At 37.8% G+C, this 144,179-nt stretch overlaps 1 protein-coding gene across 1 annotated transcript; it reads left to right on the forward strand.

Annotated features, from left to right (window-relative positions):
- Positions 1 to 44,295: 44,295 nt before the first annotated feature.
- On the forward strand, positions 44,296 to 46,036 carry LOC149184709 (putative LRR receptor-like serine/threonine-protein kinase At3g47570). The gene is made up of 2 exons (XM_089418968.1): positions 44,296 to 45,358; positions 45,467 to 46,036. The coding sequence occupies exons 1-2, from the start codon at positions 44,467 to 44,469 to the stop codon at positions 45,925 to 45,927; spliced, it is 1,353 nt and encodes a 450-aa protein (XP_089275094.1). The 5' UTR covers positions 44,296 to 44,466; the 3' UTR covers positions 45,928 to 46,036.
- Positions 46,037 to 144,179: the final 98,143 nt, after the last annotated feature.

Consider the following 144,179-nt stretch of genomic DNA (forward strand, 5'->3'; position numbering starts at 1 on the left):
AAGGTTATAACAGACCCGAGGTCTTAATTGTCTGAACTTCATTTTATTGGCAAACCAAACATTCTCCCACAAACTTTTGAATATCAGATTTAACGTCATCCCAAAAAAAATCCTTTTTAACCCTATGATAAGTTTTTAAAAATCCTGAGTGCCCTCATAAGGGAGAAGTGTGCAATTCCAAGAGAATCTTTTGTTTGAGTTCGGAATTCTTACAAAGATATAAGTGATCTTTGTACCATAATGAATCATTTTTTCCAGCTAAATGTATCAGATGTACTGGGATCTTGCTGCAACTTTTGAATAAGTTACCACACCTCTTCATCATTATTCCATTCATCCCTTGCTTCAGTTATCCACTCAGGTTAGATAATAGAAATGGCACAAAGAATTGCTTCCACATCCTCATCCTTTCTTGAGAGTGCATCTACAACAACATTTTTCTTCCCTTTTTGTAGATGATTTCAAAGTCATAACACAACATATTTGTCACCCATTTTTTCTGCTCTTCTGAAGATAATATTTATTCCAAAAGTTATTTAAGGCTATCATGTTTGTTTTAAACTTGAAGTGTCTTCCCATTAGATAAGGCCACCATTGAATTAGTGCATGTAGTAATGCCAACATTTCCTTCTCATAAATAGGTTTGTGTAAATACTTCCCTTTGATTATATGACTTTCAAAAGCAACTAGTCTTCCTTCTTGCATTAAAACAACACCAATTTCATTTCCTAAGGAATCACATTCCACAATATATTTTTTTGTGAAGTATGGCGTAGCTAAGACTGGTGCTTGGAACATATTCTTTTTAACATGTTCAAAGGCCTTCATTTCTTCTGGAGTCCAAGAAAATGCATCTTTCTTCAATAATGATGTTAGAGGTGCCACTATTCTCCCATAATTCTTAACAAACTTGTGATAATACCCTGTCAACCTGAGAAATCCTCAAAGATTCTTTATGGTTGTGGGGATTTTCCATTCCTTAATGGATCTAATTTTGATAGGGTCTACCACATTCAAAAGATAGATATGAGGAATTTTGATGGAAAGGATCTGATAGCATTGATACTACAGATGGAGAAATATTTTGATCTACAGGATGTGAAACCCTCACAAAAGTTACATATTTCATCTATATATTTAGAACCAAATCAGTTTGTATGGTATAGATGGATTTTTTCTCGTAAACCACTTGTCACCTGGTCAATTTTTACGGAGGAAATGATAACACATTATGAAGATACAAAGAGAAACACCTTCTTTAGCCAATTGATAAATCTGAAACAAAAGGGTTCAATGGCGAGGCACATTGAAGACTTGCAAAAATTTAATATTAGGGTAACCGATATTCTAGAAGAGCATAGGGTTGATATATTCATATGGAATTTAAAAGATAACATCCAACATGAGGTTCACCTTTGGGAACCTGATTCATTGGAGAAGACATTCAGGGTGGCAAGAAAAATTGAAAGAAAAATTATGGCAACAAGGAAGTCTACCACTCACAACTATAAAGATGGAAGTGTTGTTGCTCCTAGTCTTCCACAACCTACTAGGTTGACACCAAAAAAATTGGAGGAAAAAAGAGAAAAAGGGCCTTGTTACAGTTGTGATAGAAAATACACTAAAGGTCATAAGTGTGTTGAGAAGAAATTATTCTACATAGATTGTGAAGAGGAGGAAGAAAAGGAACAAGAAACATCAAAAGAGGAGGATATACACTAGGAACCAACCCCAGAGAAAGAAGAAATTAATATGACCATATCTTGTAATGCATTGGTAGGAATTACCACTCCTCAAACTATCAAGATGGAAGGATATATCAAGAAGAAAATGGTAATAGTGTTGATTGATTCGGTTAGTACCCATAATTCAATTCATTGTAAGATAGCCAAGGAATTGAATTGCTTCTTATATCCAGCACCAAAGTGTTAAGTGATGGTTGCAAATGGAGGAACTATAAATTTCTTTGGAAAGTGCCATAATAATAAGCTAATCATGGGGTAATATGTATTGAATAGTCCAATGCTTTCCATTCCAATGGGTGGTGCTGATGTTGTACTAGGAGTCCAATGGTTACAATCATTGGGGACGATAACTTTCAATTTTCAAGAAATTTTCTTGAATATTTTTTGGGAAGGAAATAAAGGAGAAAAAAGAAGCCAAGTACAAAAAAAGACATGATATGCATCGTGTTGATCATCATTTCCATGTGGGAGATCAAGTTTGGTTATACATAAGCAACGAAAAACTACAAGGTGAAGGTAAAAATCTCAATCCAATCATATATGGTCCTTTCAAAATTAGACCCTATCAAAATTAGATCCATTAAGGAATGGAAAATCCCCACAAGAGATCAGCGGGAGCTGGCTTCCCTTGATCAGGAAAATAAAAATCGCAAACACATCCCAAGGTAAAGCCCTCAACAGGTAAGTTTTCCCTCTCCCTCTCCTTTCTTCTGTTTTAGTCTGTCCTTCTATTAATATCTAAGTAGATAACTTCCATTAATTACTTTTAATTATTAATAGAACCTTTAAGTAATATATTAATTATTATATTAATTAATTATAAATATTAGTTATTTATAATGGTTAATATGATTTAGTTAATATATTAAATAAAATTATATAGGAATTAATATATTTCCCTAGTTCTTATATAAAAATCAAAAATTAATATTTTAGCCTAATTTTGTTTTAGATGTAACCTTAATAGTTAGCGTTCTATTGATTGAATATATTAATTTCTATATATCTATTAATTAATATATTAATTATTATATTAATCAATTATAATCATTCATTATTTATAATGGTTAATATAAGTGAGTTTAATATATTATTTTAATTTATATAGAAACGAATATATTTTAGTTTAATAAGCTTATCTGAGTTTTTAGTTCTATCCCTAGTTTAATCTTAGGTTTGTACTATATATTAACTCCTCCAAAAATCTTAATAAATAATAATAAAATAATAATAATAAGTAATTTATTAAAGCAAAACAATATTAATTTATAAAATAATAAAAAAATAATAATAATTAATATTAGAGCCGACAGTGTGTTGTTCTCAAAAATTTAATTCTCATCACTATTTATTCCTTCTGAGTTTCTCTTCTTTTATCATCATTCTCATATCCTGATGATGGATCCCATTTGGGATTCGAAACGTTGGTATAAAAATGTTCAAACTGTGGATTCTCCGGTCACTGATTCAAAAAATCATAATTCATATTCATTTTCTCCTCATCATGATTTTCATAAATTACCTTATCACCACCTCGAAGCCTTTCTTGCAACAACTTTGTCAATCCTTCCATCTTGACATTCATCATTGCTTCCATGTCTGCTTTTAAACCATTCATGTCACATTTTATTTCTATTTTTAAACCATCCATACCACCTTTTAATCCATCCATGTCCCCTTTTAAGTCATCCATGTCATCTTTGGTTGCTCTTTGTGAGAGCGAAATTTATTGCACTTGATCCCGTAATCTTGATATATCATGCTGCAATTCTTCCTCTTCATGCATCATAGTAGATCTTTCTGAGGAATTAATGGGTGTAGAATTTTTTTTTTTGGAGGAATTTTAGAACCAAATACTTATATATATGCTTCAATATTCCCTTTGAATCACTTCAAACTAATTTTTCAAACAAAAGTTATGCAAAATTTAAATAATACACACCTTTTTCTTGCTTTTTAGGAGCTTGATATTGAAATTGTTGTATCTTTGTAATTTAGGATTTCCAAGGTCTAAAATTTGGCCTTGTGGTAGCCCTATGAATCTTCTTTCCAATGACATAATTCAAACCAATATTGGATTCTTCAATATATAATTATTCCAAATCTCCTACGATGACTTGATTATGGACTTGTTCAATAGAGAGAAGTTGTATCGGATGCCACGTGTCACTGTTTGAACCTTTGGACCTGAAATTGTTACATGACAAACTATAGTCCATTCAATGTCAGCCACTTTTTTACATAATTCAAATCTGATGCTTGAAATGAAAGTTAAGACGATTTTTCCCTAGGTCACCTGTTTGAGACTGAATTCTGGAGCTTGCAAAAACCCTAACTTATTCGGACCATACCTCATAAAATAGAGCGAACGAAGATATGAAATTTTGACACAAAGTTCACCAATATTTCATCTCCACGTGATCGTAATTTCATTGTCTGAAGCTTCGTAGAAAAAAAATTATAGTGAAAATTCCACGATGGCCTATTTGAAGCAGCAAAACCCTAGAATCCAAAGTCTCTGATACTAAATGTTATGCAACCAGCTAACAAAAATATAGATCAATGACTTAAAAAATATCCTCTTCAAGGGGGAAACCTCCTTTACATTACAAAAATGAATAACTCTTGGATGATTCAAATGATGAGACCTCCTTTGTATATATAGGAGTCTAAGGGGTCACAATATAATTAGAGCCTACATAACAATAATAATGTAAGGGCACAACAATAACAATATGGGGGCTACCTCAGCACAACAATAGCAATAAGGGGGTTACACTAGTATTATAAGGACCTAACATTCTTATCCTCCTGTCAATAATTAAGTCTTCCTGAAACTCATTTAAATATTCAAGAGAAAAATCTTCTATAGATGGAATTTGAACATTCTCTTCTTGATCATCAATGATAGGAGCCTCATACATTCTCAAGTTTTGCACATTCACAATAGAATAAGTTTGCATGTAAGGTGTAAAATCTAATTGGAAAGCATTGTTACCAATCTTCTCCAATATTTTGAAAGGACCATATATGATTGGATTGAGATTTTTACCTTCACCTTGTAGTTTTTCCTTGCTTATGTATAACCAAACTTGATCTCCCACTTGGAAATGATGATCAACACGATGCATATCATGTCTTTTTTTGTACTTGGCTTTGTTTTTCTCCTATTGTTCTTGTACCCTTTGATGCACTAGCTAAATTTGTTCAATGAAATTATTGGCTTTGTCCACGTCTATGTCCTGTCCATCTACTACAATATATTTACCAAAGATGAAATCCAAAAGAGAATTTGGAAAATAATCCAAACAAGATTCAAATGGAGATACTTGTGTAGATGAATTCTTGGCATGATTGTAGGCATGTTGGATGTAATGCAAATTCTCATCCCAAATTTTAGGATGCTTACCACAATATCCTAAAAGGAGATGCACTATTGTTATGTTTACTAATTTTGTCTGGATGTCAGTTTGTTGATGAAATGTTGTACTCTTCTTCAACTTTGTGTCCATGAGTTTCCATAAACTTGACCAAAACTTCCTAATAAATTGAGAATCTCGATAAAAAATAATTGTAGGTAAACCCAAAATTAATCCATACATTTTGGAAGAACATATTTGCGGTTTGTTTAGCTGTAACCTATTTCTTACATGGCATCAACACACAAATTTTGTTGAAATGATCAACTACAACATATAGATAAGCATGACCTTTCTTATACATTGGTAGTCCCCCAACAAAATCCATAGTAATACTTTCCCAAGGACAAGAAGGGATAGGAAGTGGAGTGTACAAAACCAATTTCCTATTGCTTGGCTTTCTAGTAGCACACATAGAACATCCTTTCACATATCTTGAGATAGTTTCATTCATGTGAGGCCAATAACAATGCCTTTGTATTTGGGAAACTATTTTTCCTACACCAAAGTGGCCAACAATAAGAGAAGTGTGGGGTTCCCTAATGCAATTGACTCTTTCACCCTGTGGAACACATAACTTTCCAAGATTATATAAAAATTTGTTATGAACATCATAATCCAACTCTTCAACATGATTTCCTTGACTCAAAGTTGCATAAACTTCTTTAAAATATTCATCTTGAGCATACTGTTCAATATAAATTTCATGCATGATTGAGTTATGCTTAAGAATAACATATGCATTAACAATAGGCCTTGATAACATATCTGCAACTTTGTTGTATATACCTTTCTTATACCTGATTACCAAATGAAACTATTGTAGGAATCCCATCCATCTGAAATGTCTAGCTTGTTGTAGCTTGGTTTGTGATTGTAAATATTGCAAAGGTTGATGGATAGTATTAATAATCATTTTTTTACCCATCAAATAATGCTTCCATTTCTTCATGCTTTGTACCAAAGCATAAAACTATTTATCATAAGCTAGATAGTTAATTACTGCATTGGTAAAGGTTTTAGAATGATAACATATTAGCTTACCATACTACATCAAAATTGCTCCCATAGCATATTCACTTGCATCGGTTTGAATTTCAAATGTCTGCTTAAGATTTGGAAGAGCTAGAAATGGTGTTGTACTGATTTTCTCTTTCAAAGTATCGAAGGATTTTTTCTACTTTCCTCCCACTGAAAGACCTACTTTACACTTGTAAAAGCATGTAATGTTGTTGCAATGAATGAGAAGTTAGCGATACATTTTCTCCAATATTGGGCTGCTCTCAAAAAGCTCCTAACTTATGTTACATTTTTGGGTTCATGCCAATTCACAACAACATCATCTTTTGAGGGATCAATCTTCAATTCACCCCCTCCTACAATATGACCCAAATTAACCAGAGAGGTTTTCCCAAATTCAGATTTAGACATCTTCAAATACAACTTTTCCTTTTTAAAGAGATCTAAAACTTGTTTCACATGCTTGACATGTTCTTCATGAGTCTTACTGAAAATAAGAATATGATCTAAGTAGACTATGAGAAAATTATCAATGAATGTTCGCAACACATCATTCATAACTCTCATGAATGTGGCAGGTGCATTGCAAAGCCAAAATGGCATAGCTAACCATTCAAACAAACCTGTTTTGTCTTGAAAGCAGCTTTCCAAATATCATCTTCAACAACCCTTATCTAATGATAATCGCTTCTCAAATATAACTTAGTAAAATAAACAACTTCCCTTAAATTATTTAGAAAATCATCAATGTGAGGAAGAGGATAGTGATTCTTTACCGTGATCTTGTTCAAATCTTGAAAATCCACACACATGCACCATGTACCATATTTCTTTAGAATCAAAACAATAAGAGACCCACAAGGAGATGTAGTAGGCCTGATGACCCCTTCGTCAAGCAACTCTTTAATTTTCTCCTTAATTTTGCATTCTCCAAAACTGAAATTCTAATATACATGCCAATATTTGGAAGTGGTGCATCCTGCTGCAAGTGAATCCCATGTTGGATTCTTGGTTTTAGAGGTAACCCCTCAGGTTCTTGAAACATCTTGTCATAAGTGTTAACAAACTCAACCAATTCATGCTTGAGTTTAGAATCACATCCTGTGAAAGCTTCAGATTCAACAATATCTTTAGCTTTAATCATTAACAACACAAAATTCTTATTAGCATTTACAAGCCTTTCCATTTGACTAGCACTAACAAGAGATAAGTTCATCTTCTTACAATGTGCTCTAACAATATACTCAACTCCATCTTTAAAAAGATGATATTTTTTCTCATGACGATAGGATATGGATTTTCATTCATACAAGTATGAACTCCCTAAAACAATCCTGCAAATATCAAGTGGTACAACATCAAGCTCTACCTCATCTACAAAATTAGCAGTGATGGAGAATTTAAGGTTACATTTTCTTGTCACTTGTAATTTGGCATCATCATATACCCAACCCAAAGTGTAAGGTTTTACATGAGGTGTAGTTTCTAAATTAAGTTTCTTGATAATTGCTTCATAGAGAAGATTGACTTGGGATCCACTATCAAATAATGTATCAACCTTTGTATGTTTTGTAATGATCCTAATATGGGAAAGCTCACATCTTTCTTTATCATTTTGGGATTCAATAGGCTTACTATAAGAACTAGCATTTCATTAGAAGCTATACCTTTCATTCCCATGTTGTGATTTTGGTTTCATCACCTGAATCAAATCCTAGATCTTGTTGAGTTGTAGCAACAATCTTTTATTTTCCCTTGTTATTGAACTTCTTTGGTCTAAATTCTCGATGTAATTTCCAATAGTGGTCTTCATCATGGCCATCTTTTGAACAATGTTTACATGTAAGTTTCTCTCCCTCTTTCTTGACAGTAACATTCTTTTTCCTTTGCCTTTAAACTTCTCCTTTCATTTGTATCCAGATTTAAAAGGTTTCTTGTTAGTCTTTTGAGGAATATTCTTGCCTCTTGATTCTAAATGATTTTCCTAAACACATACTTCATCTAGATTAGTGGGATTAAACATACGTATAGTATGTCTCAAATACCTAGGTAATCCACCTATATATTTAAGGAGAGTATCTTGTGAACTCAAATCAACACCCAAGATTAAATATCTTCTTCTAAATTATTGTGTGTAACTTTGGACACTTTGACCTTTAGCTTGTCTAAATTTTTTCCAATCCATAATTTTTTTTTTCATGTAAGCTAATGGATAAAATTGTCTTCTTAATGCAACTATAAAATCATTCCAAGAAGAGATAATTTTACTTTTCTTCAAATCTTCCTGAGTTTTGGCCTCCCACCAAATGAGAGCTGCACCTTCCAAGCGAAGAGAAGAAAGCCAGATATTTGTGACATCATCATCAATATTTTGAATCCTACAATAGACTTCAATTTGACGAACCCAATTATCCAACTTTTTAGAATTTACTTCTCCATTGTACATAAGAAATTAAAACTTGACATCAAGCTTAATAAAAGGAGACTTAGCATGTCCTTTTGGAGATGGAGGAGGAGTAGGTCTATGGGGTGAAGGAGGTGAAGAAGGAGGTTAGGTTGGAGGTGTATATGGAGGTTAAGGAGGAGGTGGAGGTGGAGGCTTGCTCCTATCACCACCATTACCTTTTGGTTGATTAGAACTTTCTCCTTGCAACCTTGTTGTCCTCTCAGTGTACAACACTTTCACCACCTTAGTCATATCATATAAATCCTTTCTAAAATCTCTCTCATCCTCAGACATCAACTCTAGTCCTTGTCCTTCTTCAAGTTCCATGATTTGTGGAGTTTGTGGCCTCCTTCTACCAATTTGAGGGTTTGGCTCTTCAAGTACTCATTCTCCTCTTTTAAATTTAGACCTTGTAATCATTCAAGAAAAACACTTGCAAATTTTTTCAAAACCTTCACAAAAACCATGCTTTGATACAAAACTAATCTGAAATTAAAAATGAAGGTTTCATGTAAAGTTTTGCAAACTAGTTTATGTCTTTTAGGCAATGGATCGTGATTCCAAAAGAACAAACTATGTTAGATTTTGCATATTTTTAATAGTTAAAATGGATAATAACCAGCATCAAAACATAACAAATTGATGATGGAGTTCACCCCTCCTAGGATACATCTCTGAGTCCAGCTTCCAATGGTCTCCCTTTATATTATATGCACAAATGTTTAAATACATTAACATACAATTCTTAAATCACAAAAATAACATTGTCATTGCGTCCAAAATTCCCAAAAACCCCTATGTAGGCTATTCTTAGGCTCAAAAAGGCTGAAAAATTGCCAAGATATGCCTCCTTCTTCAAATAATCTACAAAACACTTTACAAAATTCATTCCCCTACAAATTTGGCAACAATCTAGCTCATTGGTGGGTTGGAAAGGCATAGATTTGGCAATTTGCATGTCTTGGGTTCGACCCACAAATTCTCTCGGTCATGTGGCTCCATATAGTCTAGGGTTAAGCGCAGGCGGGGTTCCATGTACCCACATCCCCTAACCATCCGCTGGTAGTTGCACATTTTCAACAAAACCATGGGTGAACACTCAACTGCAACGCCCTTCTCCTATGCCCCTGCCACATCTCTCACTCGTGGTCACCGTCGTTACACATAATCGTGGGTTGGGGCGTAGGCAGGGTGTCATACGCCCCGCCCTTCCAAAATCTCACCATCGATCATGGGGTTGTCATAAAACCTAGTGTTGGGTCAATTGGGAATTCCCACGGGCCTAACCCTCCTCCCAACTGCCAAACAATATGATAATAAATAAAAGCCCGCCACCTTTGTATAACAAGGAACACTAGTCATACAATGGTAGAGCGGTTTGTTGGTTGGTGGGGGGTAAAAATTTTGAAACCTGAGGAGGTTTGGTCAGTCGACCTAACCAATTTTGGCCTCATCTGGAGTGCCATGTGGTGCCCTAGGATTGGGCCATGTGCCACTCCAGGATTTCCCATACCAAAACACCTTCAACCAATAAGAGCACACTAATTGTCCACGTACAATTGGGCCACATGTCCACTCCTGATTGGATCTGTACTTCTTGGTCATCTTGCTGATGTCAACAACACGTCAATGTACATAATTCCACATGGCATCTATAAACTGCCCAGTCAACCCTGTAAGTTAACTTTTTTACTCTTTTCGAAAAACTTCAGAATACGATAAATTCCTAATATGATTTCAGATTGATGCGATTCAAGCGTCCTTGGAATCAGAATGACGAGCTCTACAATTTGGCGTTGGTTTCAGGAGAATTTGAGCCCTTTCTTTTTTTATCATATTTGATCCCCTAGATCATTCAATTTCCTGAATGTCTTCATCCTCTTGGTCTATTACAATATTAGAAAATTCTCCAATCACCTCCATAAACCTTTTAATATTATCTTCATCCTCAAACACTTACCAATATTTTACATTTTCATGCACTAAGGGTCTATGCCTAACTTCCACTTCATACCTTAGCAGGGGATTTTGTGGGGGTTTGAAAGTGTTAACTAATGTCGCCAAGGAATATGCCATTCTATTTTTCTCCATAGGAAGAAATTGAATATTAAATGCTAAAAATAAATTATCAACTAGATCACGCACTTCGTTTCTATAAGATTTCATCCTAGGATGCTTGGTTTGGCATTGATTCTTAATCTGCTTCAGAATCAACTCAAAATCTCCAAAAGTTGTCAAACATTCAATTTTCAAATATCTAGCAGCTTGTAGGACCAACTCTAATGTATCATATTCAACAATGTTGTTTGTAGTGTCAAATTCTAACTTATATGAAAGAGGAATGAGGTTACCTTCAGGGGATTTCGACAATACTCCTATTCCATTTCCTTCCTTGGAATAGGCTCCATCAAAGTACAACTTCCACACACAACCAACTTTTATTTGTTATTGATTGGACTATGAGGGAATTTCCACTTGGGTATCCTCCATACCTTGATCATCCATTTCCAACAAAAAGAATGAAAGGTATTTTTCTTGGCCATACACTGGAGAGTTATTCAAATTATCTTCTCTGGTGATGGTTTTTACAAACCTAGATTCTTTGTACAACCTACGCTCTTCTCCACCAAATACTAGAATAATGGCATATGTAAGGTCTAGTTTGATAGACCCTCCAAGCTTCATTCCCTAGGATCTGGAGAGAGCATACCAAATCTTGCAGGAATGTCTGCAACCACAATATCCATTACCATGCTCTTCACAAGAATTTGAGCCAAATTGACTACCAGATCCTTGATCATCCTAAGGAATTTAACTCTTTTGGAATCAAAGGAATACAAGTCCTTATATGGTTTCGTTATTTTTAGGCCTAATTATTCCATAACGGTCAAAGGCATACTATTATGAGAGGCTCTTGAATCAAGCATGAAATTATGCAACAATAAATCATGGATCACTAAGGTAACATAGAATGGAGGCGTGGAGGGGTATTTCTCCTCCACATGGGGGAAAATATGACTACAGGACTTTGTTCTTTCAAATTTAGACTGTCATGTGATGAGGCAATATGATACACATCCATGAACTCAGAGACTTTTTTTTTATAACTAGGTTGTTTCAACAATTCCGCCAAGGGAATGGATATATTGACCTTCTCAAACTATTTATGTAAACTGAAAAAAAAAAGGGATTCCTATCCACCTTCACCAGCTCAATTGGCTCTTTGTTTTATTGATCAATTGGATTTCTTTACATTGGTATTTTCTTTGCATTTGCATATTCAAACTTGGAATTGGTGGGGTGGGAGGTTTCTCCTTTGGTTGTTGGATCAGGGTTGATAGGTTTTTTCCCTTTATCAGTTGGTTTTGAGGGGACAGGTTGGACAATTTCTTCACTTTTAGCTTGTGTCTGGGATCTTTTTTTGGATCTCAAACTGTATCTCCTATGCAATTGTTCTTGCATGACAAAAAACAGACTGATTATAATATGCATCTATCTCTTCTTCATCCAAAGGGATGCTATGACCATCCTCCTCTCCTCCTTGTGCTTCTAGTTCATTTTCTTCTTCTGAGAGAGTAGAGTATTGGTTCTCCTGAACCTCAATACCATATTCAATACTTTCTTTATGATCATCTTCTAAATACAGGGGAGGTTGTATTTTGTCTTATTGGTCCCTTCTTTCTCTTTTCAATAGTTGTAAAGGAGGTCTCCTATATTGGGGATTGAAGGTTCTGTTAGGGCCTTGATGGATTTGTCGAGGAGGTTTTTTTTTTTCCAACTCTAGCTTGATGATTTTATTTGAAAGGTTTCTAATCAACTTATTCATCTCATCTAACTTCTTCTCTTGGGCATCCCTTGCTTGGTCAAAGGATTTGACTTCTTATTTTCCCATTCTCCTATCACCATTTTCTCCCTTTCCTTTCCACTTCCCTGCAAATGCAAAGTTTGTTGACTTCTAGAGCATCAGTCTGGATCTGGTCTAGTGTGCGGGATTTCCTCTCTCTAAGGGTAAACCCGACATCTGACTCAAGGGCTCCAACAAACACCACCTTAGCTGCTATGTATGTAGGTTTAATCTCAGAAGCCAAGCTATTAGACAACTTATTAAATATTTTTATGAACTTTGCGACATCTTCATTGTGTCTTTTCTTTATTGCATTAAATTTGGTCAAGAAATACCCATGGTCTTTCTTCTCTCCCCATTTCTGCATAAAAGTGTTTTCCAATTCCTCCCAAGTGTTAATTGAGCTATTTGGTAAGGTCTTAAACCATTTTCTAGCCTCCCCATCTAAATATTGGACAAATAGCCTTAAGACTACATGCAAGTGCTTTACATTCAAGTTTTCTACAAATGCATAAAAGATCTCAATGTGTTTTTTGGTTGTGACATCATCTTCCCCAATGAATCTAGGAAGGAGCTTAAGATAGACTTGGGGCATTGCATTAAAAGGATTTTATAGATTGAGAGTAGCATATCTATCGAGCAATGTGCCTGGGACAACCATATTTTTCAAAGGAGGTTGAAAAAGATTTGTTGCAGGGCCTGGTTGAGAGGTTGGGTGAACCACATTGGAAAACATTTGGTGCAAAATAGCAGTGGGGGTTTGAGATCGACTAGTAAGGATAATATCTTTGACTTATTCAAATTATGGGAAGGTATGATATGCAAAAGGATCAGAACTAATAGAGGTTTATTCTGAATCAGGTTTCGAAAATTAAAAACTAGGTGGGGGAAAACGTTCTTCCAAAAACTCTAAAACTCTAGATGAGGTTTCAAGATATTTTATGTTGGATTTATGAGAGCTATAAGATGAGGCCTCTGGGGAAAAAACAACAGGCTCTAGATTTCTTGGGATTCTTTCTCTCCAAATTCTCCTTGAGACAATTCTTTATGGGTCGAAGACAAAAGGAATTTTCTTCTATGAGGTATCTAAATGGGTATGAGGCCTCCTAAAATCTAGGGTTATAATCTGAGGACCTTGCTAGGTGAGAAATCTCAACCCACACTTTCTTTACTCACCATACAAAAGAAATGTTCAAAAATCATACCCATGGAAATGTTGTAACAACCTTGGGTTAAAATTTCATATAATAAAGTTAATAAAGGAAAAATCACACCAAGGTCATGGGACACGTATTACAAGTTGAATGTTGCACAAAGCATCCTAGTGGGCATCACTTTTTCGTTATTATCGCTAAGGGAAATTGGAAAAGGCTTTGAAAAGGAAAAAAGGAAATATTGGCATTTTATTTATGAAAATAAAGGAAAATAGGAGAAAAGGAAAGTGAAAGGTCACATACTTGCATGAGAAGGAAATTGAAGAAAATAGAGGAATCAATGATAATGTTGGGTATGTGTTATATTCATTCCACGACTAGTCCCACGTGTCGTATGTTGCATCAGGCGCAGTGCCCTGGGATTTTTTTTTTTAATGTGAACCCAAGGATGGGGGGTAGACCCAAAGATGCTGGGAGGACCTACCCATGGTTTTTGTGCATAGGTTTTTCGCATGCTTTTTGGCATGATGGTTTTCTTCCCATGGTATTTTGTAGATCCGGTCAAGGGAACTACGATTATGTTCTAATATAGGGTTAATGGGTTGGGGTTTATGAATGCTTCAACATGTATATATATGTACTGTAACATTCAAAGGAATATAATGAAAAATCAATCTGGTAGTCCCGATTTTGGGATCCAAGGGAAAATCTATGTGTATATTTATTTTATGTTCTCTCCATTGTATATTTTTTGTTTTAAGAATTCGTTTGCAAGTAATTTTTGCACAGGGTTAAAACCTATAGATAAAAAAGCTTATGAGGATCAGTTCATACCTTTTGTGAGTTCAGTTTTGAAATTAGTTTATGAGAGGAGAAGAGCACCAAGAGCAGAAGGAAAGCAAGCAAGCAAAGGAAGGACAAGGAAAGAAAAGGAAGGAAAGGATCAAGAAGGAAAAGTTGGATCAAGTGGCTTCAGTGGGAATACTTGCAAGTAACAAGTTGCATGTATGATTTCCTAGTTGGTTTTTGCATGCATGGTATATGCATGTGTGTATTTGGTTATTTGTTGTCAATGGCATGGGTTTTGTTGGGTTTTGATAGTGGTTTTATCCTTGCCTTACCATATCCAGATAGTTGTGGTGTGATGGGATTCATTCTTGGTTGAGCTTTGGATTATCAAAATGTTTTGGATCCGGGTGAGGTGGTCTCAGGAAAATCCCAAAGGTAGGGGGTGGAGATGGTTTTCTCTAGAAATCCCTCAACTAGTGGGTGGAGATAGGAAAATTCCTCAAGGGATGGTGAAGGAATTCTAAGGCATCCAAGCTCAGTTTAGTTTTGTGATCTCAAGATCGATTTAGGTGAGATCACGGTAGTGTGAGGGTGAAGGTGGTTTAACCTCTGGATTCCCTTGTTTTTTTATGGATTGGTCTATCCCATGAGATCCCACATTCATGCTTGGAATATGGCATGGGGGTGATTGGCTGAAAGAAAGATTTGGTTCAACCCAATCTATGGTTGGGTGGTATGTGGAAGTCCCTGAATTGGTTGGACTTTGCATATGTAAATAAGAGCTAAGTTCCTCTTGTATTTCATGAGTAAATATACTTTTTATTATGTGGCTTTAATGATTGTTCTATTATTGTTATTTATTTGGTTAATGCTGGTTATAAGCATGGTTTTATGACAGAGCCAAATTATGGATCTTATCATGTTTGATTGATAAAGGAAGGGTTATTGAATGCATGACCTAATAGATGTTATTGCAACTATTGTGAGAGGGCATTAGTCCTCCTTGGTAAACCTCAAATAAGTTTCAAATATCTATGTTTAGATATGCATTCATGACCTATAGGTTGCATGTTCATCATGTGTTTGATAGAATGACTATCATGGCTAGGATGGGCTAGGGCGAGTCCCTAACCAAGTTTTGTGTTAAAATATTTGTAGGTGTGTCATACATAATTTTGGAAAGTCTCATCAAGTTCTGGGAAGTGGTCTGGTGACTAGCCTTGAAAAAATATTGTAGTCACTCCCTTGCAATATTATGCATGTGACTGGACGATTACAGTCAAATTCAGGCAGTGTTATGCCAATGGTGGGGGTGCAGATTAGTGAAAGAGTAAGCTAGCTCAGGGTTTGGGCACCTAGAGGGTTGGTTTAGCTCTTGAGGGTCCTATAGCACCTGAGGGAAGTCAATAAAGTCTTGGTTTGTTGACTCCATTTCCTTAAGGTGATCTAGGAGGTTGATTCATGTCATAGTAGCTCCTTATCTCATGTTTACCTCGACAGGCTGGTGAAAATGGGTAGATATGAGAGGTGGAATTACAGAGTGGTATCAGAGCACGGTTCAATACTTGGATTGGATGGGATAGATGCATGTTGTTATGCATGCATTATCATAGTTAAGGTTGTTGGGCATGAGTTCATTGTATGAAGTTTATTTCATTATGATGGTGTTGGTATGTTATGATGTTGATGTGTTGGCTGAGATAGAGAAGGAGATGCAGATCATCAGAGCGAGGTTACAACACTGGACCTCGGGGTAAGAGAAAATCGGCATACATGTTTGTATGTTGGGTATGCAGGTATGTTGGTTAATGGTTGTTATATTCCTAGTGGCTATATGCATGCATATCATCTATTGTTATTATGGTTATATATACATGATAGATGTTAGTTAATCAATGTGATCATATGCATGCACATCGGATAGTCATGAATGATAGTAACTTGTTTTTATATGCATTGTGGTCATATGCATGATGATTATGGTCATTGCACCTAAGATCTTGATGTTATATGTATCATGCTATATGGATTTCTCTTTGAAGATGGTTATGGTTATGATATTTAGGTATGAGTTGATATACTTGTGATATTGTGTCATACTAATCTAAAATAACTTGTGCAGATGTGGTAGCCTCCCCTAAGATACATTGAGGTATGAGTTTGATTATGTCGCCTATTTGGTTTAGCTAACATGTTATGTTTATAATTTGTTTGATTTTTTTATTAAGTGCATGATATGAACATGTGTCTATAAGATTGCATGACCGAATGATATTGTTTTAAGATGGTTGTACTAACTCAATATGTGTTGAGACAGTTGATATGTACTTGAGTGCGAGTAGGTGATGGTTTTAGTATTACGACTATGAATATGAGTTGATTCCAGATTATGACATGGATGTTAGTATTGGTAAAGGTTGATTTCAAATTAATAGATAGATGTCTTGATATTTGGAGCATGTGACTGACATGTATGAGCAGTTGCAGGGCAACACGCTTAGTACTAGCATGACAAGGTAATAGTTAATTTTTTTATATAAATATCAACTAGGTGATGTGATAATGCATAGTAAGACTCAATTGTAGCAAGGTAAAAAGTACAAGAAAGGAATTGGGTGAGAATTCCTTTGGATATGTTTGAAACCGTAATTCCAAATGAATGAGTGCATTGCATGAATACAAGAAGTCGTCTTAACCTTGATTTTGTTTGACATTATGAGGATATGTGTAACATTCCTGAACATGTATTTGGCATGTATAATAGTTGGTTTCCAATTATGGTTGGATTCATCAAGGAATTGAAGCCCCTTGAGAGATGATATATGTACATGTTCAGTTACAAGTCAACGTTCTTCACACAACAAGGTAAGGTAACTGGTATATTGTTATGTTTATTTATGCACTTACAATTATGTGTTTATGGAAGTATGATGCATGGGATTGCATGGTAGAAGAGGCTCCAATGAAATCTTAAAGAAGTCTTAGGTTGAGATTTCCCTTGGAAGAATTGGGAACCCATGGGGATTGATTCGGGGTGTTTGTTGGGAGTTTTGTGCTTTCGGTCTTTTGTGATTTGTTTGCGCCTGATTTGTAGTTTTGTTTATTTCTAGTGCATGGCCATGCCATTTTGTTTGTGGTGTCGTATTGTTATTGGTTTCCATGATTTGTCTTCTTATTTACTTTTTATTCTGCCTTTTGTGCTTGAGATCCTTGGGAATTGGTTTGGGAAAGAGGAAATTTAATGGAGCTCGGAGGGAGCTGAATGAAACCCAACATGTAATGTAAGACTTGGATGAAACTCGATGCATGAGTAAAGGGAAGTTGAAGGTAAGAATATGACAACTATTTGGATTGGATTGGGTCCATTAGGATATATGGACGGTGGTAGGATAGTCATGATAAAGGAAACAGGAAAGGTGAATTAAATGTATCAGAAGCATCATATGCCTTGGCTATGTTGGGGATTGTTTTTCTCAATGTTGTGCATGGTGTGCATGGACAAAGGGAGTTATCTTTACCTTGACCTTATGGTAACTGATAATTATGTTGTGATCATGATTATGCTGATGTCTATATATGTATAACATGTATGTATGTATGTCATTGTCTGACCGGGTCGTCAAGGATCATGTTTGTTTTATGTTGATGTTTATATGTATGTATGCAGTTGTCTAACAGGATCATCAAAGATCATTCTTGTGGAGGAATGATTTCTTATGTTGGTGAATGGCATGAAGAGGTTCCTAGTTTATGAGGAATCAAGTGGAAGAGTAGCCTAACAGATCTACAAGGTTAGTATCATGTGAATATGAATTGATATTATGTGATTATACTATGTCTATGTTTATGATATGGTAGGTAATGTTGAGGGATACATCAACTGAATGAAAGTAGTGTGATTTGTGACATGTTGGACAAGCATGGATAGTGGAAAGACATTAGAAGCTATGTTTCTTGGTAGAGACAGTGTAGCCTCCAACTGTTCAGTGCTATTGTTGTGTATATGTTATACATGTCGTACCTGTGGTGTTGCGAACATGTGGTATGGTGAGCGTGTTGCATATGTAGTAATGTGTACATATGGTATATATGGTCCTGTGTACATATAATGTTGTGTGCATCTTATACAAGTGGTGCTATGTACATATGGTGTTGTGTGCATGTTGTACATGTGGTGTTGTGTGCATTTGGTGTTTTGTACATGTTGTAAATGTGGCACTATGTGCATGTGTTGTCGTGTACATGTTGTGCAGATAGTATTGCGTACATTGGGTGATGTGTACACCTTGGGCAAGTGGTGTTGTGTACACGTTGTGCAGGTGGCACTATGTACATGTGGTATTGTGTACATGTTATACATGTTGTGTTGTGTATATTTGGTATGGTGCTACGGGTATTTCATAGTCGTTGTATCATGGTATGTGTATTCGTGGTATTGTACTATGTGTATGTATATGTATTGTGTTGTACACCGGGTGTAGGTGTATGTGTCGTGTTGTACGCGGGGTGTAGGTGTATGTGTGGCATTGTGCACTGGTTGTAGGTGTATGTGTTGTGTTGTACACTAGGTGTAGGTTTATGTGTCATGTTGTACACTAGGTGTAGGTGTATGTGTTGTGTTGTACAACAGGTGTTGGTGTATGTGTTGTGTTGTACATTGTGTATGTGTATGTGTTATACATTGTGATAAGATAGGGAGGTACAAGAATTTCTAGCCCTTATTGTTGATATTGAGGGTTGAGGCACTTTGGTCTCAAGATACCCTTGTTGTTGATATTGAGGGTTGCAGCGGTTTAGTCTCGAGATAGCCTTATTGCTATTGAGGGTTGAGGCGGTTTAGCCTTGGGATACCCTTGTTGCTATTGAGGGTTGAGGCGGTTTAGTCTCAGGATACCCTTGTTGATGATATCGAGGGAGGAAGTGGTTCAATTTTTGGATTCCCTTGTTGCTTAAAGAGAAGGCACTCGGTGCTTGCCAGGTTTGGCAACTGATTCAGTGTGTGTATAGAAATGATAAAGAAGAAAGGTAGAAGAAAAGGACTGATTAAAGGATAAGTATCCATATTTTATTTTATTTTTATTATGCATGTGATCTATGACTCTGATTTATGATGGTTGCATTTCGAGCTAACCGGATGTGATATGTTTATACATGATGATTTGGTCAAAGATCTGGTTTGACTTGTTGTGACAAAAAGTAAATGGAATTGCAAGTGTACCTTATTGATGGGCCACCAATGAGGTATGATTTGAATTAGTTTCAATTATTTTTAGTCTAATGGAAATTATGCGCTTGGTACAGGAAAGAAAGGTAATGCCCAGTTTGGGTGGTTGAAACTAACTACAAGGGTTAGCAGCAACAGAAAAAGGAATTGGAATAGGAAACAGTATGTTGGCAAAGAATTTAGGAGCAGGGCCATTGTGGGACACTAGTACCTAATAGTTCCCATTGATTTCCATGAGCATGTTATGACCGGTATGATGGTTTCAAGGCAGGGATATGCCTTGGTTTTTGGACCTTCTAATGCGAGGAGACCTTGCCAAGGGATGGATCACCCGGTATAGGGGATGTGAGGGAACTTGGAAGGTGAGTGACTGCAATGAAGGGGGTCATCGGATTTCCCAAGGGACTGTGTAGCACAGAAGGGAAGGCCAGGGGATGGATTTGTTTTGGCCAGTAGCATTGCCAGATGGAATCATATGCATATTGGGAGTGTGCCCTAGAACACTGAGCTAGTAATTGTTCACTGAGGGAATAGGTAGTGCAAGGATTCTAGCGCTAGAGATTGGATGCAGGTTTGACTTTGACAGTGGATTCTGGACTTCCTGGGAAGGAGGTGAATCCTGGTACTACTCTTGAGGGTGGAGGTGTGAGCCTCTAGATTCTCTTGTTGTGGATGCAGGCATCGTATCATTTTATTTGTTGGTTAGATAAAATGTGCATATGTATATATGTGTATATTATTGTAAATATTGTATCGAGCTAGATTTATAATGCTCCACAAACAGTATGGTTATTTTCTGGTTGAAGAAAATGTGCATAAGTATATGTGTTTGTTATTGTAAATATCGTACTGAGATGTGTTATAAAGCTCTAGTAAATGGTATGATTGTCATTTTTTCAGTAGGTTTATATTGTAAATATTGCATCGAGATGAGTTATAAAGTTCCATGGGTAGTATGTTTTGGTTTTCAGTGGTCTTGCTGGTTGTAGGTGTCATAGAACACCAAGGACAGTGTTCCCCTAAGGGGGAGGGGTCTGTAACAGCTCCAGGTCATGGGACAAGTATTCCAAGTTGAATATTGGGCAAAGCATCTTAGTGAGCATCACTTGTTGTTTATTATGGCTAAGGGAAATTGGAAAAGGCATTGGAAAAGGCTTTGAAAAGGAAAAAAGGAATTATTGGCATTTTATTTATGAAAATAAAGGAAATTAGGAGAAAAGGAAAGGTGAAAGGTCACATATTTCCATGAGAAGGAAATTGAAATAAAAATAGAGGAAATTGAAGAAAATAGAAGCCTTAATGATAAAAAGGCTTCTAAGGATCATTTCACAGCCTTTTGTCAGTTCAGTTTTCAAATTAGTATGATAGAGGAGAAGAGCACCAAGAGGAAAAGGAAGGACAATGAAAGCAAATGAAAGAAAGGATCAAGCAAGGAAAGGTTGGATCAAGCAGCTTCAACGGGAATACTTGCAAGTAACAGGTTGCATGTATGATTTCCTAGCTAGTTTCGGCATGCATGGTATATGCATGTGTGTATTTGGTTATTTTTTGTCAATTTCATGGGTTTTGTTGGGTTTCAACAGTAGTTTCAGCCTTTCCTTGCCATTTCTAGACAACCATGGTGTCAAGGGATTCATTCTTGGTTGAGATTTGGATTACTAGAAGGTTTTGGATCAGGGTGAGGTGGTCTCAAGAAAATCCCAAGGGTTGGAGGTGGAGATGGTTTTCTCCTGGAAGCCCTCAATAGGTGGGTGGAGACAGGAAAATTACTCAAGGGATGGTGAAGGAATTCTGAGGCATCCAATATTGGTTTGGTTTTTTGATCTCGAGACCGGTTTAGGTGAGATCACAGTAATGTGAGGGTGGAGGTGGTTTAACCTCTAGATTCCCTTGTTTGTTTATGGATTGGTTTATCCCATGAGATCCCATATTCATGCTTGGAATATGGCACAGGGGGTGATTGGCTGAAAGAAATATTTGGTTCAACACAATCTATGGTCAGGTGGTACGTGGAAGTCCCTAACTTGGTTGGCCTTTGCATATGGCAATAACAGCTAAGTTCCTCTTATATTTCATGAGTAAATGTACTTGTTATTATGTGGATTTAATGGTGGTTCTATTATTTGTATTTATCTGGTTATATGCTGGTTATAAGCATTATTTTATGACAAATCCAAGTTATGGCTCTTATCATGTTTGATTGATAAATGAAGGTTTATTGAATGCATGACCTAATAGATGTTATTGCAACTATTGTGAGAGGGCATTAGTCCTCCTTGGTAAAACTTTGATAAGTTTCAGATCTCTATGTTCAAATATGCATTTATGACCTATAGTTTGCATGTTCATAATGTGTTTGACAAAATGACTATCATGGCTAGGATAGGCTAGGGTGAGTCCCTGATCAAGTTTTGTGTTAAAATATTTTTCTATGTGTCATACATCATTATGGAAAGTCTCATCAAGTTCTAGGAAGTGGTCTGGTGACTAGCCTTGAAAACGTGTCTTAGATCTTGTAGCTGCTAGAACAGAACTGGTTAAAAAAGATTACAGTCGCTCCCTTGCAGGCTTATGCATGCCACTGGAGGATTACAATCGAATTTAGGCATCGTTATTCCAGAATATGGGGGTGTAGATCAGTGAAATAGCAAGTTAACTCAAGGTTTGTGAACCTAGAGGGATGGTTTAGCTCCTGGGGGTCCTGTAGCACCTGAGAGAAGTCAGTAAAGTCTTGGTTTGTCAACTCCATAGGAGGTTGAGTCATGTCATAGTAACTCCTCTTCTCATGTTTACCCCAATAGGATGGTGAAAGTGGGTAGATATGAGAGGTGGCATTACAAATATATTCTATTTTGTTCCCTGACAATGGCGACAAAATATTTTGATGCTCCTAGAGACAACCCCCAGGTTGAGGAGAAGGTCAGTGTCTAGGACATCTTAGAGTCTCTTGTAGATGAATCATTATTGCTCAAGAGTTGAAATATAAAATTATTTAAATCTGGTTCAGTAATCATACTCAGATACCAACCACATTAGATACATTGACAACATTTATTTCCAAAGAATTAAAGTTCATCCATGGTGGCCTACACATAGATAGTGAAGATTCTTTAGCTGTTGTAGTATAGGTGATGAAAGAGATGAAGAAAGAAATCTGGCGCAGAGGGCTAGAGATAGAATATTGTGCACTAAGCTTCAGCTGAATAATGTGTAGACAAAGGAAATGCAATTAGAAACCATGGAGTGCATTTTAAGGCTTTCAATATTACATCTACAGGTACCATTTTCCATAGCATGACATAGATAGATATGACATACAAGATTGATTTCCAACAGCTACAATTACATGATTCCTAAGAGGAAAGAAACGCATATGAAAATCATAGACAAAGATAGGAGCACATACTCCACATATCAATGCTTGGAATCACCAAAATCTTCTTCATTACTATTTCAGAACAACATACATATCATTAATCCTCAGAACCTGCAAAACTTGCAGAAAATTGCAGCCTCTAAAATAGAAAATCGAATGCCTACAAATGAGTTCCTCTTCCCTTTTATAGGAAGAGTCCTCGCAAAAAACAGTTACAAAATATTTTGTAGTGCGACAACTATCTAAAATAATCAGCTATGTGAGTGTGCCAAAGGCCTAGCTGTTCTAATTATTACATAACAACTTGATTCTTTCTTGAAAATAAAATATTTACAAAAACTGTCAAAATGGCAGAGATATGTTATGATTTCAAATCAGAAAACATCTACAATATTGGCTTGCTTGATCCTTCGAGGTGGACCCATGCTCCACTATCCATCTTTTCCATGATTTTTGAAGGTTAAGGAGTATCACCAACTCAGGAGGAGAACAAGGCTTGATTTGTTTTTCACTGCTAAAGATAGCCTCTCGCAATGGCGGCAACATCTGAGTGGAGATATTGGTGAGTGATTTCAAAACCAACCAATTGGTGTGGGGTTTGACCAAAAAGTGCCAATTAGCTTCGAGATCAATTTTTCTCAGCTGGTTAACTTTCTATGTGAACTCAACCCACTGTTGAAGCTAATTCCTAAGTAGGCTCTCCACATCTGGCAGGGAATCTTTGAGACAGTTGGAGATTTGATTCGATTCAAGTAAGGAATCATTAATGGGTTCCAACAAGGCATTTTACATCTCACATACATCACTGATGTTCTTTTAACTGATCATATCTGGGCCGTCCATCCCTTAAGGATAACTTATTTATGCATTGCATCAATTTTAGGAAAGTGGGATTTCCTCCCCTCAGCACTGTCTTGCCATTCTAACATTTCAATAAGGTCCTTCTTATCTTCATCAAAACATGAAATCATTTCCACTAATTCATCAGTCAGATCATTTCCCAACCTGCATTGTTCCTAAATCAAGTTCAACTTCTCACAGAACAATCTTTGTTGCCTTTGTAGTCGTACATTCAAGTCATGGGACTCCTACTTGAAATCCTTTAGCTGAAGGGCCCCCCTGTAATTGCTTTATCTTCTGATGGGATTCTCAGAGTTATTTATCCTTAGCCTTAATCTCCTCTGCATGATGAATTTGAAGGGAATTGAACTATTTTGTAGATCTACCAGTGCAATCTCCTTTTGATCTAGTTGAGATTTCCACTGTGCTCCCAATTGCTCCTTCTTATTGATGAGTTCCCATTCCAAGGAGGAAATATTCTCATGCTTCTCTCTCAGCAATTCTTGAACTTCCATGGCTTTTTCCATGGTGGAAAAAGCATATGAAACTGTGGACTGAGTTAATTTTCCAAGTTCCTCAGTAGGGGAAACTGAAGTACCTTTTCATAGGACTTCAAGGAGGGAATCTTGGGAGGTTTTCCTTAAAACTAAGGCCTAGGACACGACTATATTTCTCTTCTTCCTTCCTCTCTTTACCACTACCTTATGCACAGGGCTGTAAAAAATATCCATTGGGGGAATCTCTTTAATGTCAAGGAAGATCTCTAAAGTAGGATTAACTGGGATAATCTCTACTTCAGGTCAGGTAACCATTGGTGTCTTCTCAGTTGTGGATTTCTCTAGCCTGATGTGCTTCTGAGAAGGTGGAATATTGAATGGAGTCTACTGCTGGAAAATATTTTCTCCCTCTAAGACCTCTTTCCCTCTTTCCCCTTTCTTAGATTGCTTGAGGGTCTGATCAAACTATTCCTAGACCTGCTCCAAGTTTGGGTCCACTGTATGCAATTGTCCTTCAGGATCTAAAGAACCAGTTGTTGTTATTTGTTTTTGTTGGGGAGAGACCAATGGTTGGGAGGAACTCCCTTGCTGAGTAGATACTAAGGTATCCTTTAAATATATTTTCCGTTGTAGAGGAAGTTGCAAAAAATATAATGGCAGGGGGGCAGTCTTGCATCTCTAAATTCGAGGAACTGTTCTCACTCCTGGAATGAAAAATCCTCATTCACCCTTTTCAAAACTAAATCATAGGAACCTACTTCAGCAAACAACTTGTCAAACTTGTTTTCTTCATGGAGGAACCTTCTGATACTAGAGTTTAGGGCTACTTGCTTTGCCACTCCATATGGGTCATAAAGCCCAATAGGAATAGTTGCCAACTTTAATATCTCAACAGGCTTTAGTTCCTTTTCAGCATGCCCATAGTTGGCCAAAGAGAAGATTCCAAAAGTCAGGGGGAATTGAGGCCACGCCTTCTTCTTGGAATCTTCTAAGGATTTGGTAATCTCGTTACTAACTGTTTGGTATGCCACCTCCCTACACAACAACTTGTCTGGGATGTATAGTGGCAAGACATGTGGGGGTGCATGACTGCCCAAGACTCTGATGTAGGTGAATGATTCTTCACCAAACCAATTCCAAATCCTCCTAGGGTCTTCCATATCTTCCCGGGACATTCTCGGGGGCTTAGTTTCAAATATGATTTCATAGATTGGGACCATGATCGAGTGATAGATTTGATAGAAATGACAAAAATAATTGGTCTCACAGAGTATACCGTGATAAATGTAAATTTGTGTTGGATCAGAGATGGTCCACTTCCATCCCATGGCTGGAAAGTCAAGGGAATAATAGAGGGATTCCATGACATAGGCTGACATATAAAATGAAGGGATTTTTTTCTCCCGGACAATACGGGAAGAGTGGAAATCTAGAATGTGTTTGGCTAGATTATTTGATAAAATAGTGGCCCAATCGAAGATGTAGCCCTCAAAAGATCCATCAATTAGAGGGACCCAATCATTGGGGAATTTAGACACATTTGGAAACGCATGTAGCCTACAGAGCATGGAAACTACTTAACTAAAAGGAGAAGCTAGTGAACATATGGAATACTTACCATCTTGCTCCTTTTTGTGCTTGTTCAGGTCACTCCTCTAGTCTTTAATGGAGTCAGTTGGATCCTCATTCTTTTTACATAAGTCGTCCACATAATTTTTGTCATAGATGCATTGAGGGTTTGGCAAGTGGTACATCTCCTGAAAGGATTTTTCTGAAAACAAATCAATTGTGGTGCCCTTGATGGTGTGGAACTTCCTCTCTATGATATCCATCGTTTCAATACCTCATCTAACCATGTCCGTGTAAGCTAGAATGTGAGGCCTCGCTCTAATTCTGTGCATGAAGTAATTGTTCGTGTCCTGTGGGGTTGCCTCTAAGGTGGGGGTTTCATCATTGATGAAGACTATTCTGACAGTCACTCGGGGACCTTCATCTTCAAAATACTTGTAAAATTCCTCCCACAAGGAATGCCCTGAATCCCTGGTGCATACAATGTCTGAAAATAGTCTCACCCTGGTAACTTTTCATCAATGGTTTCTCTAAATGGGCCAGTGGGTTGCTACACAGGGGCTTTCAACTTCCCCTTGGTTTTCTTCATTTCTTCCTGATGAGGGTGGTAGAGGATTTCCTGGTTAGTGGAGGGAATAGAACATTGTGAGTGCATGAAAGTCTTCACTCTAGTTGGAATTTGATTGGAGTTAGTTGCAAACAGATGGAATGGCTTGACATAGAATGGTTTTAAATAGACAAATTTAGATTGCAACAGTCGGTGCATGGGATGTAACTATCGGTTTGCGGGGATTTTAGGTGGGAAAGGGAGGATATGGCATGGGGGGAGGAGACATGTGGAGGAACTCTATTGGGTGGAGGACAAGGGAGGAGGGTGATGTATCAAACAGTCTCACACTCGCTTGCCACACTCACCTGATAATGGTCCCTGTTGTTGACATGGTCATTGCACTACCTTGATAGGTGGCGGGCCCGTTTTATCTCTTCTAGCAAGGTGCCTATGTTATGAAACCAGCTCACAAAAAGATAGAAAAGATAGTTGAACACCTTAGAATTCAGCCTCTTTGAGGGGGCAACCTCCTTTACATTACACAAATGAACAATTCTTGGATGATTCAAATGACAAAACCTCATTTCTATATATAGGAGTCTAAGGAGTCACAATATAACCTAACCGACCTAACAATAATAATATAAAGCCACAAAAATAAAAATAGAGGGATTCTATGGGGCACAGTAATAACAATATGGGGACAATAGGGGCACAACAATATTAATAAGGGATACAACTACAATAGTAATGGGGTAATCACTAGTATTATAGGAACCTAACATGCCCCTCTCCTTCAAAAAAGTGTTTTCCTCAACGCTTGAGTAGTTTTGGATGCTTCTATATAAAATTATCATCCTCCCATGTGGAATCTTCAGTGGATAAGTTCTTCCACTTGATGAGATACTCCGAAATTAATCGATTTCATAGCTGTCGAGTTCTTGTTTCTGTGACTACTTCCGATTCCAATATAATTTTTCCTTCCTCATCAAGTTCTGGAAATATTGTTTGAACTGGGAGCTTTTCGCCTATAACCTTCTTTAAACATGAAACATGGAAAACTGGGTTCACTCGAGAAGCTACAGGAAGCTTCAATTTGTATGCCATCGTACCAATCTTTTGTAACACCTTGTACGGACCATAATACTTTGGTGATAATTTATTATCCTTCTTAGCTTGCTTGAGGGAAATTTGTTTATATGGTTGTAGCCGTAGGAATACCTAATCACCTACATCAAAACTTCTTTCGCTGTGATGTTGATCTGCCTATTGTTTCATTCTATTATGTGCCAACACGAGGTTATCCTTTAAGAGTTGGAGGACTTGTTGTTGATGTTTGATGTGATGTTCCACTGCTTGAACCGTAGAATTTTCTCTTAAATATGATGTGATGGATGGTGGCTGATATCCATAAAGTGCCATAAATGGGGTCATTTTTGTTGTTGTGAGGAAAGAAGTGTTATACCACCATTCACCCAGAGGCAACCATTTGACCCATTATGTCTGTTTATCAGATACAAAGCAACGAAGATATCCTTCCAAACATTTGTTTACTATCTCAGTTTGCCCATCAGATTGAGGATAATAAGATGAGCTATGAGCTAACTGAGTACCAAGACAAGAAAATAATTCTGTCCAAACATTTCCAGTGAAAATCGGATCTCTGTCACTTACAATAATCTTTGGATTTCCATGTAGCTTTTGAATTGTTTCCATAAATGCAGTAGAAACTGTGTTGGCTTTAAATGGATGTGATAATGCACAAAAGTGTGCATACTTGGTAAGTCTGTCAACTACCACCATGATGATACTCTTTCCCTCAGACTTGGGTAAACCTGTGATAAAATCCATTGAAACCTCCTCCCAACATTGCCTTGGAATGGATAAAGGTTGTAATAGACCCAGGGTCTTAATTGTTTCAACTTTATTTTGTTGGAAAACCAAACATTCCGCCACAAACTTTTGAATATCTGATTTAAGGCCATCCCAAAAAAATTTCTTCTTAACCCTATGGTAAGTTTTTAAGAATCCTGAGTGCCCTCCTAAGGGAGAAGTGTGCAATTCCATAAGAATATTTTGTTTGAGTTGGGAATTATTACAGAGGTATAAGCAATCTTTGTACCATAATGAATCATTTTGCCAGCTAAATGTATCAGATGTACTAGAATCTTGTTGTAACTTTCGAATAAGTGCCCACACTTCATCATTCTTCCATTCCTCCCTTGCTTCGTTTATCCAATTTGGTTGTATAATAGAAATAGCGCACAACAATGCTTCCACATCCTCATCCTTTCTTGAGAGTGCATCTGCCACCACATTTTGCTTCCCTTTTTTTAGATGATTTCAAAGTCATAACCCAACATCTTTGTGACCCACTTTTGTTGCTCTTCAGAGGATAATCTTTGTTCTAAAAAGTATTTAAGGCTATCATGATCTGTTTTTACCTTGAAGTATCTTCCCATTAGGTAGGGTCGCCATTTCTTAAGTGCATGTAGTATTGCCAACATTTCCTTCTTATAAATAGCTTTGTGTAAAAAATTTCCCTACATTGGATGACTTTCAAAAGCAATGGGTCTTTCATCTTGCATTAAAATAGCACCAATTCCATTTCCTGAAGCATCACATTCCACAATAAAGGTTTTTGTGAAGTCCAGTGTAGCTGAGACCGGTGCTTGGCACATTGCCTCTTTAAGATGTTTGAAGGCCTTTGTTGCTTCTAGAGTCCATGAAAATGCATCTTTCTTCAATAATGTTGTTAGAGGTGCTGCTATTCTCCCATAATTCTTAACAAACTTGCGATAATACCCTATCAACCCGAGAAATCCTCGCAGATGTTTTATGGATGTGGGGATTTTCCATTCCTTAATGGCTTTAATTTTGCTAGGGTCTACCTTAACTCCTTCATGAGATACCATATGACCCAGATATTCCACCTCTTGTACTCCAAAGAAACATTTGGATCTTTTTGCATATAATTGTTTCTCCTCCAATAGTTGTAGCACCCTGTTAACATGTTCAACATGATCCTTCCAAGACTTGTTGTAGATTAGTATATCATCAAAAAATACTAACACAAATTTTCTAAGGAAGGGTTTGAAAATGGAATTCATCAAACCTTGAAATGTAGAAGGTGCATTAGTAAGGCCAAAAGGCATGACCAAAAATTCATAATGACCCCATGAGTTCTAAATGTTGTTTTCATAATGTCTTCAGTCTTCATTCTGATTTGATGATAGCCTGAATGAAGATCCAACTTGGTGAAGTAAACTAATCCATGCAATTCATCCAGTAATTCATCAATGACAGGAATGGGAAACTTATCTTTAATAGTGAGCTTTTTGAGCTCCCTATAATCTGGACACATGCACCATGATCCATCCTTCTTGTGCACCAGTACTACTAGAGCAGAGAAAGAACTTTGAATAGGTTGAATTATACCAACCTCTAGCATTTCTACAACCATACATTCAATTTCACTCTTTTGGGCGTAGGGATATCTGTATGGCATGATGTTTGGAGGAACACTTCCTGGAATCATATGAATAACATGATCATGATCACGAATAGGTGGGAGACCTTTGGGAGTCTCAAATACCTTGGAATGATTGTCCAAGACATTTTGGAGATCTGGAGAAATAGATGATTCTGATGTGGAAACATCTAGCGAACATAATTTTGTAATTACACCCTTTGTTGCTTTTTTAGAAGCTTTGTCATACCGTTAGAGCTGATTATCTTTCCCGTTTTCCCTGCAATACCCCTTAATTCAACTTCCTTTCCTCCTGCAAAAAAATTCGTGAAAAGTTCTTGAAAATTAAAAGCTATTGTACCCAAGGATTTTAGCCATTGGACTCCTAGTACAACATCAACACCTCCCATTGAAATGGAAAACATTGGGCTAGTCAATACATATTCTCCCATAGATAGCTTGATATTATGGCACTTTCCAGAGAAATTTATCGTTCCTCCATTTGCAATCATCACTTGACACTCTGGTGCTGGATATAGGAAGCAATTCAATTCTTTTTCTATCTTACAATGAATAAAATTATGGGTACTTCCTGAATCAATCAACACTATTACCTTTTTCTTCTTGATTTGTCCTTCTATCTTGATGGTTTGAGGAGTGGTAATTCCAGCCAATGCATTACAAGATATGGTCGGATTCATTTCTTCTTTATCTAGGCTTTGTTCCTGGAGTAGATCCTCTTCTTTTGACCTTTCTTTCTCCTTTTCTTCTTCCTCTTCACAATCTATGTAGAATAATTTCTTCTCAGCACACTTATGACCTTCAGTGTATTTGCTATCACAACTGTAACAAAGCCCTTTTTCTCTTTTTTCTTCCAATTGTTGTGGTGTCAATCTTATAGGTTGTGGAAGACTAGGGGCAACAACACTTCCATCTTTATAGTTGTGAGTGGTATGCTTCCTGGTTGCAATAATTTTGTTTTCCATTTTTCTTGCTAACCTAAATGTCTTCTCTAATGAATCAGGTTCCCAAAGGCGACTTGGTCATTCCTCCGTGCCGAAAAATGGCGTCGCTTACTGCTAAGCTGGAACCCAGATGTCGATGCTTTGGTCCCCTGGTCCCTGAAAGCCTGACTCCTTTTGAAACATAATTTGAAATTGTTATAGGGTTCCGACCCTCTGGGGTGTACTACTGGGATGACGTCAACCAAGCCACATGTCAACGTGTGATTAATCCATGTGCCATCCATATAAGGGTCCTTTGGGTACCTTAAAACTTCAAAACTGTTTGTCATATGTCCCCATCCCAGTGGGTGGTTGCTAGCGTCACCTTTTCCTAATGATATTTTTCCACCTGTCCGGTTAGAGGAGAGAGAGAAGGGTCCCTGGTGCTTTTTTATGCGAGCAATTCCTTCTATAAATGGTTCAATCCTAACGCCTTCGAAAATTGAGTTAACAAAAGGTTACGGGGTTCCATGGTCGTGGGGTCTAAGCCTCCAATTTTTGTTACAGAGTCACGTCAATAGACGACCCCAACTCTGACAATTGATGGATCCCTGGTCCCTGAAAGCCTTTTGAAATTGAATTTATAACAAGTTATGAGATTCTAGGGTCATAGGGTCTCTGAGATTTTGACATTTATGGGTCCAACTTTGACTGCCCTTATATTTTGATCCAGGAGGCCAATTTCAGACTTCCTTATACTGTTGGAAATATTTTCCAGAGCACTTTCTGATTGAGTGGGTTTGATATGGTCTTTGAGCTCATCTGTTTCTCCGAAAATGGCCCCAAACTCTTTTATTTTTTGCACCTCACCCCCTTTGTCATGTAAGGCTTAAGGGAAAAGAAGAGGAGGGTACAACAGGAAATCTAAAGCTTGATTAGAGAATCTATTACAACCAAGACCCCAATAATTTTAGAAATTCCTTCTTTGATGGATAAGGTTGGAAGGTGTTTACTCTCTTGAGATGAGTTAGAGATTTTCCTTAATAGGTTCCTTGGCACAAGAGGAGTGGTGGTCCACAAAGAGACAACAAATATCATATTTATAGTCACCAAGTGATTAACAAAATATGCTCGCTCCATTTGAGTTTCTAGAAAAAAGATAAATCCAGTTAAATTATTGACTCAAAATTCACTAGCAGCTTTTGAAAGGAATTGTTTCACCAAGTGGGAACCTCATTAACAATAAATATTGAATACAATCCGATGAAAAATGGACAAAGTGGTAAACAAATGCCTTGAAGGAAATTTGAAGAACTTTATGAATGAATGTGAATTGTGGTGACACAAATGGTTACACCTTGCATAATGGTGACACAAGACTACCTATCACATCTTTTAACACTTTATATGAATACCTAACATTTTCGATTAAAAAATATGTTGTTGTCAATTTCAAAGTTCCCAATGAAAAAATTTATTTAATCACTTGTGGTGATATCCTTGGAATCCTAAAGAATCATCTTGAACAATCAAGTAATGAGCTTCATGAAAATCATCTACACTGATGAAAACACTTTATCTTATAATACTTTGCTTATGCTCACGCTAGATCTCAATGTCAGAATATTTCTAGTAGCATTGATTTTCATAAATTATTATTTTTTGAAAACTAAAGAGAGAGCTACAAAAAATTCTCTCTAAACTTATTAATCATAAACACAAAATGTTGTTGGGGGGAAGCTCAATTGTTGATTGAAGTAATGTGAAATGTAGTATACCTAGGGGGATAATATGGAGGTATCCAAAGTAATAATATGATGTAAGGATAATAAATAAATGGGCCATAGTTAGTAAATAAAGTGTTCTACCTGCATAATGCAAGAGACCACAAGTAGTTAGTAAATAATGTGATATGCCCATAGTATTGGATATATGGTATTGAAATACCCATGGTTATTACCCATGGTATTGTATGTATGAAGCCTACATAGAAGCTAGAGACTCTCCATTGGGACATGTCAAGTATTGGTTTTGTATTGACAAGCGATGACTTGTGGAGTGATCTCCTTCCTTAAGGAGTATTTGTATGGTGTTACCCTAGCTCAAGAGTTTTGATTAATAAAGATCTTAAGATTCTATATTTTGTTCTTGTATTTCTCTTAAGATTATTTGCAATTATTTTTTTGTTAAGCTTGGCAGGATACTTCATTTTCTATTTATAAACGGCGAATTTACACCACATATATGAGATAGGTGGCCTCAACTTGCCCATTGGGAAACAAAGTTTGTTGGCCACCTATCCTTGTTATAAGCCATCCAAAAACAATAAAGTTTCAGTCTTTTTAACCAAGCTAAGTATGTCTTAGTTTCATGACAAAATGCTATATGTCTATCTATCATAAGCATGCATAATGTAAAGTAAATGCTACCCGCATAAAACAAAAAGAGATCAGATTAAATAACTATTCCTGCTACTCTTCCGATGCCAATTCGACCGGTTCCGAATCCTTGATAGTTTCACCGGGCATCTAAGTTAATTTGATGATGCATGTGATGTGCCTTTGGATTCTATCCAGATGGATGTCCTTCTTATGGAACTAGAATTGGATTCACTGCAAATCCTATTTGTAATTAGGCATGTCTTGGAGGGACAGAGCCATCCCCACTGATATTTGTTCCATGGCCTTCCCGAGCAGGCTTTTCATAAGCCAGTAGAGATAAAGGGTCTGCTTAAATTGAGTTATTCTTCCTCTGGTATTCCTAGGGTTTGGGACTAAGGTCCTGTAGTTCTCTATCTCCTCCTCTATCTCACTGTGTTGCTTAATTTCTTCCTCCCATTCTTCTAGCAGATTATGGATGCCTACATCTATTCCCTCTCATTAATCCGCAATGAATTTACTAATGAGATGTTCAACAAACTTTCGTCCTCTACGCAGTTCTGAAGTGCTTGGATCTTTGACCTTTGCAGGCTCCCTCCCATGTCTGTCGCGACCTCTTCCTCTCGCAAGACGAGCCATCACAACTCTGTTCAAGACCTGTTCACAAGAACGAGGTGTTAACCTCTAGCTTTGAATCTCATTGTCGGTGTTCTCCTTAATCCTTTTCCTAGCCCACTTACTCTCGAAGCAGGACACAGGTTGGGTGACAGCCCGGTTGGAAGACGAGGCCAGTCTCCTTATCCTGGCATGCTTCTCACTTCTCCCTTCCCAGTGTCGCTCATACCCAGAATGGTTGACAGTCCCCTCTCTTGGCCAAGCAAGAGTCCCCATGCTCAGGTGAGACTTTCCATTCCCCTCTGCCCAGTGAAACTACGTCGCTCCTCTACTTTCCTTATAGTCTACCCATCCCCAGTACACAACCTCTCCCGTTCTGCCCCAATTATCATGCGAGGTCACAATGCAGCTCTCAGGAGGGGCTTCCCGGCCATTGGCTACGTCAATACTCAGATGCCTTATAACCAAGATGCAGAACCAAACAATAACCATACAATGCCTGTGACGCTTTCCCCAGCCAGTCCCCCAATCCCCCCCCCCCCAAGATTTCTCCCGATCCCTCTAGCAAGAAACAAACCATGTTTCCATTGCAAGAGGGTTGCAGGACCAAGATACATACCTATGATCGCTCCGCAAATGCTATCAACAGTGCCTGCGCCTCCTTGCTCTAGTTATCCAGCTCCAAACTCCACAAACAACAATACAATTACCACTCCCCTATCTTACCTTAACTCCACAAACAACAATACAATTTCCACTCCCTTGTCTTACCTTACTTGCTATGCTTCCCGCCTTGTTCTTGCCATGCCTGCCACCTTTCCTACCACCCTTGCATGTATTCATGCGAATGGCCACTGCACCCATCGCGATGAGCATGTGGGTGGCGGTGGGTGGTACCCTTCCTTTACTCCTCATAACTGTTCATTATCCCTGCCATCCTCTACCACACACCCTAATCGGGGTTTTGGTTGTTTGGATTCCCATTTTCCTAGATTTGCCTGCGATCTTGGGCCAATATTTCCTCCAGAGCTTTGAACCTATCATCCCTGGGCTGTATTGGTCATAATTTTTCCAGCGAGCCATTTTGTTGATTACAACCCCAGTTGGCCAGGAAGTCAGCCACTTTATTCCCTTCCCTTCTTACATGTCAAACCATTATATAGTCGAACTTGTGAATGAGATCCCCTATCTCTTGTATAAGGCGTGTTGTCCTCCAAATTTGGCTTGGTTTGTCCCATGATGTGCCATTTTTTAGTTTCACCAAGGTGGTTGTGACCAGACTAGAGTCTCCTTCCACCACGACATTTCGATATCCCATTCTTACAACTATTCGAAGTCCTTGACCCACTGCAGCGAATTCTACCTCGTTGTTTCTTGTTATCCCACACGATTCGGCATAAATGAGCCACGTGCTAGCTTGATTTTCTCCGAAGATGCCACCAAGCCCTGCTACTCCCGGGTTCCCTTTTGAAGCCCCGTCGAAATCAAGTTTTATGAAACCTTCTCTAGGAGTAGTGAATTGAATAGGGGAACCTATATCCATCCTATCTTTTTTCCAAACACTTGGAGCCAACATTTCCATTGTTATGTTAAGTTTTCAAAGGATTCTTGCTTCCTAGGGGTGAACTTGCCAATCTTCACGGCTCCATTTTTATGCTAATATAGTCTCCCTAATGTTTCTAGCTATTCCTTCCCACACCTGATCTTGGTTTGATATTTTATTTTTGAAAACTCTACGGTTTCTTTCTTTCCATATGGCCCATAGGTTTAAACCTAAGGCCAGTCCCCATGCTCGGTTCAATACTGGACTTGAGAAAATATTGTTGCACCATAGAAGGATTGTTTCCTTTATGTTGTGGCAGTCCCGATCCATCCTTTCAAAGACTCCTTGCAGCTGACTCCATTTCTGTTCTGCAAACAGACAAGAATTTAGCATATGCTCCATATCCTCTTTGTTTTTTTGGCACATCCAGCATAGGGACAGGCCCTGAATTCCCTTTTTCTGAAGTTGGTCCCAGATTAGGATCCTCCCTTTGCATACCAACCATAGGAAATGGGCTACCTTTGGCCACTATCCCTCCTTCCAAATTTTTTTCCAAAGAAGTCCTTGTCCATCTTGAGCTTGTTCTGCTTTCAAGTCATACACTTCTTTGTTGGTGAAGGTACCTTTCATGGTGTGGCTCCATCTTAGAATGTCTGGGTCATTCCTAATCATGATTTGTCTAGATCTCATTTCTTTTTTGAAATCTACCCATTGCTCCGTCTCTATGCCTTGGCCCCAATCTTCCTTCTTCCATCTCCTCCAATTCCCTATTCCTTACTCCTCTTTCCAGAATTTCTCTACATATTGGATGTTGTTATCATTGGTGAATCTATATATGTCTCTGAGGTCTTGCCTATCTATTAGTCTTTCTCTTTGTTGCCATGAGTCCTGCCAAAATCTTGTTGTTCTACCATTGCGAATTTTCCAAAAAGCATGCTGGTTTATAAGATCCCTATTTTGGCTTACCAAGTTCCATATTGCCTATCCTTTGGGTGGGTCTCTATAACGTAGTATGTCCTCAGTTCTCTCTGACATGTTATACTTTCTTGTCCATATTTGTTTCCATAAGTCCCTTCCTCCCCCTAGCCATCTCCACCATAATTTAGCTCCCATTACATGGTTTAAAGTGTATGGTCTCTAAGGCCAAGCCCTCCTTCCATATTTTTTTTACCAATCTCTGCCAAGATATAAGGGCCCATTTCCTTGTTTGTTGAGCCCCTCCCCATAGGAATTTTTTAAAGATATCAACCATTTTGGTGCATGCCCCCTTAGGGGCCACCATGCCTGACAGCTGGTATATGGCAATTGACTGAAGCACTACTTTGAGGAGGACAGTTATACCTGCTAGGTTGAGAAATCTAAAGGCCCAACTTCCCAGCCTTCCTTGTAGCTTCTAACGGATCTATTGCCATCCTGAAATTTTTAGAGAGTTTTCCGATAGAGGCATGCCCAGATATTTAGTGGGGAGTTTTCCTATACTGAACCCCAAGATCCTAGCAAGGTAGGTCTTAACATTCCCTTGGGTGTTGAAGAAGAAGGTACACAATTTTTCATTGTTTATTTGGGTCCCCGATGCCATCATGAAGTTGTTCAAGAGTTCTTTGATTCTGCAAGCTTCTCTAAGTGATACTTGGCAAAAAAACATGATATCGTCAACGAATTGTTGGTAGGTTATGGAAAGGTCATTCCCCCATATCCTAAGGCCTTTAATCCTAGACTCCTGGGCTTCATTTTTGATGTATCTACCCAAACCTTCCACAACAATAATGAACAGGAAGGGTGACAATGGATCACCTTGTCTCAACCCCCGAGTAGGGTTAAAGGTTTGGGTAGGGGTCCCGTTCAACAAAATAGAGATGATAGGGGTGGATATCATGGCACTGATCCAGTTTATCCATTTGTGGTTAAATCCATAGGCTGTAAGGATGCTCTTCAGATACTCCCAACTTAGTCGATCGTAGGCCTTTGATAGATCAAGCTCAATCATCATTCCAGCTAGCTTTTTTTCCTTGAGGGAATGAACTACCTCTTGAGAGGTTACCATCCCATCCAATATTTTCCTTCCCTCGACAAATCCCGTCTACTTCGAGGATATGATATTCGGCAGAAGAGGTTTTAGTCACTTTACAATTAGAGTGGCTATAATTTTATAAATGAAATTACATAGGGCTATGGGGCAAAATCCCTGAGGGTATTCCAATTTCGATGTCTTGGGAATGAGAGTTATAAAGTGGAGTTTACACTAAGACATACCTTTTGATTTTGCCTTGATTCCTCCATGACTTCCAAAATGTCTCTTCCCATGAAGTGCCAAGTGGCTTGGTAGAATTCTGCAGTAAACCCATCCGAACCGAGGGCCTTATTTTTCTTCATACCCTTGACGATTTCTTCCACCTCTTCAAGCGTAGCTTCTCTCAACAAGGGAAGGTTTTGTTCCTGCTTGACCCTTTGAGGTATATGTTGAGAAATTCTTTGAATTGCTTCCATTCTGTCTTCTTGTGGTTCTGATAGGAGATCTCTGAAGTGGTTTACTAGGAGCCCCTCCATCTCCTCATGTTATACTCTACGATTCCCCTTCTCTTAACGATTTCACCCTCGATTTTTGTTTCCATAGAATCTCTTCTTGTTTTCTCCTTTCCTCCAATTGACTTATTAATTTGCCCTCCTTTGTTGTTAGCTTTTCTGATCTTCCTTCATGGATGATTCTTTGTTGCACCTTTGTCATTCTCTGATTGAGCTGCTGCTGGTTCTTCATGATATGCCCGAATTATTCTTTGTTCCATTTCTTTATTTTCTTCTTGATTTCCTTGAGTTTTAATTGGAACGTACGCATACAGTTCCGCCCTTGCTGATTGCTCTGCGTCCACCACGCCTCAATTTTTTTAAAGAGGGTTGAGTCCCTTAGCCAAAAGGCTTCAAACCTAAAGGTCAATTTTTCGGGCTCACTTTCAGATCCACTTCCAGTCGTATTGACCAATGGTCTGATCCCATCCCAGGAAGAACCAATGCTTCTATAAATATATCTCAGCTGATAACCTACTAAGATATTAGGAATCTATCCAATCTGGAAGCAATTTGGTGATTCCCTCCTCTTCTGTTGTTCCATATGTGCACCCCATTGATTGTTGGGATGTCTACTAGGCGTTGCTCTGCTATGGTGTCCCCGAATAACTCCATGTCTATGTCCATTCTTCTCATGCCTACCCTTTTCTCCGCCAGTGAAGTGATCATGTTGAAGTCTCCTCCCACCACCCACAAGTCGTCTGGGTATATACTTCTCATTTTTGCTAAGTTCTGGAGGAAAACCCTTCTTTCTCCTGGGATATGGGGTCCATATACTCCTGTGAGGAGCACCCAATCTTTTAATCTGATGACTCTAAATCTTCCTGAGAGGATTCTCGGGATGCTGACCCAGTCTTCAAACCATATTTCTCCTGGGTTCCAGATGATCGTCAACCCTCCTGCACTTCCATTTGCGTCCTGTCTGATAACCTGGTACTGGGGTTTGATGTTTTCCAAAATTTCTTTTAGTTTTCTTTCATTGATTTTCATTTCCTAAATTATCATTATACCAGGTATATCTTTTTTCAATCTCTCTTTGAGGTATCTCTGCTTGCCTCTGTTATTGAGGCCTCTTATGTTCCATGTTGTAATAATCATTTCAACAATTTTGGGGGTTGTTGAAAGACCTCTGATAATGGCACTACTCTCCGTGAATTTACTAGTAGTTCCCCCACCATCTGTATGGATTCATTCATTGGTCTTCTACCCCGTTTCTTTTCCCCTTTTCCTGAGGTTCCTGGTTCTTGCCCTTGTCTGCCATGGGACCCTAGGTGCTCTAGTTGTGCAATAATAGTTGATCCTTGTTTTATCTTGTATTGCTGAAAGGTTTCCTTGTAGAGTTGTTTTTTTATCCTCTGGGATAAAGCGTTCATCCATATGTGTCCACTCTTGTAGTAGTTGTTTCATCACTTGCTCTTCCACACTGAGATCTTCTTTCTAGGACTCGATCTCCATTGGGTTTTTCTCTACCATTTGCATGGTATTCTCCTCTCTTTGGTTTTCATCTATTTCTTGTCTCTTTTTCTTATTTCCTTTGGCCTCTTTCGTCTGCATGCTTTCCATCTCCTTGGTACGATCCCTGCTTGTCTCCCCTGTCTCATCTACCTGAAGGGTGGCGAATCTGTTATGGTTTCATTGCTCTTTCTCATTTTGATTTTCTTTCTGGTTCCCTGTTGCTTTTGGGTTTCTTTTCCTTCTGTGCAGCTACTGGAATCCATCCCCAGCCTCTCTTACCATTGCCTCTCCTGCCTTCTTCTCATTTGACTGATTTTCTGGGTTATTTAACGGGCAAGCACGATACAGGTGGCCATATTCATGGCATCGTCTACATCTGAATGGAATATGCTCATAGTCTAGGGGTTGTTTCCATATCTCATCATGATATTCTAGCTCTATGTAGTTTGGTAACGGCTCAATGATATTCATGTACACACAGATTCTTGCGTAGGAGGTGTACCTACCTTTTCTTATAGAGTCTGCCACTTTGACAAAGGTTCCGATCGAGTTGCCATTCCTTCCAACATTACAGGATCCCAGATGTCCATTGGTAGGCCGAAGAACCGTACCCAGATGGGTGGTGCCAGAAGCTTCTCTTGGTCTGGGTTATAGCATTCCTCCCAGTGTCTCATAAACAGGCCAGCATTGTTGAAGAAATACGACCCATCTTCGAAAACCTTCTCCTTGTCTTGTAGTTTGGAAAATATTACAAAGAAGAATCCTTTCACCCCCAGCTTGAGGTCTATATGCCCCTTTGGTTGCCATCGTTGCTAGATCCATTTGATCAGTTCCTTCTTGGTTGGCCAAGCCCCAATAAACTTGCGTATCAGGGCATGGTCCTTCATATATCTTCTATATTCCTCCAACTTGTTGTTGGGTATCACAAATTGGGGTTTCTTGGTTGCTCTGGGTAGGCATTTTCCTCCCAAGCCCACTTGCCATTAGACTCCCAAAACCAGTATCCCTTTCCCGCGATTTTCGTTGCCTCTGACTGCTCCATGAAGACTCGTCTCCCTTGCAGCAACATTTCGGTAGGAGGGGATCTCTCCCCCCTGCCATACCACTCATTTCAACTGTCAGCAGGATCCTTTGTTGCTTTGCCCCTGTCGTTTCTCAGACTACGGTGTTTGCAAGTTTGTCAGACAAAGTCTGTGACGCCCAAACTCTAGTTGTTCCTGCTCTTCCTCTGATCTTCCTCTCCCAATACTATTTGCAATTATTGTGCATATTTTCAATTTTAATATATTTCCAGGTTAGATCTATTTCATGAAATATGTGAAAACTAAAAGATCTAAGGTTTGAATCCCTTGTTTGTGACTTGGTTTAAGGAGAGGAGCCTAGGCCAAGCCAAGCCAAGCCATAAACCTCTAGAAAATACAACAACAAAAAAATAAACACAAAATTTTAAAATAAATCACTTGATAATGATCACTTTCAAACCATATAATTCTAAAACAACTCTATTTCACATTACCAAAATTAACGAAATACAGTTTACAAAAGTTATGCGAAATCTTTGGTAGCCTAATATTTCTTAATAAATAATAAATCGTTACCATGTAACAATACGGAATCAAAAGGTTTCAAAATAAATAACGATTTATCAAATCATTATTATATTAGTTTATTAATAAATTAAAGTAACTCATTATTATATTAGTTTATTAATAAATTAAAGGAACTTCTATTATTAAATAGAGTAATGTCTGATTGGAGATAACATAATAGTTTTTGGTTTACAAATTGGTGAGACACTGATTTCCTGCTTATTTTTAATATCAAAAAATTATAATTGGTCGATAAAAAGGAGGTGGGAAATCATGTTGAATGGTAAACCATTCACACGAAACTTTATAGATATATGTTCCAACGAAAACATCGGAAACTAATTTTCTCGGCAGAGGGGAAGACTTTTTAACCCATGAACACCGGCACCCAATTTTCCACGCGCAGCTGCAACAGTTTTTAACTAATGACCGTGTAGCATTCACTTTGTTATTAAATAATTTCAAGACAACGGACAGATGATTGATTCCTTTGTCCCCGCTCCACCTTTACAACCACCGCAACCCGTTTTCAAAGGAGTAGTCTTTAACGCGACTTTTTGAAAGCTTTTCCGGCGATTTTTTCCGGTGAAAATCCGGCAGTAATTTATTGGAATCCAAGTTTGATAGCTAATTTCTGCACAATGAAACCGTCCCAGGGGTTTTTCAGGGTGCTGAATCCGAATATGCAGTTAAAAAACCATTTTAACTGCAACAAATCATGATTTCATCTCAATTTCTTCCGCCGGATTCCGTCACCGGAATCTCAAAAAGTCGCATTATAGACAACTCCGTTTTCAAATTACCCAAAGTTTTTAGGGTGTTTTTTAACGAGAACATCGGAGACCACTTTTCTCAGCAGGGGAAGACTTTTGAAAGACTTCTTTTGGAGTGAGATTAAATAATATTTTTTGTTTGGCAGAGGAGGAACGGCCTCATGATTCATGCCTTCTCCTTCACGTTTTTCCCCTCTCTACGTTCACACTATACACGGTACTACGTCTTCTTCACGACGCCCAAACACGCGGTTTCTCTCCTTATAAATACTCACTCACTTCTCCACCTATACTCACTGCATTTCTCCCCTCCCCTCTCCCAGAGGCTGCGATTTCAACCACCATGCCCTCTTTTTCTTTTGCTTTTCGTCTGCTCTTTCTCCTCCTCATCTTTTCCTTCACCCCTGGGAAAGGATCCCACTCTTTCCACAATGACCACCAATCCCTGGTGGAATTCAGGAACCTCATTGCCACCAATTCCCTCGCAGATTGGACTCCCGCCAACCCCTTCTGCAACTGGACCGGCGTCACCTGCAACCGCCGCCATCCAAACAGAGTGGCCTCCCTCGACCTCACTGGCATGGATTTGCGTGGTCCCATTTCTCCATCGCTCGGCAATTTGTCGTTTCTCCGCACGCTCATTTTCACGGGCAATAAGCTCACTGGTCACATCCCGCCTCAATTGGGACGCCTATATCGTTTGAGGGAGCTCTCGTTGGAAAACAATGGCTTGGACGGAAATATCCCGAGCGAGTTGGGTTCCCTTCCGCTTTTGCAAGTGCTTGCCTTGGGAGAGAACGAGCTGACAGGTACCATTCCCTCTTCCTTGGGAAACCTTTCATCGCTGATTGAATTCGGTTTGGAATTCAATAGTGTGACCGGTCCTATTCCGAGTCAACTCATCAGCTGCAAAAATTTGACTCTTCTGGTTCTCACCGGCAACTATCTGACCGGAAATATCCCGAGGGAGTTGGGTTCCCTTCCGCTTTTGCAATTTCTTTACTTGAACAAGAACGAGCTGATAGGTACCATTCCCTCTTCCTTGGGTCGCCTCACCCATTTGCAAGAACTTGTTCTTCAGCTAAATGACTTGTCAGGTCGCATCCCGCCTCAATTGGGACGCCTCTTTCGTTTGAGGGAGCTCGCGTTGGACAACAATGGCTTGGAAGGAGATATCCCAACTCAACTCTGCAGTTGCAGAAATTTGACTCTTCTGGCGCTCTCCTCCAACAAGCTGACCGGAAATATCCCGAGCGAGTTGGGTTCCCTTCCGCTTTTGCAAGGCCTTTACTTGGGAGAGAACGAGCTGACAGGTACCATTCCCTCTTCCTTGGGAAACCTTTCATCGCTGATTGAATTAGGTTTGGAATACAATAGTCTGACCGGTCCTATTCCGAGTCAACTCATCAGCTGCAAAAATTTGACTCTCCTGCTGCTCTCAGACAACTATCTGACCGGAAATATCCCGAGCGAGTTGGGTTCCCTCCCGCAATTGCAAGGCCTTATCCTGGGATCCAACGACCTGACAGGTACCATTCCCTCATCCTTGGGAAACCTATCATCGTTGGTTAATTTGACTTTAGAATTCAATGATTTGTCAGGTCGCATTCCCACGTCTTTGTCAAATATGTTAAACTTGCAATATCTCGATTTAGTGGAAAATCAACTTAGTGGAGAGATTCCAAAGTTTATTGGAAATTTCTCTAACTTAGTATAACTGACTTTAGGTTATAACAAGCTGAGTGGGACCGTGCCAATAGAGTTGGCTAAGTTATCTTTTCTCGAATTATTACATTTGAATAGCAACCAACTAGATAGTGGCAATGCTATAAACATGCCTTTTCTTACTGCTCTTACTAATTGTTCTCACTTAAAGCACTTATGGTTGCATAACAATAAATTAAGTGGTGCTTTGCCACTTGCAATAGGTAGACTTTCTACTAATTTATCTGTGTTAGAATTATCAAATAATAAAATACAAGGAAACATCCCTCCACATATAGGTAATCTTAGCAGCCTAACCTTATTAAATTTAAGTGAAAATTTTCTAAATGGTAATGTTCCACCATTAGGAAAATTTCTAAAAATAGAAAGATTGTATTTAAGTAACAATAATTTAGAAGGAAACATACCTGACGATTTTGAAGGCTTACAACACCTTGGTCTCTTGGACCTTAGTGTAAATAGTCTCTCTGGAAAGATTCCAAATTCCCTTTCACTCCTTAAACAACTAAGAAGACTCCATCTTCATCACAATAAGTTATCAGGGACCATACCTTCCAGCTTAGGAGATTGTATAATTTTGGAATTGCTTGACCTATCTCACAATAGCCTCTCTGGAAGTATACCACATGAAATTGGGAAATTTTCTAATCTACAATTCTATTTGAATTTGTCATGGAATTTATTAGAAGGTTCCTTGCCCACTGAGATTGGTAAAATTGCAATGGCTCAAGCTATAGACATCTCTGTCAATAAATTGATTGGGGAAATCCCCCCTGCACTTGGAAGTTGCAATGAGCTACAATTATTGAACTTATCTCGCAATTCCTTCCAAGGGTCTATTCCAGAGTCACTTGGAAATTTACAAAGCCTTGCAAGTCTAGACCTCTCTTTGAACAACTTATCAGGTATAATACCAGAGGTCACACTCAAGAATTTGAAAATGCTTCGAAGCTTGAATTTGTCTTTCAACAATTTCACTGGGGAAATTCCAGAAGGAGGGTTTTTTGCAAATAGAACAATTGTCATGTCCTTAATTGGAAATCATGGCCTTTGTGGACCGCAAGTATTTCAACTGCCTGCATGTCAAACACCAAGACATCATTTTGCACTTGTGAAAAGATTGATACTGCCAGTGAGTGGAGTTGCTGCTTTTATATTATGTTGTTTACTTTTGGGATTCCTTTGGAACAGAAATATGCATGTGCAAAACTTTGATTCCTCACAAGCCATTTTGCAAAGGTTGGAGCACAAAAGGCTCTCATATCAAGAGCTTCATATAGCAACTAATGGATTTGCCGAGGCCAACTTGTTGGGAACAGGGAATTTTGGTTCAGTTTATAAAGGAATTTTGATTGATGGCACACTTGTTGCTGTAAAAGTTTTCCATTTGCTGAAGGACAAGGCTGAAAAGAGTTTTAAAGTGGAATGTAGCGTCTTGCAAAAGGTTCGACATCGAAATCTGGTGAAAATCATAACCTCCTGTTGCAACATTGATTTCAAAGGATTAGTGTTCAAATTTATGTCTAATGGAAGCCTGGAGAAGCATTTGTATCCTAATACAAATGACAACAATGGTGAAGATGCATGTGAAATGGGACTAAAAACAAGATTGGACATTGCAATAGATGTGGCCCATGCCATTGAATATCTTCATCATGATTCATTTGTGCAAGTAGTGCATTGTGATTTAAAACCAAATAATGTGCTTATTGATGAAGACATGTTAGGGCATGTAACAGATTTTGGTATTGCAAGATTAATTGATGAAACCTCTACTGAGTCACTTACTTCAACACTTTCTTTGAAAGGATCTATGGGCTATATTGCACCAGGTATGACATTTAGAATGTTAAATGTTTGCTTTTCATTTCTAAATGTCTCACCAACATTTTTGTATGGAACAATAGAGTAAAATTTGATGAATGTTATCTTAAATGCAGAGTATGGATTCGGTCAGCCAGTGTCTACCAAAGGAGATATTTATAGCTATGGCATTTTATTATTGGAAATGCTTACGAGGAAACGACCAACTAATGATATGTTTTCTGGAGACCTGAACTTGCACAAGTGGGTAAATTTATCCTTTCCAAGCAGCGTTAAGGAGGTAATTGACAACAACCTTCTTAGGGAGGTGGAAGGAGATGAATTTGAAGAAAACAATGTATTCAATTGCATATCTTCTCTTATACAAGTTGGTTTGGTTTGTTCAAAAGATTCACCCAATGAACGACCAACTATGAGAGATGTGGTAATGGTATTGGAGAACCTTAGAAATGATTTGGGGGCAAATGCAATTGCTTCTAGGAGATTAAGGAAAAGCATATCTAATTTGCTTAGCAATACAAATGCAACAAGGAGTGATACACATGCATCAAATGCCCATAGTTCTTCCTCATTTTAGTTTGTGAAAATTGCAATACCAGAAGATTTCAATATTTCCATTGTTCATACAATGGCACTTGTTTTTTTTTTAAAGTTATAATCGTTGAAGTAAACTTCTATTAGTATTTATATTTGTATGTCAGTATTATCAAAATAAAAAGTACACGCTTTTGTGACATTGCAACTATACATTGGTTTATTTTATTGGCCATTCATAATGACAATGTTTTTAATTGTCTCAAATTAATTTCATTATTATGAAAGGATATTATTAATTATTTATTTGTCTATAAATGAAAGGATATTATTAAAAAATAACAATCGCCTATAACTTATAAACACACTTTTTTAGATCAGCGAATTGATTTTATGAATTATATTGGATTTTAATTACACTTTTGATATTATTTTTAATTATTTGACCAAATTTTTGTTCATATTTACTATCTATTTATGATTATTATTAATGTGAAAATTAAATTCTTTAATAACACTTTATTAACCAAATGAAAAAATTATATCTTAATATGATTTATTACTATTATTCATGATGTCAATATTCATATCTACAAAATAAAAACCTCTCTCACAAAAGGTGATATGAAACTAATTGTATTATCTTTAGAGCGCAAATTACTGGATCAATATATTAAATTTAACCATTACTAATTTTTTTATGTCATTAACAATAATTTAAATGTTGAATTCCCATTTAGATGTGATTTTTTAAATTTTCATGTAAATCAAATTGATGAAACATCAAGAACAATTCTATTCTTTTAAATATATCATTTGATCCATTTAAATTTCAGTTATATATAATTTGTTTATATTATTAATAAAAATTCAAAAGTTAAGTTCTAATCTTAAATATGATTTTTTAATTTTCTTATTAATGAGATTAGTGAGCCATTAATGGAACTTGATGGTGAACTGTATACAATGCACATATATTTAAGTATACAATTTTGATCTAAAAATCATGTTGAAAGACATGAAAATTTATGTTACAAAACTATGACTTATTATAATTTTTAACAATTTAGAACTTTTTTTAGTTATATTATAATTATATCATATATAAATTTTATATCCCCATACATTGTTGGAGACATGTCTGAGAGATTTCCTTACCCTTTCAACCCTTCTTTTCTTCAAAGGACTCTTGTTGACCATGTAGATATTTGGCTTCTTGTAATAGGGCTTCTTATATTCTAGCGAATACTTCAATTTGATAGTTAATGTTATTGACAAAACAATGGGATATGGAAGACGTTTTATTCTATGCTCCTATTAATAAAGTAGCGAGTGATGAAAGTTAAGGTTTTGTGCTAAGTTGGCCTCTCTGGCTTCAAATGGATAGAGGTTTCTTGAATATGGTATAAATATGTTATTATTTCAAAACCATAAATCACATAGATTTTATTTCACAATTTTCTAAGTGGTATGTTCAGTGAATTTATCTCAAACTACCTTATTAGGATCTACCCCAAATTCAACTGGAAATTTACAGAGTCTTATGAACTTAGATATTTCTTCCAACTCCCTATTAAGGACAATTCCAATTACTCTTGCATTTGAAAATGTTTTAGTATTTGAAATTATCTTTCAACAATCTCATTGGGGAAATTCCAAAAGGAGGGTTTTTTTAATAATAAAAAAAAAACAATTTTCATGTCCTTTATTGGAAACCCTATCTTTTTCAAACCACAAGCATTCCAATTACCTATATCTCAAACAACAAGAGATCATTTTGCATTTGTGAAAGAGTATTATTGCTAATGAATGTAGTTATTGTTGTTGTACTATGTTGTCTACTTTTGGGATTCATTTGGAAAGGAAATAAGTGTATGCAAAATGTTAATTCTTTGCAACAATATTGTCTAAAGGTTAGATTAGAAAAGGATCTCATATGATGAGCTTCACATAGAAATTAATAGATTTACCAAAGCCAACTTGTTAGTAATGAGGAGTTTTGGTTAATTTATAAAGGAATTTTAGCGATGACACAGTTGTGGCTACATAAGTTTTCTAGTTGCAAAAGACAAGGTTTTCAAGAGTTCTAGATTAGAATGTAGTGTTCTACAAAAGGTTCAAAATTGAAATCTGGTGAGAATCATAACTTCATGTTCCAACCTCCATTTTAAAGGATTAATGTTCCAATATATGTCTAACAAAAGCTTGGAGAAGCATTTGTAGGGATGACAATAATGGTGATGATGTATGTGAATTGGATTTGAAAACACAATTGGATATTGCCATAGATATGGCCCATGCGATGGAGTACTTTCATCATGATTCTTTTGTTCAAGTGGTACTTTTTTATTTGAAATCCAATAATGTGTTTTTGGATGAAGACATGATGGTCCATATAGTGGACTTTGGTATCGAAAAATTAATGAATGCAACCCGTACTAACTCACTTCAACATTTGGTTTGAAAGAATCCATGGGATAAATTGTCCCAAGTATGACATTTTATAACATTAATTTTACTTGTCTTTCCTCATCAATAGTTTTTGTACACAGTGGTAAAGTAAAATATAATGAAGGTTGACTTCAATATGGAGTATGGATTAATTGAGATAGTGTTTACCAAAGTAGATATATATAGTTATGATATTTTTTTTAGTGGAAATGCTTACTAGGAAGCAACCAAGTTTTTTTGAGATGACATGTTTTTCTGGAAATGTAAACTTGCACAAGTGAGTGAAGCTAGTGTTTCCAAACAAATTGAAGGAAGTATTTCTCTTAAGTATTTTTAGCAAGGTGGATGGAGATGGATTTGTAGAAAATCATGTATACAATTACTTTATGTGCTATGAGTTAGTTTGATTTTCTCAAAACATTAAACCAATGAATGAACAACTATGAAAGATGTGGTAACAATATTGGAGAACCTTAGAAATGATTTGGGGGGATATGTAGTTGCTTCTAGGAGATTGCGACAAAGTGTATCTAATTTCCTTAGAAATACAAATGGAATAAGGAGTAATAAAGATGAATCAAATGCCCATATTTCTTCTACATTTTAGTTTATGAAAGTTACGTTACCATAGTTATTCATGCTATTATTCATACAATGGAATTTTCCATTTAGCTTATACTTGTTGACGTAAAATTTTATTAGTATTTATATCTATGTAATTTATTTATTTTCCTACAAACCTAGCAATCAACACTTAATTCCTAACAAAGTTAATATATCTATTGATTAAATATGAAATTGGGTTCATAAACATAATAAAATTTAGTGCAACATACGTGGTACCTTAAACGTTTTCTTCTTCACAAGCTTAACAATTATCTCTGGTACCACTTTGTAACACACCCAACCCTTAATCCCACATGAGGGCTATGGGGTATCACATTTTATCTAAGAATTTTATCAAACAATTCCCACACATTATCTAATCACCATCGATAAAAACCACATTTTGAAGGGGCATTTCATTAATTAGTTTATGTGCACTATTTATTTTTCTAAAACCAAAATATTCCATATAGTATATCTTGTAAATTATAGAGGACCAAATTCAAAAATTTCTACCACATATACATTGAGATATTTTCTCTAAATCCTCCAAGTTTCATAGTCTGGAACATCCAAGAAAGAAAATTATGGCAATAATAACACATTGACTATTTTTGAGGTTTGATTTTAGGAGAATTTAAGAGACCCAACTTCCTCAAGGAATATCTTTGAAAATATAGAGAAAAAAGATCTGAATTATGTTAGAAATTAATTAACGAAGAAATGAAATACACAAAATATTGTGGAAACACAAAATATAGAAACACGTAAAACAAGAGAGACACAGATATAGGTAGTTCACCCAATTTGAGCTATGTCAAAGAAGAAACAACCAGTGCTTTCTTTTATATTATCCAGCAAAATGAAGAGACACAATCTACAAAAGATCGATTGTAATTTCCTCTTCTGTCTCACATAATGTCCTCTTTGTGTCTTGTTCAACATAATAATACACATTTGCAATACAATTCCTTCATATAAATCGATGGGTTTCCTTTTAGGACAAAAAACCCTAAATTAAACATAACTTCTACCATTAGATCATCTGCTTAATGAACAACCCAGATTGACTATGAAATTACAATATTATACAAGGAAAATTTTCATCTATTTTTAGCTTCGGGGGCGTTGCCCTTGAACCCCGCCAAGGGGGGATCAAAATATGTAGGAGCCCCCCCATGGACCCTCCAGGCAGCAATAGTGGGTGGGGGGGGGGGGTGCAATTGCCCCCACACCCCACCATCGGGGATTGGGATCCAAACGTCGCTGAAACATGACCTCTGAATTAGGAAGATAATTAGGCTCCACATCCAACAATCTCCTACTTGGAGACTGATTATATCAACTCCATCGATGCTTCAATTGTTGGACAATTCTTCCACTTTCAACCTGGTTGTTTCTCATCTTCACCATCATACTTGAAGACCAATTGAAACTGAGTAGAATCTCAGTTTCTCCCTAGTTACAACTTTTGTTAACATATCTGAAGGATTCTGGCTAGTGTGTATCATTTCCAACTTCAACTGTCCATCTTCCAACACTGACTATATGAAATGGTACTTGAATTGTATATGTTTAGTCTTGGAATGAAATCCTGAGTTCTTTGTAAGATGAAGACACTCTGGTTGTCACTGTATAACCTTCCCATCTCCATATTCTTTACCAATTCATCCATAAACCTTTGTAACCAAATAATTTATTTGCTAGCCTCTATAGCAGCAACATACTCTGCTTCTGTTATTGAAAGTGCAACAGTGTTTTACAATTTTGAAACCTAACTGATAGTTATTCCACCTACAGTAACACATAACTTATGGTGCTCCTTCTGTTATCTCTATCACTTGCCATATTTTCGTCAACATATCCTTGTAGAGCAATGTTTAAACCACCAAATCATAATGCTTGATTTGTGGTACCTCTCAAATACCTGAGAATCCACTTTACTACCAGCTAATGCTCTTTTCACAGATTGTTCATATACCTACTTACAACTCCCATTGCATGTGCAATATCAGGCCTTATGCAGACCATTTCATACATTAATCTTCCAACTTTTGATGCATATGGAACTTTACACATATAATCCATCTCTTCTCGAGTCTTGGAACACATCTCCTTACTTAGTTTGAAATGGCTAGCCACAAGTGTACTAACTATTTTTGTATTCTGCATATTAAATATTCCCAATACCTTTTCTATGTACTCACTCCGATACAATGTTAATTTGCGATTTTTCCTATCTCTAGTTATTCTCATACCAAGGATTTGTTTTGTAGCACCCAAATCCTTCATTGCAAATGAATTTGCCAATTTTCCCTTGAGAAAATTTATTTCCTACATGTTAGACCCTGCACCAAGCATGTCATCTACATATAATACAAATATAATATAGTATAACCTTGTTCAAATATAAACCTTTCAAATTTTAGATACCACTACCTTGGAGCCTGTTTTAAGCCATACAAGCTCTTCTTCAATTTTCATACTAACTTCTCCTTCCATTTGACCTCATACCCTTGTGGCTGATGCATGTATATTTCTTCCTCCAAATCCCCATAGATAAAGGTTGTCTTTTCATCTAACTACTCAAGATGTAAATCTTCTGCTGCCAATAGACTTAAAATAGTTCTGATTGAAGTCATTTTAACAATAGGAGAAAAAATCTCATCAAATTCTATACATTTATTTTATGCAAACCCCTTCACTACAAGTCTATCCTTATACCTCTATTTACCTCCATCTTCATCCTTCAACTTGTAAACCCATTTATTTTGCAATGTTGTTTTACCTGTAGGAAACTTGACTAAGTCCCAAGTTTGGTTATGCATCAAGGAATCCATCTCTTCTTCCATGGCTTGTTCCCACTTCTTCCTGGTTTCTACCTGCATTTCTTCTTCATATCTTTCTGGTTCACCAGAATCAATCAACAATACCAATATAATGAAAGATAGTATTGTTCATTGAGTCTACTTATTGTGGTATATCTTCTAACAACTCAACTCAACTCTACAATACCGAAATTAACATAATAAAATTTACGAAAGTCTGAAAATTACGAAATCTTTGTTAGCCTCATCTTTCTTAAATAATAAATTTAAAAATGTTTTATCAAATCAGTAGTAAATTAAAGCAACTTATATTTATTGATGGGATATTAGATGGTTTACATATCGCTTAGACACGAAGTTCGTGCTTTTTTTGTTAATCGATTTTAGTTTTGGACTAACATTAACCCGTTTTCAAATCACCCAAAGTTTCCATTTTATATGATCAAGTTGAATGGGAAACCATTCACACCAAACTTTATAATTATATATGTTTTAACGACAAGATCGGAAACCACTTTTCTCAGCAGTGGAAGACTTTTGGAAGACTTCTTTGCCTTCTTTTGACACAGGAGGAACAACCTCATGATTCATGCCTTCTCCTTCTAAGTTCACACTATACACAGTACTACGTATTCTTCATGACACCGAAACACTCGGTGTCTCTCCTTTTTTCCCTTTATAAATACAAACTCACATCTCCACCTATACTCACTGCATTTCTCCCCTCCCCTCTCCCAGAGGCTGCGATTTCAACCACCATGCCCTCTCTTTCTTTTGCTTTTCATCTACTCTTTCTCCTCCTCATCTTTTCCTTCACCCCTGGGAAAGGATCCCACTCTTTCCACAATGACCACCAATCCCTGGTGGCATTCAAGAACCTCATTGCCAGCGATCCACATCATTCCCTCGCAGATTGGACTCCCGCCAACCCCTTCTGCCACTGGACTGGCGTCACCTGCAACTGCCGCCATCCAAACAGAGTGTCCTCCCTCGACCTCACTGGAATCACTCTAAACCTCCCATTTCTCCATCGCTCGGCAATTTGTCGTTTCTCTGCACACTCATTCTCACAAGAAATGAGCTCACTAGTCATATCCCCAATCAATTTGGATGCCTCTTTCAATTGAGGGAGCTCAGGTTGGACAACACTGGCTTGGACGGAAATATCCCAGCTCAACTCTGCAGTTGCAGAAATTTGACTCTTCTGGCGCTCTCTTCAACAACCTGACCGGAAATATTTCGAGCGAGTTAGGTTCCCTTCTGCTTTTGCAAGTGCTTGCCTTGGGAGATAACGAGATGACAGGTACCATTCCCTCTTCCTTGGGAAACCTTTCATTACAGATCGAATTATGTTTGGTATAAAATACTCTGACCGGTCATATTCTGAGTCAACTCATCAGCTGCAAAAATTTGACTCTCCTGCTGCTCTCAGACAACCATCTGACCGGAAATATCCCGACTGAGTTGAGTTCCCTCCGGCAATTGCAACGCCTTAACTTGGGACACAACGAGCTGACAGGTACCATTCCCTCTTCCTTGGGTCGCCTCACCCGTTTGCGAGAACTTTCTCTTTCCTCAAATGATTTGTCAGGTCGCATTCCCTCTTCCTCGGGAAACCTTTCATCGTTGACTGTTTTGAATTTGCAACTAAACAGTCTCACTGGTTCTATACCACAAGAATTTGGTAGCCTCACCTGTATGCAAGGACTTTCTCTAGCCTCAAATGATTTTTCAGGTCGCATTCCCACATCTTTGTCAAATATGTTAAACTTGCAATATTTCGATTTAGCTTTAAATAAACTTAGTGGAGAGATTCCAAAGTTTATTGGAAATTTTTCTAACTTAGTACAACTCGGTTTAAGTCATAACAAGCTGAGTGGGACAGTGCCTATAGAGTTGGGTAAGTTATCTTTTCTCGAATTCTTATTTTTGAATAGCAATCAACTAGATAGTGGAAATGCTATAAACATGCCTTTTCTTACCACTCTTACTCATTGTTCTCACTTAAAGTATTTATGCTTGAACAATAATAAATTAAGTGGTGTTTTGTCATTTACTATAGGTAGATTTTCTACTAATTTATCTATGCTATTATTATCAAATAATAAAATACAAGGAAACATTCCTCCACATATAGGTAATCTTAGCAGCCTAATCTTATTAAATTTAAGTGAAATTTTTCTAAATGGTAATGTTCCACCATTAGGAAAAATTGTAAAAATAGAAAGATTGTATTTAAGTAACAATAATTTAGAAGGAAACATTCTTGATGATTTTGAAAGCTTACAACACCTTGGTCTCTTGGACCTTAGTGGAAATAGTCTCTCCGGAAAGATTCCAAATTCCCTTTCACTCCTTAAACAACTAAGAAGACTCCATCTTCATCACAATAACTTATCAGGGACCATACCTTCCAGCTTAGGAGATTGTATAAATTTGGAATTGCTTGACCTATCTCACAATAGGCTCTCCGGAAGTATACCACATGAAATTGGGAAATTTTCTAATTTACAGTTCTATTTGAATTTGTCATGGAATTTATTAGAAGGTTCCTTGCCCACTAAGATTGGTTAAATTGCAATGGCTCAAGATATAGACACTTCTTTCAATCAGTTGACTGGGGCAATCCCCCCTGCAGTTGGAAGTTGCAATGAGCTACAATTATTGAACTTATCTCACAGTTCCTTCCAAGGGTCTATTCCTGAGTCACTTGGAAATTTACAAAGCCTTGCAAACCTAGACCTCTCTTCCAACAGCTTATCAGGTGTAATACCAGTGGTCACATTCAAGAATTTGAAAATGCTTCAAATCTTGAATTTGTCTTTCAATAATTTCACAGGGGAAATTCCAGAAGGAGGGTTTTTTGCAAATAGAACAATTGTCATGTCCCTAATTGGAAATCCTGGCCTTTGTGGACCGCAACTATTTCAACTCCCTACATGTCAAACACCAAGACATCATTTTGCACTTGTGAAAACACTGATACTTCCAATGAGTGGAGTTGTTGCTTTTATATTATGTTGTTTACTTTTGGGATTCCTTTGGAAAAGAAATATGCCTGTGCAAAAATTTGATTCCTCACAAGCCATTTTGCAAAGGTTGGAATACAAAAGGATCTCATATCAAGAGCTTCATATAGCAACTAATGGATTTGCCGACACCAACTTATTAGGAACAAGGAATTTTGGTTCTGTTTATAAAGGAATTTTGAGTGATGGCACACTTGTTGCTGTAAAAGTTTTCTAGTTGCTAAAGGACAAGGCTGAAAAGAGTTTTAAAGCAGAATGTCGCATCTTGCAAAAGGTTCGACATCGAAATCTGATGAAAATCATAACCTCATGTTGCAACATTGATTTCAAAGGTTTAGTGTTCAAATTTATGTTTAATAGAAGCCTCGAGAAGCATTTGTATCCTAGTACAAATGACAACAATGGTGAAGATGCTTGTGAAATGGGACTAAAGACACGTTTGGACATTGCAATAAATGTGGCCCATGCCATTGAATATCTCCATCATGATTCTTTTGTGCAGGTAGTTCATTGTGATTTAAAACCCAATAATGTGCTTATTGATGAAGACATGTTGGGGCATGTAACTGATTTTGGTATTGCAAGATTAGTTGACGAAACCTCCACCGAGTCATTTACTTCATCACTTTCTTTGAGAGGATCTATGGGCTATATTGCACCAGGTATGACATTTAGAATGTTAAATGTTTACTTTTTGTTTCTAAATGTCTCATCAACATTTTTATATGGGCCAATAGAGTAAAATTTGATGAATGTTATCATGAATGCAAAGTATGGATTTGGTGAGCTAGTGTCTACCAAAGGAGATATTTACAACTATGGCATTTTGTTATTGGAAATGCTTACCAGGAAACGACCAACTAATGATATGTTTTCTGGAGACTTGAACTTGCACAAGTGGGTAAATTTGGCCTTTCCAAGCAGAGTAAAGGAGGTAATTAATCACAACCTTCTTAGGGAGGTGAATGGAGATGAATTTGAAGAAAATAATGTATTCAATTGCATTTTTTCTTTGATACGGGTTGCTTTGCTTTGTTCAAAAGATTCACCCAGTGAACGACCAACTATGAGAGATGTAGCATCGGTATTGGAGAGGCTCAGAAATGATTTGGGGGCAAATGAAGTTGCTTCTAGGAGATTAAGACAAAGCATATCTAATTTTCTTAGCAATACAAATGCAACAAGGAGTGATGCACATGCATCAAATGCCAATAGTTCTTCTTCATTTTAGTTTGTGAAAATTGCAATACCAAAAGATTTCAATATTGCTATTATTCATACAATGACACTTGGGTTTTTAACTTATAATTATTGAAGTAAATCTCTTTTAGTATTTATATTTATATGTCATTATTGTTAAAAGAAAAAGTGCATGCTTTTGCAACACAATATTATATAAATTGCAACTCGTTTATTTTATTATCCATTCATAATGTCAATATTTTTAGTTGTTTAAAAAATCATTCCGCTCTTTGTTTTTCTATAATTGAAAGACTATGATTATTTTAAAAAAAACATCTATGACTTTTAAACACATATTTTAGCTTAATGAATTGATTTTCTGAATTATGTTGGAGTTTGATTCTTTTTTTAATATTATCTTTAATTGTTCAACTAAATTTTTGTTAATGTTTACTATCTATTTATAATTAATATTAGTGTGAAAATTAAATGCTTCAGTAACACTTTATTAACTAGATGAAAATTTTACATCTTGATGCAATTTATTATTATCAGCCATGATGTCAATATTCATATCCACAAAGTAAGATACCCTAGGAAAGAAATAGGAAAAAAATCATAGGAAATTAATTGTATTATCCTTGTAGCATAAGTGAATGGATTATTATTATTTTAAATTTAATTATAAGTAATTTGTTTATGTTATTAACAATAGTTTATATATTGAAAATTCATTTAAATGTGATTATTTACTTATTTATTTATTTTCATATAAATCAAATTAATGATACATCAATAAGAAGTATTTTCCTTTAAATATATAATTTGCTCAATATAATAACTTGATGTTGTACTATAACAAACAGAGAAAAAGCCTCGACCCATCCCAAAAAATTCGGTAAGACAAAACCTAGGAATGAAACTGTATATACAATGTATTCCTTAAGCATACAATTTTCATTTACAAATCATGCTAAAAGACATGAAAATTAATATTATGAAACTATGACTTATTATAGATTTTAGTAATTTTGATCTTTTTTAGTTATATTATAACTATATGATCTATAAATTTTCTATCTTCATATATTTTTGCACACATGTTTAAGAGACGTCCTTACCCTTTCAACCCTAGTTATTTTCAAAGGACTCTTGTTGACCACGTAGATATTTGGCTTCTTGTAGTAAAGTTCTTATATCCTATTCAACACTTCAATTTGATAGTTAATCTTATCGATAAAACAATGAGATATGGAGATTGAGGTTTTTTTTCTATGCTCCTATTCTTAGAGTAGAGAGTGATGAAATCTAAGGTTTTATTTTAAGTTGGACTCACTAGCTTCAAGTGGATAGAGGTTTGTTAAATATCATATAAATGTGTTATAATTTCAAAATGGAATATCACATAGACTTCATTTCTCAAATTTCTAAGTAGCATGTTCATCGATATGTCATTGAATTTATCTTAAAATGCATTGTTAGACTCTATTCCAAATTTAATTAGAACTTATAATCTTATGAGCTTATATCTCTCTATCAACTCCCTATTAAGGACAATTCAAAGTACTCTCAAGAATTTGGAAATGCTTCAGTGTTTGAAATTTTCTTTCAATAATATCATGGGGGAAATTCCAAAAGGGTTTTTTTCTCTTCTAAATAGAACAACTCTCATGTCCTTCATTGGAAATCCTAGCCATTTTAGACCACAAGATTTCCAATTACTATCTCTCAGACAACAAGAGGTCATTTTGTATCTATGAAGGAGTATTATTGCTAATGAGTGGACTACTGCTTTTATATTGTGTTGTCTACTTTTGAGATTCATTTGGAAAGTAAATAAGTGTATACAAAATGTTGATTCTTGAAACGTATTGTCCGAAGGTTAGAGTAGAAAAGAATCCCAAATCAAGGGATTCACATAGAAACTAATGGATTTACCAAGGCCAACTTGTTTGCAACAAGGAACTTTGTGATTGATAAGAGAACTTTGATTGATGACACACTTTTTGCTATGAAATTGACTTATAAACACATATTTTAGCTTAATGAATTGATTATATGAATTATGTTGGAGTTTTATTACTTTTTTAATATTATTTTAAATTATTCAACCAAACTTCTATTAGTGTTTATTATCTATTTATAATTAATATTACTGTGAAAATTAAATTCTTTAGTGACATTTTATTAACTAGATGAAAATTTACATCTTGATATGATTTATTATTATTATCTGTGATGTCAATATTCATGTCCATAAAGTAAGAGCCCCTCACGAAAAATCATACAAAACTAATTGTATTATATTTAAAGCATAACTGAATGGATTATTATTTTAATTATAAATATTTTTTTTATGTTCTTAACAATAGTTTAAATGTTGAAATCCCATTTTAATGCGATTTTTTAAAATTTCATATGAATTAAATTAATGAGACATCAACAACAATTCTATTCTTTTAAATATATAATTTGATAAATTTAAATGTAAGTTATATATAATTTGTTTCAATTATCAACAAAAATTTAAAAGCTGAATTTTAATTTTAAATATGATATTTGTTTTTTTTTAAATAAGATTAGTGAACCATTAATTGAACTCGATGTTGTGCTATATACAATGTATTTTTTAAGCATACAGTTTTGATTTACAGATCATGTTAAATGGATGAAAATTAATATTATGAAACTATGACTTATTATAATTTTTAGTATTTTTATCCTTTTTAGTTATATTATAACTATAACATCTATAAATTTTCTATCTACATATATTGTTGCACACAAGTTAAAAGGATTTCCTTACCGTTTTCAATGAATTTTTGTTGACCATGCAGATATTTGGCTTCTTGTAGTATGATTCTTATATCCTAGTCAACAATTCAATTTGGTAGTCAATCTTATTGATAAAACAATGAGATATGGAAATTGATGTTTTTTTTCTATGCCTTATTCATAAAGTAGTGAGTAATGAAATCTAAGGTTTTATGTAGAATTTGTCTCTCTAGCTTCAAGTGGATAGAGGTTTGCTGAATTGTATATATATGTTATTATTTCAAAATGGAAAATCACATATATTTCATTTCTCAAATTTCTAAGTAGCATGTTCACCGATATGCTCATTGAATTTATATAAAAATACATTATTAGGATCTATTCCAAATTCAATTGGAAATTTATTGTCTTATGAACTTATATCTCTCTTATAACTCTCTATTAAGGACAATTCCAATTATTCTCAAGAATTTGGAAATGATTCAATATTTGAAATTTTCTTTCAATAATCTCATGGAGAAAATTCCAAAAGTGGAGGGTTTTTTCCAAATAGAATAGTTGTCATGTCCTTCATTGGAAATCCTGGCCTTTTTAGACCACAAACATTCCAATTATCTATGTCTCAAACAACAAGCGGTCATTTTTCATCTATTGAAAGAATATCATTGCTAATGAGTGGAGTTATTTCTTTTGTACTATGTTGTCTACTTTTGATATTCATTTGGAAAGGAAATAAGTGTATACAAAATGTTGATTCTTGCAACAAATTATCCAAAGGTTAGAGCAGAAAAGGATCCCATATCAAGAGATTTACATAGCAACAAATGGATTTACCAAAGCCAACTTAGGAATTATTTTTTTTGTAATTTATAAGGGCACTTTGATTGATGACGCACTTATTGCTATGAAAGTTTTGAAATTGCAAAAGAGAAGGTTGAAAAGAGCTTTAGAGTAGAAAGTAATATTCTATTAAAGTTTCAACATTGAAATCTAGTGAAAATCATAACTTCATGTTCCCACCTCCATTTTAAAGGACTAGTGTTACAATTTATGTATAACACAAGCTTGGAGAAAAAATTGTATCTTAATAAAAGTGATAACAATGGTGAAGATGCATCTGAATTGGAATTGAAAACAAAACTAGAAATTTCCATAGATCTGGCCCATTCCATGGAATACTTTCAGCATGATTATTTTGTTCAAGTAGTTAATTGTTATTAAAACCCAATAACATGCTTGTGGATGAGGACATGATGGGAAATACAATGGATTTTGGCATTGCAATATTAATTGATGCTACCCCTATTAACTCACTTTAACACTTGCTTTGAAGGGATCTATGTGATAAATTATCCCAACTATGACATTTTAGAACATTAATTTTACTTGTTATTTTGCATTAAAAAAATTGTGCACATTGGTCAAGTAAAATTTAACAGAAGTTGACTTCAATGCAAAGAATGGCTTAACTGAGGCAATGTCTACCAAAGTAGATATTTGTAGCTATGAAATTTTTCTATTGGAAATGCGTATTAGGAAGCAACCAACTAGTGAAATATATTTTGGAGAACTAAACTTGTGCAAGTGAGTGAAGCGAGTGTTTCCAAACATAGTGAATGTTAGAATTTTGGGTATCTCAGAAGGTATTTTTAATAAGAATACCCACCAAAATTTATTGGTTGGGAAACTCACCCAAAAGTGGGGTTTTAGACCTAAAGTGTGGGTTTAGGACCAAAAGAAAACTAATTATTTATTTTTAAGGGTCAAGAGGCTAAACCCTAAGCCTAGAGGTTTCTTAAGTGACCCGAGGAGAAGGATAAATAGAGGAGACCTAAGATGAGGTCTCACACATTGTATATAAGTGAGAAGGACTTCACTTGAATAAGGAAGGGAGTTAAAGGAGCAAACTATACAACCCTAGATGAGGAGGGTTGTAATTAGCAAGGAGGGTCAAGCTTCTTCCTAGGAGGAGGCTAAAGTGGTTCGAATATCTTCGTTGTAGAAAAAAGAAGTTGGTTAGAGTAGATCAAGGTTATGTAGAAATTCCTTGTAGATTCAAATTGCTAAATTAATTTGCTAAAACATTAGACTTGAATATACTCTACTCATCAATGAAAATAATTAAACAATCTCTAAATCATGAAGCATACAAGAGAAATAATTAATTCAACACATTACACAATGATTTCCTGGGGGAAGCCACAACTAAAAACCCCTACTATATGTATATTGCATTAGTCAGAAAATATGAGAATATTACAATGCTTTGCTCAAGCCCGAGCATCCTCTGCACTATCTCTATCTGTCTCACTGCTTCCTAGACAAGCCTTGGCCAATACTTAACCATTTTTCTGCTTGGCCAAGTCCCTATTTCCTTGTGTTGTTTCCTTGGGAATTAGCCCCCTATTAATTAGGTAAATTCCTCAATTGGAATTGCACAATCCTCATAGGCCTTCCTTTGACTACATGCACCACATGTATAATTCAAATTATTATACAACTGATAGTACATTGTCCTTGAACTCCAAGATCAACTAGGTAACTCTCAAATCTGACATGCATGAGTTATTTATGAGTGAGACATCAATTTACTTGTTGATCATGGTAGGAAACACCACACTACTAGATCTCCCACTAGTTCCTCCAACAGTTGGAACTAATTATCTAACTTTAATTCAGTTAAACTAAATTAATTAATTACAACTCAAAATAAACTCAACCAGGGCTCCTATAATGTAGGATACACTTTAAATGACTCAAGTTAGACCCTCCACTCGAATTAATTGAGCCAACTAAGTCAAATTAAATTAGTTAACTAATATAAGTTGTCATGAGATGTGGAATTACAATTTTATTCCTAATTTAATTCAAGGACAAAATTAAATTAGGATTTTCTTATTGTTTTTTCAACACTCCCTCTCAACAAGAAAGGGATTATCTGCTACCCCGATCCTGCCTCTATGAAACTTGAATTTTCATCTTAACAAAGCCTTTGTCAAAATATCTGCATCTTGTTCCTCTGTAGAAGTGTACTCCAAAAACATGATTCTCCTATGCAAACAATTTTGTAGATGGTGATATCGGATGTCGATATGATTGGACCAATCATGAAAAATTGGATTCTCATAGAGTTTGATACAACTCTGATTATCACAGTAAATCACTGTAGGATCCATTTGTTGACCAAACCACCCAACAAGGATCTTCCTCGTCCAGATAGCTTCATAAGTTGCTTGAATAGTAGCCATGTACTATGCTTCTGCTGAACTGAGTGCAACTGATCTATGCTTCCTATTGTACCAAGAAACTACTGTTGATTTCCCCTAATGTGCTCTTCGTGTCGGATGCACTCCCTGCCCAATCTGCACCTATGAAGCCTTGAAGATTCACTCTCTCTATCCATTTGTACCAAAAACCAATCTAAGTGGTGCCTCTGAGGTATCTTAACACATGTTTAGATGCCTTCCATGAGAGTTTGGTTGGCTTAACCATTTCTTGACTAAGATGGCTAACTGCAAAACATATGTTTGATCGTCTGTTCACCAAATACATAAGTGAACCCACAAGCTGCCTGTAAATAGTAGCCTCCACTACTTCACCTGAAGTAGCATCTTCCTTCCTCCAATTTCCTGCTAGAGGAGTCTCCATTGGTTTGCTACTCTCCATGTGGAACTTCTTTAGTATCTCGTTGGCATACTTTCCCTGAGAGACAAACAATTCCTCATCTCCCTGCCATACTTCCATACTAAGGAAATAATGCATGAGCCCCATGTGCTTCATCTCGAAATCTTTTGCGATATCCTATTTGCAATATTTTACCAGCTTATCATCCCTTGTTACAATTAAATCATCGAAATATAATAATATAATCAACAAGTTACCTTCAACCAAAATATGGTAAAGGTTCGCATCAACTTCACTTTTGGTGAAGCCTAACCTGGTGAAATAACTTTCAATCCTGGTGTACCAAGCACAAGGTGCTTGTTTCAATCCATACAATGCTTGTTTGAGTTTGCACGCATGTGACTCTCTTTTGAAGGTATCAATTCCTTTCAATTGCTCATTGTACACCTCTTCCTCAATCACATAATCAAGGAATGTTGTTTTCACATCCATATGATGTATCTTCCATCCCATCTTCATTGAAAGTGATAGAATAGATATGATTGAAGAGTACCTTGATACTAGAGAAAAGGTCTCCTCGTAATCAATTCCCTCCACATGAGAGAACCCTCTGGCCAGAAATATGTCCTTGTGTTTCTGTACACTCCCATATGATGCTTTATTTACCTTGTAAAGCCATTTGGAACTCACCACCGACTTGTCTGTTGGTCTTGGGACCACTTCCCAAACATTGTTTCTAATAATGGAGTCATACTCCTCAACCATGGCATCAACCCATATTGGTTTTGGCATTGCTTCCTCAAATGAGGATGGCTCAATATCTACACTCTCGCTTATTAGGGCCATGTAGCTAGTGTACCAATCTGGTAACCTCCTCTAACGGTGTTTTTATGTGGGTGCTCCCACATTCTTAGATAGCCTGAGGCATATTTTGGCCTCCATTATGGTTTGGATCAGACCAAGGCTCCAACATGGTACCACAGTGCTCGCGGGCCCTCTTCGCAACCTAGATTAAGGCTATACCAACCTCATTTTAGGGCTTGAATCCCTCCCTTCTTCATGAAAGAGAATAGATCCTACGTGCATAAATTTTTGGTGGTAAAAATAGCTAGTTCATACATCTTCTAGGGCATTATGCGCACATAGAACTTGGTGCCTTTACCTCTTTAACATGGCCAAAACCAAGCCCTACTAGGGAAAAAAATATCCACAAAACTCAACCCTTATCTCAGCACAAATTTAGCCTTCCTTAGCATAGAAAATTAGACCATTAACTTGATTCTCTAAGGTTGTGGCTTCTTCCTGGCGTATGGATCTCCCTTAGCTTATCAAAATTTACTCTTGAGATGAGATCGCTAGTGTTTTAGCTCTACCCTTGATATTTTCTAATATTTATATCCACAACAGCTAACAAAGAACATGGGACAACTTCAACATTGACCTTAGATCAAGCCTTAAAACCCCTGATAGTATTGCACCCTTGACAATTTTCATAGAACAAGACTCTCTAGGACCCCTTCAGTAGAAACAGGCCGTCCTAGGAATTTCTTGGAATAAGAGAGCTACATATCTCTTGCACTTAATTGTCTCATGAACCTCACCTTAGGCTCTTTAAACAATTTTCCTTGGGTCACTTAGGAAACCTTCTATATCCAAGGTTTTCACTTATTTGACCCTTAGAATAAATTAATATATATTTATTTTGGTCCTAAACCTCATCTTGGGTCCAAATCCCCATTTTGGGTAAATCGCCCAACAAACAACTTATTGTGGGTTAGCCTCTCTTGGAAATACCTTCTGAGCTGCCCAAAATATAACACTCCCTCTTAGGGAGGAAGTTATTCCCTTCATGTTTTTAGCTCCATGACTTTCCTTGCATATCCATCACCTCCTCGTACATTTCATGAATTTCCTTGTGTAGCCATATCCATCCATGTATGTGCCATGACTTCTTTGTATTAGGCATAGTTTTGACTTGCATGGTGCATGAATATTCCTACATGCAACATGAATTTTCCAGCATGATCCTTACCTATCCTTGTAGGATCTATGACTTTCCTTACACCACCATGAATGACCTCTCATAGTTCAGGATTGTCCTTGCATGGGATGAAAACTTCTCAAAATTTCTTGAACCTAATGATTCAAACTTTTATAGGGCAGTTGACAATCCTTTGTAGTGTCCCTCTGAAGCTAGACTGCCTCTTAGTCTACACAACCTTCACTGTCTCACTCTGATTTCTACATGCACTCTGATCCACTGTCCCTTCAAAGTAGGTCTGATACCATGTTGATTTTTCCTTAGCACGTTAGAATTAGGTCTATGTCTAAAAACACGATCACAAACATATTGAAATACCACAACTCTTAGCACTTTTCCTAATAGAAATATTTAGCAGTGAATTTAAGTTAGTGCATAGATATATGAGCCTAATGCACAATTATTTTATTAGTACATTAATAAAAGAATCATGGGGATCTTGTATCAACGATCATGGCCCTCGACCTCTAATACAACTAGTATACATAATATACAACTAAGGCTTCTGGTCTACAGCATGAGATCTGTAATCTACCCAAAAAAAAATAGACAAGAACAAACACATATCTTACTTGCTGAATTAGATCATATAGATCAATCCTTTCTGCACTTTTTGTCCTTGACACCTAGCATATCCTTTTCCTCCTTTAATCAAATGCTTACAAGGGTTCTACTACTCCAAAACCTTTACACTTTTTAGCTCCATGAATTTGGTTTCTCATAGTGAAGTGGCCTATTCTAACCACTATACATTAGCCTCCAGAAATCTGCATTCTTACAGTGACAATGCTCCTCCAATATCATTGTTCATAGGCCCCAAGTATCTACCCTCTAATAGAAATTTGATATTTATGTTTGGAAATTACTTAGGGGAGGGGGTTGAATCAATAATTTAAAAAATTTAATTTTTTCTCAACTTAATTTTCTTCTTATGTAGCTAATGGTTGATCTATATTCTCTATTATTATTGGACTCTTTTTGCATTTGTTAGAGAGAGAAATTTGCAGATATACTTATCACATATTCAAGAACACTCATAGAACATTCAAGAACCAACACATGAAGAAACCATATATAAGCGGAAACCCTGAAGGGAGAAAACCATAAATTTTAGGTTGAAAGTGATGTGAAGGAAAGTTAATACTCCTTATTACATCATATTTTTGTAGGATCCAACATACAAGAGGCTCCTACCTCAAAGGGAGCTCTAACAACCACAAATTTTCTGTAGGCTACAACCCATAGGAGGCTCCCACCTCAACTGGCTACAACCTGTATTTTATCAAGCTAAAACATAGAAAGTCACTGCAATATCTCAATCACAATATCAAGTCAAAAGCGTTGGTCACGTAATATACAATTTTGTTTTCAAGTCTACTGCAAATATTCATTGCTTCTCCTCTTCAACTATGTTCCTCTTTTGTTACTGCTCATCAACTTTCTCATGCAGATTGCTTCACTTCAAAAGTTATCTTTGTTAATTTTTGCAACTGAAACCAAATTCCACCTTGGACAACTCAGATGATTGAGATGACGATCGCATTAGATTCCTCCTTTCGAGAGGACCAAAATCAACCTAAATATCACCTTATTTTGATAAGCGAAAGTTGGGTTTATTCACTCATGTATATTGGGTTAGGTTGGCCCTAAGCACATGTTCATTTGGACAGGTCGACCTCAACCCCAAGTGGGCCCTCATGAAATCCTTTAAATAGAATATAACTCAAGCTCATTTGGACACATTGATCAAACCATATTCTCTTCTCTTATTGTCTTGGTTCACACAGGTCTGATGGAGGAAAGCTCGCGCAAATGGTCTGAAACTATAGGGTTGAAGCTCACACTCATCTAGGGTTTTATGGATCTCAGTCGCTTACATGTAACTAAGTATTTTTGTCTCTGGATGTGAGAACGGTATGGTCCTGACAACATATAGGGAGCATTAGATGCTAGCATATAGTGTTCACCGGAGCGTCCAGGAGGCTAGGATTTTTGCTGCTTAGTTTGGTCCCCGGACACACGCACAATATGTTCTTGAGAGCATTTGAGCTTCCATAGATTCTCACACAGAATTCTTATGGGAGCGTCCAGGGTTGAGGCAGATCTGGGCAATTTTTACCCCAGACACCCTCATCCATTTTACGTGGGAGCGTCCATATTTTTTCTGGAAAAGTCTTCCAGTTCTATATAGAGCATCCAGGACTACTATAGACGCTCACACAACCCCTCCTCCCTTCCTCTGGGACTCAAAGATGATATTTCAGTATTTCGAAGATTCCACTCAGTGAAAGTAGTGTTCAATAGTGTTCAACACAGTGACAACAATATCTAGCATTTGACTACAGTTAATGACAACACACTACATTCCTCATAATCATGGTTGTGATTATAAGCATGATTAGATATGTTTCATGGATATCATAGTTGTTTTGTTGCATAGATAAATGTATGGATCCTTGTACCCTCTTTTGTTGAATCATTTGATGATGATCTAAGAAGAATAATATTTTCAAGGGCTTTCCCCATAGAGGGTTTTTTCCCTGGTCTCGGACCAATCCCGATGTCTCTATGTGTTTGTATGTTTTTCTTCTATTGTTCCTTTATGTTCCGCTACACTGATGATGATGTTGTTCTTTCTATATAATTGTATATGTTGATGAATAATGGTGTAGATTTATGAATAATGTATTGATGATATGGGGTGAACTTAATGTATTAATGAAGAAATGTAATTATCAAAGAAAAGAACAATGTAGCCCTATGAAAAATTAACATGGTATCGGAGTTGGGCAGAAGAAAAGCCATGGGGATCACCCTAATGATGACACCTTTGATGGAAGCAAGAAGAGGATGGTGGATACCTAAAATAATTCTAGGGTTTGAAGAAAACCCTAGGCAACTTGATTATTAGGGTTTGATGGATTTTATAAGGTTAAGGTTGGAGAGAAAACCCTGGTTTATGGAAAAAATATGAGATATGGAACCTAGCTGGTCAATGTGAAGATACTCAAGCACTTGTGAAAGATTTGATGGGATAATCCCTAGTAGGCCTGGTTGGATAATTGAATGTAACATTGGTATATGGACCATGGACACTAGTGACTCTTGAAGATTGGTTCAAGAGGGAAAGGATCACCTCTCATTGAAGATAAGTATTTCTTGACTTATGAAGCCTCTTACTTTTGTTTAGATTTATGGATCTAATCATTATAATCATTGTTTATACTTCCTACATATGTATTTGAGTATATGGATGTTTCTAACCTCCTTGATGAGATAGATACTTCTTGAGGATTATTTGAATTGCAGGAAGGATGGTTAGAGCTGGAAAAGGTTAAAAGGAACTATGACAAAGTGCTTCTAGCAGCCTATGTCTAATGAAAAGGTGCACATGTATTTGAATACCACAAGATATGCATGGTATGTTGTATTTGAGAAATAACATTGACGGCTAGGTAATCCCTAAGGTATGATGAGAATGTCTCTTTCTTTGATGGCTCATACATGCATATGAATGTCACTTGGATCTATATGATGAACTGGTGCACCTGGTGTTGAACATTTTGATCTTCTTGAATTCTATAAAGAAGGATATCACCTTGACTCTAGTAAATGATAATTTTCATGATGGATTTCATATAGAATTATAGCTCATTGACTCTTATACGTGATACTACTGGTAATCCTTGTTGTTATAGACATTTTTGTGCCACGCATCATGGAGCATGGAATGTCTATAATTACAGGGATCCTCAGTCCCTAAACATGTTGTTCTTACCCCTAAAAGAACAAGGTCATCAAACAACAGCACTTCCAATCAGTTCTCCACCTGAAAACACTTCAAAACAGGCTTATTTTGGATCATGTCAGCTGCTTAACTGAGCTTCTGCGCTGTAATGCAACTGTCCCACTCTGTACCTGCGCTGGAAGTCAAAAGTAATGAAGGCTACCTGCGTTGGGCGAGATTGGCCAAGTGGCACAGTCATCCTGCAAGGTGTCAACTGCCCAGAAAGCTTCCAAACTGACACTTGGTTCATCAGATTCGCCTTGTGATGAGTAAGAGGTACTTGATCACCATGTGTAACCAAGGATCTCCAAGTGGACTCAAGAACTGAAGATTAACTGAAGAGGGAGAGGACACAAAGCAGCTTCATGTCAGTCTCAAGCTGACTCATCCTCTCTTCTTCTATCCTATATATAGAGCTCTTCTATGAGGTCTAAGGAGGCTGGAATTTTGTGTAAAGCAAGGAGGTGCTGTTGGATTACAGTTAGAGCTATTGGGTGATTGTTTTACTAGAGGTGAAGAGGAGAGTTCTTGCTGCTGGGGAGGTGCTGCTGGATTGGAGCCATCATTGGTTGTAACCTTCTCAGAACCCTGTTACTTCTATCAATAAAGTTTTGCATGTTCTCCTATATACTTGTATTGCATTGATGTATTGTATTTACATGTATATTTGATTCACTCTAATCCATGTATCAGTTATGAGTACTTGTATCTTGTAGTTTCCTCTCTTGTTTTGTGCAGGGCTTGTGTGTAGCTGGACCGGCAAAGAGAGCAAGGAGCTGGGAACAAGAGACAAAGAGAGAGGATCAAGATCGACTAAGCGAAGGACACCAGGTTGGTTAATCATTTCTTCCTTCTCTCTGTACTTTCATAAAAGAAAACATCAAAGCTTTACTTTCAGTTGTTGCTAAAGACTGTCACCTTTAGAGTAGGGATAGGGTCATCCGCATCGGATACTTTTCCCCACAACAAACTGGCGACTCCGCTGGGGAGCCTAGTATCTTGTTGGTGTTTGTAGTATTTTGCTATTCATTTCTTGAAGAAAAGAGTACCAAATCGAAAAGCTTTTGACTATATCAAAAGCGAAGTAGAGGGACTGCTACTCTTGCTCTTTGCTGAGCAAATTCAAGATTTGAAGAGCTTATCTACAAAAGACTCTTTACTCTTTGTGATGGATCTTCATCCTCTTGATCATACCTTAGCCTGTACTTGACCTATAGCTTTTTATTTCATCAAAAACAGTGCTTTTTTGAGCTTTTTATGACCCGGAATTCTTTGTAGACGAAACTCTCGTGAGTCAGTGCAGGCTGTCCACAGGCAGTCTGCATTACAGCGCAGGTACTCCCTTCGGGAACTGCGCTGAGAGTGAGATTGGCAGACTAGAACCTGCGCTGGTCCAGTTAGCCCTTGTCTTGCTCAGTCTTCCTCTGTGTCTTGGCCCTGTTTGCACTTGTTTTTGGCTGATTGCTTGCTGGTTATTGTACTTGCTGTAAGCCACTTCTCCTTGACATTATTCAGCCTCAGTTGTGTGATGAAACTGTGATTGTTCTTTCAGTATTTCTTGTTTCAGTTACAGTTTCCCATTGTGAAAAGCGAACCAGTATAGCTGTGACCTCTTAGATCCTGAACTGTAAAAGTGTCTTTGTGATCTTATGAGCTAGTTTTATTATTGTTCATGGCTGTTTGAGTTTGTTTGCTCTTCATTTTTATGGTTTGAATCTATACATTTCCTGTGTTTAAACAAGTCTATCATAAGGTGTCTTGTTGATTGTGGACAAGCTTGTTTATTTCTACTTGAAATTAGATTCAAAATTATACAACAGTTTCCTTTTTGTCTAGCATCAACATTAAGGATAACGAAAAGAAATACATGCATTGTGCATTTTGCATTTGACTGTGTGCTTGACGATTTAGGAAAGTGTGCATTTTAGTGTGTGTTCTTTGATCTGTGGAAAAAGTTGTGTCCTTCTTTTCCCTCAAGTAGATTAAGGTTTTCAAAGTTGAAAGTTTGAAAAGATTTGCTTCTCATTCTTAGATTGCATATAGGAAGTTGTATATATACATCTCGTGGTGAACCTGAAAGGCAAACTGTTAAGAAAGATCAACATTAAAATAAACTCAATTTACATAACAACGCTTTGGAATTTAACACAAACATCTAGAGGTCTAGGTAGAGACGTGTTCCGGCGTCGTTAAACATAGTGACTGTCGATCTCTACGAAGGTGGGTGATTCCTCCTGAGAGTCGGTGGCACTAACATGGACTTGAGCTCCCGCGTACCGTCGCGTATATTGGGAGACCCCTATAGGCTTTTATCCTTTATCCTTAGGAAACCGTGTCGGCCGCCCTACTGATCGCGATGCAGTGAACACAACATTCACAAAGATCGACCACCCGTACCGTAAAACGTATTCTGTGGTTTCGCGAAAGGTTTGGCACACCCTCTGCCTAGATCTCCAGAGCAGTTTCTTTTGGCCCTTTTCAAACTCTATAACTGAAAAGGTCCAACCGAGCATTTGTCACTTCGGGCTCGTTAATACATCGAAGGCGACTAGAGTCATCTTTAGCTTTTTCTCGACTCTTAAAACATGAAAAAGCAAGTTTGTGTCTAAAAGCGTCGTAAATAAAATTTATTTTAAAGCGGAACATAATCACCTATTATTCCCACGTTGATCTTTCAGTTGAAAAGTATGGAGCCCACCAACCAAGGAAGTAACCTTGGCAGAAGTCCAAATCCCTTCTCCTCTTGGGGAGATGTTGGTGCGCCTCATATGGCTACATTGTCGCTTCTAGGATTGACAATCGGCCTCCCTGTATGGCTCTTTTCAACTAATGTAGTCCAGATCGCCACTAATCCTGAGCAGTCGAATCAACAGTCAGAACAATCTAGAACTACCCACCAGCCTTCCACTTCTTATGACACTTCATCTGATCCTTCATCTTCGCAAGGTAGAGCTGGCAAAAGTCAGCCTCCCAAGGAGAAGAAGGAAAAGAAGAAGAAAGAAAAGAAGCAGAAGGAGCCTCTGGCGAAGGCGACTGGGGGCAAGCAGAAGAAAGCTGACAAAAACCCACACACTGCACCGACCGGGCCTAAAACGCCATGTGTCATTTGCAAAGGGATCCACTTCCATCGTGATTGTCCTTGTATTCCCCGGATACTAAGGGACTGGTCCCCAAGGTTGCACAATCCGGTAGCATCAACCTCTGGTTGTCAAGTTGATTGCATTCCGTCAACTAGCGAGAGTGAAGGACGAAGAAGGGGACCAAGATCACCCTGTCTATTGTGTGAAGGTCATCATGCCATCCACAAATGTCCATTCTTAGATGAGGCCAAGAGAGTTTTGGAAGATCGCCCGGTGTCACCGGTGCAACTTCCTCCTGGATACCGAAAACTCGCGCCTAATCCCTCGATAGTTGAAAATCCAGTTGAACCACTCAGGTGGTCAGCTGAAGTGTCGGTCATTGAGAATGAACCTACTGAATCTAGATTAGACGAAAGTCTAAAGGTCGATACGGCAGTTGGCCCGGTTCTTCCTTCAGAGGTTCTATCATCCAATGACTCCGTCATTGAAGACCCATCTTCAAATGACACCGTCGCTGAAGAGTCATCTTCATGCGACACCCTCACTGATGAGAACAAGGATGACACCATCCAGGTTCTTTTCATCAGCACCGATTCCGATGAGCATCAGGGCAATGCGCCCATTCCTTTATCGCAGGAAGGAACATCATCAGAGTCATATCCGGCCGTATATTCGGTCCCACTGCCAAGCAACCTGGTTGTATCCTTTGATTGGAATCAACTAGGCAGACCCCGGTTACCAGCCAGTGTACCATTCAAAATCATTGTCCAGATCTATAGAATGATTATGGCTGGTACTATCATTGATGAAGGGGCGTCTGTGAGTATCCTTTCCTCTGTTGCTTGGAAAGCACTGGGTTCCCCAGTGCTTTTACCTGAGTTGAGAAATCTCTCAGGTTTTGATAAAGGAACCAGTCGACCATTAGGGATCCTCCCCGATGTACCTGTTACATTGAAAGGGAAGACCGTCAGGATGAACGTGTTGGTAGTTCAAGGACCCTTGGATTATAACCTACTCCTTGGACGCGACTATATTTATTGCATGGGAGCGATAGTCTCCTCACTCTTTAGAGTAATGTGTTTTCCACACGAAGGAAGGGTGGTCAAGCTCGTAGACCAACTTTCATTTCCGGGATCTCGCATCGCAAATAGTCAAATACCAATCCTAAATGGTCTGTTCACTCAAGATTCGCCTCCACCCCCGGTCCTTCTTCCCGATGAGCGCGAGTGATTCGGAAAGAAAGACTAGGACCCAGGGGGCATGCACCCTGGTCTGCTTCGGGCAGAAGAAACTCCGGGTATAAGGAAGAATTTCCGCAGAAGAACATGACTAGTCCGTACCCCGTCCGAAGGAAGTGGGGTTGTTCTGGAATAATGATCTTTTGTTAAAGTTATGTGTTTGGGAATCATTCACCTTTGTCTAAAAAAGTGGGCAATGCCCAAGTAGGAATTCCCTTATTGTAACAAGTAGTCACCATCTTTAAATTCAAGCCTCGCCCATCGAAACATATGTTTTGAAGGATAAGCAGGGGAAGTCTACTAAGAAGGAGATCGTATTGTTGTGACAGAGGGTAACCATCTTTGGACAACCCAATGATAGACACCGCCGAAGAAAGAGATTGATTTGCGGCAGTGAATAGAACCCTCTTCGGATAATAAGAAAGAGGCAAGCCTCCCTCGATAATACCAATGTTTTGTCTTTGAGTAGTGTTCTTCTATTGTCACAAATAGCTGTTTGTTAAAAGTGGGCCGACGGGAAGCCTGAGTACTGCGTAAGACCCCTTAAAATAACGAGAAGACAAGTATTGTTAGCATTAGATTGGCAAGATGACAAATAAGTGTGAACACCCAAAGAAAAACAGAAGTAGGGGAGAGGAGGGGCAGCCTCGAAATTCTATCCTATACCTGGGGGCATGCAAACTTTCTGGAGTGCAAGCTAGGGGCGGTTATTTATCTGGTTTTAAGATTAGCCGTTTCCAAACTTGCATGAAAGAAAGCCTGTGGGGCAGAAGTAAAATTTGCCAAAAGTGAGCACAGCTGTGGTAAGGCATAAGCTCTATAAAAATTGGTCCTTACGAGAGGCGTTCTTCATATGACTGGTATATCGAGCAGTTTTAGCATATAGTTCATGATCGTTAAAAAATAAACGCAAATCCGAGCAGTTTTAGGACTGAATTTAAGCTCGTTAAAAAATAGAAAAGTGTGAGCAAAAGTTTCCCCCAGAGTTCAAGCTCATTGAAAAATGAACCGGTAAATAACCTTTTGAGATCGTAAATTCATCAGCCATAAGAACCTTGATCGTGTTTTCATCCATCACCTCCACTGTTCATTTGGCCGATCATTCACTTCCATTTGTGTGTTTACCTCTTTTGAGAAACAGCTGCGAAGAGTGATTTCACCTAGCCATCCTTGTGACACTGTCGCGATTGGAAAATTCCAACCTGTACCTGGAATCTGTAGCTATCCCTGTTCATCACTCGTTCCTCAAAAGACGAGTCTTCTTTCAGCTCTTTTCAATGACTCGTAAAATATGAAAAGTTTGCCGAGTTTTGGCCTTCCAGCTCGTTAAATGACCGGAACGCTATCCCTCCTCTAAATTTTAATCTTTTTGGACCTGGGGGATTATTGCACAAAAGGATCGAGCGCTTGTCTTGTTCGGCTCGTTAAAAGTACCGAACAGCCATCCCTTCTGTATTGTTTTATACTTTTTCGGACTTAAGGGATTTGCTGACGAAAAAGGAATTATGGAGTTAACTTTATGTACCTTTTTAGACTCTCTAAAAATGAAAAGGACAGAGTTTTCTTTGTCGTTAGACTCGTTAAAATGATTAAATAGCGACAAACTTGTCTTTAGACGAGAACGAGTTTCCCTATCGCTAGGCTCGTTAAATCATAGCGATGGGCTTGCCCGAAGGGCAGGTTATAGAACAAGCATATGTTATCCTCCTCAAGCTTGACAAAAATAAAGAGGTACTGGTCAGAAATGACTGGGGAAAAATTGGGAGAACATTCAAAGTTTAATGGTAGCAAGTCACTCTTGAACATGACACTTTTCCTCCGTACCATATCGGGTTGGGTTGTCTCATTCACCGGTCTCATCACCATGGTCCTCGCCACACCATCCACATTTGGGGTAATGCTACCGATCCATCGCATCAGTGTCGTTATATGTTCAAGAGGGGTCATTCTGAAAGTGTCAACCGTGTCCCATCCACTGCCATACATTATCCTTCATCCATTTATGATCGCCACCCTGAATCATATGTCACAGTTTGTTTTCACCTCCACTAAAGTCATTAGCTCCGTTCCGTGTCATTGATGTGGGATTCATTAAGGCCCTCCTTTGACGGATCGCTTCTTGTCGACTTCAGCTCATTATCCAAGAAGTTGATCTAGGAACACTCCCATCAGTACTTTGAAGCTTGCATGCCTCAATGGCAAGTTTCTCACTTCCGGCGACAGGTATACATTAATGACCTTCGACCAGAAGATTTTGCGTGGCGTTCGGCGCCAAGTCCTTTATTCACGCCACGTGAATTGTACTGCAGTACCTTGAGGGTCATCGTCATTATTGGTGATTCCTCTCGCGCTTGCTAACGGTTTTCATTATTGACCGGTAATCAAGCGATGTCTTTCCATGTTCGACTTCAGCGCAATTCTCACATGGATCGACTTGTACTTAGAGTGAAGATCGAACAAGTTTGAAGACCCCGGATCTAGTTTCATCCATCCGGGCTGCGATATATATTCAGGAAATATAAAAGCATTTGCCGTGTACATCATTGCAGCAGATGATCATCCTACTCAAAGGATGATAATTTCAGCAGAAAATTATCAGTCTATCTTCAGACGATCGTCTGTCATATGTACCAAAATGTATTTATAAAGCCGAGCATGGGAATGCCCGCCTCAGCTAGATCATGAAAAAAGAATGAAAAATAATGTATTGTATTGTATTGTATTACAGGGCACTCTCCTCAGCACTGGAACGAACTTCGGATCCTCTAGATAAAGCATTTCACCCGATAAACGGCCTCATACTTTAGGGGGCAACTGTTATAGACATTTTTGTGCCTCGCATCATGGAGCATGGAATGTCGATAATTACAGGGATCCTCAGTCCCTAAACATGTTGTTCTTACCCCTAAAAGAACAAGGTCATCAAACAACAGCACTTCCAATCAGTTCTCCACCTGAAAACACTTCAAAACAGGCTTATTTTGGATCATGTCAGCTGCTTAACTGAGCTTCTGCGCTGTAATGCAACTGTCCCACTCTGTACCTGCGCTGGAAGTCAAAAGTAATGAAGGCTACCTACGCTGGGCGAGATTGGCCAAGTGGCACAGTCATCCTGCAAGGTTTCAACTGCCCAGGAAGCTTCCAAACTGACACTTGGTTCATCAGATTCGCCTTGTGATGAGTAAGAGGTACTTGATCACCATGTGTAACCAAGGATCTCCAAGTGGACTCAAGAACTGAAGATTAACTGAAGAGGGAGAGGACACAAGGCAGCTTCATGTTAGTCTCAAGCTGACTCATCCTCTCTTCTTCTATCCTATATATAGAGCTCTTCTATGAGGTCTAAGGAGGCTGGAATTTTGTGTAAAGCAAGGAGGTGCTGTTGGATTACAGTTAGAGCTATTGGGTGATTGTTTTACTAGAGGTGAAGAGGAGAGTTCTTGCTGCTGGGGAGGTGCTGCTGGATTGGAGCCATCATTGGTTGTAACCTTCTCAGAACCCTGTTACTTCTATCAATAAAGTTTTGCATGTTCTCCTATATACTTGTATTGCATTGATGTATTGTATTTACATGTATATTTGATTCACTCTAATCCATGTATCAGTTATGAGTACTTGTATCTTGTAGTTTCCTCTCTTGTTTTGTGCAGGGCTTGTGTGTAGCTGGACCGGCAAAGAGAGCAAGGAGCTGGGAACAAGAGACAAAGAGAGAGGATCAAGATCGACTAAGCGAAGGACACCAGGTTGGTTAATCATTTCTTCCTTCTCTCTGTACTTTCATAAAAGAAAACATCAAAGCTTTACTTTCAGTTGTTGCTAAAGACTGTCACCTTTAGAGTAGGGATAGGGTCATCCGCATCGGATACTTTTCCCCACAACACTTGTGATAAGCATGATGAAAGCATATGGAAAGAGAGATTGACACTCTCGTTGTTTTGGTAAATATTTATTGAATGACCTAACTTAATCTCAGTGATCATGATAAGCATGGTAACCTTGATGTTAGAGGTATAACTATGAGATTGATAGTCTATATCTCTTACTACCCGTGGTCATGTCTTGATAGCATATGGTAAAGCTGAATTCCCTAACTTGATCAAGTGCCTTGACAGAAAGTGTTATTGTGTTCATAACCTTTGAGATATGATGTTGCATCTATCTATTGCTTTGATTTTAACCTTTGATGAAATATTGATGTCATGATGCTAATAGCCATGATAGATATATGTTTATGATCTAATAGATTTTCCATTGCTTTAATCTAGTAGAGATAGGTTGATGATATGAATGAAGATGAATGAAGTAGATCCCCAGTCAAAGGGAGAATCTCTTCTCAAGATTCTTACTCTATTACTATTTTCATTATGTACTATTGAATCATGATCTATGTGCATCTAATATTATTGTTCTGCAACAAAGTCTCAGATCTGAAGCTTGTATAGAAATTAGGGTTCCTGCTCCGGACACAGGCACAGAAATGGGAAATATCGTCCCTAGACGCACGCATGCAAAGGACCAGATAGCGTCCAAGCATCTAACCTGAAGGGAGTGTCCAGGGGTTTGACTACATTTTACCATCATATGAAGCTTTCTGAAGCTGTTTGAACTCTAAATCAAGGTGTCTCTGACATATTCTGCCACTATAGTCTAATTTCTGAAGTTGTTGAGTTAAATTGTTGATCACATAAACATGAAGTATTGTGCATGAAAACAGTTGTTCACCTAAAAGATGTTAGTACCACAGATGTGTTGTAGATAACAACAAGATATGCAAGCAGAAAAAGCTTGAATGTTTTCCATAACATGAACATGCAGATTGAAATTGTGTTTGCAGGTGACCGGGACATACATGTAGATATGTCACTATGTTTGTGCTACAAGAGGTTGGCATGATTTGGCTTATTGATATAGATGAACAATGTTTTGTCATGATGCTTGAAAACAACTTTGAATTGATGATTGAAATTTGGACTTGACCTGATGTCAAATGATTTGATCCAACGATTGTTGATTTGGCTTGATGTCTATGCTATGTCGGCATAATGACTTATGTGGGTATTCGGAAAAATGATTTTGTATTGGCCTCCTTGTTCCTAGCACAATGTTTGAGGTACTGATAGTTGTGATTCAACATGAAATTGAAACATGCATGACTCATCCTTGGTGTATGCATTTGCACCTAGTGACAAAAATGACTTATGAAAATGACCTGATGAAGTTTGGATTGATATTGCATGGTTGGTTACAACCTGTTGGCACTATAATTAAATGTGGTCAATATCTGATATGAGCTCCACCTATATCCTAGTTGAAAGAATTGATATTGTGATGTTGATGACTTTGATATTGGTTGTGATCTGACTTCTAAACTTTGATAAGCTGACTTTGTTGATGTGATGGTACAACATTGATTTATGTAAGGCTGATTATGTTGGCTTAGCAAGGCATTATGCTTAGAGCATTGCATGAAGAAAAATCCCTAATCCAGATATGTCTATATTTGACATTTATCTGATGAAGTAAGGATGATGAGTTCCAAGGTATAATGGCTTTGATTTTTATTATGATTTTGGCCTTATATCCTGATGATCTACTCTTGATAGGTGATGGTCCTTTGATGATCTAAATCAAAGGGATATGGCTTCCGAAGCTCAAAATGATGTATCATGGCATGATGAATCGATTTCTTGAATTTGGAAAATAAATATTACAAATCTATTGGAAAACTTTTTGAATAATGAAAATGCAAATCCTTGGATACTCTGATTTGAAGTTCAATATGTTGTTGAACTTGACATGGCATCCATCAGTTGATTGAAGCATTGATGTTCTATTTCAAACATCCATATCTATATGTGTGGTGTTCATAGAACTTGAATAAATTCATGAGTGAGCCGCTTCATTCACATAGAGTTTCCACTGAGCATCCTTTGAAATATCTTCATGAGATATTCTATTTTTTAGGCTGAGATATTTCTCCTATGATATGTGACTTCATGGATGTATTGTTGTTGATTTGGATGCTTCTTTAGTATGAGATCTGCCATGATATCTTGGATGAGAGGTTCATATACGATTGAGGATGAGTATGATGTTGCTAGCATGGATAGTTGTGAGGAAGGATGAAGAAGCTCCTTAGAGAGTTGTCTAAGAATGATCTAGATATGGCATAGAGTGAGATACGATTGACAAAAAATCCCATATTTATAGTTGGGACCGAGATAATCTCATATATTGAGACAGTGTAGTTCTTCAAAACAAGCTTAGGATTGTGGTTGGCACCTCCTTGAGAGGGAGGATGATTATGGTATCCTTTTGTGATTTATATTATTATTTATGTTCTGACATGATATTTGATTTGATGTCTTGTATGAACAAGAAACAAATTCTATTGAGACAAGAAGATACCAGATTTTAGTATGATGAGAGCAACACTAATTGAGGAAACTAAGCCAACTCTTCCTCCCTGTCTGATCTCCTAGTGTGAGGAATTGAGATAGAGGACTCATGGGGTTGAGGGAACTCTGGACAATAGGGTATGATCCCTATCTATTACCCATAGGGTTGAATATTTTTCTCCCCTATCTTCATAGGGTAGTAGAATGCTGCTCCCATGTCTAGTCTTTACAATGTATACCCTAGTTGGAATCATACCTGTTATCACCCCAAGAAACTCTCCTAGGTTGTAGTTCGGAGATGCTCGGGAACATTACAAACTCAACTTGATGTTGGAAATGGATGAATGGAAGGAATGATGCTTGTTCAAGCCAGATAATCACTTCTACTATGCTTAACTCCAGACATGCGTGAACACCCCTAGACTACAAGGCTTTAGACCACCAATCACTCACAGTTTAAAGATTGGGTGAATATGGAGAATACTGACCACACCAGCAAATGAACAAGACCTTGTGATGGCCGGTTGCAACCAATAAAGAGGTCTGCAAATCTAATTCCCTAAGGCACAGACAGGATGACAGCTCTTTGGCGTTAGGTGAAAAGAAACCTGAAGAACACATCCACTGATACATACAATATTTTAACACAGAGGTAGGATGACAGCTCCTCTAATGCTAAACATCAAGAGTTTAGGAAAACTGCATAACGGGCACAGCCTAGAACAGAATAGAAATGGAAAGTGAGCAATTAACAACAAAAGAAGCTTGTATTAGATGAAAATGAAGACGAGACGCTACAAGTATCAAAGCAGTTACAGTCTCCAGAAGTTGAACTTTACATCAATACAACAACCATCAACCTTGATTACATCTGGTTTCTGGGTATATATAGAGTTTGAATACAAAGGCACTCAGCAATTCTAAGTATGAAGGGGTCATAATTGACCACCAACCGCTTTAACTGTCTCGCAGACTTCTGAGTGCGGTTGCTTGCTGTATCGGATGAATTTGATCTCCTCGGGTGCTCTGTCATCCTCTGAAGTGGTTGGAGTGTCATATGGAATAGAGTCCCATAACTGTTAAATACATTTGCTTGATCGAGCTCTGTCCTTTCTCTTCTCGGCCTTACTGTCTCTTGAATGCGGTTGTTGAGGAACTACTGCAATCAATAATGGAGACTAGTTATCTTCGTCCTTCGGGAGCATAGAACAATCAAAGGTCGTGTACTGCAAGGTAGGTGGACGAACTGTCGGAGGAACAAGGTTGGCCGTTGGATTGAGCAGATGGACGGAAGGTATGGCTTGGTAGAAGGTATCGAGAGGAAACGGGCAAGACGTTCGTGAGCCGTTGGATCTCGGGTAGGTAGATCCAATGGTCATCGGGCGGAGGAGACGCGCGGGGGTTAACAGTCGGGGAAAGTAGTTTCGGCAGCGGGTGGTAGTGATCACATCACCGTGGACCGTCGGGTGGTAAAGGTACAGGGGTGCGCAATTCCATTCAACCTGTGACGTGTGGCAGCGGGGTATGAGCGAAACCGCTTTTGATCGCGAGTTATCGCGCCATTGGTTTGCGGATGCGGGAGGAGCGAATGCCGTCCAATCGCGGCGGGGTTGATCGGACGGTGGAAGAAATAAATGGGCGGGTTGTTCATTGAATGCGGCGAGGACTGTTAGATCGGGGTGTGGCGATCAACGGCTGCGATCAAAAGGCAACGATGGGTAACAGAGGCGCGGGGTCGTGTGGGAGAGGTGTTATGAGGTTTAAACTTAGCGCTCGGGCTTAAGAGCAAAAGTTCCTTTACGTGATTTTTAACAAGAGACTCGGGAAATGGAGGTGAAAGACGAGGATGAGTGAGGTGAAGGGAAGGGCGAGCATAACTGGTATAGGTCTCTTCTGAGCAAAACCAAGGACCGACCTTACTTCAGCTCCTTGAATAATGGCAACATGTAGCAGAGCTAACACTGGCTCCTTCTGGGGATGAGATCCTCCCTGTGAGGTCTCAAAAACTTGTAGATCAATGCCTTTCCTGTGAAAACCAATTAGTAAAATTTCCTAGTGTTCCATTGGGCATGGAGTCTAACTGAGCTTACACTAAAATTGATAAAACAACATATTTACAATTTTAAGGCCAAAAGACATTAAATAAGATAAATTTTCAGAAAACGCCCATTAACTGGGCCATCAAAAACTTTCTCCCCTTCCATACTTTGCAGTATGAAGGTATTGTTCCCTTGAATCTGAGAAATGATAAAAGGCCTTGTCCAGAAAGAATCAAACTTCCCAAGGTTGCCTTTCTTCTCTTTCAGTGCATCCCACTTCAGAACCAAGTCTCCCACCTGAAATTTATCTGATTTTGTCCTCCTGTCAAAAGCATCCTTGATCTTCTTCTGATGTGCTGCAGACTTTTCAACCAGCTGTTCTCTGATTTGGTGAACCTTTGTTAAATCAGTGATCCTTTTTGCCATGTCTTCTTCCTCATTCTGTTCTTCTTGTAAGAAATTTGCCACAAGGAGGATCAACTGAATTTGAAATACAACCTCAATGCCATATACCAGCTTGAATGGAGAATTCCCTGTGGATTTCTTGGTGGTCACTTTGTCAGCCCACAGTGCATACTTGAGTTTAGAGTCCCAATTATTTTTGTTGTCTTCCAGCAGCTTTTTAATTATCCTTATCAGGCTTTTGTTTGAAGATTCTGCTAGACCATTGCCTTGAGGATAGTATGAGGTGGAATGAACCAGCTTAATGCCCATTGAGTCACACATATCCACCAATTCTTTTGCCCTGAAGGCTGCTGCATTGTCTGTGACTAATTTATGTGGACAACCAAATCTGGTTAAGATATGCTCTGTCAAAAACTTCATGACCACATGATGATCAACGTTTCTGGTAGGGATGGCCTCAATCCATTTAGTGAAATAGTCAGTGGCTACTAAGATCCATCTGTGCTGGCCACTGGAATGTGGATTGATCTCTCCAATGAAATCGAGGCCCCACTGCTGAGAAGGGGCACTAACATGTATAGGCTTTAAGGGCAGGGACTTCAATTACTGTTTCCCTTCAAATATTTGGTAGCTGTCACAAGATTTAACAAATGAAATGACATCAGCAAACAAGGTGGGCCAATAATACCCAGCTCTGAGGATTTTGTGGGCTGTAGTTTTCTAATAGTGATGTCCTCCACACATGCTGGAATGGAACTGCTGCATGATTTCAATGGATTGTTCTTTGTCCAGGCACCTCAAAAGCATTCTAGAGGGGTCCCTCCAATAGAGCATATTTTCATGGATGCAATATTTTGCTACCCTGAGCTTCACAGTTCTGGCTTGGCTTGCACTAAAGCCTGGAGGGGTTTCTAGCTTCAACAAGAATTGGGCGATTGCAGAGTACCAATCACAAGAAGCTAGATTTTCTGCCAATGACTAATTTTTTCCTTGTTCAGCTATTTCTTCTTCTGCTTGACCATTTTCTGCATCTGTGCTTATGAGATTTATGTCCAGCGTTCTGCAATTTTCTTCAACCATTAGTCTAGCAAGGCCCTGACCTCTGACAAGCTTGGTGGGCTTCAATTCTATATTAAATTCAATTAACTTTGCAATCCATTTAGCCCTTCTTCCATCAGCATCAGGCTGTGTTAGGACGTCTTTTATTGAAGCAGAGGGCACATATGCAATTATCTTGGAGTGCAGAATATAAATTCTGAAAGCTTTCAAAGACTTTATAAGAGCATATGCCTGTTTCTCAATGATATCGTACTTTAGCTCAACATCTCTCAAGGTTTTGCTGAAAAATGCCACTGGATGCTCTGAACCTTCTTCATCTGCTTGCAATAAAACTGCTGCAAGGGTGTCATCAGAGGCAAATGAAAATATATGGAACTCCTTGCTGTAATCTGGACTGCTTAACGTAGGAGCTTCCATAATAGCTTTCTTAATGGACTCAAAGGATCTTCTTGTTGAATCAGTCCACTTGATCTCTGACCCCTTTTTCAACATGGAGGTAATATGCTTTACAAGTTCTGCAAAATTTGGGATAAACCTCCTCACAAAATTTATTTTTCCCAGAAAGGACTGGATATCCTTCTTTGATCTCGAGACAGACAAAGTCTGTATTGCTCTTACTCTTTCTGGGTCAATTTTGACACCTGCAGCAGAAACAACATGTCCTAACAACTTGCCTTCTTCTAAAGAAAACTGTGATTTTTTAGGATTGACTGAAATCCCAAACCTTCTGCACTTCAGGAACACCCTTTTCAAATGCTGCAAATGGTCATGATGACTACTGGAGTATATTGTTATATCATCTAGGTAGATAAGGACAAACTTATCCTTCTCTCCTACAAATGCTATATCCATAGCTCTCTAAAAGGTGGCTCCAGCATTCATCAGCCCAAAAGGCATCTTGGAATACATAAAAGTGCCCCAAGGAATGGTGAATGCAGTCTTCTCCTGGTCATCTGGATGTACAACAACCTGATTATACCCTGAAAATCCATCCAAGAAAGACATCACTTTGGCCCCTGAGACCTTCTGCAGCAAATGCTCCATCTTGGGTAGAGGATAATTGTCTTTCTTAGAGCATTTGTTTAAGTTTCTGAAATCAACACAGAGTCTGATTTCTCCACTTTTCTTCCTTACCACAACCAAGTTGGCTACCCATTTTGAATATCTGAGAGGGACTATGATTTTGGCAGCCAGTAATTTCTTGATTTCTTTTTCAATCAGAGGAAGGAGCAAAGGATTTATTGGTCTCAGCTTCTGCTTGAAAGGGATGGTGTCTTTCTCTAAAGGGATTTTATGCTGGATGATCTTTTTGTCATATGTTTTCAGGTCACTATATTCCCAGGCAAAAACATCAGCAAATTGCTTCATTAAATTGCAGTATTCAGAACTCTGGGCAGCGGATAGATGGGTGGACATATTTATGTATCTTGGTTGCTCTAGACTCCCTTTATTGTGCTTACAGATTGCAGATTGGTCTTCTTTTTGGGTAGCCTTGTAAGGCACATCATTCTGGTCAAACAGCTTTTCTAAAGGAACTAGACCCTTAGGTATATGATTGCTGGGAAGTTGGAAAATGCTATCTTTTCCAATTTTGTTTCTAAGCTGGAACTGAGGATTTTCTTCCAAGGCTTCATTCTCTTGGTCAATTTGCATTTCATAGAAATCATCAATGACTTGCAGAAACCTATTTACTTCATCATCATCTTCAAAAACTTTCCAATGCTGGACATTATCAGGCAAGGATGGCCTATATTTCATTTGGACTTCATAAACTAGTCTGGGAGGCATGGAGGAATAAACATGCTAGCAGACATAGCAAGGGAATCAGCAAGCTGAATGTTAAATTTGGGAATATATGAGATACAAAAATTATCAAAAGAATCTTTGAGTCTCCATACCTCATCTCTGTATGCTTTTAGCCTTGGGTGCTTTGCTTGAAATGTTCTATTCACTTGCTGAATGATAAGATCAGCATCTCCAAACACCTTTATATTTCTGATTCCTCTGTCTTTTGCTGCGTTAAGACCCAATATCAGAGCCTCATACTCTGCTACATTGTTTGTGATTTGAAAAGCCAGCTTAAAAGACATATGTGTGCTTTCTTTCTTTGGAGATATCAACACCACCCCTACTCCTGCAGTCTCCCTGGAACATGCTCCATCAAAGAACATCTCCCAAACCTGACTTCCTTGCTCTCCCTCGGCCTGAACTATTGGTTTCCTGATCTGCATTGAGGCCTTATGGGATTCTTCAATTTGGAGGATACATGCTCCAAAATCAGTGTCCACAGCATAAATGGGATGATTGGAAGGATTCTTCTCATCATTGATGATGTAGGCCAGCTGTGCTTCTTTGTACAATCTCCTGCTTTCTCCTCCAAAAACTGGGACAGTGGCATAAGATAGATCATTCTGTAATGTCCCACCTAGTCTCTTAATCCACCCTCTAGACAACAGCATGCCAAACTTGGGAGGGACATCTGCTACCACAATATCCATCATCATACTCTTCATGGGCAGCTGAGTTAGGGTAATAGCTAAATCTTTGATCAATCCTAGAAATTTCACCTTTCTTGAATCAAAGGAGAATAGATCATGATATAGTCTGGTGATATCAAGGCCTAACTCTTCCATGACAGCTTTAGGCATTAGATTGTGGCTAGCCCCCGTGTCTAGCAGGCAATTGTGGAGGGTTTTGTCATGAATGGTCAAGGAGACGTAAAATGATGAAGAATTATCATCAGCAGGCTCAGTCATTGGGCTAAGCACAACTGCAGGCTTATCATCTTGCAAATTGACAGAGTCGGTGGGGGCTTGAATGGCTTTCAGCTCAAGAGCATCGAGGATAGGCTTCCTAAACACTTCACTCTTTACAAGTTCTAACAGAGGTACAGATATTTTTAACTTCTGGACTTCTGATTCAAAGCTGAAAGGGGAAGGGGACTTGTCAGGACCTCTTACCTCTTGAGCTGGTGCCTTGAGGATGACTGGATCAGCTGCTGGTCTCTTCAGTCTGATATTCTGTGGCTTTGTTGGGACAACAACTCTTTGGGCAGGATTCTCCTTGACATTGTTTGCTTTTGACCTCAGGTTGTATCTTTGCTGCTCATCAGTTTGTAGAACAACCTCTCTGTCCCACCTTTGACTGTTTTGGTCCTGCAGCAATGATTCTTCATAGGCAGCCAATGTCAAAAAGGCAGCACTGCCTTTATCTTCCATGCAATGAATTTCATCCTCTTCTTCAAACTGCTCCTCCTCCATGACTACATTTTGAAAAGGAGCCTTAACCCTTTGTTCTTCATTTGCTTCTTTACCCCTCTGAATGACCTGCAATTGTTCATTTGCTCTTCTGAATGGATTTGGATTCCTTGGAACAAATGTGCTTGGAAGCCTTGCCTTTCCAGAGCTCTGCTCAACCTTTAGCTTAGATATCTCAGCAGCCAATGACTCTATCATTCTAGTCATTTTGTCTAACTTCGGTTCTGAAGATGAAGCAGAGGAAGAAGAAGCCTCGCCTCTCTGCCTCCTTCTGTCAACATGACTTTTAAGCTTTTCTGCGGCCATAATATTAGATTCTACTTCTAGGGTTGCATCCTGCATATCAGCCAGAGTGGTACATCTTCTTTCTCTTAAGAGAAGGTAGAAATCAGAGTCAAAGGAATTGGCATAGGTGAGTTTGTCAGAGGTGGGAGTAGGCTTTACTTCAGTTGGTATCTTATTATACATACGGTTAAATCTCTTATTAAAATCAGGCAATGATTCCCCATTTTCCCTCTTCAGGTTACCAAACTCAGTATGATAGTATAGCAGGTCTTTCTTATCCCCCCAATGCTTCAAAAATGCATCATCTAAGGCTTCAATGTCTGTTATAGACCTAGGGGTTAATTCTCTGAACCACTTTCTAGCCTCTCCATCAAGGCTCTGGACAAAAACTCTCATCCATACATCATATTCACTGATGTCTAAGTTATCAGCATAACTATAAAAAGACTCAAGGTGTTCTTCAGCTGTTACTCCCTCTGTACCAGTGAATTTAGGCATATGTTTCTGATATTCCCCTGCAAGCATAGCATTCAAAGGAACAGGCAAGATCAGGGGTCCATACCTAGCAGCTATGATTCTTTCCATCTTCGTGGGTGCTTGCTGGCCTGCCATGACTGGGATAGATGGAAGGATACTGGCAGATTGGATGGTAGGGAGCAGTGAAATAGATGACAAAGACAAAGGAATATGATGGACTGTATGGGAGACTTTCTTTGGATTGAGATCCAAAGGGGAACTGAATGAACAAGGAGCTTTATGAATCTCTGAGGGTATTTCTTCACGAACAATACTAGGCTCTATATCTTCAAAATGTACATTCTCGGCTATAGCCTTCTCTTGCAGTGATTCATAAGATTTCTTGGGCTTACCTGATCTTGATGCTCCTTTCTATGATGTTTTCTTCTACTTAACGATCTTCTCAGGGTTAGGCACTAGGTCAGCTGGTGATTTCTGAGGATTTCTCCGGGTATGCCTCACAAACTGAGCCAGAACTATAATGTGTAGTCGCCACAAGGTTGATCCTCCAGTAGAGTCACCAGATAGATGATTACAACCAGAAATGTGTCCAGAATTTGTCTATCATCAAAACTCGAACTGTGTCGTTTTCCCAGGGAAGCTGAGATTCAATCTCCTCTCCCCGGCAACGGCGCCAATTAATGTTATCACCCCAAGAAACTCTCCTAGGTTGTAGCTCGGAGATGCTCGAGAACATTACAAACTCAACTTGATGTTGGAAATGGATGAATGGAAGGAATGATGCTTGTTCAAGCCAGATAACCACTTCTACTATGCTTAACTCCAGACATGCGTGAACACCCCTAGACTACAAGGCTTTAGACTACCAATCACTCATAGTTTAAAGATTGGGTGAATATGGAGAATACTGACCACACCAGCAGATGCCTAAGACCTTGTGATGGCCGGCTGCAACCAGTAAAGAGGTCTGCAAATCTAATTCCCTAAGGCACAGACAGGATGATAGCTCTCTGACGTTAGGTGAAAAGAAACCTAAAGAACACATCCACTGATACATACAAGATTTTAACACAGAGGTAGGATGACAGCTCCTCTAATGCTAAACATCAAGAGTTCAGGAAAACTGCATAACAGGCACAACCTAGAACATAATAGAAATGGAAAGTGAGCAATTAACAACAAAAGAAGCTTGTATTAGCTGAAAATGAAGACGAGACGCTGCAAGTATCAAAGCAGTTACAGTCTTCAGAAGTTGAACTTTACATCAATACAACAACCATCAACCCTGATTACATCTGGTTTTTGGGTATATATAGAGTTTGAATACAAAGGCACTCGGCCATTCTAAGTATGAAGGGGTCATAATTGACCACCAACCACTTTAACTGTCTGGTAGACTTTTGAGTGTGGTTGCTTGCTGTATTGGATGAATTTGATCTCCTTGGGTGCTCTATCGTCCTCTAAAGTGGCTGGAGTGTCGTATGGAATAGAGTCCCATAATTGTTAAATACATTTGCTTGATCGAGCTCTGTCCTTTTTCTTCTCGGCCTTACTGTCTCTTGAATGCGGTTGTTGAGGAACTACTGCAATTAGTATTGGAGACTGGTTATCTTCGTCCTTCAGGAGCACAAAACAATCAAAGGTCACATACTGCATGGCAAGTGGACGAACTATTGGAGGAACAAGGTTGGCCGTTGGATTGAGCAGATGAATGGCGAGTATGGCTTGGCGGAAGGTATTGGGAGGAAACGGGCAAGACGTTCGTGAGCCGTTGGATCTCGGGTAGGCAGATCCAATGGTCATCGGGCGGAGGAGATGCGCGGGGGTTAACGGCCGGGGAAAGCAGTTTTGGCAGCGGGTGGTAGTGATCGCACCACTGTGGACCGTCGGGCAGTAAAGGTACAGGGGTGCACGATTCCATTCAACCTACGACGCGTGGCGACGAGGTACGGGCGAAACCGCTTTTCATCACGAGTTATTGCGCCGTTGGTTTGCGGATGCGGGAGGAGCGAATTCCGTCCGATCGCGGCGGGGATGATAGGATGGTGGAAGAAATAAATGGGTGGGTTGTTCATTAAATGCGGTGGGGACTGTTAAATTGGGGTGTGGTGATCAATGGCTGCGATCAAAAGGAAACGATGGGTAACAAAGGCGTAGGGTCGTGTGGGAGAGGTTTTATGAGGTTTAAACTTAGCGCTCAGGCTTAAGAGCAAAAGTTCCTTTACGTGATTTTTAACAAGAGACCCGGGAAATGGAGGTGAAAGACGAGGATGAGTGAGGTGAAGGGAAGGGAGAGAATAATTGGTACAGGCCTCTTCTGAGCAAAACTGAGGACCAACCTTACTTCGGCTCCTTGAATAACAGCAACATGTAGCAAAGCTAACAATACCCACAAGTAGGGCTTGTCAGGAATATCGCTCCTTGTTTGGCCAACGAGTTGAGAGTGTACTTAGGGTCTACAACCTAAGTGAATTATGATGTAGTTGTTCTACCACATGACTATTTAGGGTCATCGATGGGAATATCAATAGGCAATAGGATGGGTTGAGATAACCCTATCCGATTCTAGGTTGATATTAGGCTCCCTGATGAGATCCCAGGGTCGAGATGTGCTCCCCTGTGTGTTTGTATATCCTATTTCTTGATATGGGGTTGTATATGTATAGCTCCCCCATGATATTTCTGGTTGAGATGTGTTCCCCAATGTGGTTTCAGGTTGAGATGTGCTCCTTGATGATATGCTCTCTGATGACGATTGATGATGATATTTCAGGTAGTAGCCCACTAGAAATGACTCCAGGTAGTAGCCTGATGGATAAAGGGTTGTATCTTGGGCTCCCCTTCAGTAACAAATTCTTCTTCTTCTAGATTCGAGAATGTTCAACATATGAGCAAGAATAATCAAGAGATAAGCAGGAATAAGAAATGGATAAATCGATATGTACATTGATGATTTGTGATGATGAGATACTTGAGGTGGTCATGGCATGATGAGTACATTATAGATATGAATAGTGATGATAGGTGATGACACTTGAAGACACAAGAATGGCATATTGATCGATGGACATATATTGGCAGGTGGAATTCTCCCTAGTTGAGAGGGAGTATTAATTTTTGTAATTTTAGTAAAATTCCACCTTGGACAATTAGTCAGATGACGAATATGATGATTGCATTAGATTCCTGTTTTTGAGAGGACCAAAATTGACCTAAATATCACCTTATTTGGACAAGCAAAAGTTGGTTTTTTAATTTATTTATTCACTCATGTATATTGGGTTAGGTCGTCCCTAAGCACATTTTAAATTAAACAGGTTGGCCTCAACCCCAAGTGGAACCTCGTGAAATCCTATAAATAGAAGAGACCTCAAGCTCAATTGGATACATTGATCAAACCATCTTCTCTTCTCTTATTGTCTTAGTTCGCATAGGTCTGATGGAGGAAAGCTTGCACAAAGGGTCTGAAACTACAGGGTCGAAGCTCACACTGATCTAAGGTTTTCTAGATCTCTGACACTGGCATGTAACTGAGTATTTTCATCCCTGGACGCTGGCACAATATGGTATTGAAAGCGTCCAGGGAGCCTTGCACGCTAGCACAAAGTGTTCATGGGAACGTTTGGGAGGCTAGGGTTTCTGCTGCTCAGTTTGGTCCTCAGACGCACGCACAGTCTAGTCTGGGTTGCCATAGATGCTCACATAGAAGCCTTATGAGAGCATCCAGGGTTTGAGGCAGATCTAGGTATGTTTGACCTCAGACACCCTCATCTAGTTAACCTGGGAGCGTCTAGATATGTTCCAGACACAGTCTTCCAGTTTTGCAAAGAGCATCCAAGACTGCTATAGATGCTCGTACAACCCCTCCTCCCTGTGTTCAAGACTCAGAGATGATATTTTAGTATTTTGAAGATTCTACTCAGTGAAAGCAATGTTCAACACAATGATAACAGTATCTAGCAGTTGACTATAGTCAATGACAACACACTATAGTCCTTAAAATCAGGTTTGTGATTATAAGCATGATTAGATCCATTTCATGGATATCATAGTCATTTTGTTGCATAGATAAAGTTATGTTCATTTTACTCTCTTTTGATGAATCATTTGATGATGATCTAAGAAGAAGAAGATTTGCAAGGGTTTTCCCCATAGTGGGTTTTGCCTTGGTCCCAGACCAATCCTGGTGTCTCTCTTTGTGTGCATGATTTTATTCTATTGTTCCTTTATGTTCCGTTACATTGATGATGATGTTGTTCTTTCAATATAATTGCATGTGATAATGAATAATGGTGTAGTTATGAATAATGTAATGATGATATGGGGTGAACTTAATGTATTAATGAAGAAATGCAATTATCAAAGCAAAGAACAATGTAGCCCTATGAAAAATTAACAATCTTTCCATTCAACAATGTATATTTTATAAGCATGGCCTGTTAGCTATTTGTATTCTCTACAGGAATATGAAATGAGAATTTGCCTCTTGGTCTTCCAACACTGTTCACAATCAATCTCTTCATTTTTAATGTTGAAAATCACAATTTTGTAATATGAAATAGAGTTGCAATAAAATGGACCAGAAACAATGATTGTAAAAGACATATCTAGAAACTTCTTAGTTTGTATTGGTTACATTTTCAAAATTTTTATGAGCTACTTGTTAATGATTAATAAAAGTATACATTTTCCAAATAGCTATGTCATGAGTCATTTTCCAATTCAATCAACATATCTATCAATGTTTTAGCTGTTGCACTTCACATAACTTTCAACCTTTTGCATTCAATCCTTCAACATTAATGTGAACTTCACATTCAACATAAATTATCACCAATGTGATCAACGACATCCATGACAATATTACCAACATTCTCCCCCTTTGGTATTGATGACAACTTTTTCTGTTGTTGCTCATGAAATCACCTATTCCTTTTACCTCTGTCTATCTCCCCCTTTGACATCAATGACATGGTATTTACCTTTGCAGAACAAAATGGATGTTGGAGAATGTAGAGTGTTGTAATTGAAAATACTGCTTCAAAATCTGTTTAATAAATCCATTTAAAAACTATTCTCTAGTGTTTTTGCATGATAAGGCACAAAATGCTAATTTTAAAAAATATTGCTGAGTGATCCAATTAGAAGTTTGTTCTCCATAGTTGAATTAGTAGTGTATCTACCAAGGGTATGCGACATATAGACAATGTTGGCTTAATCAAAGATGTTGTTGCCTTGAATAATATATAACAGATAAAGTATTTGACAAAGCATGTATATTATAATACACCATGTATATAATACACCATGTATATAATACACCACGTATATAATACAACCATGTATATAGTGTTTATATACAACACATGTATATAAAAAACCAACGATACTAGCATTTGCACCAGATGTTGCAGAAGAAACGCCGTAAGGCATAAATTGAGGACAACATTCCATCTCAATTTGAGAAATAGTACCATTTCATGTTCAAACACAAAACACTTTATTGATAGGATATCAATTTACAAAATTTGAAAATGAAAAAATCCAACCAATTTGTAAATGTATGAACTTGATTTTACAGTCTCAATAGCTTGTACCAGATCATTTAATCTTGCTCTTGTCACTTCTTTAACAATATTTTTACCCTTCAATACTTTGAAGGTAGCCACAACCTTCAGTCCTAACTCCTCGAAGAAATAGTGTCTCAATAATACTCATCCACATAAACTCCTCGAAGCAACAGTGCCTCAATAATACTCATCCACATAGCGAGTGTAGTTGCAGCCATTTTTCATAATATTAAATGTGGCCTCAGAAATAAGGCCATGTAACCGCAGGAACTCCGCCCTTATGTTAAAATCTGTGAAGAAATCAAGCAGTGGTTTGCCAATCTGTATCCCAACAAAAAATATTAAATCAGATCATTTCTTGACTTCATGCATCAGCAGAATAAAAGGCGTAGACAATTTTCCTTTGTAGACTTACTATAAACCAACTGGTAGGGATGCTATGTATAGAATTTTATATGCATTATTTATATTAGAAGAATCTTGTCATACAATATAGTTGGTTTACACTGGCCGGGCATAATACATTGTAAAATTTTATATGACCAACAAAATCCAAGGCTAAAATTTTATATGACCAACGAAATCCAATCTTTATGAGGCTTCCAAGAAATTAGGATAACAACTATTTTTCCTTGGGACTCCTTAAAACAAATTTTTTTTTTTCAAGTTATTGAAGCTGTAATGTCTTTTTTTTATTACACTATTGAAAAGTTTTAAGCATGGTTAATGTCTTGTGGGTTGTGTTATTCTTTTTTTTATTGCACTATTGAAAAGTTTTAAGCATGGTTAATGTCTTGTGGGTTGTGTTATGAGACGAGTGAGGCAAACTGAACATCATACTTTTTGTTAGGGTTTCCCTAGATCTCTGCCTCCCAAGGAAGACACATCGAGTACATGTTTGAAGCACAAAGAGTTGTAAAAATGAGTCTCCTAAAATTTTTATTTAAAAAACAAAGGATTCCCACATAGGCACCAAGGCTAAGAAATTATCTAATAAAGATTCTTAGAATAAATAAATATGACTTACAAGCTCCATCCATATTCTTTGTTATGGTGAAGTAGTGGTTGCTTGACTTATCAATCCCAAGCACGATGTTGGGGTGTAACCAACCCATGATCTTTGATACCAACTTCGCCATGGCTTCTTTCTACTTTATACATCATAGTGTTTGTCATGGATGCCTTGGAGATCCACCTCCAAGGGAATACTCTTCTATATACAACTTTGTACCCCAAAGAGTTATAAAAATCAATGCCCTAATTTTTTTATTTGAGAAACAAAGGATTACCACATAGGCACCAAGGTTAAGAAATTGTCTAAGAAAGACGCTTCTCAAGGAAATATTCATTTACATATTATTTGATGGTCTTCCATCTGATGTCATACTACATATACTTTTACCTTTTGAACAATTAATGATGTTGAATGAACAACTCCAATCTCGATGTCTGCCAACCATGTTTATTTTTTATACCAACAGATAGCCCACATTTAGTAAAAGCTTAAAGCTTACAGACCACCCTTTTAAGAAGAAAAACATGGAAATTACAAGGAAAATGAAACCGATACTTATAGGACTTGGAAGACCATTTGCAACTTCTAATGGTAAGAACCCCTCATCCAAGCCATTAATTTCCTTCATCCAAGATAATGTATTTAAAACAATCACAACCCATGATAAGCTATCTTAACTAACACATACATAACTAATACTTCTTAAATGAAAACTGTAGCATGATTGACACTCTCTAAAATTAGAATACTGTTAAACTTTCTAAAATTGCAGGTTGACTACAGAGAGTAATTTTCTCCTACATAGCTCTTTTTGAATGAACCACTCATCGAACGATATTAGAGGATGTGATACATGGAAGCAAACCATTAAATTTCCAAAACAACTGACGTCTTTGATGACACTTTTTAAGTTTTATTAAACCTTTGCTTTTGGATTTATGAAAATGCATTGAACCTATCACGATTTCGAGTGGATGGATCGTGTCATGTATGGAAAATCTCTCAACGCCATTTCTATTCTAACGACAAGCATAATGTTATCCTCTTTCGGATTGTCAGGCCAGGCAGTAACTCTCCAAGGGCAGAAAAACTGATTGGTGTTTATTCCATAGGTATGTTATTGTTTTATACATTAGGAGTGATTGTTCAGTTCATCTTCCGATGACTGTTCACATTCCTAATTTATTTATTTTACAAATTCCCCAATCATGAAGATTAGGTGTCAACATTCCCCCCCTTAATATGAAGGGATGTTGGTGAGTCCAAGCATCATTCTGAATCGTTCAAGCTTTTCCTTTCCAAGTGCTTTGGCGAAGATGTCTGCAATTTTCTCATTTGTGGAACAATGACGGAGATGGATTGTTTTGGCCTCAACATGATGTCGAATCAGATGATATTTAGTATTGATATGCTTTGTTCGATCATGGAACTTTGGATTCTTGGCCAACTTTATTACAGAGGTGTTATCAATCATGAGTGGAGTTGATTGTACTTGTTTTACCTGCAAATCTTCAAGAATTTTCCTGAGCCACACAAATTCTTTCGTTGCTTCAGCTGCTGCTACGTATTCTGCTTCAGTTGTGGAATCTTCTGGAACTGATTGTTTGCGCGATCTCCAGGAGACAGCTCCTGATCCAAGAATCATAGCATATCCTGAAATAGATACCCCAGTTTCTTTGTCTCCATCGAAGTCTGGATCAGAGTATCCAATCAAGCTGAAATCGTCCACCTGTGTATACTTGATTCCAAGGTCTTGAGTTCCCTTCAAGTACCTTAGAACTCTTTTTGCAGCAGACCAATGTCCCTCACAAGGCTTTTGCATGAACCTGGAGAGGATTCCAACAGTAAATGAAATGTCTGGTCTGGTAGTAGTGAGGTAGATGAGACTTCCTACAAGCTGTCTATACTTTGTTGCATCCTCAAATTCCTTTCCTTCAATAGATGTGAGCTTTAAGTTTTGTTCCATTGGAGTAGAAAGAGGATTGCACTCTGTCATGCCAAATCTGTTTAAAAAATCTCCAATGTATTTCTTTTGAGAAAGAAATATGGATTTTGGATGTTGGGTTACTTCAATGCCAAGATAGTAATGAACATAGCCCAAATCAGTCATTTCAAAACTTTTCCCTAATTCCTTCTTTATGGATGCAATGTAGCTTTCATTGTTCCCTGTCATTAAAAGATCATCTACATATACCACAAGATACACAACTTTTTTGCCAACTTTCTTGACAAATAAAGTTGCATCATCAAGATCAAAATGATTGAAGTTGAGTTTCAGAAGATGATCAATTAGTTTTTCATAACAGGATCGCGGTGCTTGTTTGAGGCCATACAAGGACTTCACAAGTTTGCATACTTTATGTTCATGTCCTTTCACAGAAAATCCTTTAGGCTGGGACATAAAAACATTCTCTTTTAGATCTCCATTCAAGAATGCAGGTTTTACATCCATTTGATGGATTTTCCAACCGTTATGAGCAGCTAGTGCAAAGAGTGCCCGGATGGTGGCCCATTTTGCTGTGGGGGAAAAAGTTTCCTCATAATCGACCCCTTCCTTCTATGCAAAGCCTTTTGCCACAAGCCCAGCTTTGTGGTTGTAAAGTGAGCCATCATCTTTGTATTTGTTCTTGTAGACCCACTTGCAGCGAATTGGTTTGGTTCCAAATGGAGGATCAACCAGCTTCCAAGTGCCATTCTTTATGAGGGCATCATACTCCTTTTTCATCGCTTCTTTCCATTCATCATGAGAAGCAGCTTCTTTGAAGGAAGTTGGTTCAAAATCTATAGACAAGTTCAATTCACAATCATAAGTAACATCCATATCAACAGGTGAATTAGAGTCATCTACATCACCTCCATTTTGTCGGTTTGAATTTCTGGTTCCTGTTTTTCCAATTTCATCAGGATGAACACTTTCAAGTGTCTTTGTCAGCCACTTTGGGGGACCTTTATGAGATGGTCCAGGCTACTCTGTTGATTGAGTTGGGACTGAATCAAGATTGAGTCTCCCAATTCTATCAATTACATCACTTAAAGCATCATCCGTTGTTGGAGTTTCATGCAGGGGAGATTGTTCTTCAGAAGAAGATTCCACATGTTGATCTAGTATAGGAATCCCCCCTTCAAGATGTGGAATCTGATTATCAAATTCTTGAAATGATTTCGTTTTTGCGAATCTATCCAAGCGATCAAGTTGCCGCTCAACAACATTGTCAGATTTGGATGATTCAAGAAAAATTACATCTCTAGATACAACAAACTTTTTATTTACTTCATCATAGAGATGGTATGCTTTGGAGGTGTTTGAATACCCCAGGAAGATACACTTACGACTTCTAGCACCAAGTTTGTTTCTATGTACCTTTGGTATCAAAGCATAACAGGTGGAACCAAAGATCCTGAGATGTTTTACCGAAGGAACATGTCCATACCACAATTCATAAGGAGTCTTGTTTCTTATAGCATTAGATGGACATATATTCTTTATATATGCAGCACATAGAACAGCATCAGCCCAAAAAATTATCTTTACATTTTTGAAGAAAAGCATGGATCGTACCATATTCAAGATTGTTCTATTCATTCTTTCAGCTACACCATTTTGTTGGGGATTATAAGGCATAGTTGTTTGATGTTTGATCCCATGTTGGCGAAGATAGTTTTCAAATTAATTTGATGTATATTCTTTTCCATTATCAGTGCAAATAGACCCAATATGAGATTGTGCATCATTTTCAATCCATTTATGAAAATTCTTGAATGTTTGAAAAGCATCAGATTTGTTCTTCAATAAATAAACCCAACACATTCTGGTGTAATCATCAATAAATGTCATGATATATTTATTTCCATTTGCAGAAGGAACAGGCATTGGACCACATAAATCTGAATGAATGAGTTCAAGCTTCCTATGTGCTCTTGAATGTGAATCATGAAAAGACTGTTTGCTATGATTTCCTAGAATGCAAGCATCTCATTGCTTATGTTTCCTAGGAATTGTAGGCAAACCAGAAACACCATTTTTCTTTAATAAGTGGACACTGTCATAGTTTAAATGTCCAAACCTAGCATGCCATAATAAACTTGATGGAAGTGTACCTTCTTCATGATGAGAAATATATGAGAAATGTTGTGCATGAGCAGAGGTTCCTTGCAGTTTGAGAAGTCTTTCTTCTTCTATTCCCCTTGTTATCACAAAATCAGTACTAAGGGCTGCTACCTAGCAAGATCTCATGTAACTATTTCAACCAGACTTTAGACTAAGGATTAGCCTCCTTAGTCAGAGAGGGCTCTCTCACTGATTTTTGATAGGAAATATTAACAAGAAAAGATGGCTAACTCTTCAAACAGTTTATGAAAACAAGCTGGTTGGACAAATATCAAATTAGTCTTCATTGGGCTATGGAGTCTCACACATTCAGTAAACAAAAGCACAGTCATTTCATGGAAGTCAAGGCTCTTTACATCAGATGTTCAAACATACTTTACAATAAACCACAGCTTGCCAAGCATACAGGAAGTCAGAGCATTAAACATGAATTCTGAGTGATTATGCTGTAACAAGGCTGTAAAAGAACACTAAGAGAATAAACCACCATTACATTTGAACAATATGATCTATTGAGAATCTTGAGAAGAAACAACAGCTGTTTTTCTATTACTGTAATAAGTCTTTTACATCAGCCAAAATAAAACTCTGTTTTTCATAAGTCTCCAACCCTTAATACATAAATCATCCAGCTATATATAGGAATATGCTTCTAACTACCTAGAGCTTCCTCCTCCAGCATGAGGGGAGCTCGATTCCACCTATGATGACACCTACTAACCTTTAACTGACTAATAATTACAGCTGACCACTGATTGACAGCGTTATAATCCTAAAGCAAACAAAACTCTACTTCTACATCATGCTGGAAGTAGCATTTATTACAATCAAACTGGTGTTCCTACGAGGAAAAGGAGAGAACAGATTCAGTCTTTGACAAATGGCTTCTTTTAGTTTGGCTGTGATGAACCTTTAATGCTCCATGTTTGTCTTTAATGATATTTCTGTTACCCTGAAACATAGGCCCCTGTTTGTCGGTCTTTGATGCGCTTTACTATATTCGAATCCAAAGAAGCTTGCCTTTTATCTTTAATTGACCAAAATAGAGCGGACTGCCACATCTTGGATGTGCTGTAGGCTATACTGATAGACAGGTGTCTCTCTTTCAATTTTCTCGATCATCTCACTACCATAGCTGCTCTGTGTTTAAAATCACCATCTACAGCAGTTTCGTAGCGCGCTACGAAACTGCTGTGTGATTAAAAAACACAGACTTCTTTTCATTCAAACTGAACTCCTAATTGTTTGCATTGAAGTAGATATGTTTTCAGTGTGATTCCCACTAATGCAAGTAACAGCAATGAACCTGACATTTTTGCCTTTGTACTTTAGAAAACAAGCGATCATCATGCAAAAGATCATCTGTTCTGGGGTAAATATTGAATGACTTACATCAGTCTTGATATATACCAAACAGACCACACTAATAGGTGACTGTAAATGTGTTTGAAATATCGATTGGCGCAACATACATAACCCAAACTGGCTGTGATACTAGAACCCCTGCAAATCCTCCATAAACTGCTTACAACTCCTTTCCAATGCTCTGTAATCTGAGATGAAAGAATTATGCACCACCTCGAAATATGTTTATCTGATCCAGTTTCCTTGAATTGAATTCATTTAATATTTGGCAAAAGATAAAGGCATTTAAAAAATTACAGTGTTTCTCACTAAAGAGCCTGATACAATCATCGGATGCTCCACTAGCAATAAAACCGCTCTTTGACCAGTGAACTGAGAATATTGTTCGATCATGATATCCAGAAATGGTGCAAAGATGTTTCCAGGGCCCATTATTTCCACTTCTCTCTGCTGGGTTTATGCTTGTATCCCAAACCATCAACGTTAAGTCATCGCTGCAAGAGACCATTCTGTCTCTGGAAGAGTTAAAAGAAACCGCCCACAGTGTTGATGTATGGCCACTGACAGAATTGCCCAATGTTTGCATGCATGCCTAGTCATCACCGTCTCTATCCTTTGCCCAAAACTTAATACATCTCAGGGTGGAACTGAAGTTCTCAATCTTGGGTACTAGCTGAAAGATCCGTGCGGTAACTCTGCATCAACTGAACCTATTGACTGTAACAAATACCCATTATTATAGTACACCATTTTGAGATGACAAATACGGTTCTGCTGGTTCCGAAAACTAAAGTTGCAGACTCCCCTCTTCAACTCATATACTTTCAACACTGGTATAACTCCCAAACGCGCATAACAGGTCCCAATTTACCTAGGCTCCCAAAAACAAAATGCGTTCAAGAATGACAAATGCGCAAAGAACAACAGAATACCAATGCTATTTTAATTAGCCATGAGATGTGTGAGGTAACATTTGTTCTGAGCGTGACAAATGCGCTCCCAAATGCAAAATGTAAATTGTTAAGCAAAATCGCCAATCCATGACCACCTTCTTTGCTCTTTTCCTTATCTCCCAATGCACTTATGACATTTCCAAGTGCCAATAAACCCTTGTTAATGTGAACACCTTCTTTGAAACGGAGACCATCCGCACCTGTAGCATTGAGTCTTGCTTGGTATTCAATCCTTGAAAGGCCACCTTTGATTCGAGCATCACCATGAAAAAGATGATAATTTTCAGTTATCTGAACATTTCCTCAATGTGAAATTTCTATTTCTCGCACCAGCTCCTTGTCAACTTTAGGAGCACCCATTCCACTGACAGAGTGAGCGCCATGTCACGAATGTTATCTCAAGGGTCAACTGAATAGGAATTTAGAGCAAACTTCAAATTTGTGTGGAAGATATATAAGCATAAGGCCCAAGTTAGATCTGAAAGCAAAGCAGAGCAAACGATAATATCATCAGTGCAGACAATGATGCAGAAGAAATGGGGAAGCCGAGCAGCAATAGCAGTAGTGGGAGTGGTAATGGTGGTTCTGCCACCGGCACGACAGCAGATTCATATATTGGCAGTCTCATCAGCTTGACATTAAAGAGCGAAATATGTTATGAGGGCATTCTTTACACCATCGACACCCAAAACTCCGACATTGCTCTGCAAGATGTGCCGATTGCGAACTTCACAATCCCCATGTTTTCTCTGGGAGAAAGATGGATCCGCAGCTGCAACAGAATCCCAAACTTGTGATGCCCCGCATGCAAATAATACGCTCTCATTTCTAAAACCCCTTTTCTGGCAAAGACAAAACAAATATCAACCAAGTGTCGGTGGAGGAACTAACGCACGAACAGCTGGTAATGTTTATCAAACCTCAACATCTCGTTTGCATGGAAAAAGAACCCTTGTGGAGCTAAGCCACGAAGACAATGCACTAAATCTCTCATTTCATCATAAGCAAACATTTGAAACTCACAGCCGCATATAGCCAGTACCAGTCATCATTCAACCCAGCTGGTGTTGTATACAAGGCACTAGCTTTTCTCCAATCCTCAATCAGCTGTTTATTGTAAGGGTCATCAGCTGGCACACCTGTGGCACGCTTGTTGTGCAATAAAATGAAAGGCCATTTCTTCTTCGGGCTTCTTTGGCGCAAGACATTGACTACAGAGCTTAACTGAGAGACATTAAAACCACCATCAGCAAAGTTTTGCTGATAAAAGCCTACATTTGCACCATCCACAATAAAGTCATATGGCCCATGATGATCCAGCCACTCCTGAAAAATTCCTGAAATTCGACTCGACCTCCCGTGCACATGCCAAATCCACCATTTCGTAGCATGCTACGAAAACACCTAAACATGTAGCGCTGCGAAACTGCTAAAAAGAATTCAGGCGCTACGAAAACACCCTGTCTTTAAGCTAGGCTAAAAAATTTTGGCAACAGCATTTTCAGTGATAACAGTGGCTCCACTTGGGATAGTGTGCCCTTGTGGTGCACTAAGAACCTGCAGTTCCAGTGCCTTATAGAATTTATTTAACAAACAGAAATTTGCTTGACAAGCATGACTTTAGGAGAAGGAAAACTATTTCTAATGAAAAAAGAAATGCTCAGTCAACCTTGAGCTTATTTGCATTTATCTTACCTACCTACCCTATCAGCTGCAAGCTCCACTTGTAGCTCAAGCAACATGATATTTCCAATAAAGCCAATCAATTGTCTTTTCTGATATGGGAGGCTCTTGACTGCATTCAACCTCAACATAACCATGGTAGTGGGATGACCAACTCAACTCATAATATACTTGATCTTCATAATGCAAATGAAAATGAAAGACCGGAGTGCAAAGCTTGTCCATATATTCACTTACAGGGTCCAAGAAGACATGGTTATGTTGATGATCATCATAATATTCCACATCTTTAGACAACTGATTCGCAACCACACAAGGTTCTTTTGATGTGCTATCCACTTTTCTATTTGACAAGCTATCCAGCTGCTTTTCTGAATCATTCCAACAAACAATGGAATTTTCCTCACTATTATGATTATTAGTTGGAGTAAGCTGCTGCAAGGAATTACAAAATTGAGCAAGCTTTTCCTCTGCCTGAGGGTCATAGAAAATTTCCTCCAATATTTCTTCTTGCTGAGTGCAATCAATTTCATCTCCATCATGATCTGAAACCTGACAAATCTGCTACATCTCTACATCAATATCTAAGGATAAAACATGGTTTTCACAGGTAAACTCTTGCTGCTCTTCATGCTGTGCTTCATGGAATGTTATACCTTCTCCTTGGTTCTGAAAAACATTGTTATGAAGAGCCTCTAAAATTTCTTCATCTGTAAATTCATCATCACCATAAAAATCCTCCAAATACTGAATAAGATTTAAAGAATGCCTACAGCAATCTTTGAGCAGCAACAAAGAAGGATAACATTCTTTATACATTTCACAGAACACATCATGGAAATCAGCAAGAGAAGATAATGAACCATTTTCCAAACTTTTATACCAAGACCATGCTTCTCCTTCTAAAGTGGCCATAAACATCCTCATGAGACAATCTTCAGGGAAATGAACCTTAAGACTGCGTACATGCATGTGAAACCTAACCAAATGGAGAGCAGCATCATCCTTCTTTTCATCTTTGAATATTGGAAGATCATCTAACCAATCAACCTTTGGCATAGGATTTGGAAAACCAGGGATATGAGACCGATTCATAGGAGCATACCTAGAATTCATTCTTGCAGTGGAATCCATCTTGAAACTTCATCAAGCTACTGATCTTCTAGCAGTGGAGTCACCTTCTAATTTATTCTTTGATGTGTGGAGTCCCCAAGGTAGTTTTGCAGCCTCAAAATGATGCCTGAGCTCCTGCTACCTTCAGAAGTTCAGCCATTGATTTCGGGAATGAATAGACTTCAGACTCCCGGCAGACTCACCAAAATGTTATCACAAAATCAGTACTAAGGGCTGCTACCTAGCAAGATCTCATGTAACTATTTCAACCAGACTTTAGACTAAGGATTAGCCTCCTTAGTCAGAGAGGGCTCTCTCACTGATTTTTGATAGGAAATATTAACAAGAAAAGATGGCTAACTCTTCAAACAGTTTATGAAAACAAGCTGGTTGGACAAATATCAAATTAGTCTTCATTGGGCTATGGAGTCTCACACATTCAGTAAACAAAAGCACAGTCATTTCATGGAAGTCAAGGCTCTTTACATCAGATGTTCAAACATACTTTACAATAAACCACAGCTTGCCAAGCATACAGGAAGTCAGAGCATTAAACATGAATTCTGAGTGATTATGCTGTAACAAGGCTATAAAAGAACACTAAGAGAATAAACCACCATTACATTTGAACAATATGATCTATTGAGAATCTTGAGAAGAAACAACAGCTGTTTTTCTATTACTGTAATAAGTCTTTTACATCAGCCAAAATAAAACTCTGTTTTTCATAAGTCTCCAGCCCTTAATACATAAATCATCCAACTATATATAGGAATATGCTTCTAACTACCTAGAGCTTCCTCCTCCAGCATGAGGGGAGCTCGATTCCACCTATGATGACACCTACTAACCTTTAACTGACTAATAATTACAGCTGACCACTGATTGACAGCGTTATAATCCTAAAGCAAACAAAACTCTACTTCTACATCATGCTGGAAGTAGCATTTATTACAATCAAACTGGTGTTCCTACGAGGAAAAGGAGAGAACAGATTCAGTCTTTGACAAATGGATTCTTTTAGTTTGGCTGTGATGAACCTTTAATGCTCCATGTTTGTCTTTAATGATATTTCTGTTACCCTGAAACATAGGCCCCTGTTTGTCGGTCTTTGATGCGCTTTACTATATTCGAATCCAAAGAAGCTTGCCTTTTATCTTTAATTGACCAAAATAGAGCGGACTGCCACATCTTGGATGTGCTGTAGGCTATACTGATAGACAGGTGTCTCTCTTTCAAGTTTCTCGATCATCTCACTACCATAGCTGCTCTGTGTTTAAAATCACCATCTACAGCAGTTTCGTAGCGCGCTACGAAACTGCTGTGTGATTAAAAAACACAGACTTCTTTTCATTCAAACTGAACTCCTAATTGTTTGCATTGAAGCAGATATGTTTTCAGTGTGATTCCCACTAATGCAAGTAACAGCAATGAACCTGACATTTTTGCCTTTGTACTTTAGAAAACAAGCGATCATCATGCAAAAGATCATATGTTCTGGGGTAAATACTGAATGACTTACATCAGTCTTGATATATACCAAACAGACCACACTAATAGGTGACTGTAAATGTGTTTGAAATATCGATTGGCGCAACATACATAACCCAAACTGGCTGTGATACTAGAACCGCTGCAAATCCTCCATAAACTGCTTACAACTCCTTTCCAATGCTCTGTAATCTGAGATGAAAGAATTATGCACCACCTCGAAATATATTTATCTGATCCAGTTTCCTTGAATCGAATTCATTTAATATTTGGCAAAAGATAAAGGCATTTAAAAAATTACAGTGTTTCTCACTAAAGAGCCTGATACAATCATCGGATGCTCCACTAGCAATAAAACCGTTCTTTGACCAGTGAACTGAGAATATTGTTCGATCATGATATCCAGAAATGGTGCAAAGATGTTTCCAGGGCCCATTATTTCCACTTCTCTCTGCTGGGTTTATGCTTGTATCCCAAACCATCAACGTTAAGTCATCGCTGCAAGAGACCATTCTGTCTCTGGAAGAGTTAAAAGAAACCGCCCACAGTGTTGATGTATGGCCACTGACAGAATTGCCCAATGTTTGCATGCATGCCTAGTCATCACCGTCTCTATCCTTTGCCCAAAACTTAATACATCTCAGGGTGGAACTGAAGTTCTCAATCTTGGGTACTAGCTGAAAGATCCGTGCGGTAACTCTGCATCAACTGAACCTATTGACTGTAACAAATACCCATTATTATAGTACACCATTTTGAGATGACAAATACGGTTCTGCTGGTTCCGAAAACTAAAGTTGCAGACTCCCCTCTTCAACTCATATACTTTCAACACTGGTATAACTCCCAAACGCGCATAACAGGTCCCAATTTACCTAGGCTCCCAAAAACAAAATGCGTTCAAGAATGACAAATGCGCAAAGAACAACAGAATACCAATGCTATTTTAATTAACCATGAGATGTGTGAGGTAACATTTGTTCTGAGCGTGACAAATGCGCTCCCAAATGCAAAATGTAAATTGTTAAGCAAAATCGCCAATCCATGACCACCTTCTTTGCGCTTTTCCTTATCTCCCAATGCACTTATGACATTTCCAAGTGCCAATAAACCCTTGTTAATGTGAACACCTTCTTTGAAACGGAGACCGTCCGCACCTGTAGCATTGAGTCTTGCTTGGTATTCAATCCTTGAAAGGCCACCTTTGATTCGAGCATCACCATGAAAAAGATGATAATTTTCAGTTATCTGAACATTTCCTCAATGTGAAATTTCTATTTCTCGCACCAGCTCCTTGTCAACTTTAGGAGCACCCATTCCACTGACAGAGTGAGCGCCATGTCACGAATGTTATCTCAAGGGTCAACTGAATAGGAATTTAGAGCAAACTTCAAATTTGTGTGGAAGATATATAAGCATAAGGCCCAAGTTAGATCTGAAAGCAAAGCAGAGCAAACGATAATATCATCAGTGCAGACAATGACGCAGAAGAAATGGGGAAGCCGAGCAGCAATAGCGGTAGTGGGAGTGGTAATGGTGGTTCTGCCACCGGCACGACAGCAGATTCATATATTGGCAGTCTCATCAGCTTGACATTAAAGAGCGAAATACGTTATGAGGGCATTCTTTACACCATCGACACCCAAAACTCCGACATTGCTCTGCAAGATGTGCCGATTGCGAACTTCACAATCCCCATGTTTTCTCTGGGAGAAAGATGGATCCGCAGCTGCAACAGAATCCCAAACTTGTGATGCCCCGCATGCAAATAATACGCTCTCATTTCTAAAACCCCTTTTCTGGCAAAGACAAAACAAATATCAACCAAGTGTCGGTGGAGGAACTAACGCACGAACAGCTGGTAATGTTTATCAAACCTCAACATCTCGTTTGCATGGAAAAAGAACCCTTGTGGAGCTAAGCCACGAAGACAATGCACTAAATCTCTCATTTCATCATAAGCAAACATTTGAAACTCACAGCCGCATATAGCCAGTACCAGTCATCATTCAACCCAGCTGGTGTTGTATACAAGGCACTAGCTTTTCTCCAATCCTCAATCAGCTGTTTATTGTAAGGGTCATCAGCTGGCACACCTGTGGCACGCTTGTTGTGCAATAAAATGAAAGGCCATTTCTTCTTCGGGCTTCTTTGGTGCAAGACATTGACTACAGAGCTTAACTGAGAGACATTAAAACCACCATCAGCAAAGTTTTGCTGATAAAAGCCTACATTTGCACCATCCACAATAAAGTCATATGGCCCATGATGATCCAGCCACTCCTGAAAAATTCCTGAAATTCGACTCGAACTCCCGTGCACATGCCAAATCCACCATTTCGTAGCATGCTACGAAAACACCTAAACATGTAGCGCTGCGAAACTACTAAAAAGAATTCAGGCGCTACGAAAACACCCTGTCTTTAAGCTAGGCTAAAAAAATTTGGCAACAGCATTTTCAGTGATAACACCCCTCATGACAAGTGAGTGGTCAGATGCTTTTCTTACCTCAAGCTTGCCATCAAACATATGAATGGAGTGACCTTGCTGGCGGATGTGGACCAAGGACAACAAGTTTCTTTTGAGCTGTGGGAGATATAGAACATGATCCAGAAGAAAGTCTAGAAGACCAGGCATTTTAAGCCTGATTGTGCCAAGCCCTGATGGCTTGATTTTTGACTGATCTGCAAAGTATACTGCTCCATCAACATTGTCAGTGAAATCTTCAAAAAAATCTTTCCTATGAGTCATATGACAGGTTGCTCCTGAATCAAGCAACCAATCATTTTTCGAAGAAGCAAGTGAAGCATTAAACAAATCTTCATTTACTCCAATGTTACATTGTGCCTCAATATAGTGAGCGGATTCAGGTGTTTTACCTTTGTCTGTATCATCAGTTTTACCTTTCTGCTGGTTTCTTTTCTGCTCAATTTTGTCCCATGGTAGCTTGCATGTAAAAGCATCATGTGATCCATTTCGTTTGCAGCGAATGCAATGCAGATCTGCTTTTTCTCCTTGAGAATGTCTGCCCCCCCTGCCTCTGAAGTATCTTCCTCTTCCTCTTCGACCAGCTCTTCCTCTTGTAGAAGCTTGAGCAGGATGCTTCTCTTTATGAGCAAGACACACAGTCTCTTCAGAAGATTCAGGGACTGTCTTCTTTCCAAAGGCTTTCTCTCTTTCAGCAAACTTTTTCACAAGAGAGTCAAAGGTTATATCTTTAAGATTTCCATTTGCTTGTAAAGACTCAAGATAATTGGAGTAGGTAGGATAGAGTGCCTTGAGAAAAGCAATAAGAGGGATATCTAGCTCAACCTTAGTGGATTTGATATCATGCATTATGGATTTTACTTCAGATGCAAGAGCAAGAGGATCATTATTTTTCAGTTCAAGAGTGAAGAGTTTAATCATGAGCTGAACAACTTCAAGTGCAGAATGTGAGTCATAGAGTTCTTTGAGCTTTTGTAAAGCTTCAAAGGCAGTTGAATATGATGAAATATGGCGACTTACTTCTTCATTTATAGATGCTGCGATTAATGCATATGCTTTGCTGTTCTTGTTATCCCAAATGACAGGCTCTTTGTCTGATGTAGGCTGTACTGGGTCATTGTCTCCTTCTCCGACACACACTTCCTTCCACAACTCATTGAAGATGAGGGTGTGTTTTATCATCCGGGACCATTCAAGATAGTTCTCCTTGCCAGTGAGAACTATTCCTACCATAGAGATGATTGAATGCATTCTGTAAAAAAAAATACTTCTGCTGATATACAGTGAAATTGTACTCAAAAGGGCAATCTCAAAAGATTTCAAATCTCTTCCTCATATACCAATATGTACGTCAATACTTCAAGCTACAACTTTATGCAACATATTTTCTCCAAATTTATTTTCTTCAAATCCCTCCAATGTTTGATATAAAAAGCATCCAGCATTTCAAATATTACGTATTACATATCACTTCAACCTTTTAACTGTAATATATGTCCATTACAAAATATTACATATTACTTCAACGCTTTACATATTACTTCAACCCTTTAAATGTAATATATGCCCATTACATTTCACATGTAATATACGCCCATTACAAAATATTACATATTACATTACCAAACAATGAAGCACGCAGGCGTGATGATTTCTCTGAGGAGCAGCGGTGCGTGATCTCTTAATATTGTGCAGTGGCAGTGCTTCTTCCTTCAGGAGCTCGGCCTCTTTGGATGCGCCTTATCTCGTTTAGCCACACAACAATGGCGTTCCCACAATATGCGGAGGTACAAATCAGTCTCAGCCTTTATATTGATGCGATCATGATACGCATTGGTTCCATGAACCTGCTCTGTGAAAAGCACGAGTCTTCAAGGATTTCATACAAAGATTGAGCGTGGACAACAACAGCGACAACCTTCCCTTCGCCTATATCTCAATACTCACTGATTTGGATGAATCAAACCTATTGAATAATCTCTGTCAATTCAATTCAACCATTGAAGGCAAAACCACCATCATAAATTCGGAATTGGCATTTTCAATGCTGCTTAGGCTCGTAGCAGGTTTCCCTGTGTCTTCTCATCATAATGTGTCTGAATGGGTGCAAATCTCTATGGGCATGCTAGCTAAAGCCGACAACATCCGAAAGGGAGGCCGGCTGGCGTGCAACAGGTCTGGCAATGGAGCGCTGATACAACAGTGTGGTGACAGTTATGGGAAGAGCAGCAGCATAGGTTTTTTTTTTGGTTTGGTGATCAGCGTGGAAAGAGCAGCAGTGTATGAAGGGAGGCCAGCTAGCGATATTTACCAAGCATAACGGTTGGAGGGCGGTTTATTGAGAGAAAATGTCAGGCAACTGACACCAACGAATATATGGGAAGCGTACTGTAAGGAGCAGGGCACATGTAATGGAATATGGAGCAGAGCGCAGGTATTCAGTCAGACAAGGGAGTTACAAGGCACAAGAGCTAAAGAAAGGAGCTGGCTCTGATACCATGTCAGGCTAGGCAGTAACTCTCCAAGGGCAGAAAAAATGATTGGTGTTTATTCCATAGGTATGTTATTGTTTTATACATTAGGAGTGATTGTTCAATTCATCTTCCGATGACTGTTCACATTCCTGATTTATTTATTTTACAAATTCCCCAATCATGAAGATTAGGTGTCAACACGGATGTAGTTGATTTTTAGCCGAGCTTGCTTTGAAAAATATACAAATCATACCATGAGTGGGAGTCGGGACAACATAGCCATGTGCTCTACTGATGTAACATTTTAGCTTTTTCCGCTTCCATCCCTTTCTCGTGACTTCAAATTCGATAATCATCCACGTTCCTATAGCCTGCTCTAACGCTTTGATTTCATTAATTACTGCTAAACTCTCTTTTGAACTTCTGACCTTCAATGCATGTGACCTCTCCTTTGAAAGATTAGTTTTTTCATTTTTTCTTCTTTTGGCTATCACCCGGATCCATTACGACGTTCCCTGAATATAAAAATATGGGTGGGCCTTCTGCGTCTGACGTACCTAGAGTATTTCATTAAAAGAAAAGAAAACAAAACAAAATAATCCACCTTTGATTGACATTTGAAACCATGCGCCTCATGAAATTAACTCCATGATTTCTGACCGATTTTGTAAATCAAGAAGCTATCTCATGCTTAGTTTTGAAGCTTGCGTCTCTTCTTTTCTAGCATTCATTTTAAGGTTACTATGCATGGTAATGGCGAGGCTAGTAGACGCTACTCAGCTGAATAAAACACAATCTTACAGAAATGGAAAAAACAAGACAAGAATTTCAACGCAAGTAACAGGAAGAAAATAACGTTTATAACCCAAAACAACTAAATAATTTATCATGATATTTGAGATCCCCTATACAATGACAAATGACTTCTTAGCTTCCTGAAATCAATGATTTTCCCACAAAGAGAGGGCCATTCAAGGTACTCATATTGAACTTGATATTGCAGTGATTAATCAAACCCTAAGCCGTAAATCTTTTGAGTTCTTCAATATTATTCACACGCTAAGTACATAACAAAATATCAGTCAACAGATCACGCTAATTGATTTTGAGAGAAGAAATAGGGCAAAGCGCTTGAAGAACTCAGATGTGGAGGAAACCGCATGGTAAAGGCACCTGCAGCCAAAGTAAAAAAAAAAGATGAATCCAAAATAGACAGTCAATACAAAATGCATTCGTATGGAAAGAAAAAAAACAGTTTTGCATATTGGTAAGTCGGTAAGCCCGCGGATGCAGCATTGCCCAGATTTAAAAGGGCCTCAACTTGTGGGCAGTCATCATCGCAGCTCTAAATCACCCGTGGGAGGCATATTTGAAGGCAGGTATAAGGTTTCACATGGAAGCAAACTCTGCTATTCTTTAGGGCAAAGCACTTGAAGAACTTAGATGTGGAGGAAAATGCACGGTAAAGGCACCTGCAGCCAAAGCCAAAAAAACCCATGAATCCAAAATAGATAGTCAATACAAAATGTATTCGTATGGAAAGAAAAAGAAAAACTCAGTGTTGCATATTGGTAAGTGGGTAAGCTCGCGCATGAAGCAGTGCCCAGATTTAAAAGGGCCTCAACTCATGGCTCTAAATCCCCATGGGAGGCACATTTGAAGGGAGGTATAGGGTTTCACATGGAAGCAAACCCTGTTATTCTTTAGGGCAAAGCGCTTGAAGAACTCACATGTGGAAGAAATCGCAGGGTAAAGGCACCTACAGTCGAAGCCAAAAAAACCATGAATCCAAAATAGACAGTCAATACAAAATGTATTCGTATGGAAAGAAAAAAAACTCAGTTTTGCATATTGGTAAGTGGGTAAGCCCGCAGATGCAGCATTGCCCAGATTTAAAAGGGCCTCAACTCGGGGGCAGCTTCCTGAAATCAATGATTTTCCCACAAAGAGAGGGCCATTCAAGGTACTCACATTGAACTTGATATTGCAGCAATTAATCAAACCCTAAGCAGTAAATCTTTTGAGTTCTTCAATATTATTCACGCGCTAAGTACATAACAAAAGATCAGTCAACAGATCATGCTAATTGATTTTGAGAGAAGAAACAGGGCAAAGCGCTTGAAGAACTCAGATGTGGAGGAAACCGCATGGTACCTACAGCCAAAGCCAAAAAAAACCATGAATCCAAAATAGACAGTCAATACAAAATGCATTTGTATGGAAAGAAAAAAAAAAACAGTTTTGCATATTGGTAAGTGGTTAAGCCCGCGGATGCAGCATTGCCCAGATTTAAAAGGGCCTCAACTCACGGGCAGTCGTCATCGCGGCTCTAAATCACCGTGGGAGGCACATTTGAAGGGAGGTATAAGGTTTCACATGGAAGCAAACCCTGCTATTCTTTAGGGAAAAGTGCATGAAGAACTTAGATGTGGAGGAAAATGCATGGTAAAGGCACCTGCAGCCAAAGCCAAAAAACCCATGAATCCAAAATAGACAGTCAATACAAAATGTATTCGTATGGAAAGAAAGAAAAACTCAGTTTTGCATATTGGTAAGTGGGTAAGCCCGCGGATGAAGCATTGCCCATATTTAAAAGGGCCTCAACTCGCGGGAAGTCGTCATCGTGGCTCTAAATCCTCGTGGGAGGCACATCTGAAGGGAGGTATAGGGTTTCACATGGAAGCAAACCTTGCTATTCTTTAGGGAAAAGCATTTGAAGAACTCAGATGTGGAGGAAACCGCAGGGTAAAGGCACCTGTAGCGAAAGCCAAAAAAACCATGAATCCAAAATAGACCATCAATACAAAATGTATTTGTATGGAAAGAAAAAAACATCAGTTTTGCATATTGGTAAGTGGGTAAGCCCGAAGATGCACATTGCCCAGATTTAAAAGGGCCTCAACTCGCGGGCAGTCCTCATCATGGCTCTAAATCCCCGTGGGAGGCACATCTGAAGGGCGGTATAGGGTTTCACATAGAAGCAAACCCTGTTACCAGGCAGGCAGAAGTTTCTTGGAATAAATCTGAGAGGAACACTGGCCGGGCAAAATACATTGCCAAGAACGTTACAGAAACCCTCTCGCATCAAGAGGTTAGTGGATCGAATCTGGGGAAAGGTAATGAGAACGCAAATAGTTGGGGTTACTGAGTTTCTTACCTTCTTACTTAGAACATATGAATTCATTCCTCCTGTCGGAGGTCGAGCCTAAGCACCCGGAAGTAGTAGTGCCCAGCAAGTAGTAGTGCCGAGCAAGAGCAAGGGCGGTCGTCTTGTAACTAAATTAATATAATTTTAACTAATTTAATAACGGTATAATAATCAGATGGTTGAGATTACTTTAATTGTCTAACACTGAAATCAATGGTTCATGAATGTACACGTACCTTTAGAGGAGAGTTGATTTCAAAGGGAACGCCTTATGACGTAAATATTAAGACAACGCATGGATACACACCACTAACTGTAATATTAAGGTAACCCATACCATTATAAATACTAACCATTTGTAATAATGCGCAACCAATAGATTAAAAGATGGATCATATAATACCTCCAAACCATATATAGTAACGCCATCCAAAATAATAATAATGTGAATCCAAGAACGTTGGATCAATAATAAAGCCAAACCATAAATAACGCCAACCATAACAAGTGCAATAACATTGGAGTTTAATATGTTAACACTCAAGTTGAGCATTGGATCATTAATACTGAATGCTAGAGTTGAAGGTTAGTTATGCACTACCAAGGATAACACATACAATATGTAATAGTGTTGTAGTTTAACGCTGGTTAACAATATGTGGTTTAACATTGGTTAACACATATGTGGTTTAACGATGGTTAACACATACAATATTGTTAACGCTGGTTAACAATATGTAATAGTCTGAGATTCTGCGATGTTTCATATCATCTTCCCAAAACAGACTCTCGAAAGCACTAATTACAAAAAAGAGTCGTGAAAATTTACAGTTTCCTTGATTTGTGCATCAATACCGGTCCCACATGATTTGTGCTTAGCAATACAAATGCAACAAGGAGGGATGCACATGCATCATGTCCATAATTCTTCTTCATTTTAGTTTGTGAAAAATTGCAATACAGAAGATTTCAATATTGCTAATATTCATACAATGATACTTATTTTTTTAATTTATAATTCAAATCTGTATTAGTATTTATATCTATATGCCATTATTGTCAATAGAAAAAGTGCTGCAAAATATTGCTAATATTCATACAATGATACTTATTTTTTTAATTTATAATTCAAATCTGTATTAGTATTTATATCTATATGCCATTATTGTCAATAGAAAAAGTGCATGCTTTTGCAGCACAATATTACATATATTGCAATTGGTTTAGTTTATTATCCATTCATAACGGCAATATTTTTAATTGTCAAAAAAAAATTCTTTTTTGTTTCTATATAATTGAAAGACTATGATTATTTAAAAAAAAAATCTATGGCCTCTAAACACATATTTTAGCATAATGAATTGATTTTATGAATTATGTTGGAGTGTGATTCATTTTCTAATATTTTCAACTAAATTTTTATTAATGTTTACTATCTATTTATAATTAATATTAATGTGAAAATTAAATGTTTTAGTAACACTTTATTAACTAGATGAACAATTTATATCTCGATGTGATTTATTATTATCATCCATGATGTCAATATTCATACCACAAAGTAAGAGCCCCTAGGAAAAAAATAGGAAAAAAATCATAGGAAATTAATTGTATTATCCTTGTAGCATAAGTGAATGGATTATTATTATTTTAAGTTTAATTATAAGTAATTTGTTTATGTTATTAACAATAGTTTATATATTGAAAATTCATTTAAATGTGATTATTTATTTATTTATTTTCATATAAATCAAATTAATGATACATCAATAAGAAGTCTTTTCTTTTAAATATATAATTTGGTCAATTTAAATTATATATAATTTATTTAAAATTTCAACAAAATTTTAAAAAGGTGAATTTTCAATTAAAATATGATTTTTTATTTTTCTTATAAATTAGATTAATGAACAAGTAATTCAACTTGATGTTGTACTAAATATAATGTATTCCTTAGGCATACAATTTTGATTTACAAATCATGCTAAAAGACATGAAAATTAATATTATGAAATTATGACTTATTATAGTCTTTAGTAATGTTGATCTTTTTTAGTTATATTATAACTATATTATCTATAAATTTTCTATCGTCATATATTTTTGCACATGTGTTTAAGAGACGTCCTTATTCTTTCAACCCTAGTTGTTTTCAAAGGACTCTTGTTGACCATGTAGATATTTGGATTCTTGTAGTAAAGTTATTATATCTTATTCAACACTTCATTTTGATAATTAATCTTATTGATAAAACAATGAGATACGAAGATTGAGGTTTTTTTTTATGCTTCTATTGATAAAGTAGAGAGTGATGAAATCTAAGGTTTTATTTTTAAGTTAGCCTCTCTAGCTTCAAGTGGATAGAGGTTTGTTAAATATCATATAAATATGTTATTATTTCAAAATGGAAAATCACATAGACTTCATTTCTCAAATTTCTAAGTGGCATGTTAATCAATATGTCATTGAATTTATCTTAAAATACATTGTTAGGCTCTATTCCAAATTTAATTAGAATTTATGAGCTTATGAGCTTAGATCTCTCTACCAACTCCCTATTAAGGACAATTCAAAGTATTCTCAAGAATTTGGAAATGCTTCAGTGTTTGAAATTTTCTTTCAATAATATCATGGGGGGAATTCCAAAAGGGTTTTTTTTTCTTCCAAATAGAACAACTCTCATGTCCTTCATTGGAAATCCTAACCATTTTAGACCACAAGATTTCCAATTACCTATCTCTCAAACAACAAGAGGTCATTTTGTATCCGTGAAGGAATATTATTGCTAATGAGTAGACTACTACTTTTATATTGTGTTGTCTACTTTTGAGATTCATTTGGAAACGGAAATAAGTGTATACAAAATGTTGATTCTTGCAACGTATTGTCCAAAGGTTAGAGTAGAAAAGGATCCCATATCAAGGGATTCACATAGAAACTAATGTATTTACTAAGGCCAACTTGTTTGCAATGAGGAATTTTGTGATTGATAAGGGAACTTTGATTGATGGCACACTTTTTGCTATGAAAGTTTTGTAGTTGCAAAAGGCAAGGTTGAAAATAATTTTAGAGTAGAATGTAATGTTCTACTAAAGGCTCAACAATGAAATTTGGTGAGAATAATAACTTCATGTTCTAGCTCCATTTTAAAGGATTATTGTTCTAATTTATGTCTAACAGAAGCTTGGAGAAGCATTTGTATCCTAATAGAGGTGACAAAAATGGTGAAAATGTATGTGAATTGGCATTAAAAACAGAAGTAGACATTTCCATATATGTGACGCATGCGATGGAATACTTTCATCATGATTCTTTTGTTCAAGTAGTGCATTTTTATTTAATACCCAATAGCATGATTTTCGATGAAGACATGACGGGAAATATAATGGATTTTGGTATTGTAAAATTAATTGATACAACCCATACTAACTCATTTTGACACTTGCTTTGAAAGGATCCATGGGATAAATTGTCCCAAGTATGGCAGTTTAGAACATTAATTTTACTTGTTTTTTTGCATAAAAAGTTATTGTACACATTGGTCAGGCCCAAAATTTGATGAAGGTTGATTGCACTGCAGAGTATGGATTAAGTGAGACAATGGCTACCAAACTCGATATTTGTAGCTATGACATTTTGTTATTGGAAATGATTACTAGAAAGCAACCAACTAGTGAAATGTATTTTGGTGACCTAACCTTGCATAAGTGAGTGAAGCGAGTGTTTCCAAAGATAGTGAACGAAGTATTTCACTTGAGTATTTTTAGCAAGGTGGATGGAGATGAATTGCGAGAAAAAAATGTACATAATTACTTTCTTTGCTACAAATTAGTTTTCTTTGCTAAAAATATTCACACAATGAATGACTAACAATGAAAGATGTGGTAATGGTATTCGAGGGCCTTAGAAATGGTTTGGAGGAAAAAAATTGTCTCTAACTTATAAACACATATTTTAGCTTAATGAATTGATTATATGAATTATGCTAGAGTTTGATTATTTTTTAATATTATTTTAAATTAATCAACCAAACTTTTATTAGTGTTTATTATCTATTTATAATTAATATTAATGTAAAAATTAAATGCTTCAGTGACATTTTATTAACTATATGAAAAATTTACATCTTCATACGATCTATTATTATCATTTGTCATGTCAATATTCATATTGATAAAGTAAGAGCCTCTGAGAAAAATATCATAGGAAACTAATTGTATTATATTTAGAACATAACTGAATGGATTATTATTTTAACTATAAGTGATTTTTATGTTGTTAACAACAGTTTAAATGTTGAAATCCCATTTAAATGCGTTTTTTTTTTTAATTTCCTATAAATTAAATTGATGAGACATAAAAAACAATTCTAGTCTTTTAAATATATAATTTGATCAATTTAAATTTAAGTTATATATAATTTATTTAAATTATCAACATAATTTTAAAAGTTGAATTTTAATTTTAAATATGATATTTGAATTTTTTTTATAATAAGATTAATCAACCATTAATTGAACTCAATGTTGTACAATGTATTTGTTTAAGCATACAATTTTGATTTGGTAATCATGCTAAATGGATGAAAATTAATATTATGAAGCTATGACTTATTATAAATTTTAGGATTTTTTATCCTTTTAGTTATATTATAACTATAGCATCTATAAATTTTCTATCTACATATATTGTTGCACACAAGTTTGAGAGATGTCCTTACCATTTTCATTGAAATATTGTTGACCATGTAGATATTTGGCTTCTTGTAGTAAGGTTCTTATATCCTAGTCAACACTTCAATTTGATAGTTAATCTTATTGATAAAACAATGAGATATGGAAATTGAGATTTTTTATATACCCTATTCATAAAGTAGTGAGTGATGAAATCTAAGGTTTTATGGAAATTTTGCCTCTCTAGCTTCAAGTGGATAGAGGTTTGCTGGATATTGTATAAATATGTTATTATTTCAAAATGGAAAATCACATAAGTTTCATTTCTCAAATTTCTAAGTAGCATGTTCACCGATATGTTCATTGAATTTATATTAAAATACATTATTAGGTTCTATTCCAAATTCAATTGAAAATTTACAGAGCCTTATGAAGTTAGATCTCTCTTCCACCTCCCTATTAAGGACAATTCCAATTACTCTCAAGAATTTGGAAATGATTTAGTATTTGAAATTTTCTTTTGATAATTTTAGGGAGGAAATTCCAAAGGTGGAGTTTTTTTCCAAATATAATAGTTGTCATGTCCTTCATTGGAAATCCTGGCCTTTTTAGACCACAAGCATTCCAATTATCTATCTCTCAAACAACAAGAGGTCATTTTGCATCTATGAAAGAATATTATTGCTAATGAGTAGAGCTATTGCTTTTGTACTATGTTGTCTACTTTTGAGATTCATTTGGAAAGGAAATAAGTGTATACAAAATGTTGATTCTTGCAACAAATTATCCAAAGGTTAGAGCATAAAAGGATCCCATATCAAGAGATTCACATAACAACTAATGAATTTACCAAGGCCAACTTGTTAGGAAAAAATATTTTTGCAATTTATAAGAGAACTTTGATTGATGACACACTTATTGCTATAAAAGTTTTTCAATTGCAAAAGACAAGGTTGAAAAGAGTTTTAGAGTAAAATGTAATGTTCTACTAAAGTTTCAACATTTAAATTTGGTGAAAATCATAACTTCATGTTCCCACCTCCATTTTAAAGGATTAGTGTTACAATCTATGTATAACACAATCTTGGAGAAGAATTTGTATCCTAGTAGAAGTGATAACAATGGTGAATATGCACATGAACTAGAATTGAAAACACAATTAGAAATTGCCATAGAACTAGACCATTCCATGGAACACTTTCATCATGATTCTTTTGTTAAAAATAGTAACAAGAAATCCCAATTTAATTTGTCCTTGAATTAAATTATAATTCTATTCTCATAGCAAATTGTAATATTTAATTAATTTAAATTGAATTATTTGACTTAGGAAATTTGATTTGGAGGTTTATCTAGAGTCATATAGAGTGATCCCTAAATTTTAGGGGTCCATGTTGAGTTCTTTGGAGTTGTAATTAGATAACTCAGTCTAACTGAGTTATAGTCAAATAAACTAGTTCTAACTGTTGGAGGAACTAGTAGAGGTCTAGTAGTGGAGTAGTGCACCAGTGCAGCACTAGTACCACACATGTTAATTGAAGATTCACTTACAAATAATTCATGCATGTTGGTTCAGATGAAGACCCAGTTGAGATTAGAGTTCAAGGACAATGTACTATCAGTTGTATGATTTTCCGAGTTGTATAGATGGTGCATGCAATCAGTTGAGGACCTATGTTTGGATTGCATAGTTATGGAGAGTGGATTTCCCAATTAAATATGGGCTAATTCTCTCAGGAATTTTGAAAGGAAGTAGGGGCTTGGCAGGCAACAGAATTGGTTAAGTTTTGGCTTGAGCTGGCTTGTGAGGCAGAGAGTTAGCTTTTACTAGTGCAGGAATTGTTCAGGATGAACAAGCATTGTATTTTCTTCTCAGATCTTTTGGTTAATTTAATCTAGATAGTCAGGGTTTTTAGCAGTTGCTTTCCCCAGAGAAATATTATGTTATGTGTAATTGATATTCTTCCTCTTTCTGCTTATTTTTTCATCGATCATTATTGGTTTCCACTAAGAAGAGTAAAGTAGATTCTTGTCTTGTGTTTTAGCAAATCACATAAGTTGTTGAATATACAGAAAAATCTACATGGTATCGGAGTTGAAGATAGTATAGAAAAGGAGATTTCAAGTTTGGTGTGCAAGTGAAAATTGAATTTGCAAGTTCATACTTCAGAGAAACAATATGTCTTTCTATGGGTTGCAACTTGTGTATGCCTTGGAGCGTAGCTCAAATTACATAGCTTAGAAGGAAATGATGGAAGTAGTACTGCAAGACAATGGCCTCAATGAATTCATAGATCATGACATTCCTAAGCCTCCAACATCAGATGCTAAAGATCTGGTTAAATGGAGAAAGTGTGTGGCAAAAGTGAGAAGGATTATACTAGAGGGAGTTCGATACTACATTGTCTCGAGTCTTCATGGCAAGTATACTCCATACTCAATGTGGAAGGCATTAAGGAACTTGTTTCAAAATAGCAGTGAACGTAGGAAATTGTCACTGAAGGACAAACTCCAAAAGATTAAGATGGAGAAGGGAGACTATATTCTGAAGTACTTGACCAAGTTCACCCATTGTTGGGATGAGCTTGGAAGTGTCGCGATCACTATTTCTGAGGACGATATGGTGAGCCTAACTCTTTTAGAACTTCCTAAGAGTTGGCACAGTTATTAGGACTCTGTCAATGGGAGGGAGAAGCTACCAGATTGGGAATGGCTATGGTCGGATTTGGTACATGAAGAAATTCAGAGGAATACCAAAGATTGATCCTCATCAAAGACTGATGATGAGGAAAATTGTGCCTTAGCGGGGAAGGGGAAGGCATCCCATTCCAAATTGGATTTTTTTCACCGAGGCAAGAAGAAGGACATTTTGAAATTCAAGTGCTTTCATTGCCATGAGTTGGGACATTTTTCCACAAAGCGTCCGCTTAAGAAGGCTAGTAAGAATCCCTCAGGAGGAGTGGTAGGAAGTGAGGCGCTTGCCTCACAATTCGAACTGGACCTTACCCTCATCACATATATGGTGTCATCGATGATAGGTAGTGTATGATACCTAGAAAGTGGAGCTTCTTTCCACATGATTGTTAACAAGGAGCTCTTCAGTAACATGTAGGAGAAGGATCTCCAGATGCATATCGATATGGGTGATGACGGGAGGTATAGTGCTACTGAGCTTGATACATTTACCTTTTAGAGGGGGTCAGGTGCTCACCTCACTTTGTGAGATGTTATGTATATTCTTGGTTTGAAGAAGAACTTGGTATTTGTAGCCATGTTGGAGGATAGAGGCTATGATGTGATCTTTAGTAAGGGAAATGCATTCCTTCGTCACATAGCCATGAGGCAAGTAAAGAGGATAGGGGTTCAGGTGAAGAATATCTACAAGTAAAGAGGATAGGGGTACAGGTAAAGAGGATAGAGGTCTAGTGTGTGCTTCATTAATTATGTTGTCTCTTTCATATTTTAATGCACATAATATAAGTTAAGTTTTATGGTCCCAACTTCTATACATATCCATTCATGAGTGTATCTGGGGTGACCTTCATTACCAATGCATTTGTTTTGTGTTTTAGAAGATCCTTTGGTTCCTTCTTCTCTTGTAAAAATTGTACAATATCTTCCAAATCCATAGGGTCTCTTTAACTTGAAATAGGTGTCTAGAAGCTCATATTATATTCTTGTTGAGAAAAATAGAGTGACTTTTAAACCATTTAATTCTAAAACAACTCTATTTCACTCTATTTCACGTCACTGAAATTAACAAAATACAATTTACAAAAGTTACGCGAAATCTTTGGTAGCCTAATCTTTCTTAATAAATAATAAATCGTTATCATCAAACAATACGGAATCAAAAGGTTTTCAAAATAAATAACGTTTTATCAAATCATTATTTATATTGGTTTATTAATCGAATTTTATTAAATTAAAGGAACTTCTATTATTAAATAGAGTAATGAGTGATGGGAGATTACATTATAGTTTTTGGTTTACAGATTGGTGAGACACCGATTTCTTGCTTATTTTTAATATCAAAAAAATTATAATTGGTCGATAAAAAGGAGGTGGGAAATCAAGTTGAATGGTAAACCATTCACACGAAATTTTGCGTTTCAACGAAAACATCGGAAACCAATTTTCTCAGCAGAGTGGAACACTTTTTTACCGATCACCATTCATATGTTTCAACGAAAACATCAGCACCCAAATTTCTCCGCGGAGCTGTAACACTTTTTTTTACTAATGACCGATGTAACATTAACTTTGTTATTAAATAATTTTTTTTTAAAGAACGGACGGATGATGTTATGTTTTTTAAGTTTGATTTTTTCTTTTTACTCTTTTTTTTGTTTGTTTGGGTTAATTGATTAGATTGACTCCAGATTAAGGCAATTTGTTTATCAAGATGAAAGAAGATAATAAAAGTTATAAGTTTCTTTATTATTATTAAAAATATATAATAAATAATAAATAAATTAACTTTACAATATTATTAATATGTAGTGTAAAATAATTTATTATTATTATTTATTTATAGAATAAAAATATACATCAAATTTTTGAAGATTTATTTTTCAATTATAAAAATAATATTAAATATATATATATATTTTAAATAATATTAAAAAATCATATAATTAAGCTCAAAATGATGGTATGGTGAATCAAATTAATTTGGAACAAGTTACAAACACCATAAAATGAAAATTAAGATTGGGTTTCATTTACATCATATTTACTAAGGCATATGGTGTTCGTGCTTTTCAACATGGACATTGTGTTCATGTTTTTAAACATGAAGGAAAGATTGAAAATTGTAAGAATTTACAGGGTAAGTTCCTTAGATAGAACACCAAAGGACACCACTCACAAATAGATCACAAATTAGTACACCAATATTTTTGACGTGGTTAAAACCCTCAAAGAGAGAAACAAACCACAGCTTGAGCCAATACGACCACTTTAGACAATTTATTAATGTAAAAGAAAGAAAATTTACATAAGTTTCTCTCATGAACGATCACCTAACAAATGACCTTCCATGCTCTTTAAATAGAGATCATGGACTAATCACGTGTTAAGTCATGGATCAAGTGTCGGTAATACCGAGGAGAGAATGAACCGTTAGATCACTTCATGTCTAGAACATATTGTGACCGCCAGATTGTAAGTTACAAAAAGTACATACTAAAGAAACACACTTTACTTAACTATACACTAGACTAAGTTGTACTTAATATCCTAACATCCACCCTTAAGAACAACTTCGGATAGGATTGAAGAATGTACAAAGATGACACAATAGGAGAAGGAAGGAGGCATTAGAGCCTATCCCCGCTTAGTGAAAACTTCTTGAACTCCAACCATAAATCGAAGTTTAGTAAACTTCGCCTCTGTGAGAGCCTTTGTAAAGATGTCTGCAACTTGATCATCGGTTGAACAATATTGCACTTCAAGAACATGGTCATGAATGAGCTTTATGATGAAGTGCATGTGTAGTTCAATGTGTTTTCCGTGTTGATGTTGGACTGTATCTTTGCATAGTTGAATGGCACTTTGATTATCACACCAAAGTGTAATTGGAAGTTGTCACTGGAAACCAAACTCTGACAGGATCTGATGAAGCCACAAGGCTTCCTTACTAGCTTCAATGGCGCCACAATACTTTGTTTATGCTATAGAAAGAGAAATGACACTTTGTTTCTTTCAAGCCCATGTAATGGGGCCGAAACCAACAGTGAAGACATAACATGCAATAGACTTCCGATCATCAGGGTCACCAACCCAATTGAAATCAGTGAAACCAACCAATAAAGGAGATGCTTCTTCACTGTAATGAATCTCAAACTGAACTTACCTTGAACATAACAAAGTACTCTTTTAGTCTCTTTCTAATGACTTTTATGTGGGTTTTGCATAAACCGAGAAACAAGGCCAACAACAAAGGAAAGGTCATGACGGGTATGGGTCAGATACAAAAATTTTCCAACAAGTTGACGGTATAAGGTAGCATCAACTTCAGGGGAAGTACAAGTGACAGAAAGTTTGGCTCCATACCCAAAGAGAGAAGGGGTTGGCTTACAGTCTTCCATGTGAAAGTGGTGTAGAAAATCACATGCATACTTGGACTGGGAAAGGAAAATACCTTCTTTGGATTGCAAGACTTGAAGACCAAGAAAATAATGCAAGTGTCCTAAGTCTGTCATTTCAAACTGATTTTTAAGGCTAGACTTCACATGGTTTATAAGGTTGGGATCACTACCAGTAAGGATAAGATCATCAACATAGAGAACAAGAATGATAAGAGACTTACCCACTTTCTTGGTGTAGACAATATTGTTAGAATGATAGCTAGAAAAACAAGTATCTAAAAGAAAGCTATCCATTTTGGCATACCAAGCTCAAGGGGTTTGCTTGAGACCATAAAGGGATTTCTTAAGCCGACATACAAGGTTGAAGTCTGTTTGTATAAATCCAGGAGGTTGTTCCATATAGATTTTTTCATGCAAGTCCCCATGCAAGAAGGCAAATTTAACATCCATCTAATGGACTTCCCATTTGAAATATGCAGTAAGTAAAAGAACAAAGCGGATATAGTTCATTTTTGCAACATGGGAGAAGGTTTTAGTATAGTCAATGCATTCAACTTATGAAAAACCCTTAGCAACAAGACGAGATTTATGTTTATCAACTTTTCCATCTAGTCCAAACTTGGTTCTGTAAACTCATTTGCATCTAACAAGTTTTCGTCCCTTTGGAAGAGGAACAAGTTCCCATGTATCATTTGCCAAAAATTAATGGTATTCTTCATTTATAGCTGTGTCTCAATCTACATGGCCTGAATCTTCTGCAAAGGTGTCAGGATCATAATTCGTTGAAGATTGGGCTAGTAAAGAAGAGGCTCAATCGAACTGAGAACATGTACGACGTTGATTTGTAGGATCACCTGCAAGAGCACCTGCTGCATCCCAAGTAGCGCAGACCCATTTTGGAAGCTGAGGAGATGAAGGAGGATCCTGAGAAGGTCGGAGAGGATTGTCATCCTCGTTGTCATGATCTGAAGAAGGAATAGAGAGAGGTGGCACATCCGTCGAACTAGGCTCGTAGGCCGATATATTTTCGACAAACTTTACATCTATTCTAATGATAACATTTTTGGATTTAGGTTGAAGAAGTTTATATCCTTTGAAATCTTTAGAATATCCAACAAAAATAAATTTTTCGCTCTTAGGTTCTAAGGCTTTATGTTTCTCGTCTGGAATATGGGCCCACGTTTCACTTCCAAAAACACGAAAGTGACTTACATCTAGTTTAATTGAGCTCCATGCTTCTTGTGGAGTGATATTTTTTAAAAACTTAGTAGGAGTGTGATTTACTATGTAATTTGCACAATTAATTTCTTCTTCCCAAAAACTAAGACTAAGTCCTTTAGATTGAAGAATACAATTATCCATTTCCTTTAAGGTGTGATTTTTCCTTTTAGCTACAATATTTTGCTTTGGAGTATATGCAACAATATGTTGCAATTGAATTCCATGCTTAGTGCAAAAGTTGATGAATTTGTTGTTAACATATTCTCCGCCATTATCAGATCTTAGCTTAAGAATTTGATGTCAAGATTGTTTCTCAACAAGGGCCTTAAAGGCCAAGAACATGTTAAAGACTTCACTCTTGAGTTTTAAGAAGTATACTCAAGTGCGTCTGGAGAAATCATCAATGAAAGTTAATAAATACTTGTAGCCAAAGAATGAAACAACTAGAAGTGGACCAAATAAATCACTATGCACAAGCTATAAAGGGGCTGAGGCGTGCCAAGAGGTATGTTTTTCAAAACTATCCTGATGATGTTTTTTGAGTACACATCCGAAACAAACACCATGTCTGCAAGATACCATAGGAAGACTTGTCACCATATTTTATTTACATAGATTTTGAAGGGAGCAATAGTTTAATTGTCCAAATCGTTCATGCCAAAGTTTGCTCACTTCATTATTATGAACAACAAATACCAAGGGAAGATTTTATGACCCAAAGTTGTTAAAATTATACAACATTGTAGAATCATCAGCAATATTAGTAGCTAAAATCTGTCTAGGATCTCTTAGGTCCTTAATTACAACATCATGAGGTGAAAATTCAAAGGTTTTACCTTCTCCTAAATGAGTTATCTAATATATAGATAGAAAGTTACAGGATAAGGTAGGAACATATAATACATCATTAAACTAACCATTGTTTAGATGAATAGTTCTAGTCCCTACAACACTAAGAGATCTATCATCACCAACATATATATTTTTGGTGTTACAATCATTTAAAGAATAAAACATGGTTTTGTTTTTTACCATGTGATAAGAAGCTCCAGAATCAATGAGCCACTCATGAGAATGAGAAGAAGAAGATACATTTAGTGCATAACCAAACTGAGATGCTTGACAACCACATGCAAAAAGTGTTATTCCAAAAGATGAAGTTGAAGTTCAAGAGTGCTCCAAATGGATGTTATGCTTCTTCATTGTTTCTTCCAAGGCTTCCATCTTCTTAAAGCATTTGGATTCTAAGTGGCCATCATGATTACAAAAGTTGCAATGTCTATCAGTCTTCTTCCCTTTGTTTTTAGTTGCCTTATCATTTTGTTGAGTTGATTTTTCATTTTGAGACTGAAATAAATAGGACCCATGTTTGGTTTAGGAAAATTATTTTTAGGATGTTGCTTCTTAGGATTATTTGAACTTGGTTGCTGTTGGGCTGCTAAAGCTTTCTTAGAAGAGTTTCCAACATTAAAAAGACCAAGATGTAAGAGTTTTTCTTGTTCTCTCACAAAAGACATCAAAAGAGGGGGACTTGTAGTTTTGTCCTTGAGAAATAAATATTTCTCTAGTAGAATGGAAGGTGGAAACAAACACAGAGTAGGTTGGCCCTAACTCAGCAAGAATGGAATAGATAAGGCTACCATCTTCTTTCTTAACCTTAACACTTTGCAAGAGAAGTCTAAGGGTCTTGAACTTGGACAAAAAATCTTCAATGAAAGAAAAATTATTGGGGTCCAATGCAAGCAACTCATTTTCGAGTTGATGGGCTCTAATTTCATTTTTAATTCCAAAAACATTATTGAATTGTTTCATTGCTTCATCAGGGGTATCAATTTCTGCGATATGGAATCTAAGGTCTAAAGAAATATACATACCCATCAGCCCATGTTCTTGGTGTTGAATTGGGGTAGCAACGGATGTTCTCTAGCCATGAAATTTGGTGAAGAGGCTGAAGCACATGATATCTCCAAGACCTGGAAATGGTTTGGATAGATTGTACCCGATTTGGGAGATATTAAAATAATTAATATTTTTAATGGAGTTCCTAAGTCTAAAGTTAGGAAAAATAAAATATTAATGGGTATTAATATAAAACTGGGTTAGAAGGTTCCAAAAGTCATGGATCAAGCCAAATCTAATCTTAGTCGTTGATTAGTGATTTAATCTTGGTCGTTGAAGGACCAATGAGAAAAGTATAAAAGGAGGCTTAAGGGTCAGTTGGATAACACACCAGAGTGATCAGTCATTCATTTTGCTAGAGTAGGGTTGCTAAGTAAAAGTGAATCAGTGATTAGCAGTAAGGGGCAGTGAGTACTGGGCAGAGAGGCAGAGACAGTGCCAAGAGACCAGCGCAGAAGTAGAGAGCGAGAGGCAATAGCCAGTTTAGGCCATGTAGAGCTCAACAAAGACAATGCAAAGCCCAGAGGCACTGCATCATCCACACAGAAGGCAGAGGGAGTGACACAGAGGGTACTAGAGGCTGTGCAGTGCCTCAGAAGGCTGATGCAGAGCAGCAGGAGGTTGACGTAGAGGCCATAAGGGCTAGCGCTAAGCTTCAGAGTCGCTGGAGAGGGTTTCGTGGGACATGTTTTTTGAATACCTGATTATGAATAGAGAGGTATTATTGCTGTGTATTTTCTCTGTCGGGTCAGCCGGTTAGGCACCTAGTTGTTCTCGAGGAAATACTGTATAATAATAAACCCTCAGAATAGTTGCATCGGTTTTCCCACATTGGGTTTTTCCGGGGACATTTGTCCAAAAATAATGGTGCCACTTGTATGTTTGTTTTCTTTTAGCTGTTGATCTGTAGATGTTGTGATTGTATAGTGTTTATTTCGGTATTTAAACGTTTTAAATAACTTGTTTGAATTTAAACAAGTAGAAGAAATAAACCAACAGAATACAAATTATTTTTCTAACGGATAGACTTAGAAAAATCAACATGGTATCAGAGCGTGGTTGCAGATCACAGGAGAGATGAAGGCATCAACTAAGCAGAGCATTTGCAGTAGAATCAGCTGGCCTGAGTGACAAAAGTTGATCCTTGCAGAAGCGATAGAGGAAGGGTTGACACAGAGGGACCGCGTCATCAGTCAGAGCCAGAGAAAGGCCAATGTAGAGGTTGAGGAGTGCAGAGAGAGGCTCATTTAGAGCCATGTAAAGACTAGAAGGGTTGATGCAGAGGCTGAGGGAGCTATTTTTTGCCAGTGTCGGGATTGCACAGAGCCTAGAAGCTCATTTCTTCAGTTGTTGGGACATAGGAAGCTGTGGGAAGTTTACAGGAGCGAAGATGGTGGGGTACTATGGTTAGAACATTACCTAATAGGTAAAAACCAAGGTAGAGGGAGTTTTTGCCGAGTCAGATTTCTAGCCAAGGAATCCAGATCAATGTTGCAGGTGCATAGACGATCGGAGAGGGGAAACTTGACGATTGGCAGAAGGATTTCCAAGAGGGAAATCGAGACTCAGAGGTATTGCAGCAGAGAACTTCCATGCAAGAAGTAGAGAGACTCAGCAGGAGTCGAAAGGAGAACTTCCAGAGGGAAGTAGAGAGACTTGGAGGAGTCGATAGAAGAGCAGAGAGATGGCCATGAATGGGCTGAGAGATTAGGACAAGCTGGACGGAGCATCCAACTTTGTGGTCTGGAAGGCCAGGATCTTGTCCATTCTAGATAGACATCGCATCAACGGCTTTGCCTTGAGAGTAATGGCTATCCCAGTTGACCCAGTAGCTAATTAGAAGTATGAGGAGGCAATGACCAAGGAAAAATGCATCATCCTTGATGGGGTCAAGGATCATGTGGTCCAACACATTGCCGAGAAGGAAATGACAAAGGACATGTGGGACACCTTGAAGACATTATACCAACATACTTCCGTGCAAAGGAAGATTTTACTTGAGAATCAGCTAAGGTCATACCAGATGCAGAAGGGGGAGCAACTAGATCACTTCCTTGGTCGGTTGAAGGAGATCCGGGACCAACTGACTTCCATAGGAGATACGCCAGATGAAGAATTGATGGTGAGGACCACACTTAACACAGTCTCCGAGGAGTGGGAGACATTTGTCTAGAGCATACTGGGCAAGGCAATTCTTCTAGATTGGGAAGAATTGTGGGTGGCTCATCGCCAAGAGGAGATTAGGTGGTTGAGAAAGGTGGGAAGTAGTAGCAAAGGAGTTTGGATCAAGAAGGAAGAGGAAGAGGATGCAGCTCTAGCATCCACGAGAAAGCAAGAGAAGAGGAAGAATAAGGACCTCTCTAAGGTCAAGTGCTTCCATTGTGGGTAACTGGGTCATTATGCGAACCAATGTCTGAGGAAGAAGAACAAGGGAGAGGCATTTGACTCTAAGTCATTGCCAATGAAGGTGGAGAAAGAAATCGAGGAGGATGACAATTGTGCCATGAGTGCTCATGTACCTCTAGAGAAGAGGTGGGGAGACATTGAGCTGTAGTCAGGAAGACTACAGGTGATGAGGGGTAGGATCCTTGAGGTACTCAACCTATTGGATTATACCTTTCCACGGGAGCCCCAAAAAGGAGTAGAAAGACTGGCAGATGTCGGTAGAGACGGATGCGGATGAAGCAGCAGTGAGTGCTACAGTGCAAGAGTCCCCAGGCAGCATGAGGCTAGCAAGCTACAACAGTGTGAGAGGTACGGGAGTGTTGCAACAGTGCAGGATGGAACAGAGAGGGGTGCAACGGTGCGAGATGCAGGGAGTTTTTGCAGCAGTGCAGAGGTTAGTAGAGGGAGGACTTTTTAGCGAGAGAGAGAGAGCTTTCGCATCAGGAGTGTTTCTCGACTAACAGGCATGTCAAAAGTTGGGTGGATCACTTACTTTCTTCTCAGTAACTGAGTTGCAGTGCAGTAGCAGTATGCAGTATCACGATGCAGCATGATGAGAGGGGGACGCAGTGCAGATGCAGTGTTGGGAGGATGGACAAACATTAGCACGGATGCAACGGGAGTTTCCTTACGGATGCAGTAGCAATAGTGGTAGGGCCATGGGAAATAGTACAGGATGTAGCAGTGTATAGGATGTTGGGTGGGGAAGCCTAACATCAACACAGGTACTGGTGTCAGATAATTAGAGTGATGCTCAGTGAGGAGTATTTACTAGAGTACAGTCCTCAATAAGAGGGAGTGTTGATTTGGGGTAGCATCGGATGTGCTCTAGACATGAAAATTGGTGGAGAGGCTAAAAAACATGAGATATCCAAAACCCAGAAATAGTTTGGACAGATTGTACCCGGTTTGGGAGATATTAAAATAATTAATATTTTTAATGGAGTTCCTAAGTTTAAAATTAGGAAAAATAAAATATTAATGGGTATTAATATAAAATTGGGTTAGAAGGTTCCAAAATTCATGGATTAAGTCAAATATAATCTTAGCCATTGATTAGAGATTTAATCTTGGTCGTTGAAGGACCAACAAGAAAAGTATAAGACGAGGTTTGAGGGTCAGTTGGAGGACACACCAGAGTGAACAATCATTCATTTTTCTAGAGCAGGGTTGATAGGCAAAAGTGAATCAGTGATCAGTAGCGAGGGGCAGTGAGTACTGGGCAGAGAGGCAGAGACAGTGCCAAGAGACCAACACAGAAGCAAAGAGTGAGACGCAGCAACCAGTTTAGGCCACGCAGAGCTCAACAGAGATAATGCAGAGCCTAGAGGGACTGCGTCATCCTTGCAGAAGGTAGAGAGAGAGATGTAGAGGGTCTCAGAGGCTGCGCAGTGCCTCAAAAGGCTGACACAGAGAGGTTTGAGGCTGACACTGATGCAGAGGCTAGAAGGGCTAGCACTGAGCTTCAAAGTTGCTGCAGAGGGTTTTGTGGGACATGTTTTCTGAATACTTGTTTCCGAGAAAACTAGTGTCTTTTCGATCTGCTAGTCCCACTAGGATTGGTAACTATCCTAGAAACAAATAATCAAAGAAATTTGCGATTTCCTTTATGTATGATAGATAAGAGAGAAGCAAAGGGACCAACCTGGATCTTCCACTTGACTCCTTGCTTTATTTCTCTCTCCCTTAATGGAGCTTGCGCCTCTTCTCCTACTTATCCCGCTCAGTGAATACCTATAGAGACAAAGTAACAAAACACCATCAAAGCATCTCGATATATTATATCATAAACAATGCAGAATCATAAATACATTGAACATACAATAGCATTCACAAATAACAACATTCACAAATACACGATTGTATGGAGGAAAACTCAAAGAAATTTATTAATAATAGAAGGGAAAATTACAACCCAGCTGTCTAATCCAGCATCATCCTCCCAGCATCAAAGCCCTCTTCACCTCATGAAAAGCAAGATCACCCAACAATACAATGCCTTTTCTCAAAGACAAACTATCAGCACTTCCTTACAAATTACCAAATTCCAGCCTTAGATCTCTCATATGAGGGATCCATTTATAGATGTCTACAAGGGTGTGAATCATCTCTAGGTTTTTGATTAGTGTCATTCCACTTGTTGTTCTTGGTTCCACTTGGAGATTTTTTGGATCTCTTACTCATCCCTAGGTGAAATCAGAGAGGCAAGTTTCACAGGAGAAGTTTCTGGAAGATTACATGAGCATCCACTTAGCAAACTGTCTCGAACATTTGTCCATCCTCGCTCATCACACCCCACAGAAGGCCTCTTCAGTATGCATCGCACCTGGCTAGTGTAGAAGTCAGTATGCATCGCACCCTGACAGTGGAGCAGTCAGTATGGTCCAGCTTTGGCCAGTTCTGAGTGGTTTTTTAGGTGGAATTTTTGGGGAATGATGTAATCAATTGACCATGATCATTTAGGATATGAAACAACACTTTTAGCGGTCAAAGAGCCCTTGGTTTATCGACATATAAGATTGGGGTTTCAGTGCCCAAATATGTCTATAACAGTTGTCCCCTAAAGCATGAAGTCGTAAATCTTTTGATGTTGGGTGAAATGCTTTATCATGAGGATCCGAGGTATTTGAACTGGAAGGTGACCTGTATAAGATATAATACAATACATCATCATCATATTATTTTCATGATCTAGCTGAGGTGGGTATTCCCATGCTCATCTTTTTAAATTCATTTTCATGTAGATAGGACAGATAATTGTTTGCAGTTGCAGACTAGTTCTTCATATGAAGAGTCATCTTCCTTGGCTTAGATGACTATCTGTGAAGCTTCTGTGTACATTTGATGTCTTTATATCCCTGAATATATCGCAGCTCGGATGGATGATACTAGATCCGGGGTCATCAAACTCGTTTAATCTTCACCCGATGTACAAGTTGATCCATGTGAAAAGATGTCCTGAAGTCAAACATGGAAAGACATCGCCTGATTACCATCCAATAATGTAAGCTGTTAATAGGCACGAGAGGAATCACCGATAATGATAATGACCCTCAAGGTACTACAGTACAATTCATGTGGTGTGAATATATGATCCGATGTTGAAGAACATGCAAAATCTTTCGGTCGAAGGCCATTGATATAAACATGTCGCCGAAAGTGAGAAACTTGCCATTGAGGCATGCAAGCTTCAAAGTACTGAAAGGGTTGTTTCTAAGTCAACTTCTTGGGTAATGAGTTGATGTCGACAAGAAGTGACCCGTCGTAAGAGGGCCTTAATGTATCCCACATCTACGACATGAAACAAAGCAAATGATTTTCTGGGGGTGAAAACGATCTGATGATATAAGGTTCAGGAATGGCGGTCATGAAAAATGGAGGGTGAAGGTATTGCAGTGGATGAGGCATTAGCTGGATGGTGAATTCTTTGAATGACTTCTCTTGAACATATCGGCGACACTGAGATGGATTGGTAGCGTTAACCCCAAAAGATGGATGGTATGAAAGACCAATGATATGACCGGTAAACAGAATAACCCAACCCGACTCAATCATGGTGATGGAGTAAAAGTGTCATGTTCAAGAGCGACCTGCTACCATAAAATTCTTCAAGTTTTCTTCCCTTTTTCCCCAGTCATTGCTGACCAGTACCTCTTTATTTTTGTCAAGCGTGAGGAGGATAACATATGCTTGTTCTACCATTCGCCCTTTTGGGCAAACCTATCACTATGTTTTAGCGAATCTAACGACAGTGAAACTCGTTCTTGTCTAGGTGGACAAGTTTGTCGCTATTGTTTTAACGAGTTTAACGACAAAGACAACTCGGTCCTTTTCATGTTTAGAGAGTTTGAAAAGGGACGAAAAGAAAACTCCAGTAGTTCTTTTTCATAGCATAATCCCTTGAGTCCGAAAAAGATTAAAATAATACAAAAGGGATGACTTTTCCGATCACTTTAGCGAGCCGAAAAAGACAAGCACTCAAACTTTTTATGAGATAATCCCTCAGGTCTGAAAAGTTTAAAATATACAGGAGGGATGGCGCTTCCAATCACTTTAGCGAGCTAGAGAGGCCAATTGCTCGACAATCTTTTCATATTTAATGAGTCTAAAAAGGGTTTAAAGTGGACTCGTTTTTTGAGGAACAAGTGGCGTTTAGGGTAGCGACTGGTTTTGGGTAATCTTGGAACTTCTCAAAGCATGGTGATGTGAAGAGGGTGACTAAGAGGACCACTCATTGCAGCTGTTCCTCAAAAAGGTAAATAATCAAGTGGAAGCGTATGATCGGCCAAAAGAATGGAGGTGATGGTAGGAACACAACCAAGGCTCAAAAGACTGATATAATGGCAATCACAAAGGTTATTTACCAAAGGTAGGTTCATTTTTTAACGAGCTTGAACCATACAATAACATTGCTCATTGCCTTTTTATGTAGGCTAGAAACGACCAAACTACAAAGCTAAAAACACTAAAAAGCTAAGGAACTACTGAGGTTAGGTAGGATGGTTTCATCAACAGTTTATACAAAACCCTTCCTTTGCCTTGTCTGCAACGCAGATAATGGTGAATTGTGGGTTAGACCAATCACCTAACCTAAGAAGTTAGAAAACTAAAAAGCTAAAAAAGCTAAAAAGCTAAAAAATGAAATTGGTTGTTTTTTGCTTGCATAAAAAGGTTTGCATGCCCCCAGGCATCAAGAAAAGGAGAGTCTCCAGGTAACCATATGGAATTCACTGCGGTTAAGCAGGATTGTTTTTGTCAGCGGAGCCGACGAAACACTTCCTTGGCTTTGTCCATCAAATAGACAAAGGTGAATGGTGTGAGATAACACCTCCAATCACATAACCTATAGGGAAACCTATCTTTTCAGCTAGGTTTGTCCGCCTAAGCAGACCAGGGTGCATGTCCCCTAATCTTTGTTACATTCACTAGACTACTCGCGGTAATTAGGTGGATGGAATGAAGGTTGAAGAGACATTCTCGACGCAAAAGGACCATTTAGGGATGATGTTTGACTTGAAGCTGTGTTTGAACTAGGAAATGAAAGCTGGTCAATAGTGACAATTTTTCCTTCATGCGGGAAACACATCACTCAAAAGAGTGTTGAAACAATAGCTTCCATGTTGTAAACATAGTCATGTCCGAGGAGTAGATTGTAATCTAACGGTCCTTGGACTACCATCATGTTCAAGTGAACGTTTTCCTTCTCAAAGTTATCGGCAACTTAGGAAGGATCCCTAATGGTCGAGTGGTTCCTTTATTAAAGCCTGACAAATTCTGTGTAACAAGCATAAGCGATGGCGAACCAAGTGCTTTCCAAGCAGTTGAGGAAAGGATACTCACTGAAGCCCCTTCATCTATGATAGTGCCAGACACGATCATTTTGTAAACTTGTACTATGATCCAGAATGGTACATTAGAAGGAAGGTGAGATCTTGCTAGTCGATTCCAATCAAAGGAAGTAACCAGACTACTTGGAGGGGGTACCGAATAAATGGGTGAAATAACCCCTTGAGTAGCGGGAACTGGGGGATTCTCTTCCTATTGTGAAGGAACGGGCGGATTGCCCCCAAGTTCATCGGACTCTGAAGTGACAAAAAGAATTTGAACAGTATCGTTCTCACTCTCTTTGGGAATGATATCATCTAAAGGTGGATCTTCTGAAGGCAAAACTAGGTCGACTACCATTTCGAATTGTTGACTTTGGTCCGATATGGACTCAAAAGATTCACTTTCAACGATAGGGGTTTCGAACGACAGTTCAATTAAGTTAGTTAGATTTTCAACTAGTAAAGGACTAGGGGAGAGTTTCTTGTATCCAGGTGGAAGTCGCTGCGGTGAAGCAGGATGGTTATGTAAGAATATTTTGGCCTCACCCAAAAAAGGACAACGGGGAATTATATGGTTCCCTTCACATAACACACATGGAACTTCGACTTTTCCTTTCTGTCTGTGGACTTCACTATCACTAGTTAATGGTGTATTATCAACATGTTCAACAGAGGTTGATGACACTAGTTGGTGCGAATGGGGGGACCATTCTCTCAAGATCTGAGGAATGCACGGACAATCTCGATGAAAATGGTTTCCTTTGCAAATTACACAAGGATATTAGGAGATTTAGTGTGTGGATTTTCATCAGATGATTCATGGTTGCCCCCTTGCTTAACTGAATTCTTCTTCTTCTCCTTCCCTTTCTTCTTCTTCTCGGTCACTCGGTTACTAGCATCACTATTTTCACCAAGCGAAGATAAAGAAGGGGAGGGAGAAATAAACGAAGAGGAAGGCGAAGGGTCAACTCAAGTATCAACTGGATGCTAACTCAATTGCTGAGGAATCATGTTATTTTGAACCACAGAGGTTGAGAATAGCCATACTGGCAGGCCAATAGTAAGTCCCCGAAGGGACAAAGTGGCCATATGAGGTGCACCAATATTTCCCCAAGATGTAAAAGGACTAGGAATCCCCTCCAAAGGGATTTCTTGATTGGTGGACTCCATTATCTCAACCTAAGACCAACGAAGGAACAAGGATGTTATTCCAAATTTAAATAAATTTTAATGATGCTTTGAAACAACTTTGCTTTTTCAAATTTTAAGAGTCGAGAAAAAGATAAAGATGACTCTAGTCCCCTTCGATTTTTAATGAGCCTGAAGTGACAAGTACTTAGATTGACCTTTTCTTTTAAGGAGTCGAAAAGGAACGAAAGTGACTACTCTGGAGATCTAGACAGAGGGATTACCAAACCAATCGCAAAACTGCAAAATACACCTTGGTGATAAATTATAGATAATTTACCAAGGACTTATGTATGACAGTCAATCTTCCTAAATGCTGTGTTCAGTGCATTGCGATTGATATGGCGGCAGACACGACTTCCTATGGATAAAGGATATAAGCCTATTGTGGTCTCCCAATATATACTCGATGGTACGGGGAGCACAAGTCTGTGCTAGCACTTGTTGTATCAAAGAGGAGGAATCACCCAAGCTTTGATGAAAATGATAGTTACTAGATTTTACGACGCCAGAACATATCTCTAGCCTAGACCTCTAGATGTGTTGCATTAGGTTCCAAAGCGTTGTTAAGTTCATTGAAATTTATTTTAGAGTTGATCTTGTTTAGAAGTTTGTCTTTCAAGGTTCACCACGTGATGTAGATGTAAAATTCCTAAATATACAATCTAAATGATAATCAATCGTTGTTTATTTTTAGCAATGAATATCCTAGCTACTAAGGAAAGAAGATTAAGGTTCTTTCAAACAAAGAGCAAAGAGCACACACTAAATGCACTTTTCCTAAATCATTTTTTGCACACAATCTAAATGCAAATTCAAATGCATGTATTTGTTTTTTGTTCCCTTTAATGTTAAAAATTCCAAAAAGGAAAACTAAGTATAGATCTGAAATATTTTCTTCAAAGCGACACTTCGACAATTTCTCTTCAAAATGAAGGAAGACTAAACGACACTTTTTGATTTCGAATAGAGAATGCTTTCAACACTTCAAAATATCAACAAATCAAATCAAATACATGACAAAAATTTCAATCAGCTATCCAAGGAAGGAAGATTCAGTGACACTTCTCTTTTTGATACAAAACAATAGTTACGACACTTTTTTGCACCAAAACGACAATTCGATTTAAGCAACTTTTCAACAAAGGATTGAAAATGATGGAAAAATACATAAAAACATTTGCTAATCCTAATCAATGGAGGCTGAACTATGTAAAGAAAGGAGGCTTCAGTAATGAGATACTATTCATAAGTAGTAAAACAATTGAACAGAGCTGAAAATAAGGACAAAAAACCCAAATTTCAAGGAGAGAAATAGGACTACTCAGTCATCACACCTGTGCTTCATAGAAATGGGGACGCATATCACCTGCTACACTCGGGAAGTGCGATGCATACTGGCTTCTAGTGACAGATAGTGCGATGGGCCAGGGAGCGCAACTGAGGTGGGTTTTGGCTCAAATTTGCAGCTGAATTTAGTGAGTTAAGCTGAGCTATTATGGACAGTAAAGAACAAAGTACAGGGGTATGATCTTGGAATGTTATTGAGTTACCAACAGGACATCTAGAATGCTTGTAAGTCAGATGTTCAAATCATAAACTAAATCGGAGATTGACTAAAGTAGCATTCATCTACTTTGCAATTGTAGAGCAAGAGTAGTTCGAAGGCTATCTGGCTAACTTTAGGCTTCGTCTATAGTTTATAAAACAAACAATCAGCAAAAAATAAAAAAACTATTCAATCCCTTGTGGAGTCGCCATTTTGGTTCTGGGAAAACTAGTGTATTTTCGATCTGCTAGTCGCACTAGGATTTGTAGCTATCCTATAAACAAACAATCAAAGCAATTTGTGATTTCCTTTATGTATGATAGATAAGAGAGAAACAAAGGGACCAACCTGGATCTTCCGCTTGACTCCTTGTTTGATTTCTCTCTCCCTTGATAGAGCTTGCACCTCTTCTCCTAATTATCCCACTCAGTGAATACATGTAGAGACAAAGTAACAAAACACCATCAAAACATCTCGATCTATTATATCATAAACAATTCAGAATCAGAAATACATTGAACATACAATAGCATTCACAAATAAAAACATTCACAAATACACGATTGTATGGAGGAAAACTCAAAGAAATTTATTAATAATAGAAGGGAGAATTACAACCGAGCTGTCTGATCTAGCATCAAAGCCCTCCTCACCTCATGAAAATCAAGATCACCCAACAATACAATGCCTTTTCTCAAAGACAAACTATCAACACTTCCTTACAAATTACCAAATTCCAGCCTTTAGATCTCTTAGATGAGGGATCCATTTATAGATGTCTGCAAGGGTGTGAGTCATCTCTGGGTTTTTTATTAGTGTCATTCCACTTGTTGTTCTTGGTTCCACTTGGAGATTTTTTGGATCTCTTACTCATCCCTGGGCGAATTCAGAGAGGCAAGTGTCATAGGAGAAGTTTCTAGAAGATTCCATGAGAATCCACTTAGCAAACTGTCTCGAACATTTGTCCATCCTCGCTCATCGCACCCCACAGAAGGCCTCTTCAGTATGCATCACACCTGGCTAGTGTAGAAGTCAGTATGCATCGCACCCTGACAGTGGAGCAGTCAGTATGGTCTAGTTTTGGTCAGTTCTGAGTGGTTTTCTAGGTGGAACTTTTGGGGAATGATGTAATCACTTGACCATGATCCTTTAGGGTATGAAACAACACTTTTAGGGGTCAAAGAGCCCTTAGTTTATCGACATATAAGATTGGGGTTTTAGTGCCCAAATATGTCTATAACAATACCTATTTCTGAATAAAGAGGTATTGCTGCTGTGTATTTTTCTCTGTCGGGTGAGCCGGTTAGGCACCCAGTTGTACTCAAGGAAATACTGCATAATAATAAACCCTCAGAATAGTTGCACCAGTTTTTTCGCATTGGGTTTTTCCATGGACATTTGTCCAAAAATAACTGTGTCACTTGTGTGTTTGTTTTCTTTCAACTGTTGATTTGTAGATGCTATGACTGTATAGTGTTTATTTCGATATTTAAAATGTTTTAAATAACTTGTTCGAATTTAAACAAGTAGAAGAAATAAACCAACATAATACAGATTAATTTTCTAACTGATAGACTTAGAAAATTTAACACTTGGTCTTGCTTATTTTCCCATTTGGCTTTATTATCTTCATCTTTAGGTTTAGACTCTTGGCTTGAGACTATCCTATAAATACCTTTACTTGTAAGTAAATCCACCATGTAAAAGCTGGGGATCGAATGAACGACGAAGCTGCGGGGGAGTGAGCTGAACAAGGGTTTGGAACAACAGGGGATTATTGTTGGTAACCATGGAGGGGTGAGGAGCGGGGAGTTCCACTCCCTCCTATAGTCATGTAGTTGTGAATAGAAGCAAGGAAGCTGGTTTGAATCGCTTCAAGAAACCAATGGAGGTGGAAACAGAGAGTATTAGCATAGAAAAGCCGGAAAACATCAGTTCTCATGAACAGGAAGAGAATCATGAGGAAGTCAGAAGAGAGAAGAGAACAAGAGGTAGCAGTCAGAGAGATGAGCACAAGAGTGTGACAGAACTCTATAAACCCATGTTAACCATTAAACCTCGGGTTTCTTTAAATAATCTAGCGCTACAGGAGCACAAGAATCACATGGCAGCATATGCAGTTATATGTAAATTTATGGGGATATGGCCAACGGAGAAGGCTTTGCACGTATGGATAAAAAACCACTGGAAACCAAAGGGGGAAATAAAACTTCACCTTGGGTCCAAGGGATTCTTCACAGTGGTGTTCACAAACCTAGAGGACAAAGACAGAGTGTTTGAAGGAGGACCATATTTTTATGCTGCGGTAGGCCTCTACATGCGACCATGGGTGATGAATTTTGTCCCAGAACGAGAAACATTCAAATCAGTACCAGTATGGATAAGACTATACTCCCTACCTTTAGATTATTGGCTGCCAGAATCTTTAAAAGCCATGGGCAATAAATGAGGTCATTTTTAAAAAATATCAGAGGTGACTGTGCAAGGAAAATACATCTCCTTTACCCGCATATGTGTAGAAATTGACCTATCGGGGGCACTTCCAAGCGAAATCATTCTAGAAGTATATGATGAAGAATGGGTGTAGGCGGTGGACTATGAACATGTCCCATTCAGATGTCATAGATGTCATGAATACGGGCACCTCTTCAGAGATTACCCTTTAAACAAACTGGAGGACAATATGAAAACCAACACAGGCAAAGATCCCAAAGCCTTTACCAAGATGGGATGCAAAGGGAAAGGAGGAAAAAAGTACCAAAAGAAAACTAACGAAGATAAACAAAGAAGTCAGAATAGTTTCAAGATTTTAGAAGAAGAAGGTGGGAACATTGGGACGAACCAAGCATCGAAGGATAATCCTATATAGAAGGAAAATGATGCTAGCGTGGAGGATGTACCTGAGAACAAAAAACTAAAGGAATATCTTCCAAGCATCATGGAACTTGGCAGGGACCATGAGATGACCCCAAGTGAAGTTGGAATGGAGGACCATGAACTACAGGAGATTCTTGAGAGGGAGAATCTCGATCTAGAAAAGTTCCTGGAGTAGGGAACCACCAAAGGGGTTGATTCTCTACCACAAGAAGAGTTTGATAGAGTGCAACATCTCTTCCTCTGGAGATCTCAAGAAAAGGGTTCTGGAGTCAAAAGTGTTGACACCTAATCTTCATGATTGGGAATTTGTAAAATAGATAAATTAGGAATGTGAGCAGTCATCAGAAGATGAACTGAACAATCATTCCTAATGTATAAAACAATAACATACCTATGGAATAAACACACGATTCAGTTTTTCTGAGTTTTCTGCCAAACTGGAGTTATTGCCTGGCCTAACATGGTATCAGAGCCAGTTCTAAAAATAGTTGTAACTCCCTTATCTCTGCCACTGCCTCTATCCTGAAATGCTCTGCCTCCATTGCATTGCATTCACCTGAGCTCTGTCCTCAAATGCCTCTGTCGTTCTGTCCACTGTTCTGCTCTGCCTCTCTCCCTTGACAGAAAATCTGTTTTGATTCCATGCTTTGTCCTCTGTGCGTTGAATGCATATAATTCGCCGCTCCCACTCAAAATTCGTTTCAAATTCCTCTTGAATCTCAGATATTTCTGCGCACTGTTTTTTGATTGCCGTGCGCTGGTATATCCTTACTTGTGAAGTCACAGCCCAAGCTCTCTCGGTGCATTTCTCTGCGTTGTCTGGTCATTTTAAAGAGGATTCTCTCCATAAGTCTACACTCGTTATATATAGTCACTTTGTTCTGCTATTTGTCTTTGTCCATAAAATCATTCTTTGTGTCCCGACCTGCTAGATTCTTTGTTTTTTGTAATCTATTCCTGTTAGACACGCGAGACTTGCCCATCAAAGGGAAAAGAAGTGCCGATTGCATTGCTCCTGCGACCTCATCTCATTCCCTATTGTCTGTTATTTCAATTCCTGCAATGGCGGCCGCTACTGGAGCCATGCTGAAGACACCTCTCGGCCTGAGAAAATCTGAATGGATGGGTCAAGCCGTATGGTAAACATTGCAACTGGTTTGCAACTGGTTTGAGACCGTGGTATCCCGAGACCGTGGTATCCCGAGACCGTGGTTTGAGATTGTGGTATCCCGAGACCGTGGTATCGAGACAGTATGTTGGAGGTCCCGGTCCAGGTTCGAATCTGATTCGTTGGGTTTGAGAGAGCATGTACACTGGTCCACGAATACAAATATGTGCATTGGTCCTTTGATTAAGCATTGATGTATATTCTCAAAGCGTGGTGCAGAGGAAGCAAGGTGCATGTCGTAATGACTTATATATACCAGTGAATGGTTGAAGCATTGATTCTGTATGCGCATTGCTAGAATGAAGACCGTGAATTTTAATTGTGATACATGTGTTCTTGCATGGTGCTCTCCATAAGTTGCATTTTTTGAATTCGTATATGTGTTGGGCACATACATGTGCATTTTTAAGATGATCATCCATTTATAAAACCTGATTGATGTGTGAACTAGTGCAATGGGGATACTTCAATATGATAAGCTGCAGGCTTCATTAAAAATTTTCGTATACTGAGATAGAAGAATACTCTGTTTGCTCAATACACAATTTGTATATTGATATGAATAGTTTATTTGTAACGAAGGTCTACAGAGATATGTAATGCTGATACTTCTATCAAATATTAGAGGAATTTAAAATATATATATATATATATATATATATATATATATATAGTGCATAAGGCTGTAACGTAAGGAAGTTTTTTTATCAGCAGAAGTATTTTTTTTACAGAATGCATTCAATCATCTCTATGGTAGGAATAGTTCTCACTGGCAAAGAGAACTATCCTGAATGGTCCCGGATGATAAAACACACCCTCATCTTCAATGAGTTGTGGAAAGGTGTGTGTGTCGGAGAAGGAGACAATGACCGAGTGCAGCCTACATCAGACAAAGAGCTCGTCATTTGGGAAAAAAAGAACAGCAAAGCCTATGCATTAATCGCAGCATCTGTAAATGAAGAAGTAAGTCGCCATATTTCATCATATTCAACTGCCTTTGAAGCTTTACAAAAGCTCAAAGAACTCTATGACTCACATTCTGCACTTGAAGTTGTTCAGCTCATGATTAAACTCTTCACTCTTGAACTGAAAAATAATGATCCTCTTGCTCTTGCATCTGAAGTAAAATCCATAATGCATGATATCAAATCCACTAAGGTTGAGCTGGATATCCCTCTTATTGCTTTTCTCAAGGCACTCTATCCTACTTACTCCAATTATCTTGAGTCTTTACAAGAAAATCGAAATCTTAAAGATATAACCTTTGACTCTCTTGTGAAAAAGTTTTTTGAAAGAGAGAAAACCTTTGGAAAGAACACAGTCCCTGAATCTTCTGAAGAGACTGTTTGCCTTGCTCATAAAGAAAAGCATCCTGCTCAAGATTCTACAAGAGGAATAGGTGGACGAAGAGGAAGAGGAAGATACTTCAGAGGCAGGGGGGGCAGACATTCTCAAGGAGAAAAAGTAGATCTGCATTGCATTTGCTGCAAACGAAATGGATCACATGATGCTTCTACATGCAAGCTACCATGGGACAAAATTGAGCAGAAAAGAAACCAGCAGAAAGGTAAAACTGATGATACAGACAAAGGTAAAGCACCTGAATCCACTCACTATATTGAGGCACAATGTAACATTGGAGTGAATGAAGATTTGTTTAATGCTTCACTTGCTTCTTCGAAAAATGATTGGTTGCTTGATTCAGGAGCAACCTGTCATATGACTCATAGGAAAGATTTTTTTGAATATTTCACTGACAATGTTGATGGAGCAGTATACTTTGCAGATTAGTCAAAAATCAAGCCATCAGGGCTTGGCACAATCAGGCTTAAACTGCCTGGTCTTCCAGAATTTCTTCTGGATCATGTTCTATATCTCCCACAACTCAAGAGAAACTTTCTGTCCTTGGTCCACATCCGCCAGCAAGGTCACTCCATTCATATGTTTGATGGCAAGCTTGAGGTAAGAAAAGCATCTGACCACTCACTTGTCATGAGGGGAATAGAAGAAGAAAGGCTTCTCAAACTGCAAGGAACCTCTGCTCATGCACAACATTTCTCATATATTTCTCATCATGAAGAAGGTACACTTCCATCAAGTTTATTATGGCATGCTAGATTTGGACATTTAAACTATGACAGTCTCCGCTTATTGAAGAAAAATGGTGTTGCTGGTTTGCCTACAATTCCTAGGAAACATAAGCAATGTGATGCTTGCATTCTAGGAAAGCATAGCAAACAATGTTTTCATGATTCACATTCAAGAGCACATAGGAAGCTTGAACTCATTCATTCAGATTTATGTGGTCCAATGCCTGTTCCTTCTGCAAATGGAAATAAATATATCATGACATTTATTGATGATTACACCAGAATGTGTTGGGTTTATTTATTGAAGAACAAATCTGATGCTTTTCAAACATTCAAGAATTTTCATAAATGGATTGAAAATGATGCAGAATCTCATATTGGGTCTATTCGCACTGATAATGGAAAAGAATATACATCAAATGAATTTGAAAACTATCTTCGCCAACATGGGATCAAACATCAAACAACTGTACCTTATAATCCCCAACAGAATGGTGTAGCAGAAAGAATGAATAGAACAATTTTGAATATGGTACGATCCATGCTTTTCTTCAAAAATGTAAAGATAATGTTTTGGGCTGATGTTGTTCTATGTGCTGCATATATAAAGAATAGATGTCCATCTAATGCTATAAGAAACAAGACTCCTTATGAATTGTGGTATGGACATGTTCCTTTGGTAAAACATCTCAGGATCTTTGGTTCCACCTGTTATGCTTTGATACCAAAGGTACATAGAAACAAACTTGGTGCTAGAAGTTGTAAGTGTATCTTCCTGGGGTATTCAAACACCTCTAAAGAATATCGCCTCTATGATGAAGTAAATAAAAAGTTTGTTGTATCTAGAGATGTCATTTTTCTGGAATCATCCAAATCTGACAATGTTGTTGAGCGGCAACTTGATCGCTTGGATAGATTCGCAAAAACGAAATCATTTCAAGAATTTGATAATCAGATTCCACATCTTGAAGGGGGGATTCCTATACTAGATCAACATGTGGAATCTTCTTCTGAAGAACAATCTCCCTTGCATGAAACTCCAACAACGGATGATGCTTTAAGTGATGTAATTGATAGAATTGGGAGACTCAATCTTGATTCAGTCCCAACTCAATCAACAGAGCAGCCTGGACCATCTCAGAATGGTCCCCCAAAGTGGCTGACAAAGACACTTGAAAGTGTTCATCCTGATGAAATTGGAAAAACAGGAACCAGAAATTCAAACCGACAAAATGGAGGTGATGTAGATGACTCTAATTCACCTGTTGATATGGAGGTTACTTATGATTGTGAATTGAACTTGTCTACATATTTTGAACCAACTTCCTTCAAAGAATCTGCTTCTCATGATGAATGGAAAGAAGCGATGAAAAGGAGTATGATGCCCTCATAAAGAATGGCACTTGGAAACTGGTTGATCCTCCAGTTGGAACCAAACCAATTGGCTGCAAGTGGGTCTACAAGAACAAATAAAAGCTGATGGCTCACTTGACAAGCACAAAGCTAGGCTTGTGGCAAAATGCTTTGCACAAAAGGAAGGGGTCGATTATGAGGAAACTTTTGCCCCCACAGCAAAATGGGCCACCATTCGGACACTCTTTGCACTAGCTGCTCAGAACGGTTGGAAAGTCCATCAAATGGATGTAAAAACTGCATTCTTGAATGGAGATCTAAAAGATAATGTTTTTATGTCCCAGCCTGAAGGATTTGCTGTGAAAGGACATGAACATAAAGTATGCAAACTTGTGAAGTCCTTGTATGGCCTCAAACAAGCACTGCGAACCTGGTATGAAAAACT

This window comes from Pinus tabuliformis, chromosome 3_2 (assembly GCF_031772625.1).
Source record: "Pinus tabuliformis cultivar Carrire ecotype Pingquan chromosome 3_2, CPIR1, whole genome shotgun sequence".
In the NCBI taxonomy this organism is placed as follows: Eukaryota; Viridiplantae; Streptophyta; class Pinopsida; order Pinales; family Pinaceae; genus Pinus; species Pinus tabuliformis.

What these genes read in the sequence shown, in the direction of transcription:
- LOC149184709 (XM_089418968.1), top strand. Translation starts at nt 44,467, where the DNA reads ATGCTTCGAAGCTTGAATTTGTCTTTCAACAATTTCACTGGGGAAATT. An exon ending in TATGGGCTATATTGCACCAG is followed by an intron (nt 45,359 to 45,466) that starts GTATGACATTTA and finishes TCTTAAATGCAG; the next exon opens with AGTATGGATTCGGTCAGCCA.